At 45.8% G+C, this 144179-nt stretch overlaps 1 protein-coding gene across 2 annotated transcripts; it reads right to left on the bottom strand.

The window, feature by feature from the left end:
- Window positions 1-36351: 36351 nt before the first annotated feature.
- Window positions 36352-116633, bottom strand: C1QTNF8 (C1q and TNF related 8). 2 transcript variants are annotated; one of them, XM_082260622.1, is made up of 4 exons: window positions 116560-116633; window positions 109986-110055; window positions 44416-44655; window positions 36352-37189 (listed from the first exon to the last, which is right to left on the bottom strand). In XM_082260622.1, the coding sequence occupies exons 3-4, from the start codon at window positions 44633-44635 to the stop codon at window positions 36642-36644; spliced, it is 768 nt and encodes a 255-aa protein (XP_082116748.1). In that variant the 5' UTR covers window positions 44636-44655; window positions 109986-110055; window positions 116560-116633; the 3' UTR covers window positions 36352-36641. The 2 variants fall into 2 exon arrangements, with proteins under 2 accessions (XP_082116748.1, XP_082116747.1); XM_082260621.1 differs by lacking the exon at window positions 116560-116633 and adding an exon at window positions 110201-110240.
- Between the last annotated feature and the right edge of the window lie 27546 nt (window positions 116634-144179).

Below are 144179 nucleotides of genomic sequence, written 5' to 3'. Positions count from 1 at the left end.
CTGCTCCGATATCACGATCCACAGATGTTGAAAACAGCCCTCATGCAATACAGAACAATAGAGGCTCCATAGTGTAAAACCATCAACAGTGTTTGTTCAATAAACAACATGCAGTTACATTTCATGCAGAGTTTACGCGCTAAAAGGTTTAAAAGCCGCCGGCCGACAATTCCGCCCGTCCTTCTTGGATACGTGGGTGACGTCAGCACGCCGTGACCCGACGCGGTTTAGCGCGTGCTGACGTCACCCAGGTATTCAGGAAAGACGGGCAGAATTGCTGGGTGTATTGCATGACGCCTGTTTTAAACACGTTCGGATATTGGAGCAGTGCAATCATTTTGGTGACACCCACGGCTGATATATCTGGAATCTTGGTCATCTTCCCATTTTTATCCTGGCTGTGAGAATTTATTGGTCTCCTGCTGTGATTTACAGGCTTGTCACTACCTGTTTCTGGTAAGCAGGATTGATGTCGGTGGAGGATTGAGCACCTTTGGTGGATTGTACAGTATTTTGATTCTTCACATTGTGTCACATCTATTGATGGGCTTGTGGACTTTCATTAGAGACTATATGCCCAATCACTTTATTTATTTATAATCCTCACTTTTTTTCATCACCTCCTTTATTTTATTTCTTTTACACCATTTGGATTATTGTGATATTTATTTGCAGATATTTGAAATCACACAATTTATCTTTATTGTGATTTATGATTAGTCACTTATTTGATCACACACTAGAAGCTGCAGCTCTTTTTTACTTATTCACTAGCGCGGTTATAATTTTTGGTATTTCTCTAGACTGTATATAAGGAATAGAATATGAGGAATAGAATGTATAGTCTTTTACCCTGGATGTTGTACTCTCCACAACACGTCTACTATCTGGGATTAATATATTTTTTTCTTCACCAGCCTAAGTTTGCTATTTTCTTTTTCCAGTGCATGTGTCGCACTATCCACCCTTGGATCCATGCAGAAATTAAAATTACCCGCCAAAATCAGTTTTACTTTTTTTAAATCAACTAGCTTTCCTATTACTTCCTTCAGATACCCTGTAGGGTTTTTATTCGGGCAATATATATTTGCCAGGGTACATTCCACCTCTTGCAATCTACCCCTCAAAAACATATATCACCCTTCTGGGTCTACCATCCTTTCTTCCAAAGAAAACTTTACATCCTTTGCCAAACCTATTGCTACTCCTTTTGCTCTTTATGTTGTGGAATCTCCATAATACCATATTGAGAAATATTTTGAGTACAATCTTACATTTACATCATGGGAGATATGTGTCTCATGTAAGAAAGCTACATATTGCAGAGCATTGTTTAATTTCTTTTAACACCTAATGTCTCTTTGCTGGAGTGTTTAATCCTCGTACATTATAGGTTACAAAATGTAATGTTTTCATCTTGTCTTTCTCAGTTCCCTCTCGCCCTCTTCTCCTTGCTTCTCATTGTTTTTTCTCTCCTCCTGGCCAATTCAGGGGCTAAGGGACTCTGTTGAATTGAGGAGAGGATGGCCAGAGCGTGGGGACAAAGACAAAAAGGGGGTTGGAGAAATAGGGATTTCATTACCTTTGGCAAAATAAACTCTTTTCTCTTGCCCTCCCTCCCCCACTCATCCCTCCCCCCATTCTACCCTCCCATCATCCCCCTCCCCCACCCCTCTCCAATACTGATATTTAAGGTACTGGATTTTCTGACCTATCTCTGGTCTTTGAGTAGACAGTTCCTTCCTTCGTTTTGATTCTTCCCTACCTGTCTACTCTTCCAAACTGGGGTGGTGCTCTGTCTAGTGAGCCTGCTGGGTCTAGCCCCCCCCCCCCACTTCCTTTTGGGAAGGTAGTACCCAGAGCCCACCAGGTATTCAAAAGACCCACCCCCCTTACTACATAGTATTACTTTTCTATCCCTACTCTCCCTTTTTACTCTTTCTAGGCCAATCGTGGTGTCTATCTACTTCATTCTACTTTCTTAAAAACCCCTTCTATAGTCTCTTTAATTTCAAACACTTCTTAGGTACTAGTTGCCATTGCTCTTCATCCAGCTGTGACTCTTCTCTCCTGTTGCACGACCATCCAGGGATATCTGGCAAAGGGAACTCAAGCTTTTTACAAAAGTCCTGCAATTCTTCCAAAAATCTCAGTTTAGCTGAGCGTCTATTCTTTCGGCCTACCAGGCAAGCTGGGAACCCCCAATTATATTGCTCATCATATTTGCGCATCTGTTCCAAGAGAGGTTTTAAGTTCCTTCTTCTTTCCAATGTTTTAGGTGATAGATCAGAGAATATTTGTAAGATTGGGTCTTCATGTTTTATTGGAGATGCACCCCTTAGACTTTTTCATATTTGTGCTTTTTCCACATAATAGTGGAACCTCACTATAACATGTCTGGCGTCATCCTTTGCTACACTTTGTGGCTTTCTAATCCTATGATCTCTTTCTATCTTCAAGACCTCTGATACTGGTCTGCCTAACAGTGGGTTGAATATCTTTTTCATAACTTCTATCAGATCTTCTCCTTCTGGTGCTTCTGGTAGGCCTCTAATTCTCAGATTTTTCCTTCTGTTTCGGTTTTCCTGGTCTTCTATTTTGTAAGCCATGTCCCTGTGTTCAACTTTTAATGCTTTCACTTCCTCTCTTAATTCCCTTACCTCTTGAGTATGAGAGTCCAGCCTCTTTTCTGTATCTTCCACTCGTTTCAAAATCTGGCCAGGGTCTTTATGGAGTGTCGCCATATCGGTTTTCAGTGATAGCTCTAATTTTAAGAACATATGTATTCATTTGGTTTCAATTCATAATAACGCCAATGGTTAGCCGCAACATAAATGGGGAGGGGTGCTTCTGTAGTCCAGTAGGGGATACCCCAAACCAACAATACTGCTTGGGATTTCAGAGCAGCAGAGGCAAGACTGTCAGCTCATTGGTGATAAGCTTGGGTTTCGTCCAAAATTGAACCCAGATGGCAGCTGTTATTTCTGGGCCAATCAACTGACATTCCCCACCTCACAGCTGAATGTACACACAGTATCATTGACCCAATAGAGATACACGGCTATATTAGATCAACAGCATTTGAGAGCAGGGTGCAGTATGGTGTATCTGGCAGTCAACACATAGAGTCTGGGATAGACAATAGCAGTGTATTGTAGAAAGTTCCAACAAAATACAAACAACAAATATTCCAACAAATCTGTAGTCTTGGATGATGCCGACAGAATCTGCAATGAGGAACGAACCATACCCAAAGGTAGAGGTATATGTAATCCCTGCACTCTCCTTACTCCTCCAGAACTTTTTCCTACCTCTGCACACTTTCCCTGATAGACAGGGAACCTATCCCTACTCTGTCCACTCACAAAATGTGCACCAAACCCTGGGGGGCAGTACCTTAAATAGACACTGCCCTGACCCAAGATGGCCACTGAGGTCACGGGGCACCAGATTCCAACTGGACAGCTGTTCAACTGTTGACCACAGAAAATCATAGGGGAACCGAGTTCCCCACAGCTTCCTTCCCCTCCTGTCTTGCCGGTTTGATTGAGCATCATCTACAGCGGGTTTCTAGACTGCACTCACCTACATATTAACCTGATATGGCCAAAGGTGTAAAAAGCGTCCCCATCTCTTAATTTACATGCAGCTGCAGGGTGGGGAAGCCCCCCACCCATAGCTCATTGGCCTGGCCCTGGCAGCTGACTTCCAGGTTCAGTTGACCGTGAATTCAGACCAAATCCAGAGCCAGACCCAAGCTCATCGCTACACCTCACTATAAGAACTTAGCTGCTTGCTGGATTCTGGCAGATCAAGTATTTTTCAATCAGCAGACAAAATGATTGCATTGATTTACTGATTGTTTGTTTTATTTTAGCTAGATGATTACTTTAAAAAGCTCCAGCTGGCACAACCCTACCCTATGTAATGTAGAACGGTGACTCACTATAGCCTTGTCATAAAGCGCATCGAGGGAACAAATCCCGAGCAGCCGTCTGTATTGTACGCTTGTCATAATCTAACAAAGAGCCTTCAATACAGGGTTAATGGAGGAGGAAAGCCAACTGCTTGTAATGCTTCCAAGTTTCCATACTCCCAAGCCAAATCATTATATCTCTTTTTTTTTTTTTTTCTTCCACCCTGAGAATGACCCTAGACGGATATAATGAGGAACACCGAAGCAATAGGTCTCGGAGGAAATATGCTTTAAGAGGAGATTCTTATGAACAATCAGAATTTTTGGGCTGTTTAAAATAACCTGTCATACAAAGGTGAAAAATCTTCCATGACAGGAAATGTAAAATGGTTTTGTATGTATAGTCTTTATTTATGTTGATCAGGAACTAAATATAACTTTAAAAAAATACAAAAAAAATACAAAATATTGCATTACATATTTTACATCTTTTTTTATTTTTATAAGCAAACAGCAGGGGGAGCTCTCCAATTCTTTTCACATCTTCCAGTTTCTCCTTATCTGCTCTGTTGATAATGTCCTCCTGTATATATAACACAGTCCTTCAGGTTACATACATAACATAACATGGAATTAAAGCTGAACTTCACCTGAAAAGGGAAGTTCTGCTTATTCTCCTTCTCACCCATCCTCTCTCCTCATTGTAAACTGGGAGCAGGTATCTAGTTTTGACAGGTACCTACTCCCAATCCTGCTGCAGGTTCCTGGAGGTTGCGGGACAATTCAGAAAGTGCAGCGCAGCTCACTCATGTACAGTGGGGAGCTAGCTGTAAAGCTGCAGGGAGTCAGTCAACATAGTGGCACCGGAAACCTAAACAGCAAACAACTGGTCAGGGTGAGGACAGCACTGGATTCCCCCCTCCTGGATCATACAAGATCAGAGGGAGAAGACCTAAGTGAGAAGATTGGAAGAAGATTTTTAATAAAGGACCTCTCAAAATCCTTTCTTGTCATTATTTACACTACACTGCCTTTTTTGAGGTGAATGGGTAGGGGACAATGTACCCCATCCTCATTCACGTAGGGGGGGCTGGAATCTGGGGGCCCCCCTGTTGAAAGGGGCTGCCAGATTCCGATAAGCCCCCTGCCCACAGACCCCCAAAACCACCACCCAGGGATTTCGGGAAGAGGCCATTGTCCCCATCAACATGGGAAGAAGGTGCTTTGGGGTGGGAGCAGAGCCTTCCTGCCCCAAAGTACCCACCCCCCCCATGTTTACAGTAAGTGGCCTGGTATAGTTCAGGAGGAGGGGGGGGTGCTCGCTCATCCCCTCCTCTTTCCTAACCTGCCAAGCTGCATGTTCAGATAAGGGTCTGGTATAGATATTGAGGGGACCCCATGCCGTTTTTTTTATTTTTTTGTGTGGGGGTTTTTCCTCAGAATCCATACCAGACTAAAGGGCCTGGTATGGTCTTTGGGGGGGGACCACACACAGTTTTTTGTTTTTTTCTTCATTTTGGCATGGGGTTCCCGTTCAAGAACCCTACCAAAATCAAAGGGCCTGGTATGGAACTTGGGGGGACCCCACACCAGGTTTTTCTCCATATTGGCCTGGAGTTCCCCTTCAAGATCTTCAGAGCACAAGTCGCACCACAACTCAGATCATCATGACCTGATTTTGATGCGACTTCTATTCAAACCAATGGGGTGAAAGTAAGATTAAAGACAACTCTCATAGGCAACCATTGATTTTGAAAAGAGGCAGAGAAACGCTGTTAAAAGCTAACACGGCTTAACGCGCATTAACACCAATGGAAAAAGCTACTAAAAGTGCGTTTTTACAGCTGCTTTTTCCTGACGTTGTTTTTTTGAACGCCCTGTATGCATAAGGCCCTAAAAAGTTGTTTATGATACAACACTGCTTTAGCAAACTAAATTTCAATCAGTTTGGGTTGACATCTACTTAACGCTAAAAAATATTTTTTTTATTGGCAAATGGTAAACTATTTTATAAGCATATTTTCTTCTAGTGGGCCCTGTTCTTACTGCCCCATGGCACCGTGGCTCGTAATTGGCATTTTCCATTGATCACCAGAATTGGCAGGCCCGCCACTGGCACCCTGTGCTTTTCACAGATAAGAGCAGGTTCACCCTGAGCGCATGTGATAAACATGAAAGGGTCTGGAGAAGAATGTTACACTGCCTGTAACATCGTTCAGCATGACCGTTTTAGTGGTGGGTCAGTGAAGGTCTGGGGAGGCATATCCATGGAGGGATGCGCAGACCTCTACAGGCTAGACAATGGCACCCTGACTGTCATTACTTATCAGGATGAAATCCTTGGACCCTTTATCAGGCCCTATGCTGGTGCAGTGGGTCCTGGGTTCCTCCTGGTGCCTGACAATGCCCGACCTCATTTGGCGAGAGTATGCAGCCAGTTCCTGGAGAATAAAGGAATTGATGCAATTAAATGGCCCCCATGCTCTCATGACCAAAATTCAATAGAACACCTCTGGGACATTAAAATTCGGTCCATCCGACCATGCCAGATTGCACCTCTGTTTGTTCAGGAGCTCAGTGATGCCTTGGTCCAGATCTTGGAGGAAATACCCCAATACGTTGTCAGGCATGCATACAAGCAGATGGGGGCCATACAGACTACTGAGCACCATTTTGAGTTGCTGCAATGAACTTTCAGCAAAATGGACTAACCAGCTGCATCATTTTTTCACTTTGATTTTCGGGATGTCTTTAAATTTAACCCTTTGATAATTTTAATTTACATCAAACAATGTGGCATCTAGTGATGGGCTGAACACCCCCCTGTTCGCTTCGCACCAGAACATTTCAAACAGGGAAAAATTTCTAGCGAACATGCGAACTCTATTAAAGTCTATGGGACACGAACATGAAAAATCAAAAGTCCTCATTTTAAAGGCTTATATGCAAGTTATTGCCATAAAAAGTGTATGGAGACCCGGATACTGCACTGGGGCGCATGTATCAATGCAAAATGCAAAAGTAGAGCAGTGGACGGTGTCAGTAGGGCAGTGCACGGTGTCAGTAGGGCAGTGGATGGTGTCAGTAGAGCAGTGGACGTTGTCAGTAGAGCAGTGGACGGTGCCAGTAGGGCAGTGGACGGTGTCAGTAGAGCAGTGGATAATGTCAGTTGAGCAATGGCTGGTGTCAGTAGAGCAGTGGATGATGTCAGTAGAGCAGTGGACGGTGTCAGTAGAGCAGTGGGCAGTGTCAGTAGAGCAGTGGATGGTGTCAGTAGAGCAGTGGATGATGTCAGTAGGGCAGTGGACGGTGTCAGTAGGGCAGTGGACGGTGTCAGTAGAGCTGGGAACGGTGTCAGTAGAGCAGTGGACGGTGTCAGTAGGGCAGTGGACAGTGTCAGTAGGGCAGTGGAAGGTGTCAGTAGGGCAGTGGATGGGGTCAGTAGTCTTTTATTTTTGTTATTTTTTTTATAATTTTTTACCAATTTATTTTATTTTGTTTTATAATTTTATTTTTTATTACTTTTTACAACTTTTTTTTTAGGAACCCAGTTGGGAGGCTTTGGTGATATACCAGGGTTCTAAACAGACCTCTGATCTTTCACCTTGAAGCCAAAGAAAGGAGACTGAGAACACAACCCTCCTTAAAGTTTAGCTGCTGCTAGAAGGTGGCACACTGCTTTTCTTATATTGCTGTCTTAAAGCACTTGTGAGCAGTGCAATATGTGAGTGGGGCTTTGTGTGGGTGTGGCTTGACACAGGGGGCCCCATGATCTCCTATTGCCTGGGGGCCCCATGAGTTGTCAGTCCGCCCCTGCCACAGACTACTAACCTCTGGAATCAGGATGGGTCGGTGGTTGACACACACTTGACAAGCAGCTTCTTCCCTCTCACTCTCACTTACTACTTTCTCGCTGCTACTGAGCATCATCACGCGGAAACGTAGCATTCATCAAAGTCAGGAGGACCAGGATTCATCTGTCCTCCCTTAAAGTTACAGCCGGCCTGCTCCCTACTGCAAAACAGGACCCTGTACTACAAGCAAGGCACGGATCTCTGTGACAGTGGGCACCGCTGTGGTTTAGACTGAAAAGGGAGGTATGGTGGGAAGGGGTGGAAAAATTCTAAAACAATCCGGGGACAAAAGCAGCGATAGACTTAGTCTAGGGACAGTGCATACTTGCCAACTGTCCCTTTTTTCCAGGGACAGTCCCTGCAAATAGGAGCCTGTCCCAGGTAATTTATATTTCCCTGGAAGCACCTGTTAATTGGGCTGCCCATAAATGTTACGCAGAAGTAGTGCAGCTGAATGGGAGAATTATTCCAACTCTGCTACTATGGCCTTAAATTTGAAATGATCTTTTTTAATTTCCTGTAATTCTCTCTATACTGAGTAGACTCTATAATCTGATAAATAGGCGAGATTATTAAGCAGAGTGGGCGGAGCTTCAGGGAAGAGGGTGTGGTAATTGATAGCTGTGCTGCAAAGTGTCCCTGGAAAAAATTTTTAAATGTTGGCAACTATGACAGTGTCCTCAGTCAAACTGGAAACCGGGGACGTCTGGTCACCCTACTTTAGGCGATGAACCTTTGTACCTTTGCAAAGCCAAGACTGTCATCTAACACACCGATCGTACTGTTCCTTCTTTCTCCGCATTATACATCTCACCAAATACAAAGACTAAAGTGCAGCATTGCTTTAGAAGCACTATAGACCTCCTTGATTGTTTTTTCTCCTTGGGATGTGTACGTCGTGACATAACTGCAATGTACAAGATGGGCTGCCACTCGTGCTGTTATTGTACAAACAATTTATTTTTATTCCTCTCTTTTGCATTCACTGCAAAGTAATTGACCTTGGGCCAAATTGTCTTTTTAGAATGTATTCTTTCCAAGGACTGAACCTCCACACAGCCATCCAGCATTGTGTAATCATAGCTGTTAACATTGACAGAAGGGTCGAGACATGTGGCAGCCATACATGCTGGAAGAAATGAACCATTTTCTTAGACTAAAAATGTGACACGTCTTAGAGATGAACAGCAAGCAGATAATGCACTGCCAAACATAAGAATCAGGTTTGCAATGATAATGACTTTTTAGGAAAAAAAGAAACGACTGCTGTCGCCTAAAAGAAGCTTACTATGCTCCCTTGCCATCCTCTATGTGAGCACCGAGGGCTAAGCAAGCTCCTCTGCCTCCTCTGTGACAGTGGCTGGGCCTTATGATTGACCACTCATGCATTGAGCACTGCATTGTGGGAAGCAAAGGTATTGTAGCCAAAGGGTCACTTACCCAGATTTAGATTTTTTTTTTTTAATGGCCCTAGGCAGTGAATCCCAAGACAATCCCAAGGCAAGGTGAAGGTAAGACTAGGCAATTTTTTATTTCAAGAACAGCTTTATACATTACCATACCACCTATAGATCTTGGCCGTCAAGCCAGTATGGCCACCTGCGTGCTGAATAAGCACCCTCTGCAGAAGATTAGAGAAGATGTCCAGGTATGGGGTACATTGGTTTAGCTTGGACCAATGTAACTGTGCATTAGACCTGCACGATTAGTCATTAAAAATCATGTTCACGATCTTAATCTGGCATTTCCACAATTAATGTAACAACTCTTGTAAGTTTCTTCGGCTTGTTTTGTCTGTTTTGGGTTTTTTTTGCTGAAGGAACAGAGGAATTTTTTTTTGGGGGGTTTTTTTTTCTTTCCTTCCTCCTCCCTCGCCCCTTATTGGGACAGTATTAGTCTGCATGCTATGGATGTCGGACTGCCATTTTTTCTTTGTGAGGAGTCCCCCTGTGGTCTCTGAACCTTTTTTTTTCCAAACTGAACCATGGCAATTGATGTCAAAATAGTTTCTTGAAATGTTAGGGGTCTGAACTCAAGGGTTAAAAGGTCACAGATTTTTCAATTTTTGAAATCACAGAAACCTCATATTGTTTTGCTACAAGAGACTCATTTACTTGGAAACAAAATTCTGACAATAAGGAGAAATTGGATCCAAATGACATTTAACCTCCCTGGCGGTATGATTCTTTTGGATTTTAGGTGCTGAAAGCGGTACCATTATTTTGCATGTAATTCTTGTGAATGAGCAGCCCAAACCAACTGTATACATTTATTATATATATATATATATATATATATATATATATATATATATATACATATATTATGTATATATATATATATTATGTATACATATATATATATATATATATACAGTTGGTTTGGGCTGCTCATTCACAAGAATTATGTATATATATATATATATATATATATATATAGAGATATTTACATAAAAAGTACAGTAAAACTGCAGGAAAGGGCACTGGGGGGCAATGTAATGTGATTTTTTTTTATTTTGAACGGTATCAGTGTGTTTGGTGTGTTTTACATTCGAATTTGCCGCCGGTTCCACCCCCCGGCGGACGTCACGTCGCCGGGGACGGAAGCCGGGGCTCGCAGACGATCGGGAGAGAGCTCCGCCGCCGCATACCACTCGCAGTCTTCGCTGGATCTCGGAGAAAAGGTAAGTAAAACCTCTTCCAGCATCCAGCGATCTTCCTAGCGCTACCCCGAGTGTGACTCGGGGTTACCGCTTTTGGCTCTAAAATCTTACCCCGAGTCACACTCGGGAATACCGCTAGGAAGGTTAATGCCACTTTTTCTACCTATGCCAGAGGAGTTACTATTTTGTTACATAAGTCTTTGCATTGTGTGGTGCAGGAAGTGTTTTCGGATTCTGAGGGGAGATACGTGGCTGTTATCCTTAAAATTGAGACCCATATGATAGCGGTGGTTAATGTATATGTACCCCCTCCATTTGCAGGGATGTCCTTTATAAAATCTTGGATAAGCTAACCCCTTTTCATCCTATTAAATTTTTACGGGTGATTTCAATAATATTTTAGATGGGTCATTGGATACATCTAACCCCAATAGGGCTCCAAATCCAGATCTCCGGCTTTGGGCTGAGTCAGCTGCGCTTACTGAGACCTGAAGATGGAGACATCCTGCATGAAGATCATATTCATATCTGTCAGGTACCTTTCACTCCTCATCAAGAATCGATATGGCTTTTGCTAGTTCATCTTTGTTACCTTGGGTAAAAGATGCCACGTATCTTGCCGCGGGTATATCAGATCACACTCCTCTTCAGGTTACTCTGTCTTTACCTTGTCCCTGGGCTGCCCGTCCTTGGTGCCTTCAACCTGGTTGAGTGAAGGAGCCCGAAGTTGAACCGGCAGTGACGGCACAGGTTGCTATGTACTGGCTAGTGGCTAGTCAATGATGGCTCCTCCACTCCTCAGATTGTTTGGGATGCATTTAAAGCAGTTATTAGGGGGGAATATACGTATTTCGGTCATCAAGGCTGTTAGAGTCAATCAGCAGGCTGCTATAAAAATATTACAGGAGAAAGAGGTGGCATGTGCTGAAGCTCATGCTGATGGCCCCTCAATGGAGTCCTTGGCATCTCTGTGGCAAGTTAGGAGAGAGGTTTCTCTACAGTTCTCTAACTTATCACAGTGTAATGCCCAAAAACGTATGGAATATCATTTTGAGAAAGGGTGATCAAAATGGTAAGCTGTTGGCTCTGTTAACAGTGGACGATAAGGCCCCTACTGTTATCCCTGCAGTATATTTCCCTAGGGGGACTCTTCAATGTTCGGCTGAGGGAGTCCTCGGGGCGTTTGTAGAATTCTACAGCACTTTATACGCTCCCCTGCCTGAGGTGGACCACTCTGACCTGGCAAATTTTTTGGAGGGTATAACCTTCCAGGTTCTCTCTGATCATGCCCGGGCTATGATGGATGCTCCATTTTCTGCTGAGGAGGTGCTTGCGACATTAGGCTCATTTCCAAATAATAAAGCCCCAGGCCCTGATGGGCTTCCGGTGGAGTGGTACCAACATTATGCAGAGGAGCTGACTCCTAAATCTTTGCATCTTTATCAGGAATGCTTTAGGGCCAAAAGCCTTCCACAAACTTTTTATGAAGCTCACATAGTTCTTTTGGCAAAAAAGGAAAAGGACCCATTGTACTGTGCCTCATATAGACCCATTTCCCTTCTTAATATGGACCTAAAAATTTCGACCAAATTTTTAGTCATAAGATTGTCTAAAATTCTTCATCTTTTGGTGTCCTCAGGTCAAACTGGCTTCATGCCTGCAAAGGTGACGGATATTATTCTGAGAAGGGTCTTTACCCACACTCAGCTGTGGGTGGATCCTCCAGACACCCGTGTTATTGAAAAGGCGTTTGATTCTGTGGACTGGGTCTATATGAGGACAGTTCTCCTTAAAATGGGATTTGGTGAACATTTTTTGACCTGGATTCAAATACTTTATGATCAACCAGTGGCTGCCATTACAATTGGGGGAAAGTTGTCTGAACTTTTTTCAGTTGGCCGTGATACTAGGCAGGGGTGTCCCGTGTCACCTGGAATTTTTGCTCTTTTGATGGAGCCTATTGGCCAGGCACTGTGGTCATCTTTGGCGGTAAGTGGGGTAAGAGTGGGCAGTTTAGTCGAAAAGGTGGCATTAAATGCTGATGATTTGGTGGTGTTCTTAAATTATGCAGATACCTCTCTGTAGGCGATCTTGCATATCTTGAATTGGATTGCGCCACTTTCAAATTTGAAAGTCAATTGGCAAAAATCGCAGGTTCTCCCCTTGGTGAGGGGGCTTGGCCTTCCTCAGCCGTTGCATCCCAGTTACAGTGGGTGACTCAAGTTAAATATTTGGGACTCATTCTGTTATGGATTTTATTAGATTAAATATTTCCCCACTTTTATTGTATTTCAAAGCAGCGCCTTGGTGCCTGGAAAAATCTTCCCCTCTCATTAATTGGGAGGGTTAATTTGGTTAACATGAAATTCTTGCCCCTCTTTCTTTATTTAATCCGGAATTCTCCAGTGTGGATCCCCAAGGCCATTTTTCAATCCTTTCATACTGTAATATCGGATTTTTTATGGCTAGGGGGTACTCATAGGATTAAACTGCAGATACTGCAACAGCCATGGAAGAAGGGGGGGGGTTTGGGGGTTTCTGATCTTTATAAATATTTTTTAGCAGGACAGTTGGTCGTTGTACATAGATGGGTCCTTTGGATAATGCGGCTGTTGCATTGGAGGCTGCGGTGGCTGGTTCATATGAGGCATTGGCACATATGGTTTATAGGGGGAGTAGATCTCCCCATACCCAGACAGTATCTATGGGGTCGGTGCTTCGTGCTTGGCAAATATCCCATAGTGCTGAATTTGGTGGGCCTTTTTTTATCTCTCCATATACCCCCCTATGGAAGAATCCATATCTTTTCCATTTTTATTCTTACCCTGACCCGGTGGTTTGGACGAGATTTGGGATAAAAATTTTAGCGGATATTACCGATCACGGGGAACTTAGACGTTTTGATGATCTGAAGGCAGTCTTCCATTTGCTAAATAATCATCTCTTTAGATTTTTACAACTGAGACATGCTTATCCGGCACAGTTTGGTGAGTCATTTATTGAAATGGCTCCCTCGGGATTGGAACAGTTATTGAGAGATGAGGATCTAATCAAACCATTATCAGCTCTTTATAAATTTCTATTTCCCTAGACACCTGAACTGTTAGTGAGATGTAGAAATAAATGGCTATTTGACGTCCCGGATCTAGAACAGGAGGATTGGGAAGATGTGTGGGAGGTTCCCTTCACTAGACTCATATCAGCAAGGGACCATTTGATTCACTATAAATTTTTGCATAGTATATATATTTGACTCCTGCTAAACTGGGTAAAATTTTTAGTACAGTCCCAACTCTGTGTTGGCGTTGTTCTGCAACCGGAGCGGATTTTATTCACATTTTTTGGGAGTCTCCCGCAATCCGTACCTATTGGGGTCAGGTTACATAGTTAGTGAGGTTGAAAAAAGACATCAGTCCATCCAGTTCAACCTATGATGTGTGTGTATGTTTGCTGTTAACCGTACATTGTATACCCCTGTATGTTGTGGCCTTTAAGGTGCCCATCTAATAGTTTTTTGAAACTATCAATGCTCCTTGCTGATATGACTGCTTGCGGAAGAGAATTCGACATCCTTACTGCTCTTACACTGAAGAACCCCCTGCGTATTTTAAGGTTAGTTTTATGGATTGTATCCAGTCGGTCACTAGTATCGAACTTAGCCCGTCCATAAGGGTCTGTTTATTGAGTTTAGTTGACAGGGTAGATCCCACTAGGGCAATTTGCACTCTTCCAACCCATTTGTTATTTTTTGCCAGAAAGTTGATTATACTATCCTGGAAAAAAACAGTTGCGCCCAAGGTAGATGCGTGGAAGGCGCTGGTAAATAGGGTTCTTCCGTTTGTATAAAGCAACTTATTTGAACAGAGGAATGCCCATGAAATTTGATAAGGTATGGGGTGGATGGGTTTGTTCTATGTATAGTGTTTCAGAATCATTGATGAAATTATATTAGGTGAATCAAAAACAGTTAATATATTTGGTATACTCTGGATATGGAGGCTGTCGGGTGGAAGTCAGCAGAGCTTCTGCTCATTTACTAAGCTCTGGAGCATCTGCACTTTGAAAAGTGAACAGTCTTTTTGACATTAGTAAATCCATCCCAATGCATAATATAAAGGGGTTGATTTACCAAAGGCAAATAGACGGTACACCCTGCAAAGTGCAGTTGCACACTGTAAGAGCTTAGTAAATGAGCAGAAGCTCTGCTGACTTCCATCATCCAATTACCTGCGAGCAATAATGCTGTTTTTTTGTTTTATTTTCCTTGCATGTGATTGGGCATTCTTTGCAAAGTGAAGCTTTATCTTGTTGACTTCCATCATCCAATTACCTGCAAGCTATACTGTAATGCTGTTTTTTTTTTTTTTTTTTTTTTTCTTTCTTTTCTTTGCATTTGATTGGACATTTTCCTTGCAAAGTGAAGCTCTATCTCATTTACTAAACTCTGGAGCAACTGCACTTGCATGGTGGAACTGCACTTTGCAAAGTGCACAGTCTATTTCCCTATTTCCCTTTAGTAAATCAACACCAATATATCCTTCTCTCCATTTAAAGACAGGCCTGAAGCAAAAAAATATAGGCGCAGGGCCTCATGCTAGGGGGACAGGGAAAACCGGGTAGGATAGGGTTAAAATTATGAAGACAAAGTTATTGGTGGTCACACAGTCATTGATGGGTGGCAGGGGAGGAGGAGCTGCTGGGGAGCAAGCAGAAGTGGGGATCCTAAAATGCGGCAAATCCTGCTGAGCAACAGACGAGAAAGAATCCAAGAATAAGCCATCCTCTGTTCTGTAGGGCCAGCCAGCCTTTCTTTCCTTATGGCTGATCTGGACCTCATATTGGGTTAGCTGCCACCTCCTGCGGCACGGCCTGGCTGCACCAGCAAGTCTTGGCAGTGGTTGGTGGAGAGCAGTCTGCAATGGGGGAACTGCCTCGCTAGCACGTACGGAGGTCTCGGCCTCCAGAGTGCTTTAGGCCTCCCGTTTCCCCCGGAGCTCAGCACAACAATGGGAGCCCCTTCGGGGACCCTCCATGTCTGCAACATGGCAGTCTCCCACTGTCAGCAGTGCGTGCCCTGGAAGGAATCCCGAGTGCAGGCAGAGCTCTCCCATGTGAGGCCAACCCACCACTAAGTCTCCGGTCCCGTCTGCACAGCCCGGGAGCCCAGATTGTGTGGCCACCCGGCAGGGCAACCCGTCGCAGGAGAGTGTCTGCTGCAGGTGCCAGCCAGTCGATGTGAGCAGCTGGCAGCCCTACCCTGCGTATGCTCAGCCAGGCAGTGTCCTCTGCAGTCAGTGTCCCCAACAGTGATCCCAGGTTCCGGACCCTGAATACCAGCAAAAAGAGGCCCAGAACATCAGGCGACAGGTTGAAGCCTTCCCAGCTCAGTGCAGGGGCAGACGGCCTGGACCCTTGGTGCCACTCAGCATTCACCAGGACGACCAGACCATGGAAGCCACAGCCAGGTCCGAGGGGGAGCTGTCTAACTTCAAAGATGGGAAAGCACCTGTAACCTTGCCATTGGTGGATTCTGGAACAGTGGCTGAGGGGCTTTGCCTTGGTCCCTTTTATCTTCTTGGAATTCTTTGCAGGCTGCCTTAAATGCTGCTTTATATTTGGGGCTAGGTCCAAGAGAGGAGGCTGGTTTAGGGGGTTCTCCCCTGATGGTGGCAGCGCCCCTTGTTCCTCATGTAGCGGAATCTGGGTCTGCTGCGTCTGGCACGGATTCTGGCCTGCAAACTATGATGCAGTGGTTTGACGAGGGATTGAGTGCAGTAGCAACCACTGTGGTCGCCTGGGTGCCAGGAGCTGCCGCTAGGTTGTCTGGTGGAGACATGGCGTGGTCAGGTCCCAGCGAAACATCATCTTTGGTTGCGCCGGTGTTGTCACCAAAGGCTCAGGTAACTGTGACACTGATGGGGTATATGGCGGGGGACCCCAAGGGAGGAGGTAAGTCCGCTGATGCCATCTGCTTGTCGGATTCGGCAAAATGCAAAGTATTTGTGTGTTTTGCGGGTCTTTGGGGGCGCACGGAGAGATGACTACATGGAGATATTCACGATGCTCCCTTTGGAAAAAACCAACTTGGACAAACTGAAGACTGGGGAATCCAAAAAGGAAGAAGAGGAGGAGCGACAGTTTTGGTTGAAGCACGCACATTTAGCAATTGATTGCAGGCGTTCGCTATCTTGGCCAGTGTGATAGGGGAAAAGTATCCGGGGAAATGTTCAGCTCTCTTTTGTTAGTTGGATGCCCTTAGGGTTTACGGATGTGTGGCAAGGCCATCCGCCGGGGTGGCAACAACCTGTGCTTTCGGTCCATGAGTCACCTCATCTGGGAAATTAAATTTGATTTTCTCAGGCTGTGCACAAACTTCCCAGCCATGTAATTTGGTCAAAGATTGTTGGCCGCACTTTGTGGCATTTTGCACAGTCAGTCGAGAAGATGAACAAGATGCCCATCAAGGCGAACAAGGAAGTCAGCCAGTTTGTGTTGCACCATGGAGATTTTGATGTCAGGCATCAGGATCTGGAAGTGGATACCTGGCGGTATCTTGGGAGCGATGGGGTCCACTTGAATGCTATAGGGACAGACTTGGCATTCAAGATAGTGTTCAGAGGGCGTTGTGTCTGGGGAGCAGAGTTGTATAAAGTACTCGAAACCCATACTTGAGTAAAAGTACAAGTGCTCGATCAAAAAGTGACTTGAGTAGAAGTGGAAGTGCTCGATCAAAAAGTGACTTAAGTAGAAGTACTAAAGTATTGAACATTTTTTGTACTTAAGTATTGCAAGTAGTTTTTTAAAAAAATTTGCTACTCAAGTACTGAAAGTAAAAGTACCAGTAGTTTTGAAAAAAAAATTGCTACTCAAGTACTGAAAGTAAAAGTACAAGTACTGTGTTATGTAGTTATTAAAGAAAGAAGTCAAAAGTTTGAACATCATATTGTTTTTTATTATTTCAAATCCAGCTTTTATTTATACATACAGTAGCTTTTATTTTCGTATGCGCTGATAATACACATGTTTTGAGCTTCATGAAACCTGCCATCTACTGTTCTGGCAGTGATAATTTTTATAATTGTAACGAGTAACTATGCAGCACAAAAAAAAAAAATATTGGAGTAGAAGTATTGAAATCATCGAAAAAATGTAGTGAAGTAAAAGTGGAGAAAAAAATTCTACTCTAGGAAAGTACAGATACCGCCTTTCGGTACTTAAGTACAGTAGTGAAGTAGTTCTACTTAGTTACTATACATATCTGCTGGGGAGGGGCCCACAGGTGTAAGGTTTTACTCCCATGAGAGCAGGTGGTTGGCATCTTTGGAAGCGATAAAATTTTTTAACAGTTCATAGTGTGACCTATCTAAGGTATGGAGTCCTCTGTTGGATCCCAGTTAATGGTGGATTAACTTGGAAGTGGTAACAAGGAGGTATCTGTGGTGATGTGTGTTTGTCCCCGAGCCGGTGTTGTGCGGCTGGGGATCGTTAAGGAGTAACACAGATACTCAACCTTTATTTGGTGCCTTCCAAGACCGGCAATTGTTATGTTACGGGTACTGGAATATATTTATTGTTTCTGTTTTAAGGAATGTTAATTTGTTCAATTGTTAATAAATGGCCAAACAGACCAACAATTTTCTCCAGTTCAGTGTCATTCTTCATTTGTCTTTAGACATCATTTGGGAGGTTACGTGGGCACAAGGAAAACCCAGGGGCAGGTTGCACAGTGACTGATTACTGTAATAGCCAATCCGAGGCTATCACAGCAATCAGGTGATTGTGCACCGGGACTCCTGGTTGCCGATCATTGGTAGGAGACCTGGAGATCTCGGTTGGAGCCGGATCTCTGTGCTGGGGATAAGTGCGATTGAGCGTGTTCCCAGCACAAGCACAAGAACACATACTGTATATGCAGCTCCCATGTTTGAAGCCCGCCTCCTGGACATTGTATATATGTGTTACCGTGTTGCAAAGGGGTTATTAATAGTTAATGTTTGTTTTGTGTAAAAAAATTGGTTTATTAAAATTGTTGGTTGGTAAAACATATTAGGAGATCATTTGCCAGGAGGATCACAAGGTTTTGACTGCCTAGGCCTCCACAGAGTTTCATCCGACACTGCTAGCACAGTGTAAGGAAATGATATGCAAACTCTGCAGGACTACTCCCATCATCACTAGTATCAGAGGAGGAACAGTGGGGAAGTTAGATACCCCAATTGCAGCCATATGCTAGTGTAAAAGGAATTTAATTTATTATATTTCAGTGGCGGCAGGTGCGTTGGGGGCGCAGGGGCGCTGCCCCCCTATCCATGCGTCCGGCCCCCTAATCTGCATGAAGGGGCGCCGGACGCATGGAGCTCAATGGGTTTTTTTTTTTGCCATCACCTGATTAGAGCCAGAGGCTCTAGTAGGGCGATGCAAAGGGTGGGCCTGGGGCGCAGAGCAGTGCATCCCGAGCCCACCCATTGTGTGACAATAGCGAATGAAAATTCGCTATTGTCACACGGATCCTCCTCCTGGCCAATCAGGGAGCGCGTCCGATATGCGCTTCCTGATTGTCTGCAAGGCAAACTTCATGCCATTGGCTGAGGAGGAGGCGGGATCGGGAGGACTCGTGGAGACGCCGGGGGATTGAAGCCGCCGCCGGGACACTGAAGAGAAGACGCCGCTGCAGCTGCTCCAGGGCTCCAGGTAAGTGCACTGGTCTCGGGGGGGGGGGGGGGGGGTCATTGAAAGGGGCATGGACGCTGGTCACTGCATTGAAAGGGGGCATGTACGCTGGTCACTACATTGAAGGGGGCATGTACGCTGGTCACTGCATTGAAAGGGGGCATGTATGCTGGTCACTACATTGAAGAGGGCATGTACGCTGGTCACTGCATTGAAAGAGGGTATGTACGCTGGTCACTGCATTGAAAGGGGGCATGTACGCTGGTCACTGCATTGAAAGGGGGCATGTATGCTGGTCACTGCATTGAAAGGGGCATGTACGCTGGTCACTGCATTGAAAGGGGGCATGTATGCTGGTCACTGCATTGAAAGGGGCATGTACGCTGGTATAATTCATACATGGTATTTTTCAATAGTGCTGTGCTTCTTGAAACTTTAAAAGATTTTAAAACTTTCAATAACTTAAATATAAATACAATGGTCCATGAATGAATGAATAAATGATAAAACAATACTCCAATGATAAATAAATAAATAAATGATAAAATAATGCTTCAATAGTGCTAAAATGGTGAACTGTGATCCAAAAAGTTCATGCAAAAAATGGTGCAGGGGTTAATTTTCTATGGATCAGGTGCTCCAGTGAGAAAAGATGGTAATCAATGCCTCTTACCAGAAATCACTAGGTCACACAGACCTCAAACGCCTTTAATCCTATTATACAGGTGGATCAGACCATTAGGACTCCTTCATTCCTCATTAATTATATGTTTGGTATCAAAGGATAACATAAAGATACATTTCACCTTCTCCTCACTCCTCCAATTGTTTTTTCATGTAGATGAGTATATAGCCCATATGCAGGGAGACAAATATAAAGCCAAAAGATAATGTAATACTGTTTTATTATGATATAAAATAAATCATAAAAATTGGCTGCTTACATATTGTTGTGCCTGCCTGGCACAGTGCAATGGACATTGGTTGCTACAGGATCTTATTAGGGTTGGGAGCACAGGATCTGCAGCTTCCTGTTGCTCGCTTTAGCTTCCCTTGTAGCGTGGCAGCGGTCTGGCATGCGTTCCAATGTTAGTGTGGAGGTGACGTCAGTCTTTCTCTGGACTTCTGGGTTTAGACGTGGTCCCTGCTAAAGGGTTTGGCTGGTCACTGAACATAAAGAAGAGTCACCTGGAGCCTACCCAGTCGTTAATATTTCTGTGAGCTCAGTTCGACACAAGTCAAGGCACAATTTCTTTGCCCCTCGAAGATCCCGGTAGTTAGGGACAGGGTACGCCTAACCATGACGGCCACTCACCTTCGAGCATCCCAGTGTCTAAGAGTGGTTGGGACCATGGTAGCCACGACTCCAATGGTGAAGTGGGCACAGTGGAAAATGCGGCCTTTCCAAGTGGGGTTTCTCCATCAGTGGCGTCCAGGCGATCAAAATCACCTCATTCGCATAACATTGTCAATGCGGGAGAGCCTTCCATGGTGGCTGCAGGGCAGGAATCTCCTCAATTGCCACTCCATCATGCCCATCTCTTGGATCACAGTTACCACGGATGCCAGCAACACCAGATTGGGTGCCCTCTGTCAGATGGAGATAGCCCAGGGCAGCTGGCGTTTCCAAGCTCACAGGGTAGTGTCAAATATTCTAGAATTGCGAGCCGCGTTCTGCGCTCTGAAAGCATTCCGTCACCTAATAGAAGGGACTTCTGTGATCCTGAGGATGGACAATACGTGCAGCGTATTGTCCATCCTCAGGATCACAGAAGTCCCTTCTATTATTCTATTATTATTATTAATAGAAGTCCCTTCTATTATTATTCTTCAATATGTGAAGCGACAAGGAGGCATTAGCAGTCGCTCCCTGTTGAAGGAGGTAGATCCAATCTTATATTGGGCCCAGAAACACCTGGTCAACCTTACTGCAGTGTTTCTTCTGGGGGTGCAGAATGTTCAAGCGGACTTCCTCTCAAGAGTGCGCTTGGACAACAACGAATGGAGCCTTCACAACGATGTCTTCCAGTGGCTAACTTCTCTGGAATTTCGCCCGGAAGTGGATCTATTTGCATCCCCATGCAATCACAAGCTTCCGAAGTATTATGTGAGGTTCCGTTTTCCCCAAGCCTTTGGGACGGATGCTCTGACAGACCAGTGGAGATTCCATAGGGCATATGCCTTTTCCCCCAGTTCCTGTCATTCTCCGGTTCCTGGCGAGACTCAGGATGGAAGATGTGGAAGTGCTAACAATAGCCCCATACTGGCCAAACAGGCCATGGTTTCCCCTGCTGATGCTCCTCAGTTTTCGGGATCCAGTTGCTCTACCCATCATCCCGGTCCCAGGGAGCAACTCTACACCCATGCCCGGCTCATCTGCACCTGAAGGCATGGTTTTTGAGAGGGGAATGGCTGGAGGCGTTAGGTTGCCCGAGTGGGGCAATTTCTACTCTCTTAAGTGCCAGAAGAGCGGCCACTAACATGGTCTACGGAAGAATCTGCTCCAATTTCATGGATTTTGTTACCAAGGAAGGGGGGTCATGCAATGACCTGAATATTCAGCATATCCTTGGTTTCCTGCAGTCGGGGCTGGACCTACCATTATCCGTTAGCTCACTACATGTGCAAGTTTCTGCTATTTCAGCCTTCACAGGAACTTCTTGGGTGTCTCATCCCCTTGTTCGTCAATTCTTTCGGGGAGCGTCCAGACTCAGGCCACAGAGGAAGCCAAGGTTCCCTAAATGGGATCTTCCACTCATCTTGAACTTCCTTTCTGACGTCAGAAGTCACACGGAGCAACTCTCCATTAAAGATCTGTCTCTGATATCGGCTTTCTTGGTAGCCGTCACCTCGGCTAAAGAGTCTCGGAGATTAGTTCTCTGGGTTGCAAAGAACCATTCCTGACCTTCTTTCCAGATCGTGTGGTTCTTATCCCCATGTTAGGATCACACCCCAAGGTGGTCTCTGTTTCCCACGAGAATCAGGAGATTGTCCTTCCAACATTTAAATTGTCAGATGATACGGAGACACATCCTTTAGATGTGGGTGCAATTCTGAGACTGTACCTTGATGCAACAGCTTCCTTCAGGCGTTCAGATTATCTATTTGTTCTCCTCCATGGGAAGAACAAGGGCTTGCGGGCCTCTTCAAGATCCATAACGGCATGGATTGTTCAGACCATCCAATGGGCATATAAGGCTAAGGGCTTGACTCCTCCAGAAGCGGTGACCACGCATTCGACAAGAGGGGTGTCCACGTCCTGGGCGGCTTCTTGTCATGTGGCCCCTGAAGCAATATGCAAGGCGGCTTCATGGTCTTCCATTAACACTTTCATGACTCATTTTTGTATTGAGCCAGCTTCATTGTCTTCTGTTAACTTTGGTTTGCAAGTACTGTCTGTTGATGGTGCAAATTAAATTTCTTTTGGCCAGCAGTTTCCCACCCTTGTGGGTTTGGCTAGTTATTTCCCAGACGTAAGCTGCCATGGAGTCTGTCAGGAAAACGGAAAATCGTTATCAAATACTTACCATAATTTTCCTTTCCTGATGGACTCCATGGCAGCTGGAGTCCCCTCCCATCTGCTGGAGTAGGCTATTTATGGAACACGGCCTCTGGCATGGAGCAAAGATTTATGGGAGTAGGGTCCTATGAGGTAGGAGGAGGCGGGACTAACCCACACGTAAGCTGCCATGGAGTCCATCAGGATAGGAAAATTACGGTAAGTATTTGATAACAATTTTCCGTTTTATGTTATCCTTTGATACCAAACATATAATTAATGAGGAATGAAGGGAGTCCTAATGGTCTGATCCACCTGTATAATAGGATTAAAGGCGTTTGAGGTCTGTGTGACCTAGTGATTTCTGGTAAGAGGCATTGATTACCATCTTTTCTCACTGGAGCACCTGATCCATAGAAAATTAACCCCTGCACCATTTTTTGCATGAACTTTCTGGATCACAGTTCACCATTTTAGCACTATTGAAGAATTATTTTATCATGTATTTATTTATTTATCATTGGAGTGTTGTTTTATCATTTATTCATTCATTCATGGACCAGTGTATTTATATTTAAGTTATTGAAAGTTTTAAAATCTTTTAAAGTTTCAAGAAGCACAGCACTATTGAAAAATACCATGTATAAATTATATTTATTTTTTATATAGAATTTTTTTGCACTATCTAGCACTTTAAGCAATTATATTTAAAGAATTATTATTTATTGACTGCACTGCTGTAATACTGAGAAAAGTATATATGTTTAATTAGTACCTATTTCATAGGTAACATTCTCAGCAATTTTACACAGAAAAGCTAGCACTTTATTTTGAATATTCACAGCCTCATTTGTATACTAGCACTCTAACCCATAATCCAGTGCAAATAATATATCTATACCAGCGCTTTTTTTACTTTTCTACTCATCATATGAAAAAAAAAAAAATGTTTTCATTTCCAATAAACTGTAACAAAAAGAATACAACTGCAAAAAACTCGTCATGCCTCTTACTAAATACCAAAAAGGGATCATTTGGGGGGTACTTGTACTATCCTGACATTTTAGGGCTTCAAAAATTCAGATAGGCCATCAGCACATCAGAATTGATAGATTTTCAATTATATATGTCATAGTGTTGTAGACTCTATACCTTTCCTACACACTAAATATTATACACGGATTTGGGTTATTTTTACCAAAGAAATATAGCAGAATAGATTTTAGCCTAAATTTATGAAGAGAGATGATATATTTGCAAAATTTTATAACAGAAGAAAAGAAAAAGTCATTTTTTTCAAAATGTTCGGTTATTTGGCAAGAAAATAAAAAACCCAGTGGTGATTAAATACCACTAAAAGAAAGCTCCATCTGTCTAAAAAAAAAAGATAAAAATTAAATTTGGGTACAGTGTTTCATGATCCAGTATATGTCATTCAAAGTGTGACAGTGCTGAAAGCTGAAATATTGCCTGGGCAGGAAGGGGGTGAAATGTCTGCTATTGCCCTTTAACCACTTCAGCCCCGGAAGATTTTACCCCCTTCCTGACCAGGCCCTATTTTGCGATTCGGCACTGCGTGATTTTAACGGACAATTGCGCGGTTGTGCGACGCTGTACCCAAATGAAATTGACATCCTTTTTTTCCCACAAACAGAGCTTTCTTTTGGTGGTATTTGATCACCTGTGCAATTTTTACTTTTTGCGCTATAAACAAAAAAGAGAGCGAAAATTTAGAAAAAATAACAATATTTTTCAAATTTTTTTATATGAAATTCCCCCAAAAAATGTAAAAATCTAAATTTTTAAACATTTTAGGCCAATTTGTTTTCTGCTACATATTTTTGGTAAAAAAAAAATCACAAAAGGCGTATTTTGATTGGTTTGCGCAAAAGTTATTGCGTTTACTAACTAAGGGAAAGATTTATGTCATTTGTTTTTTTTTTTTAACGAGTAATGGCGGCGATCTGCTTTTTTTTTGCGGGACTGCGACATTGCGGCGGACAGATCGGACCCTTGACTGACATTTATGACACTTTTGGGGGTACCAGTGACATTACAACAGTAATCAGTGCTATAAATATGCACTGTTACTGTAATAATGACACTGGCAGGAAAGGGGTTAACTTTATTAGAGATGCAGGGGTTAAATGTGTCCCTAGGGGCGTGCTTCTAACTGTAAAGGGGCGTGGCTTTTGATGTAACCACAGAGACATACGATCCTACATAGCAGGATCGTATGATCTCTGCTGTTACACCAGGGAGAATGACAGGCGGCTTTGTTTACATCAGCCGCCTCCCTTTCTCCCTCTCCACCGGGAGATCGCGAGTGACCCGATGTCCGCCGGTGATGTGCAGGAACGAGCGGGGGCGGGAGCGCGGCTCCTGCGGCGCACGCTCGCCCCCTGCAGGCTTCTGGGCGATCATCATCACAAGAGCGAGCTCTCGAACCCCCGAACATGTTTGGTCCACTATCTCCTTTGACGCCGTATCTCTGAGTTCAGAACTACTGCGGCAGGAGAGAGAGAGCATATGCCAGGGGGTCTGAATTGGCTGGGAGAGTTTTAGCAACATCCTAGCAATAAGGTAGGAAAAAATGATGTTTTTTTTAGGCAGGCTTCGGGAGGTACACAAAGTGCCTATACTTATAGTAAGGGCATTATTTTAATTAAGTCAAAGTTTGTTTTTAACTGCAGATGCCCCTTAACTGCCTAGGCAGTTTTTTGGCAAAGGTGAACTAACCTTTTAGGCTGTTCCCCACCATATTTTTTAGAAAAAAAAATTGCATTCGTTCATCTTCCCCCTAGCATTGCCCAGCTCCCCTTTGTTTGACAACCCCTTCCCTATTAGCCTTAAAAATGGGCAAAGTTAATTTGCAGGATTTATCCCCCATAGACTTCAATGAGAACGTCCGTAATTTCTAAACTTTTTTTTAACTGGTAAGCGAACATCTCTTGACCCCAACCCACACACATTCAGCTTAACCAGTTAATGATCACCTGCTGCAGTTATACTGCGGCAGGCAGGCGCTCCCTCTCGGGAGGCTAGGGGGCGAGCGTGCGCCGCCGCCGGCGCGCACCCGCCCCCACTGGTCAGCAAGGAAGCCGATGCAGCGGGCAGGTGGCTCCGATTGCCGCCTGACACCCGCGATCGTTCCACGCTGAGAGAGAAGTACGGTCAGCTGTTGTAAACACAGCTGACCGTTCTTCTTCTCTAATGATCATAGAGCCCATGTGATCCTTCTATATAGGATCACATGTCTCTATGGTCATTTCACAAGCCACGCCCTTCCACAGTTAGAATCACTCCCATAGGCTCACATTTAACCCCTTGATCACCCATAATGTTAACCCCTTCCCTGACAGTGTCATTATTACAGTAACAGTGCATATTTTTAGCACTGATTTCTGTAGTAATGTCACTGGTACCCCCAAAAAGTGTCAAAAATGTCAGTTAGGGGTCCGATCTGTCCGCTGCAATGTCGCAGTCCCGCAAAAAATCACAGATCGCCACCATTACTAGTAAAAATTTTAAAAAACAATAAAAATGACATAAATCTTTCCCGTAGTTAGTAGACGCGATAACTTTTGCGCAAACCAATCAAATTACGCTTATTGCAATTTTTTTTTACCAAAAATATGTAACAGAAAACAAATTGGCCTAAAATGTTAAAAAATTTAGATTTTTACTTTTTTTTTTTTTGAGAATCTCATATAGCAGAATGTGAAAAATATTGTTTTTTTTTTTTTTTTTCAAAATTGTCGCTCTTTTTTTGTTTAAAGTGCAAAAAATAAAAATCGCACAGGTGATCAAATACCACCAAAGCTCTATTTGTGGGAAAAAAATGACATCAATTTTATTTGGGTACAGCGTCGCACGACCGCGCAATTGTCCGTTAACCAGGTCAGGAAGGGGGCAAATCCTTCCGGTCTTAAAGTGGTTAAGGGATGTTGGTGACAACCTTCCCGTCTTCCTCCCACATTTCTTTTACAAGTATCATACGGACAGGAAGTGCGGGAGACTGTTTCAAATGGGGTCACTGTTCCCTGTGCTATTCAAAACTAAACAAATAAAATAAAAATGTCTTTTATTTGCACTCATTTTTTCTAGGAGTTTATCTGTTTCACATCATTCAGATAGTTGAAAAGTAAGTTGAAGTACAGCTAAAAGGTATATTACATTTAAGTTACTAAAGGTAAATACGTGAGGAATAAGAGAAGCTAATGCGTAAAGAGAAAACCACTTGGCCATAGGTTGCATTAGAAACAGCTGGAACTGGTCTGTCCGGCTACCCCCTTCCAGCATCTCTCCTGCTGTAAATCCATTAAGAGGATATAATAAATTGTCAGGAACTCTCCAGCAAGGAAAAATACATTAAGCTGAAAGTTCTTCTCACAAGGAGGATAGATGCTCTATTTTCTCTCTATGCACTGAGTACCTCCAGTGGGTAAAAAAAGCATTTTGCTAGGAAACAAGTTGTTGTAAATGTAGCCCGATGTTCATATCTGCTCCACAGTAATTCCATTTTTTAAAAGAACTTGCAGAGAAACTCAAGTCAAGTAGAAAAATACCATTTAGTTCAGCTGAACTAAAAACATAATTTTTTATTCCATTTATACTGTAAATATATATATTTATATGTAGCACTGCCCCCTAGAGGGCTGCTGAGAATTGCACTTTCTAGGTTCCCCTGGGTTACTTGTAGCAACAGTCTGTAGAAACGTATCACTTTAGACACTTGGCTCAGACAATGAACAGTCCAGGGGATTTGGTTTTTGTGTCTTATTTTAGAACTGGGATGGGAGAAGGGATGAGTGGGATACTTCAACTATGAACTATGCACAAATCTTGAGGAAAACTGACTATAGTGTGTGTGGCAAGGCCACTGCTTGACCTTGCCGCTGAAATGAAGTAAAAGAATATGATCCTGATTTAGTTCCTCTTCAGGGACCTAACTTGGCACCCCCTTTCTCACTTCCCGTGCATGCTAGCCCCTGTCCACTGACTCTCCACTGGAGTGGTCCCCTTCCTGGGCAGACCCCTGGCAAGCTTCCCAGTACTCACGGACACTGTTTCTCCCAAGGTTGCTCTGCCTTCAGCTCCACTTGTCAGTATCCACCGGACCTCCTGGCTCAGCAACACACTCCTGGCTCACTAGGTTGACCACCTGTGACCAGAGGCGTACCTAGGATCTCCAGCACCCTTGGCGAGAAGTTGTATCGGTGCCTCCCCCCCCCTTCATAAAAAAGTAAAAAAAAATTTTTTTTTTCTTCTTCAGATCAATTTTAATCATTTTCTACATTTTTCAAAGGTGATGTTCACTACCATATAGAGAGAGAGAGAAGGGGGGGGGGGGTTGTTTGACAAAGAGAGAGGGTGACAGAGAGAAAGAGAGAGGGGGTGACAGAAAGAGAGAGGGGGTGACAGAGAGAGAGGGGTTTGACAGAGAGAGGGGGGTTTGACAGAGAGAGAGAAGAGAGAGAGGGTTTGACAGAGAGAGAGAGGAGAGAAGAGAGGGGGTTTGACAGAGAGAGAGGGGGGGGGTTTGACAGAGAGAGAGAGAGGGTTTGACAGAGAGAGAGGGTGGTGACAGCGAGAGAGAGGGGGGTGACACAGAGAGAGAGGAGAGAGGGGGTTTGACAGAGAGAGAGAGAGAGAGAGGGGGGGTTTGACAGAGAGAAAGAGGGGGGAGGTGACAGCAAGAGAGAGGGGGGGGTAACACCGAGAGAGAGGAGAGAGGGGGTTTGACAGAGAGAGAGAGAGAGAGGGGGGGACGGTTTGACAGAGAGAGAGAGAGGGGGGGTTTGACAGAGAGAAGGGGAAGGTGACAGACAGAGAGGGGGTTTGACAGAGAGAGAGCAGAGAGGGGGTTTGACAGAGAGAGTGGGGGGGGGGAGTTGACAGAGAGAGAGGGGGGGGTTTGACAAAGAGAGAGGGGGGTTTGACAGAGAGAGAAGGGGGGGGTGACAGAGAGGGGGTAATAGAGAGAGGGGGGTGGCAGAGATACAGAGAGAGAGTGAGGTGACAGAGAGAGAAGAGGGCGTGACAGAGAGAGGGGGATGACAGAGAAAGGGGGGGTGACAGAGAGAGAGGGGGGTGACAGAGAGGGAGGATGACAGAGAGAGGGTGAGGTGACAGAGAGACGGGGGGGTGACAGAGAGAGGTGGGGTGACAGATAGAGTGAGGGTGACAGAGAGAGGGGAGATGACAGAGAGAGGGGGGATGACAGAGAGGAGGGGGGTGACAGAGAGAGAAGGGGTGAAAGAGAGGGGGGGTGACAGAGAGAGAGGGGGGTGACAGAGAGAAGGGGGATCCCCATATTAGCTTGTCCTTTAGGCCTGGGAGTGGAGAGGAGATCATGCTGAAAAAAATAAAAAAATAAAAGACCTGCTGAGCGGCGACACAGGCTCCTCTGACAGCCCCAGTGCACTCACCATCCCCACTCAGTCTGCCGCCGAATGATGATGTCACGGTCATGTGACCGCTGACTGGCTGCATCTGTGGGCAGAGAGCCCAGCCTGGGGGCACCGGGGGTGCAGGCTGACCCAAGGGCGCGAAAAAATCACTAACACTGCCAATGTTTTTGCGCCCTCTCCAGTCTCGCCAACCCCTTGGTACGCCCCTGCCTGTGACCACCTTTCATACAGACAAGAGGGGAGACAGCTGTCACCCTCCTCCTGGGACCTGGCTTCCTGCCCAAAGACACCCTGTCACATGTGCCCTTGGCTTTTATAACATATCCCAGGATGCACCACTGTTGTGCCAAATCACTGGGATAGTCATACAAGCCTGTGTGTGATTGGCTGGATTTCCTCCACTGTCCAACAGGCTCCCCTATTGGATACAGTGGGGACATTCCCTCAGACCAGATGAATCACCCACTGGGCACATGCAACAGGCAAAACTACTGATCAGGCTCCCCTGATAAACAGATGGAGCATACTATTTACACTAACTAGCACCTATCTAGGAGGGTGCTACATATATACATATACATACATATATATATATTTATATATATATATGTACACTATATTGTCAAACGTTTTGGGGTGCTTGCCTTAACACGCACATAAACTTTAACAACCACTTCAATACCGGGCACTTTTCCCCCTTCCCACCCAGGCCAATTTATAGCATTTAGCGCTGTTGCATTTTGAATGACAATGGCGCGGTCATGCAACACTGTACCTAAACCAAATTTATGTCATTTTTTCCCCACAAATAGAGCTTTCTTTTGGTGGTATTTGATCACCGCAAGGTTTTTTCTTTTTTGCTAAACAAATAAAAAAAGACCGAAAAGTTTGAAAAAAAAAAAGGTTGTTTTGTTTATGTTATACAATTTTGTAAATAGATACGTTTTTTCCTGCACTTATGAGCACTGATGAGGCCGCACTGACAGGCACTGATGAGGAGGTACTGATGGGGTGGCACTAATATGCGGCACTGATGGGCACTGATATGTGGCACTGATAGGTAGTACTGATATGCAGCATTGGTGGGCAATGATAGGCAGCACTGCTGGGCACTGATAGGAAGCATTGATGGGCACTGATAGGCAGCACCGGTGGGCACTGATAGGCTGCACTGATAGGTGGCACTGATGGGAAGTGATAGGCAGCACTGATTAGCACTGATGGGTGGCATTGATGGGCACTGATAGGTGGCACTGGTGGGCAATAATGGGCACTGGTGGGCGGCACTGATAGATGGCAATGATGGGCACTGGCGGGCAGCACTGATGGGGAGGGCACTGGTGGGCAGCACTGATGGAGAGGGCACTGGTGGGCTCCCTGAGCCCTGATTGCCATCCCTGGTGGCCATGGCAGGCATCCCTGGGGTCATGGGTGGGCATCCCTGGTGGTTCTAGTGTCACCCCCCCCCCAAGGGTCTGCACTGGTAATCAATGCTCTGATTACCAGTGCAGACCCCCCCCCCCCTGTCAGGAGAGCCACAGATCGGCTCTCCTCTACTCGTGCCTGTCAGGCACGAACTGAGGAAAGCCGATCAACGGCACTTCCTATTTACTATGTGACCAGCTGTGATTGGGCACAGCTGGTCACATGGTAAAGAGCCTATGTCAGTAGGCTCTTTACCGAGACTGGAGATGCGGTGTGTCAGAGTGACACGCCGCATCACCGATCGCCACTCTGCGCGCCCCCCGGGGGGGCGCTCAGAGCGCATTATCCTGACACTGCCATATGACGTCCGGTCAGGATAATGCAACCACCTTCCCGCTGTCATTTGCCTATAGGGCGGGCGGGAAGTGATTAATGGCATCCCAGTGTTAGTCCGTAAGGTTCAATATTGAGTTGGGCCACCCTTTGCAGCTATAACAGCTTCAACTCTTCTGGGAAGGCTGTCCATAAGGTTTAGGAGTGTCTATGGGAATGTTTGACCATTCTTCCAGAAGCGCATTTATGAGGTCAGGCATCGATGTGGACAAAAACTAAAAATATCCAGCTGCGCTAACTCAAATAAACTGAAAAGCTGCTAGCACATCAACTGACATGTGTTGTGTAAACCAAAAATATATAAAGAAAAAAAAGATGGCGTTGGCGTGCTGATCAAGCCTCACTTTCAAACCGGAAATTGATCATAAGGCGGCGTCATTTCCGGGAGTCCACAACCAAAGCGGAACAGCCGGAAATCCCTACCTTGGAGATCATCTGGATGAAGAAGGTCAATCCTCGGTCACCAGGGCAACACCAAACACTCCTTCCAGATTATGGGTGGTCGGGGTAATACACGTCGATGCCATCTTGGATGACGCGGCGGCGTGGATTCACAGGTGGTTCGATTCTGGACTAATTTGGACTGTTTTACATGATATAGAGTAAATTGTGCTGGGGATGGCAAAAACATTTGGCAGCTTCCTATGGATATGTCTGTTAAAATGAAACACGTCAGAAATTGCCATCTAAATCTGCATTCCCTGAATGTTTCTATTGGATACTTGTAAGTGTATCTCTTTCTTTTAAATACAATTTTAAGCAGTTTTAAACTATGTCGGTTTTGTCTGGCTTGTCCCTCTATGTACAACCGTGAGAGACTCCTTGGAATCTGTATATGAGACACTCCTTTTGGAGATCCAGCTATCTCTGGGAATTTCCAGTGTAACCAGCCTGTATGACCCATTTACTAGAGGGTAATTTGGGTCTATACCCTCCGGTGAGTGCATTCATTGTCTTCTCTGGTGTGGGGATTCTTTTCACGGTCTACCGTCACCTATGAGCTTGGATGTTTTGTGTTTTTTCACTTGGGACTCACCTTTATGAACTTTTGTTCTCATATATATATACTGATGTGGACAAGAAGGCCTGGCTCGCAGTCTCTGCTCTAATTCATCCCAAATGTGTTCTATTGGTTAAGGTCAATGATCTGTGCAGGCCAGTCACGTTTTTCCACCCCAAACTCGCTCATTTATGTCTTTACGGACCTTGCTTTGTGCACTGGTACAAATCATTTGGTGGAGGGGGGATTATGGTGTTGGGCTGTTTTTCAAGGGTTGGGCTTAGCCCCTTAGTTCCAGTGAAGGGAACTCTTAAGGTCTCAGCATACCAAGACATTTTGGACAATTTCATACTCCCAACTTTGTGGGAACAGTTTGGGAATGTCCCCTTCCTGGTCCAACATGACTGTGCACCATTGCACAAAGCAAGGTCCATAAAGACACGGATGACCGAGTTTGGGGTGGAGAAACTTGACCGGCCTGCACAGAGTCCTGACCTCATCCATATAGAACACCTTTGGGATGAATTAAGAGCGCAGACTGTGACCGGGCCTTTTTCTGACACTTGTTGTTTAACTTAACGTAACTTAAGTTAAAATCAGTTTATTTTTTTTGGCTAGAAAATTACTTAGAACCCCTAAACATTATATAAATTTTTTAGCAGAGATCCTAGAGAATAAAATGGCGATTGTTGCAATATTTGTTATCACACCGTATTCGCGCAGTGGTCTTACAAACGCAATTTTTTGGGAAAAAATTCTCTTTTTTTAATTAAAAAATAAGAAAACAGTAAAGTTAGCCCAATTTATTTCTATATTGTGAAAGATAATGTTACGCCGAGTAAATAGATACCCAACATCTTATACTTCAAAAGTGCACAAGCTCATGGAATGGCGACAAACATTGGTACATAAAAATTCCCATAGGCGACACTTTAAACATCTCTTGACTTACGTATGCGTTCCCTTCTGCACGCAAGCTAACGGGGACGGGGCTCTTTCATTTTTTTTTCCCCCATTTATTTTATCTTTTATTTTTACACTTTTTTTTAGAGGTGCTGGTGTGCACCATGGTGTCCAGGTCAGGACAAAGGAAGAGGGAAGAGCGCCTCTGAGTGCAAGGTAATAATTTATTGCAGCAATAAAAACATAATCACTTACTGTACATAGCAGTAAGGGTTAATGCGTTTGTCCTGGCGCGGCAAAATCAAGGTGGAAGCCTTCGGTGCAGACAGCCAAGTCGGCTGACTGTAGGTGTCCGGGCGGGCGGAGGACTGCGAGGCGGAGAATGGAAGGCATCTGATGTCAGGGCTGAAATTTGCAAGATGGCGGAAATGGCTTCACAACGCCCTACAGAGTCTGCGCTAAACCCGGGCAGGGCATGCGCACTCCTTTTTCAAGTGAGAGTCACTTGAAAAAGGAGTGCGCATGCCCCGCCCGGGTTTAGCGCAGACTCTGAAACGCGTTGTGAAGCCATTTCCGCCATCTTGCAAATTCAAGCCCTGACATCAGACGCCTTCCAGTCTCCGCCTCGCGGTCCTCCGCCCGCCCGGACACCTACAGTCAGCTGACTTGGCTGTCTGCACCAAAGGCTTCTCAGGACCCTGCGGACCCCCACCATTCCACCTTGGAAGAAAGAGGGAAGAGCGCCTCTGAGTGCAAGGTAATAATGTATTGCAGCAATAAAAACATAATCACTTACATAGCAGTAAGGGTTAATGCGTTTGTCCTGGCGCGGCAATTCCAAGGTGGAATGGTGGGGGTCCGCAGGGTCCTGAGAAGCCTTTGGTGCAGACAGCCAAGTCAGCTGACTGTAGGTGTCCGGGCAGGCGGAGGACCGCGAGGCGGAGACTGGAAGGCGTCTGATGTCAGGGCTTGAATTTGCAAGATGGCGGAAATGGCTTCACAACGCGTTTCAGAGTCTGCGCTAAACCCGGGCGGGGCATGCGCACTCCTTTTTCAAGTGACTCTCACTTGAAAAAGGAGTGTGCATGCCCTGCCCGGGTTTAGCGCAGACTCTGTAGGGCGTTGTGAAGCCATTTCCGCCATCTTGCAAATTTCAGCCCTGACATCAGATGCCTTCCATTCTCCGCCTCGCAGTCCTCCGCCCGCCCGGACACCTACAGTCAGCCGACTTGGCTGTCTGCACCGAAGGCTTCCACCTTGATTTTGCCGCGCCAGGACAAACGCATTAACCCTTACTGCTATGTAAGTTATGAGTTTTTATTGCTGCAATAAATTATTACCTTGCACTCAGAGGCGCTCTTCCCTCTTCCTTTGTCCTGACCTGGACACCATGGTGCACACCAGCACCTCTAAAAAAAAGTGTAAAAATAAAAAATAAAAAAACACTCAGATTATTCCCTAAATGTAAGTAGAGATCAAGAGATAGTGGACACAAACACAAGACCAATACAGTGCCTTCTCTGGGAATCACTGCATTTTGTGGTCATGTGGCAGTACCAAAGTTTAACAGCAGGGGCAAAGAAACACTGCAACTGCAGCTTTCTGTCCATAGAAACTTGGGAGTTTAAGAAAGTAGGAGCTCCATTACTACACACAATGGTCCAGAACAAAGGTGAAATTTACAGAGTTGCTAAAAAGCCCTTTAAGAAAATTTCAGCTGCACCTAAAGGTTTGCCTTTAGCAGTAAACTTTATCTTTAGCCATAGAAGTAAAATGTTTTGGACAAAGTAGAGAATTGTTATCACTCCTATCAGGTTTGTTTTTCGCTGTGCTCAGTCAGGTGATCTCTTATTACTTTATGTCCAGGAAACAAAACAGGAGATGAGTGCAGAAAGTATGCCCAGTTGAAAGTATGCCCAGTGGAAGATTACCCTTCAATGCCTGTTCCATAAAATGTTGGATTTCCATCACATTTTATCCAATTGACAATGATCACCAGGATAAATAGAGAGGGTGAATCTCTCCAGCAGGGATATAGAAAGCAATAACTTGATAAGAAAAAAAAAGTTTTTGTTAGAGATGTGTCTTAAAAGAACCATTGCTTCAGAGTGTTGAAGGATACCTTCATCAAAATTATAGACCTGCTAGGTAAATGACGGGTTATTTTATATGATATGTAGGCAGGTGCAGTCTACTTTTTCCACTGTAGGTGGCGCTTGTTTACAGTGGCATTGCAGTTGGAGGGGAAGTCAAGAAGAACATGGTTCCCATTTGGTTTCCTGGGTCACTGGGAAAGCTATACAAATGAATGCTGCCACCCCATGTGACATTGACAGCCACCTTGGGTGTGTGTAGTGTAGGGACAAGTCATTGTCTGGTAGTGACAGTGATCAGCAGTGGGGAGAGGTTCCAGACGAGTAGGGAAAGGATGGGGACATGCCATCATTCCTGGAGACCTCCCCTTTTGGGTAAGGACTGGCCAGGCCACATTCTGTCCATCCAGATAGACGCTGTTGGCACATCTGAGACCTGCTCTGCTACATACTGATGTTACACTGTGTAAGTGCTCCAAGTTGGACGCCCTCCTGCTGAGCTTGCTGTGAATAATTGAACTTTGACATTAATACAAGTTCTGTTCTGCTTAACCATTTAAGCCCCGGAAGATTTTACCCCCTTCCTGACCAGGCCCTATTTTGCGATTCGGCACTGCGTGACTTTAACGGACAATTGTGCGGTCGTGCAATGCTGTATCTAAACTAATTTGACGTCCTTTTTTTCCCACAAACAGGGCTTTCTTTTGGTGGTATTTGATCACCTCTGCGATTTTTTGATCATGCGCTATAAACAAAAAAAGAGCGACAATTTTGCAAAAAATAACAATATTTTTCACATTTTTTTTTATATGAAATTCCCCCAAAAAAATTTAAAAATCAAAATTTTTTAACATTGTTGGCCAATTTGTTTTCTGCTACATATGTTTGGTAAATTTTGATTGGTTTGCACAAAAGTTATTGCGTTTACTAACTAAAGGAAAGATTTTTGTCATTTTTGTTGTTTTTTTTTTTTTTAACGAGTAATGGCGGAGATCTGCGATTTTTTTTTGCGGGACTGTGACATTGCGGCGGACAGATCGGACCCTTGACTGACATTTTTGACACTTTTGGGGGTACCAGTGACATTACTACAGTAATCAGTGTTATACATATGCACTGTTACTGTAAAAATGACACTGGCAGGGAAGGGGTTAACTTTATTGGGGAAGGAGGGGTTAAGTGTGTCCCTAGGGGCGTGATTCTTACTGTGCAGGGATGTGGCTTTTTATGTAACAGCAGAGATCTATGGTCCTACATAGCAGGACCGTATGATCTCTGCTGTTACACAGGGAAGAATGACAGGCGGCTTTGTTTACATTAGCCGCCTGCCTTTCTCCCTCTGTGACGGACGATCGTGAGTGGCCGGCGGACATCGGGCCCGCCGGTCACTCGTGCTGAGGTGTCCGTCCCCTATTGGCTCACAGGCTGGTGACGTACCGGTATGTCCCTTTGTCTGCACGGGGCTGACCGCCGCAGTATACGCACTTGCGGCGGTCGGCAAGCGGTTAACTGGACTGAGTGTTTACTGCTGCTACACCACACTACACGTCTCCATACCCACCTTATCACCCACTACATCCTACACAGATATATACTTTTTAGTTGTGCAGCATAATAATGGAGATCTGCTAACTTTGCAGAGTCTTAATGAGAATATTTATTTATATGCAAAATATCCTATATCAAATAGGATCACTTTAGCCTTGAATCTATTCAGGAGATAATACAATTTCAGTTATAAACGTTTGTGAAACTGTCTTTTTGTTTTGTTCTGTTTTCAAGTCCAAAATGTCAGAGTTACACCACGGAGTGTTCACTCGTCTGCTGGTCTGATCAGATAACCATTAAAGATAATGTAGACATCACTTTCATCATTGTACAATGCGTTTTCCCGCTCCCGTTTGAACATCCTCACCCAAACCTCATCCTTCTCCTTCAGCTCAAGCATGAGGCTTTGACTTTGCATGATACTCCGGTCACTTGGCTGTGCATATAAAATGGCCATCTCCTGGTCATTCTTCATGATATGTAGATAGGTTTCTTTCAGATTCCAGGTGTGGACATTTAGGTCGAAGTAGTAGATACCAGAAATGTAGCAGACGAACATCCCTGAGAACATGTTGAAGTGCTTGTAAAGGTTTACAAACTCTGTATCGAAGATGACAGCTTGGAAGTATTCAGTGCTGTGCAGCGATTTACGACGGGCAACAGAGAAAGCAGAATACTGGACCTTGCAGGAGTTTCCTGGTGGACCTACTTGACCTTTCTGACCCTTCATCCCCAGAATCCCTTGTGGTCCTCGTTCACCTTCTTTTCCGGAGACTCCTGGAGGACCTTTGTCTCCTATGTCACCCTTATCACCTGTCAAAGTGATGGTACAGTACAACACAGTGAGGAACAATTCATTTGGGCAAACACTTATAACGTAGGTTTGTTTGACATTTTTTAAATGCTGCGTAAAGCCCAATTCCAGACACAATGATTTCACCTTCTTTGTAAGTGTTGGTAAGCTGTTACTCTGAGATAATGGCATACCAAGACCCAGCGGGAACGTGAAAAACACAGTTCCAGCACTGAATGTATTTTATTGCAAGGTGTGCTTAAGGGTCTATTGATGCTGGCTGCTGGGGGATCTATTGTTGCTGGTGAGGATCTATTTTTGTGTGGGAGTCTAATGTTTCTGGTTAGGTCTATTTTTCTTGGCCAGGGGGGTCTTATGTTGCTGGGGGGGGTCAATAGTTTCTGGAAAGGACCTTCTGTTGCGGTAGAGGTCTATTGTTGCTGGCTGCTGTGAGATCTGTTGTTGTTGCTGGAGGGCTGGAGGTCTATTGTTGCTAGGGTGGTATTTTGTTGCGGAAGGGGGTCTGGTGTTGTGTGCAGGGTCTATTATTGCTTTGGTGGGGTTTGTTGTTGCTAGGGTGGGGTCTGTATTCTCTCGAAGGGGTGGTACTGGGAGTTAGGTGGGGGTGGCAGGGGGAGGCCAATAGACTATGCTCGGAGGTGGATAGGGGGGCTGGGACAAGAGGTAACTTAGAAGGGGGGGAGTTCCTGCACCTATTCTCTGAGAAAAAAAAAAACCCTGCCAAGACCATTAATGATGATGAAATCATTGTTCCACGGTTGGGTAAAGGCACAAAAACAATTCATATAGACAAAATGGAAAAACCAAAAAACACAAACACGCGTCTTAAAGGGTTAGTTCTTGCTGCTCCAAAACCAGTATTTTTTGGGGTGTAGCATTTCTCTCTGCATCCCCTGGATTATAAAGTCAAGGAAGCCTATAACCTAACCCTTTCCCTAAAATACTGTTAAAACATATTCTAAACTCTTCATGCTTTATAATTTGAATTCCCACTCACTCTAGTCTTAGCTCCTAAAGTGAATCTTCTCCCGTTTGTGTAGGGGGGAGTTCCACTCATTTCACTGATTAACACTTTTCAAATAGACAAAGTATGTAGAATTTCCCTCACTTCTGGTTTTTGGTTGGAGCTGTGCTTTAACATTACATGTATCCCTTCCCCTACACTTAACCCAAAAATTAAGCAACTGAATCCTTTTTCATAGAAAAAATTTTATTTTATTTTTTATTTTTGGGGCAGAGGATCCTGACACGGAAGAAGTGAGTATGCAAATTAGGGCTTAGGTTTACTTAAAGCAGAGGTTTTTTTTTTTTTTTAGATTACTAGAAGGGCTAGTGTTAGACTTACATTAAGAGTTAATGTTGGGGTAACAGGGAGGGATAGTGTTGGAATTACAGGGAGGGTTGGTGTTAGGGTTACAGAGGGGATAGTGTTGAGGTTACAGAGAGGCATAGTGTTGAGGTTACAGAGAGGCATAGTGTTGAGGTTACAGGGAGGGATAGTGTTGAGGTTACAGGGAGGGATAGTGTTGAGGTTACAGGGAGGGATAGTGTTGAGGTTACAGGGAGGGATAGTGTTCGGGTTACAGGGAGGGATAGTGTTTGAGTCACTTTGAGGATTAATGTGAGGGTTACAGAAATAGTTAGTTTAAGGCACATATGTCAAACATAAGGTCCGCGGGCGGAATCTTGCCCTCCAGACAATTTCACCTTTCCTGCAGCTGCAGCACCCCCTCATTTCGGCCCCCACCTTGTCTCAACAGTTGGCAGCAGATAAGAGGACAGAACTCCTCCACCAGATCCACCACTTCTCTATGCAGAAGTGGAGAGGCTCGTCTCTGTCTACCCCCCATCAGCAGTCTGCAGCAAAGAGGAAGACAGATCCTCCTACAGATCCTGCGCTCCCTGTGCAGCCAAAGCACCCCCTTGTCTCTGCTTTCCTTGGTCAGCATTCAGCTGACTCCAGCCCTCCTCTGGTCCTCCACTAGACCCTGCCTCCCAGCTCTGCCCTCGCTTCTTCCCGTCAGCAGCACAAGGACCGTGGGCGGAATCTTGCCCTCCAGACTATTTCATGTGGCCCGCGCCCCTTTCCTGCAGCACCCCCTCATTTTGGCCCCCATCTTGTCTCAACAGTTGGCAGCAGATAAGAGGACAGAACTCCTCCACCAGATCCCGCACTTCTCTATGCACCAGTGGAGAGGCTCGTCTCTGTCTGCCCCCCATCAGCAGTCTGCAGCAAAGAGGAAGACAGATCCTCCTACAGATCCTGCGCTCCCTGTGCAGCCAAAGCACCCCCTTGTCTCTGCTTTCCCTGGTCAGCATTCAGCTGACTCCAGCCCTCCTCTGGTCTTCCTCCAGACCCTGCCTCCCAGCTCTGCCCTCGCTTCTTCCCGGCAGCAGCACAAGGAGTATATTTAAACAGTCTTGCAGATACAACTGGCCCTTTTAAGCCAACCATATTGCTGATGCGGCCCTCGATGATATTGGGTTTGACACCCCTGGTCTAAGGGTTATAAGAAAGATTAAAGTGGTTGTAAAGTTAAAGTAGGATTACTGCCAGCCTGTCTGTTATATCAAGGTATACTACATAGTGTAAATGTTTGCTTACATTGATGCCGATAAATACCTTATTTCCGATCATTCTTGTTCGGTTATGTGACCTCCTGCCACTCTCCTCCCTCGATCAAAGGGCTACAGTGGGAGGGGCTTAGCTTCCCCTCTGACATCAGCCGAGAGGTCACGTGAACGATGTGCTGTCTGCTCATCCCCTCCTGCTTTAGCCCTTAGATTGGGGGAGGCAGGGCCGATCCTAGGGTCACAGGCGCCTGGGTGCAGAAATTTTTCTGGCGCCCCCACATGGGCGTGGTCATCTTACTAACCCCTCCCCTTTACAAATGTTTCTATGGCAATGGCTCAAACACAGAGATACTCCCCTAAGAAGTCTTCCTTACCCCGGGACCCTCCCATGATCTCCTAACAATAAACAAATTACAGAAACAGAAGCAGAGTACTCTAATGGGAACTGGAGGGGGTCTCTCTAATGGACACAGAGAGGGCATCTGTCAGAGAGTCTGTTAGACAGAGCCCCCAGACAAGAGATGGTCAGAGACTGTGGATATGATACAAGAGATCAATGCATTGATGCAGCCTCAGCAGTGCCCACCAAATGCAGCCTCATCAGTGCCCATCAAATGCAGTCTACCAGTGCCCACCAAATGCAGATTACCAGTGCCCACCAAATGCAGATTACCAGTGCCCACCAAATGCAGATTACCAGTGCCCACCAAATGCAGATTACTAGTGCCCACCAAATGCAGATTACCAGTGCCCACCAAATGCAGCCTACCAGTGCCCACCAAATGCAGCCTACCAGTCCCCACCAAATGCAGCCTACCAGTCCCCACCAAATGCAGCCTACCAGTCCCCACCAAATGCAGCCTACCAGTCCCCACCAAATGCAGCCTACCAGAGCCCACCAAATGCAGATTACCAGTGCCCACCAAATGCAGCCTACCAGTGCCCACCAAATGCAGCCTACCAGTCCCCACCAAATGCAGCCTACCAGTCCCCACCAAATGCAGCCTACCAGTGCCCACCAAATGCAGCCTATCAGTCCCCACCAAATGCAGCCTACCAGAGCCCACCAAATGCAGCCTACCAGTGCCCACCAAATGCAGCCTACCAGTGCCCACCAAATGCAGCCTACCAGTGCCCACCAAATGCAGCCTACCAGTCCCCACCAAATGCAGCCTACCAGTCCCCACCAAATGCAGCCTACCAGTCCCCACCAAATGCAGCCTACCAGAGCCCACCAAATGCAGCCTACCAGAGCCCACCAAATGCAGATTACCAGTGCCCACCAAATGCAGATTACCAGTGCCCACCAAATGCAGCCTACCAGTCCCCACCAAATGCAGATTACTAAATAAAATCAATTCTTATTTGAAAACATTGTACACTAATCAACACTATTTTAATGTTGTACTACTCTGCCTCTGGTTGGTTGGCAAACAATGGAAATTATGTGTCTTGTCCCACCCCACCCACCACCAAAGCAACAGTGCAAAATGAGAGTTGTTTCCCGGTGTGACGCTTCATGTGTGTAGTTATGGCAAGTCTATGGCACTGGCACACCGATCCATGTCCTCCCTAGGATGGAAGAAAGATATTCAAGTTTCCAACAGTCCCTCTGGTGCTGGCATAAGCTCCTCTGTGGCAGTTTTCAGGCCTCTTTAGTGGTCAGTTTGGAGTCACATCACTACTGTGCATGCGTGGGAGCTAGTCATCCCGACACACAAGATCAGGCCAGTCGCTGTAGGCTTGCGCAGCTCAGCTTACATTTCAGGGATTGCTGTGATCAGATAGGTAGGTGTCATTTATTGCAGAAGACACTTTGCTTTTTGTTTTGGGGTTTAGTACCACGTTAGGGAAACCACTGCACATCTTATACACAAGAAACAGACACAGGGAGACTCATTTAATACTAATCAGAATAATATAGGCAGCTCTAAAATAAAGAAATGCTCTGATGAAGAATCCCAGTAAAAACTTCTGGTGGGACCCCACCACTTCAATAAGCATAAGGCCCCTTTCACACGAACGATCCGATCAGATCCGCCTGTCAGTTTTTTAGGTGAACCTGATCGGATGCTCCATGCATCCCTATGGGGCAGCGGATGTCAGTGGTGACATGTCCGCTGCCATCCGCATCCGATCCTGTCCGTAGAATCCAGACAAATGGAAACCCTATTTTCCATCCGTCCAGCGGTTCGGATCGGATGAGAACGGACAGGCGGTCCATTCTCTTCCGATTCCCCCATAGAGGACAGCTGGGAATCTGACCCCTCCCTCTCTGCACACAGCGCAGAGACGGAGCTCTTATCTGTCTGCTCAGCGGGGATCGGCGGATCCATCCCCCGCTGAGCAGAGAACGGTCCGCACCGGACAGCGGACTGTGTGAAAGGAGCCTAAAGAAAAAAAAAAAAGAAGACCCCACAGTGCTTATTCCTGAGTGATAGAGGGGGATGCACTACCTACTGGAAACACACATGGCTGACCCTGGTAGTGGTGCAGTATACACATATCAGTGATGCCCAGGGATGGAAAGTCAGGCTCAGGTCACCATCCTATCTGACTCACCTGTCTATAGGAAAGAATATTCAGACCCCCCCTGAAATTACACAGCATTCAGGCACTCTTACTTCCATCTGCCAGGTAACAAGTGCCAGCAAAACCAGCATTTCCTGCATGTGATGTGGATTGGTGCACTCTCCAAAACGGTCCCCAGTGTACTTTGTCACTGAACATAAAGTTCCTGCTTTTCCCTTCACATGATAGTATGGTGCTGACATTTTCTAGAAGACATGCTTGCTGGGGAGGAAGGTGGCAGGGGGCGGGACCAATTGTAACTATTGTATATGCACCCACAGCAGTGTATAATTCAGGTTTATTATACACCACTATGTCTGCAGATAGAGAAGTTACAATTGTCCCGCCCCCTGCCATCTTTCTCCCCAGCAGCTGCTGTTAGTCTGTGTATGGAATAAGGGGGCGGAGCCCCGTATACGGGCCCCGCCCACCCCGACATCAATGCTTGATTTTGACAGTTCCACTCACTGTCATTGTGGCCGCCCCCTGCTTGCCCACCAACCATCACTGAGTGCGGATGGATGTTACACTGCTGGCCACTATATTAACAGCATTTTATGGTCAGTGACAATGGGGGAAACAGTAATTAGTTTGATTACTAGTGCTGGAGGAGGGGAGGACTCTGCCACTGCTGGAGCTTCGGCGCCCCTCCTCCGCCTCAGCTTGCAGCGCCTGGGTGCACTGCACCCTGTGAACCCGCCCAGGATCGGCCCTGGGGGGAGGAGAGCGACAGGAAGTCACATGACCACACAGAGGCGATCTGAAATAAAGTATTTATCTGCATAATTTTAAACAAACATTTACAGTATGTAGTAAACCTTGGTATAACAGAGGGGCTGGCAGCAATCCTACACTGACTTTCCTGCCAGCTACTAATAGTGGCAGGAAGGGAGGGGCGGGGAGGAGATCACTCAAACACAGGAGCTGACAGGCAGGGAGGGAGGGGGAGAGGGGAGAGAGAGGAGAGACTGTGAGATGACGGAGGCATGCAAACTGATCACAGTATCATGGATCAGCAGCCAGTTTACATAGGGGAACACAGGAACAGGCAGGATCAACCAGGTTTTTTTTTTACAGCATAGAAAGGGACATATTAGATTAGACAGTACAAGCACTATGCTGCTTAACCTGCTTTAAAGGAACAGGATCTCTTTTTTTTTTCTTTTGGGTTACAACCTCTTTAATGTGAGCGGTTATTGTTAGAGTTATGGTTAGGATTAGTAAAAGTTTACTGTTACAGGGATTGATGTTAGGGTTCCAGAAAGTGTGCTTCTTAATCCTTTGAATTCTGCTTTTACCTGTTGCCTTCTCTAAGCCATGGCATGTTCCTTGGCCATGCTTGCCCCTCTTTGACCTCCATATGACTATTGGCGCTTTTCCACTGCATGGAACCGAATGGTTCGGCTCGCTTTTGTGCTTTTCCACTGCATGGTACGGTGTAGTAACGGTTCGGTACGGTACGGTACGGTACGGTACGGCGGCGCTTTTCCACTACATGGAACCGAACGGTACGGCTCGCTTAAACAGTACCACCTCAGTTGTGGTTCCAAGAGGGCCGTACCGGTACCATATCCCACAATCCTTTGCATTCAGCTTTGACTGTTTGTCACTACTAGCCACTGATTGGTCAGAGAATCATTGTTATCCCACCCACTTACTTTAGTACTACTTTAGTGGAAAAGCAAACCATACCAAACCGTACCGAACTGTTCCAACACCGTACCATGCGGTACCATGCAGTGGAAAACCAAACAGGGCCAAGTGGAGCCGAGCCGGTACTTGCAGTGGAAAAGTGCCATATGTTCCTTGTTTGTGACTTTGTACTGTACTTGGTTCTACCTGTTCCACCTGACAACTCCAGAGGTGAAGAAAATATGTTTAAAATCAATGCAAGCCCAGTTTACTAAAACTGCATTTGAATGCACCAGGGTCAATGGGGACTGCAGGCCCATAATGTCAATATTTGTCTACTGTACTTGCCCTTTGGTTAAACATTACTAGAGAAACAAAGTTCACCTTGGGCTCAGAGGATATGGTAACTAAACACTATGTTCAAGGAGACCCTATCTTGAAGACTAACCCTTTAGGATGCTCATCTCAATACGTGGCTGGACCCTCGGCATAGGGTACATCACATACTCCTTAATCCTGGTTTTCTTAGGAGCATCCGCTGGCTCTTCTGAGCCTCCACAACAGCGAATACAAGACGGGTTCCCGACTTCTTGCCATAGGAAAGTTCTCGGTGCAGCTGCATCAACTGACATGACGGAGATAAAGACGATGAATGCTGGGAAATGCATTACAGTTCCTCTCAGCTTTCCTATTAAAAATAAAAGAAAACAGAAAAATGTTGACTAATAATGCAACAACAAGGTAACGAGCAACAAGTAGCAGCAAATTACTGTTCAGGACTGTATCAGATGGGGGGATCGATAGGCCAACGTAACCTTTTTATGTGCATAGGAAGTTTTCTGTAAGCAAAGGACAACATTGTACTCAGGAATAATGTGCTGTCCCAGCTCCCTATGGAAATTCTCCATGTTCCTTCTTTCTAATAAAGGATCAAATAACTTTGGCTGTATAATACCAGAATCTCTCATATTTCTCTAGAGATCTATGACCTCATTAGCAGATGCACTGTATTTCACTTCAATAAGCCAGCTGTTGACAATTACATTACCTATTTTATTCTCTGGAAGCCCATCCTATTGACACTGTGCTGAATTATTCCCCTTACATCTGCTACGCTATACAATGGCTTGAAACATTGTGTGGAACCACAGCAAATTTGTGGTTTTTATTTCTGTTTTTGTATTTTTAGGGATCTAGTTATCAATGTTTTAAGCCAAGATCTACAAATTGTTTACCTGAAATTCACACATTCTCACATGACTAAGGCACCCCAGATGTAATTATGACACTTACCATAACCGTTACCCCAAAATCCCAACCCCTTAACTAAACTGCAATAAATACGCAGACACCGTTATTGGAGTAAAATTGGCCAACGTGGCCATTTATTAACCAGTAACAAAAATATATATAACACGTTCCTTAGAACAGGAATCAAGATAGTATAATAAAAGATAACATAAGGTTGCCGATCTTTGGAGGCCCCAAATATCAAGTACCATTTTTGTATCTGTGTAACTCTTAACTGTCCCCAGCCGCACCACCGGCTCGGGGACGACCTCAACACACAGCGGATACCTCCCAATTTAAACTACCAGTTAACCCATCTATTAACTGGCATTCCCAAGGTGACTCCATACCTTAGATGGGTCCCTCAGCTGCTAAGCACAGCAGGTTTTACCAGAAACACCTCCAAAGACCCCCAACCATAAAAATCAGCAAACAAGCATATTAAACAGACATTCCAATGTAGGGGCGGGCGGGCGGGATTGCTCCTCCACCCACGCTGAACTGATGCCCGGGAAAAATGCAGTACAGCTAACTCCCCCCTCTGCGGCCCCTCCCCCAACTCACATTAGCCAATAGAAGAGAAACCCCACAAAATGCCTAACTTTGTTAACCCCTACTAGGCCAATTACACTGCTGGCCCAGTCATGCTAGCCCTGCGACTATTTTTTTGATATTTTGCTCCGGTCTGTACTTTATATTAAAAAGTGTGTACAACTTAAGTTGTGTGAATTATGTGTTGATTGAGTGAGGAAGGGTTTATAACCTTTGTCTAACAGGCTTCTTTAGCTGTTTTTATCCTTATAGCTTTTTCAGATGACTTACCCTCACTTCCTGTTCCTGTATTTCAACCGATGCTACTGGGGACAGGAGAGGGCCTGACCACAGACAAGAACAAAATCATCTTTTTCATTATGGCAGTGTTAGAACCTCTATCAGGTTTCTATTACTATATGTCCCTGTAAAGGATATTTTCCCACACTTCCTAGCTCAAAGACCAGTAGCAAAGGCCAGCAGGGAATGTAACATACTAATATTGAGACCCTAAACTTCAACTTATACCCTAATCTTCAACCCAACAATTTAAAGTAAACCTTAAGCTGTATGTAAAGCCAAAACCTTTTTTTTTTTAGTTTTGGATAGAGTAAAACCTCATCTGGTTTTTATTGTTATGTCTGTACTCAATTGGGAGATCGGCCGTCTCCATTTTTTCCTGGTGTCCACTGTACCCAGAGCAGAATGTAATGGGATATTCACAAATATTAAACAGAAGCCAAGGGTACATTTTTAAATAGGTTAACATGTTCTGATGACAGCTGCCTAGTTGGGGGTATCTTTTTGCTTACCACCTGCTGAGCCTTTGGCATAAGAAATGAAGGGCAATCCCACTGACAGCACATCTGACAGCGATCTTACTATTCTCTATTCTATCCTAAACCTTACTTATGCTTTAGGGACTGTCAACCCAAACCCTAACTCTTCCAATTCTTACTCCTCAACCTAAACTCTAAACTTTAACTCAAATCCAAACCCTATTCCTAAACCTCATACCTTAAACTGACAGTCACTTAGCCAAAATGACAATTGGTTAGTCAAATCTGTCTCATTTTAAATCCTGCTTGCCAACAACAAGCCTCAGGACCTCGCAAAATATACCCTTTGTAGGGCACCATTCCTTCCACAGATACCCATGATCGGGCAACATTCCTTTCACAGATCCCAATGATTAAGCACCAGTCTTCCCACAGATACCAATGATGGGGCACCAGTCCTCCCACAGATACCAATGAGGGGGCACCAGGACACCCACAGATACAAATGATGTGCACTATTCCTCCCACAGACATCAATGATAAGACACCATTCTTCTCAGACACCAAAAATGCTGCACCAATCCTAAATTGAACATTGGGGCACCATTCATTCCACTGATACCAACAATGGTGAACTATTCCTTCCACTAAAACCAATAATGAGGCACTGTTGGCTCTTACTGACACCACAACATTTTCTAATCCCACTGGTCATAGTCTGACCCCTCTAAAGCCTCAAGAACAATAAACTGGCCCCTGTGTGCTCCCCTGATTCCCCCCCCCCCCTTACTGTGCCCCCCCCCCCCCCACTGTGCTCCCTTCCCTCTCCTGACGGCTGTTGCAGGGGATGTGTCACAATAGAGAGCCAGGAAGGGGTCGGTAAATATGTAATTTACCAGCTCCTTCCTTTTCTGAATGGACAGAGTCATAGTCAGTGACATTGTAAAATAAAATAAAATAAAATGATAAAAAATAATACGATTAAAATACCAAAAAAATAAAAAGTACTGACACCAGTGGGTGAACTTCCAGGATCACAAAGGTCACACTTGAGACAGGGTCCTGGCATTCCACCACCGTGGGGAGGCCCCAAGATAGCAGGAAGGGGGCCCACTGCAGAACTTGTAAAAGGGTCCCGCTGCAGGACCGTAATAAAGGGCTGCGCAACAAGAGTAAAGGGCCCCAAGATCAGTGGGAAGAGGCCCAGGCTTGAACGGAAGGCCCCCGGCCAGGGGTCCAGGGGGCCCTTCATGGTTTCTTGCACCGGCGCCCTGAAGTTTCTAGTTACGCCTCTGGCTTCATCCATTCTGTAGATTCCAAGATTCTTCCTCTTTTACTGCTTTATCATCATTTCTCCATAAGGGGCCAACTTTGTCTACGACCAGTGGCGGCCCGTCTATACAGGGCGCAGGGGCGGCGCCACCGTAATCCATGCGCCCGGCCCCTAATCTACATGCAGTGTGCCCGAAGCATGGAATCCAATGGGTGTTTTTTTTTTTTATTTGAAGCACATGATTAGAGCCGGAGGCTACATCAGCCCCCCCCCCCCCCCCAAGTAAATGAAGCACCAGCCGCCACTGCCTACAACATGAGGAATCAAAACCCTGCCTCTACGAAGTTCAGCTGCAAAGAGAACACAGGCAATACTGGTGACTAGTCTGTTATCTGCTTGCCTTTTGTGGTTACAACCTCCATATTTCCATTCCTCTTAAAAAGAACTTGTCCTAGCAGCTATCATTCTCCCCCAAGATGAAGGATCATTGAAGAAAAAGTCTTTATTGCTCTCCTCCACTCCTGTACCTTGCAACATTGGCAGAAACACCAAATCACAACTATGCTATGTGCCTAGAACACGATCGATTATTAACAACAGACTAAATATATAAATCCGGTGAGCTACAATTTATTATATCAAGAGGACTAAGCTACTGGCATTGTTCACAATCTCACTCATGTGAGGAGGGTCCAGTATGGTGACAACACCAAGGAACCAGCGTGGAGCTTTGGGGCTAGGAAGTGTCTGTAAGGCTGCTGCTTATTCGTCTCACACTGGCTGGTCCTTCCTAGTAATGATCAAAAGTTAGCTTGTGTTGGTCTGGTGTGCTGGAAGCACCGTCAAAAAGTGAGTACCCTGTGATTGCTTTTAATAAATACTTTTTAAAAAAGGATATAAGCACTATTGGCTTTCTTCTACCTTTTTTTCATGATGTCTGGATACCATAATTCGCAATAAGAAAAGCCTAAAGGAGGTTGGAGAAGCTGGATGTAGCCAATTGTGAGCTAAAAAGCTGTTTTAGATCATGCTTAATTGCAATGATCTCACTACCGGAGGTGCGATTACTCCTGGTGGGGGGAGCACGCCGAGGTGGCACATTAATGCTTTTGTGCACTGAGAAGGAATTGCATGGCGAATCAAGCACTGTGTTTTTTTAAGTTTTTGTCTTTTTTTATCACTTCGGAAGAATCTATATACACTTGCATGGATATTTCTGTTAACGCATGGTGATTGTATTGCACACAGTATAATATATTAGTAACTGTTATATTGCACAATATTTTGCTAAATTTATGCACTTTTTGTATAACATTTTTAATTAGCACCTGTTAGCATAGCATTTTTTATATATCGATTTAATAACAGACTGTTGGTAATAACAGGGCATTTTTCTGCTGCTACCACTGTCACAGAGGACAGTGAGAAGACCTCTCCCCTGACATCTGACAGAACAATGCCCCTCTCTAATTGCAGTTGTTTCACCAAGATACATTTTTCAAAGTCCCACTGTTACCGTTAAAAATGCCGTTTCATTTCAGAACACAGCAAATAAAAATTTTCTTCCTTTAAAATTGGTATTTGCCTGCAGCATTTGTGGATCCAGCTAATAAGAGCAGCCTAAGTATGTTCAAACACCATCCAAACTCTGTAGCTGGAGGACATGGTCCTCTTCGATCCCATCTGCTATCAGTGAAGTCTTTGAAAAACAGTATTATCCATTCTTGATGTATTATGCTCGGAGGCAGTAGACACATCACAGATTGTGAGGACTGATTCTTAGGCTTCAGCAGGTGGGCACCTCCTGTTCAAAAGTTAACTTCACAAGAGAAGTTCTTGTTGAGGTGTTCTGAGAAGGAGTTTGGAAAAAAGACTTTGGTTCCTTCGCTGTGTGGTGCACACATGCTGGATGTACATGAGTGAAATAGATGAAGAGGAAATATACTTTAAAGCCCATCAGGAGCTGAGGAGCAGTATATTTGTAGAAGGGGTTCTGCTCTAAGCCCTTGTTGACAGCTGAATGATTTTTCATCTGTCATGCTTCATACAACATCGCAGGACAAGAGGAATCTTATCTTTTCCTAGGGTGTCTGTTTACATCTATGTGATTTTTTCAGGTTTTCGTCATCTCTGAGCCAGCATATCAGTCCAGGTAGTATATAGTGATCCTGGATGATGCCTAAGCAACTTTCTGGAGAGAGCAGCAGATAAGGCCATTTTTTTTTTTGGGGGGTGGGGGGACTACAGGGGTAGGCAACCTTGGAGAGGTGGGCATCTACCTGAACTACATGAAAGAGATCAAAGATAAAGAATGCCTAGCAAGGCCTAACTAAATAGTAAGTAAAAAATGTAAACATAGTTTAGTGGACAGTATCAGTTAGGGTAGCTGATGGTGTCAGCAGGGCAGGTGGCGGTGTCAGTAGAGCAGTGGATGTCAGTAGGGCTTTGGATGGTGTCAGTAGAGTGGATGTCAGTAGGGCTTTGGATGGTGTCAGTAGAGAAGTGGATAGTGTCAGCAGGGTAGTGGATGGTGTAAGTAAGTCAGTGGATGGTGTCAGTAGAGCAATGGACAGTGTCAGTAGAGCAGTGGATGGTGTCAACAGGGCAGAGGACGGGGTCAGTAGAGCAGTGGATGGTGTCAGTAGGGCAGTAGATGGTGTAAGTAGGGCAGAGGACTGTGTCAGCAGAGCAATGGGTGGTGTAAGTAGGGCAGAGGATGGTGTCAGTAGAGCAATGGACAGTGTCAGTAGGGCAGTGGACTCTGTTGGTAGGGCACAGGACAGTACCAGTAGAGCAGTGGATGGTATCAATGTCACGGAACCATGAACCAGACGTACAACAACAGATAAGTGAAAATAGAAAGCTTTATTTAAAAACAAGCTGTAAAGCAAAAGTCCAAACGGATGGCGAAACTGATGCAGAGTCTTTTGCGAAGCCAGGGGTCAGGAACCAGCAGGGTAGTCAGACGAAGCCAGGAACAGGAACCAGCAGGGTAGTCAGACGAAGCCAGGATCAGGAACCAGCAGGGTAGTCAGACGAAGCCAGGAACAGGAACCAGAAGCAGCAGCAGTCTTAGAAGCATGTGAACACAGGAGGACCAAGCAGGGAACTGAAGCCACAGACCTCCTATATATATGAGCTAGGCATCCAGCTCCTCCCAGTGGGAAGGAGGAGCCGCAGGGTGGGAGGCTACAAGAAACCCAGAAACCAAGATGGCCGCCAGCACATGTCAAACGAAGGAGAGCAGCAAGAAGGTAAGACCATGACAGTACCTCCCCCTCAAGGGCCCCTCCTCCGCGGAGTAAAGAACGGTTTCTGAGGGAAGCGTGCGTGGAAGGCTCGGAGCAAGGCAGGAGCATGGACATCTGCGGAGGGAACCCAGGAACGCTCCTCTGGACCATAACCACGCCAATGAACCAAAAACTGCACCCGACCGCGGACCAGGCGTGAGTCCAGGATATTGCTCACCTCATACTCCTCACGATTGCCCACTCGGACCAGACGAGGCCGAGGAACCGAGGAAGTGAAACGATTACACACCAGTGGCTTCAACAGGGAGACATGAAACACGTTGGAGATCCGCATGCCAGGAGGAAGCGCAAGGGCATAGGCTACCGGGTTTACCCTGCGAAGCACTCGGAAGGGACCAACAAAGCGAGGCGCCAGCTTGGGAGTGGGCACTCGAAGGTTGAGGTTGCGGGTGGACAACCATACACGGTCTCCGGCCTGGTAGGAAGGAGCAGGCACTCGTCTGCGATCAGCCTGGAGTCTCTGGCGCTGCGCAGAGACCTCAAGGGACCTCTGGATCTGTACCCAAGAAGCACGTAGGACGGAAAGGTGATCCTCCACAGCCGGAATATCCTGGGGAGAGAATACCTCCGGTAACACGGCAGGTTGGAACCCATAGTTGGCCATGAAGGGAGACGTCCCAGAGGAAGAGTTCACCGCCGTGTTCCTGGCAAACTCAGCCCAAGGCAGGAGGTCAACCCAATTGTCTTGGTGATCGGAGACATAGCAACGAAGGAATTGCTCCAAGGCCTGATTGGATCGTTCTGCGGCCCCATTGGACTGAGGGTGGTAGGCCGAGGAGAAGGAGAGATGAATCCCCAACTGGGAGCAAAAGGCGCGCCAGAACCTGGACACAAACTGACTCCCCCGATCCGACACAATCTCCTTGGGCAAACCGTGCAACCGGAAGACCTCCCTGGCAAAAATCGTGGCCAACTCCTGTGCAGAGGGTAACTTCTTGAGAGGAACACAGTGGCACATTTTGGAAAACCGATCCACAATCATGAGAATGACCGTATGGCCTCGGGATGCAGGGAGGTCCACAATGAAATCCATCCCCAGGTGTGACCATGGGCGCTCCCCGGTGGCTAAGGGTTGCAGAAGGCCCAACGGAAGGTGCCGAGGAGACTTACTCTGGGCACAAACGGAGCATGCCGCTACATATGCGGCGATGTCGGAACGTAGGGAAGGCCACCAGAACAGACGTGAAACAGCCCAGGACAGCTGATTCTTTCCAGGATGCCCCGCGGTCTTGGAGTTATGGTAGGTTCGCAACAACCGAGTGCGCAACTCCTCAGGCACAAAACATCTGCCGTTGGGTCTCCCAGAGGGAGCACCAGATTGAGCCGCCAAAATCTGCTCACCCAGGGGAGAGGTCAGGCTGGTGCGAATGGCGGCCAGGATCTGATTCGGAGGTATGACCGAAGTCGGAATCGACTCCTCCCTGGACAGGTCGGAGTACTGCCGTGATAAGGCATCCGCCCTGATGTTCTTGGAACCGGGTAAGTAGGAGACCACGTAATTAAAACGTGACAAGAACAGAGCCCATCTGGCCTGACGTGGTGTCAATCTCTTGGCCTCAGAGAGGTAGGTCAGATTCTTGTGGTCCGTCAGGATGAGGACCGGAACCACCGAACCCTCGAGCAAGTGCCTCCATTCTTTAAGAGCCTGCACGATGGCCAATAACTCCCTGTCACCAATCTGGTAGTTGCACTCCGCGGAAGACAGTTTCCGGGAGTAAAACCCACAAGGAAGCAGAGGACCCTCTGGTGTTCTACGCTGAGACAGAAGGGCGCCTACTCCCGTCTCAGACGCGTCCACCTCGAGGACAAAGGGCAACCCAGGGTTGGGATGCGACAGAATCGGAGCTGACACAAAGGCGGACTTTAGAGCCTCAAAAGCTCGGATGGCCTCGGGCGGCCAGACCTGGGAATTACTGCCCTTCCTGGTCAGATCCGTGAGAGGCTTGGCTAGCATGGAAAAGTCCCTGATGAACTTCCGATAATAATTGGCGAAGCCCAAAAAGCGCTGCAGGGAGCGAAGACCACTGGGCTGGGGCCACTGTAAGACAGCCGAAACCTTCTCAGGATCCATGGAGAACCCCTCAGCGGAAATGATGTAACCTAAGAAGGTTACCTGGGATCGGTGAAATTCGCATTTCTCAAGCTTACCCAACTCTCGTTTGTTCTCTCGTAACCGTTGCAACACTCGTTTGACATCCAGAATGTGGGTCTCCATGGACTCAGAATATACCAAGATGTCATCCAAATAGACCACCACACACTGCTGCAACAGGTCACGGAAAACATCGTTGATGAATTCCTGAAAGACTGCGGGCGCATTGCACAGCCCAAAGGGCATAACCAAGGATTCATAATGACCGGTCCTGGTGTTAAACGCGGTCTTCCACTCATCGCCCGCCTTGATCCTTACGAGGTTATATGCCGCCCTCAGGTCGAGTTTGGTAAAGACCGTGGCCCCTTTAAGGCGATCGAACAGCTCGGAAATCAAGGGTATCGGGTAAGCGTTCTTGATCGTGATGCGATTGAGACCCCTGTAATCGATGCAAGGCCTCAACTCACCGCCCTTCTTTTTCACAAAGAAAAATCCAGCCCCTGCCGGGGACGAGGATTTGCGAATGTGTCCGCGTGAAAGCGCCTCCCTCACGTACTCCTCCATGGCCTCATTCTCCGCTACCGACAGTGGATAGACTTTGCCACGAGGAGGAACGGCACCAGATTGTAACTCGATGGCACAATCGTATGGGCGGTGCGGAGGTAGGGCAACCGCGCGCACCTTATCGAATACATCCCGGTACTCCTCGTATTCAGGGGGCAACAGAGAGTCCGAGGAAGTACACAGCAACTTGACAGGCCCATGGATGCAACTAGCCCCACACTGCGGTGACCACGAGAGGATCTCGGCCGATCTCCAATCGAAAATCGGATTATGCTTCTGGAGCCAGGGGTACCCCAAGACCACCGAGTAGTGTGGAGACGAAATAACCTGGAAGCAGACCGACTCTCTGTGGACGGCACCAATGGCTAACCCCACTGGAAGAGTCTCATGAGTCACGTGTGGCGGCAGAAGGGGTCTGCCGTCTATCGCCTCAAGAGCCAGAGGAGAACCTCGAGCCTGCAGAGGAATGGAATTGGCGGCAGCGAACACACTATCAATGAACAAACCACCAGCACCAGAGTCCACCAACGCCTGGGTCGTCACCGAGCCCCCGACCCAGGAGAGGACAACAGTGATCAGTGGGTTGTCAACACGGGAAACCAGGGACGAGGAGACTCCACCCAAGATCTGCCCCCGACAGGATCTCAGGTGCGAGCGTTTCCCGGACGGTTCGGACATGCCAACCGAAAATGCCCACCGAGACCACAGTACATGCATCGGCCCTCGCGTCTCCGGAGTACCCTCTCCCCCTCGGACAGGCGAGCAAACCCCAGCTGCATGGGTTCACCCCCAGACAAGTCATCCCCAGGAGGCGTGGGAGGAGAGGGAGGCACGGGTGGGACAACAAAGGTAGGCGCCAATCTGTTAGGAGGCCTCCGCAGACTCTCCTTAAAGGAAGGTCTCTCCCTGAGTCTGGTGTCAATCAAAATCAGGAAAGAAATAAGAGACTCGAGCTCCACTGGTAGGTCCTTAGCTGCAACCTCATCCTTCAAGGCATCCGAGAGACCATGAGAGAAAGCAGCGACCAGAGCCTCATTATTCCAGCCCACCTCTGCTGCCAGGGTACGAAACTCAATGGCGTATTCAGCTACGGATCGTGAACCCTGTCTGATGGACATAAGGAGCTTCGCAGCAGAGGCAGCACGAGCCGGCACATCGAATACCTTCCGAAGAGAAGCAACAAAACCGGAAAACTCGGCAACCACCGGATTGTTGCTCTCCCATAAAGGGCTGGCCCAGGCCAAGGCCTTGTCCGAGAGCAGCGAGATTAAGAAGCCCACCTTTGATCTCTCAGTAGGAAAGGCATGTGGCAGCAACTCGAAATAAATGCCCACCTGGTTAAGGAAACCTCGGCACTGAGTTGGCTCTCCCCCAAAGCGCTGTGGAAGGGGGGCAGAACCGGACATACCCCGAAACACCGCAGGCGCAACAACAGGTGTCGGGGTAGACTCTGGCGCAACAACCGGAGCGGCAGTAGGAGCGGGCCCAGGAGCGACAACCGACCCATCGGCAACGGGAGCGAAATGAGCCGTGCGTTCAAGCAGGGTTTGCAACGCCACGGCGAACTGACCCAACAGGTGATCCTGCTGATCAAGTCTGGCAACCAGCGAGGGTAGTGAGGATGGCCCTGTACCGTCAGAATTCATGGCCTGTGGTACCGTGCGTTCAAGCAGGGTTTGCAACGCCACGGGGAACCGACCCAACAGGTGATCCTGCTGATCAAGTCTGGCAACCAGCGTGGGTAGCGAGGATGGCCCTGTACCGTCAGAATTCATGGCTTGGTCCTAATGTCACGGAACCATGAACCAGACGTACAACAACAGATAAGTGAAAATAGAAAGCTTTATTTAAAAACAAGCTGTAAAGCAAAAGTCCAAACGGATGGCGAAACTGATGCAGAGTCTTTTGCGAAGCCAGGGGTCAGGAACCAGCAGGGTAGTCAGACGAAGCCAGGAACAGGAACCAGCAGGGTAGTCAGACGAAGCCAGGATCAGGAACCAGCAGGGTAGTCAGACGAAGCCAGGAACAGGAACCAGAAGCAGCAGCATTCTTAGAAGCATGTGAACACAGGAGGACCAAGCAGGGAACTGAAGCCACAGACCTCCTATATATATGAGCTAGGCATCCAGCTCCTCCCAGTGGGAAGGAGGAGCCGCAGGGTGGGAGGCTACAAGAAACCCAGAAACCAAGATGGCCGCCAGCACATGTCAAACGAAGGAGAGCAGCAAGAAGGTAAGACCATGACAATCAGTAGGTCAGTGGACGGTGTCAATAGGGCAGAGGATGGGGTTAATAGAGTAGTGGATGGTGTCAGTAGGGCAGAGGATGGGGTTAGTAGAGTAGTGGATGGTGTCAGTAGTTTTTTATATTTTTTTACTATTTTTTACAATTTTATTTTTTTACATTACTTTTTCCAATTTATTTTACGTTATTTTTTACAATTTGTCAGGGATCAGCAGCAGAGATGGCCAAATCTTTGTTGCTACACTCAGGAAACTGGGACCAGACTGTGTATGCTTTACGTGAGATTTATTTACAGTGAAACAAAATCCATCCAAAGATCAGCAAACACAATACATATAAACATAAAGATACAAGTGAACCAACAACCCAGTGACATATATCTAACTAACAACCTGACTGAGTGACAAAAGTCTTACTAACAAACTAATTAAATACAATACATACAAAATGGAGAACACAGATCAACAAGGTAAACTGGAGATGCAGGGAGCAGATGGGAAGAGGGAACCAGGACTGGGCCCAGTACAAAGGGGAGCAGATAAGAGGCAGCAGGGTCCAGGATGCAGTGCAAGAGCAAGATCAGGGTCAGGATCAAAATTAATGGCTCACAGCATCTGGCAGCAGAGCAAACACTGGAGCAAGAAGCAATTGTAGGGGAGGACCTAAATACCCTGCCAGTAGCCAACATCAGGTAGAAAAAGATTACTGGGATCTGCTGGCTAGTGGGAAACACCCGCTGGAGGACACTGGACCAACAACTTTTTTCTCTGGGAAACACAGTGCCACCAGCAGTTGGTCCAGATCCTGACATGTCTAAATCAATCAGAAAGAAATCTGGCTATTTGCAGAGTTGACATTTTGTTTAACCACTTAAGGACCAAGCACATATTGTTTACAAGTTAAAATCAGTATTTTTGAGAGAAAATTACTTAGAACCCCCAAACATTATATATATTTTAGCAAAGACTCTGGAGAATAAAATGTTGGTAGTTGCAATATTTTTTGTCATGCGGTATTTGTGCAGTGGTCTTTCAAACACAATTACACAACACAATTATTTTTTGGAAAAAATATACTTCACTGAATTTAAAAAAGACTAAAGAGTAAAGTTAGCCCAATTTTTTTTGTATATTGTGAAAGAAGGTGGCATGCCGAGTAAATGGATACCTAACATGTTACGGTTTAAAATTGCGCACACTAGTGGTATGGCGACAAACTACGGTACTTAAAAATCCCCATAGGAAATGCTGTAAAAAAATGTTAAAAAAATGTTAAGGGTTACCATTTTAGAGTTACAGAGGAGGTGTTTTGCTAGAATTATTGCTCTTGCTCTGAGGATTGCAGCAATACCTCACATGTTGGCAGCCAAGTAAACCAGAGATGATGTTGTGACATCGCTTCCGGGTTACATGATCGGAGACCCGATTGAAGCCAAATCCCGCTCCGTTCAGCACTCTAACCAGCTGGCGGATGTGCCGGATGGTTGCTCGGGTCTCCCGGCGGGACGAGAGACCCGGGCAGAGCGGCAGAAGGTGGTGGGAGGCGGAGGGGGACATACCCTTCCGCTCCCTGGGATAACGGCTGAGCCACATCGGTTGTTATCTCCTGAAAGCCGACTGCCGGCTCTAAATAAATGGTACTGGGGTGATGCCTGCAGCTGCATATCATCCCGGTACTACCACGTCAGTTTGCGGGAAGTGGTTAAATCACATCATCGAATTAAGAAAAAAATGTAAGCGTGTATGGCCACCACTAGGGCATCAGTTGCCCCTAAAGCGGTTGTAAACCCTGCTTGGCAATTTTTACCTTCCGTTTTTACCTACCGTTTAGGAGATATGCGGCCTGAATGCAGCCAGTGACATCATCGACGCATGCGCTCTGAGGGTCCGGCATACCTTGCCAGAACTTCAGAGCTTCGTGCCGGACCTGAGGGCTCCCATGAGCATGTGTGGGAGTGATGTCATCGCGGCTCCGGCCAATCACATAGCTGGAGCTCGCGAACCCGAAAGAAAGAGATGGGGAACACATCAGCCCTCTCAGCAGTGACATTACAGCTCTGGAGGGCCTAGTTCGAAGGTGAGTATTTCATATTGTGCTTGTTTGTGATGCATACTAGCCAATGTTGTATAAAGTACTCGAAACCCATACTTGAGTAAAAGTACAAGTGCTCGATCAAAAAGTGACTTGAGTAGAAGTGGAAGTGTTCAATCAAAAAGTGACTTGAGTAGAAGTACTAAAGTATTCAACATTTTTTGTACTTAAGTATTGCAAGTAGTTTTTTTTTTTAAATTTTGCTACTCAAGTACTGAAAGTAAAAGTACCAGTAGGTTTGAAAAAAAAAAATTGCTACTCAAGTACTGAAAGTAAAAGTACAGGTACTGTGTTATGTAGTTATTAAAGAAAGAAGTCAAAAGTTTGAACATCATATTGTTTTTAATTATTTCAAATGCAGCTTTTATTTATACATGCAGTAACATTTATTTTCGTATGCGCTGATAATACACATGTTTTGAGCTTCATGAAACCTACCATCTACTGTTCTGGCAGTGGTAATTTTTATAATTGTAACGAGTAACTATGCAGCACAAAAAAAAAATATCGGAGTAGAAATATTGAAATCATCGAAAAAATGTAGTGAAGTAAAAGTGGAAGCAGGAGAAAAAAATTCTACTCTAGGAAAGTACAGATACCGCCTTTCGGTACTTAAGTACAGTAGTGAAGTAGTTCTACTTAGTTACTATACATCTCTGACTAGCACATTATGCCATTGCCTTACAGGGTTTTTTGCAACATTCACAGTTTACACTTGCTTTAATTCAGTCCTGGCCTGAGAAGCAAGCCAGGTAGACCAATAAGAATAATGTATTCTGTTCAGGATGCATTATTGATGTGTCTAATAGGAGTGTGAAGGGTTTGCAATGTGTCTGCGATGATCTCGGTATGGTTAATACGTTTTTGACACCTTTATAATATATTTGTGATGGGTTTGATTAACACTTGTTATAAAAATAAAAAAATAAAGAAGAAAAAAAATGTTTCTTTGATTCTTGCAGGGTCGTTGTGTTGTACACATCCCGAGCTCATGTCAGACAAATTGTTAATGCATTTCCATTTACAACAATAAAACCAGATGGAGCACGATCAAGGGTTTGTGCGCACGGAATTGGGAAATGCCTTCGAGATATTTTTGCCTTGTGCTTACATATGTTTGCCATCCATCCACTTTGCCTGATAGAGTATAGGGGATAAAAGCTCAAATCTAGCATTGGATTTAGTTCTCTAACACTTTTGGGTATTTATTACCTCTCACAGAAATCACAGTACTCCCCCTGACAAGTCCATCATCTGCTTTTCTCTCCCGAAGGACAGAGCTATCTTTGCTCAGGCATCATCCACGGTCACCATTTTCTTTGTGAACTGAAATGCTGGCTCAGAGATGACACAATCGTGTAAATCCTGGTGACCCTGGATTGGTTGGTTTGCCGCTCAGGCTCATTTGTCTATGTGGGAGGTCATATAGATAGTTTAGTGTCCGCTGCTACGGGAGTGCCGGCGAGGGAACGAAGCTCGTCCCAGCTCCTGTGGTCACTGGGGGAAAGAAGGAGACAATCCCTGGTGCCGCACATCCACAGGGTTGTGTGATGATAGGAGAGACAACCTCAACATGGGCCCCTGCCAGGCCACACTTCCAACGCATTTCGCTCTGCCCCCTGGAGCTGGTGGTGCATGTTCTTTTGGCTCGCTGTGTTAAAAAATGCCTGGCAGTCTTTTTGAATTTAATAAACTTCGAATGTTAAATGCCTGACAGACACCAGCCCCCCGCTAAATTATCTCACTTTGAGGGTTAACTTACTAAAGGCAAATAGGCTGTGCACTTTGCAAAGTGCAGTTGCACTCTGTAAGAACAGTTGCTCCAGAGCTTAGTAAATGAGCAGAAGCTCTGCTGAATTCCATCATCCAATCATGTGCAACCAAAAAAACATTTTTTTTTTTTAATTTGTTCTTGCACATGATTGTAAAATTCTTTGCAAAGTGAAGCTTTACCTCATTTACAAAGCTCTGGAGCAACTGCAATCGCAGAGGGAAACTGCACTTTGCAAAGTGCACAGTCTATTTGCATTTTGTAAATAGACCCCTATGTGAATTAAAGTGGACCTTTAACACCTCCCCCTCGACCATCCCCAAAGCACAAACATCTATGCTGCATGCAACATCATTAAAGTCATTTTTACATTAAGGGCTCATTCATAATTGTAGCTATACTGCTGCCTCACTGAATAATACGCCATACTATCAAAATTATTGGGACACCTGCCTTTACACACACATGAACTTTAATGGCATCCCAGTCTTAGTCCGTAGGGTTCAATATTAAGTTGGCCCACCCTTTGCAGCTATAACAGCTTCAACTCTTCTGGGAAGGCTGTCCACAAGGTTTAGGAGTGTGTCTATGGGAATGTTTGACCATTCTTCAAGAAGTGCAATTTTGAGGTCAGGCACTGATGTTGGAGAAAAGGCCTGGCTCACAGTCTCTGCTCTAATTCATCCCAAAGGTGTTCTATCGGGTTGAGGTCAGGACTCTGTGCAGGCCAGTCAAGTTCCTCCACCCCAAATTCGCTCATCCATGTCTTTATGGACCTTGTTTTGTGCAATGGTGCGCAGTCATGTTGGAACAGAAAGGGACCATCACCAAACTGTTCCCACAAAGTCGGGAGCATGAAATTGTCCAAAATGTCTTGGTATGCTAATTAGGGTTGAGCGAACACGGACTGTATTATTCGTGTTCGTACCGAATAATTGGATTTTTGTTACCCGAACACGGACCCGAAAACTTTACTGTATATTCGGGTAAAAATCCATGTTCGGTCCTTTTATTTCCGGGTTTTGCATGCATTGGCGCGCTTTTCATGGCGGGCTTTCAACAGCCAATCAACAAGCGTTTAACTGGTGTGCCTAAGCCATCCCAGCCATGCCTACAAATGTATTAGTAGCTGTGATTGGCCGTCTGAAGCATGTGACCAAGTCTTTATAAGTTCGAGGCAGCGCCGCTGCGGCGTCATTCTGCTGTTTAGTTCAGAGACAGAGCACACATCAATGTGCTGGCTGCTGATTAGGGACAGACAGGAAAAAAAAAAACCATTTGTGTCCGGATAGAATTGAGGGACAGGTCGGAGTGTGTTAGGCAGGGCGAGTTGTAGGCATTTTAGGGCGAGGCTGCTGCTGATTTTTAGGGTCAGTGTGTTCTACAAACTACAATCGATATTGCTGTGTGGGGTGGGGTTTGCAGTCACCCGATCTACAATCATCATCTTATCAATCCTTTTAGGGAGAGAGTCTGCTGATTTTTAGGGTCAGTGTGTTCTACAAACTACAATCAATATTGCTGTGTGGGGTGGGGTTTGCAGTCACCCGATCTACAATCATCATCTTATCAATCCTTTTAGGAAGAGAGTCTGCTGATTTTTAGGGTCAGACATTGTGTTCTACAAACTACAATCGATATTGCTGTGTGGGGTGGGATAGGAAATAGGCAGGTGTCAGTGGTCCACATCCATTTTGCTGTGTGTGGGCTGCTGTGAACACAATCTTTTTGGGATGCAGTGAACACAATCTTTTTGGGGTGCAGTGAACACAATCTTTTTTGCCCACTGAGGAGGAGGGAGAAAAGTATTTTTCTATCAGTCACTGTGTGCAGCATTTTTCCTTCAGCTGTGCTGTGCTGACTGATCATACACTGCTGTGTTCAGTTCACATGTGCTATTATTGAGTGGTTTCAAAAATCATACACTTTTTTTCTATTCCACTATTCAATATACAGCCTTGGGTTAAAAAAAAATTAAATTGTGGCCTGCAGCAGAGCTGAATGATATTTGGGGTTTTTGGGGTTCATCTCATACTTCTGAAGATTTGAGGGTGCTGCCTGTTCCAAACTCCTCCTACTCCTCATCCAGCCTTTTAGGGGTACAAACAATAGTAATTGGGGCCTAGTGTGCTTCTGTACGTGTGAGATACATACTTTTTTGATCATATGTTCTATTCCGCTATTCAATAAAAACCTTTGGGGATCAATTAAATTGCGGGATAGTCTGTGTTGGTACGTGTGAGATCCACCTTTCCAAGTTTTTGGGGTTCATCTCATACTTCTGAAGATTTGAGGGTGCTGCCTGTTCCATACTCCTCCTACTCCTCATCCTGCCTTTAGGGGTACAAACAATAGTAATTGGGGCCTAGTGTGGTTCTGTAAGTGTGAGATACATACACTTTTTTTGATCATATTTTCTATTCCGCTATTCAATAAAAACCTTTGGGGATCAATTAAATTGCAGGATAGTCTGTGTTGGTATGTGTGAGATCCACCTTTCCAAGTTTTTGGGGTTCATCTCATACTTCTGAAGATTTGAGGGTGCTGCCTGTTCCATACTCCTCCTACTCCTCATCCAGCCTTTTAGGGGTACAAACAATAGTAATTGGGGCCTAGTGTGGTTTTGTACGTGTGAGATACATACACTTTTTTTGATCATATTTTCTATTCCGCTATTCAATAAAAACCTTTGGGGATCAATTAAATTGCGGGATAGTCTGTGTTGGTACGTGTGAGATCCACCTTTCCAAGTTTTTGGGGTTCATCTCATACTTCTGAAGATTTGAGGGTGCTGCCTGTTCCATACTCCTCCTACTCCTCATCCTGCCTTTAGGGGTACAAACAATAGTAATTGGGGCCTAGTGTGGTTCTGTAAGTGTGAGATACATACACTTTTTTTGATCATATTTTCTATTCCGCTATTCAATAAAAACCTTTGGGGATCAATTAAATTGCAGGATAGTCTGTGTTGGTATGTGTGAGATCCACCTTTCCAAGTTTTTGGGGTTCATCTCATACTTCTGAAGATTTGAGGGTGCTGCCTGTTCCATACTCCTCCTACTCCTCATCCAGCCTTTTAGGGGTACAAACAATAGTAATTGGGGCCTAGTGTGGTTTTGTACGTGTGAGATACATACACTTTTTTTGATCATATTTTCTATTCCGCTATTCAATAAAAACCTTTGGGGATCAATTAAATTGCGGGATAGTCTGTGTTGGTACGTGTGAGATCCACCTTTCCAAGTTTTTGGGGTTCATCTCATACTTCTGGAGATTTGAGGGTGCTGCCTGTTCCAAACTCCTCCTACTCCTCATCCTGCCTTTAGGGGTACAAACAATAGTAATTGGGGCCTAGTGTGCTTCTGTACGTGTGAGATACATACACTTTTTTTGATCATATTTCCTATTCCGCTATTCAATAAAAACCTTTGGGGATCAATTAAATTGCGGGATAGTCTGTGTTGGTACGTGTGAGATCCACCTTTCCAAGTTTTTGGGGTTCATCTCATACTTCTGAAGATTTGAGGGTGCTGCTTGTTCCAAACTCCTCCTACTCCTCATCCTGCCTTTAGGGGTACAAACAATAGTAATTGGGGCCTAGTGTGGTTTTGTACGTCTGAGATACATACACTTTTTTTGATCATATTTTCTTTTCCGCTATTCAATAAAAACCTTTGGGGATCAGTTAAATTGCGGGATAGTCTGTGTTGATACGTGTGAGATCCACCTTTCCAAGTTTTTGGGGTTCATCTCATACTTCTGAAGATTTGAGGGTGCTGCCTGTTCCATACTCCTCCTACTCCTCATCCTGCTTTTAGGGGTACAAACAATAGTAATTGGGGCCTAGTGTGGTTCTGTACGTGTGAGATACATACACTTTTTTTGATCATATTTTCTATTCCGCTGTTCAATAAAAACCTTTGGGGATCAATTAAATTGCGGGATAGTCTGTGTTGGTACGTGTGAGATCCACCTTTCCAAGTTTTTGGGGTTCATCTCATACTTCTGAAGATTTGGAGGTGCTGCCTGTTCCATACTCCTCCTACTCCTCATCCAGCCTTTTAGGGGTACAAACAATAGTAATTGGGGCCTAGTGTGGTTTTGTACGTGTGAGATACATACACTTTTTTTGATCATATTTTCTATTCCGCTATTCAATAAAAACCTTTGGGGATCAATTAAATTGCGGGATAGTCTGTGTTGGTACGTGTGAGATACACCTTTCCAAGTTTTTGGGGTTCATCTCATACTTCTGAAGATTTGAGGGTGCTGCCTGTTTCAAACTCCTCCTACTCCTCATCCTGCCTTTAGGGGTACAAACAATAGTAATTAGGGCCTAGTGTGCTTCTGTACGTGTGAGATACATACACTTTTTTTGATCATATTTTCTATTCCGCTATTCAATAAAAACCTTTGGGGATCAATTAAATTGCGGGATAGTCTGTGTTGGTACGTGTGAGATACACCTTTCCAAGTTTTTGGGGTTCATCCCATACTTCTGAAGATTTGAGGGTGCTGCCTGTTCCAAACTCCTCCTACTCCTCATTCTGCCTTTAGGGGTACAAACAATAGTAATTGGGGCCTAGTGTGGTTTTGTACATGTGATATACATACACTTTTTTGATCATATTTTCTATTCCGCTATTCAATAAAAACCTTTGGGGATCAGTTAAATTGCGGGATAGTCTGTGTTGGTACGTGTGAGATCCACCTTTCCAAGTTTTTGGGGTTCATCTCATACTTCTGAAGATTTGAGGGTGCTGCCTGTTCCATACTCCTCCTACTCCTCATCCTGCCTTTAGGGGTACAAACAATAGTAATTGGGGCCTAGTGTGCTTCTGTACGTGTGAGATACATACACTTTTTTTGATCATATTTTCTATTCCGCTATTCAATAAAAACCTTTGGGGATCAATTAAATTGTGGGATAGTCTGTGTTGGTACGTGTGAGATCCACCTTTCCAAGTTTTTGGGGTTCATCTCATACTTCTGAAGATTTGAGGGTGCTGCCTGTTCCATACTCCTCCTACTCCTCATCCAGCCTTTTAGGGGTACAAACAATAGTAATTGGGGCCTAGTGTGGTTCTATACGTGTGAGATACATACACTTTTTTTGATCATATTTTCTATTCCGCTATTCAATAAAAACCTTTGGGGATCAATTAAATTGCGGGATAGTCTGTGTTGGTACGTGTGAGATCCACCTTTCCAAGTTTTTGGTGTTCATCTCATACTTCTGAAGATTTGAGGGTGCTGCCTGTTCCAAACTCCTCCTACTCCTCATCCTGCCTTTAGGGGTACAAACAATAGTAATTGGGGCCTAGTGTGCTTCTGTACGTGTGAGATACATACACTTTTTTTGATCATTTTTCCTATTCCGCTATTCAATAAAAACCTTTGGGGATCAATTAAATTGCGGGATAGTCTTTGTTGGTACGTGTGAGATCCACCTTTCCAAGTTTTTGGGGTTCCCCTCATACTTCTGAAGATTTGAGGGTGCTGCCTGTTCCAAACTCCTCCTACTCCTCATCCTGCCTTTAGGGGTATAAACAATAGTAATTGGGGCCTAGTGTGGTTTTGTACGTGTGAGATACATACACTTTTTTTGATCATATTTTCTATTCCGCTATTTAATCAAAACCTTTGAGTATAAACAATAAAATTGCGGGATAGTCTGTGTCGGTACGTGTGAGATACACCTTTCCAATTTTTGGGGCGCATCTCATACTGCCGAGGATTTGAGTGTGCTTCAGTCTGCCTCCTGCCTGTTCCGAACTCCTCCTACTCCTCATCCTGCCTTTAGGGTACAAAGAATTGTAATCGGGGCCTAGATTGTGTTTGTACATGTGAGATACACCGTTTTGTAAAATTTGTCATATTCCGCTATTCAATATACACCCTGTTTGAGTGTAAAAAATTAAATTGCGGGATAGTCTGTATCGGTGCATGTGAGATACACCTTTTTAAATTTGTTTGGCGCATCTCCTTCTACCGCCGAGGATTGCAGGGCGCTTCAGTTTGCCTCCTGTTCCCAACTCCTCCTACTCCTCTTCCTCATCCTGCCTTTAGGGTACCAAAAATTGTAATCGGGGCCTAGTCTGTGTTTGTACGTGTGAGATAAACTGTTTTTTATCCTATTCCGCTATTCAATATACACCCTTTTGGGGTAAAAAACATTAAATTGCGGCATAGTTTGCATATTTGACTGTGAGATACACCCGTGCGATACTGTTGTTGTTTTGTTCCGCTATTCAATAAACACCTTTCTAGGGCAAGATCTTAAATTACAGAAATATGAGGAGACCGTCAAATAGGGGCCATGGCCTGGGTCGTGGTGCTGCTGGTAGAGCTCCTGTTGCAAGGAGAGGATGTGGTCGATCTGTGCCAGCTACACGCACAAGTGAAACACCTTCCTCAAGTGTTAGTAGGCGACAGAACCTGCATCAGTATTTGGTAGGGCATCATACGCCTCTAGAAGTGATGAGGCCAGAACACAGCGAGGCGATAGTAGATTGGTTTGCTGCTGACAGTGCCTCCAGTTCCTTCACATTGTCTCCCACCCTGTCTACTGCAGAAAGGTCAGAGTTGGCACCTGCAGCCGATGTCCAACCGTCTTTCACCTCACCCCCTTGCAAATCAGGCAAGCAGTCTGAGCCCCAAGCCATACAGCAGTCTCTTGTTCTTTTTGAGGACTCTGTCAGCAGGGTTTCCCAGGGCCATCCACCTAGCCCTGCCCCAGAAGTGGAAGAGATTGAGTGCAGCGATGCCCAACCACTTATTTCTCAAGATGAGTACATGCAAGGACCATCGCAGCACGTCTCTGATGATGACGAAGCGCAGGTGCCAACTGCTGCGGCGTTCAGCATTGTGGAGACCGACAAGGAGGGCAGGGGTGAACACTGGGTGGAAGATGATGTGGAGGACGATGAGGTCCTCGACCCCACATGGAATGAACGTCATGCAGGTGACCTGAGTGGTTTGGAGGAAGAGGCGGTGGTCGCACAGAGCCACCAGCACAGCAGAAGAGGGAGCAGGGTGCAGAAGCGGAGCGGCCGTGCCCTAGACACTACGCCTGCTACTGCCCAACGCAGCAAGGGAACGAGCGCACCAAAGTCAGCTCAAAGGAGTTTTCTAGCGTGGAAGTTCTTTAGAAAATGTGCTGATGACAGGACACGAGTGGTTTGCACCCTGTGCAATCAGAGCCTGAAGCGAGGCATAAACCTTCTCAACCTGAGCACAACCTGCATGATCAGGCATCTAAGTGCAAAGCACGAGCTGCAGTGGAGTAGACACCTTCAAAACCAAGAAACGTCTCTGGCTCATCCTGCTTCCTCTTCTGCTGCAGTCTCGGCCGCTCCAGCCACATCTGTAGTGATACCGGCACCTGCCACCCCGCAAACAGAGGATCTGTCAGCAACACCACCACCTGGGTCACCAACCATCTCCACAATGTCCCGTGGAAGCGTTCAGCTTTCCATCTCCCAAACACTTGAGAGGAAGAGGAAGTACCCCCCTACCCACCCGCGATCCCTGGCCCTGAATGCCAGCATTTCAAAATTCTTGGCCTTTGAAATGCTGTCATTCCGTCTGGTGGAGACACACAGTTTTAAAAACCTTATGTCGGTGGCTGTCCCACAGTACGTCGTGCCCAGCCGCCACTACTTTTCCAGGCAAGCCATCCCTTCCCTGCTCAACCAAGTGGGGGAAAAAATCAGGTGTGCACTGCGCAACGCCATCTGTGGCAAGGTCCACCTAACTACCGATACGTGGACCAGTAAGCGCGGTCAGGGGCGTTATATCTCCCTAACGGCACACTGGGTAAATGCAGTGGCGGATGGGCCTGAGGCGGATAGCAATTTGGCGCATGTCCTTCCACCACCGAGGATTGCAGGGCGCTTCAGTTTGCCTCCTGTTCCTAACTCCTCCTACTCCGCTTCCTCATCCTCTACCGCCTCCTCATCCGGACAGCGTAACACCACCACCAACTTCAGCACGGCCAGGGGTAAACGACAGCAGGCAGTTTTAAAACTTGCCTGTTTGGGGGACAAACCACACACCGCGCAGGAGTTGTGGAGGAGCATGGAACAGCAGACAAATGAGTGGTTGCTGCCAGCGAGCCTCAAGCCCGGCCTGGTGGTGCGCGATAACGGGCGAAATCTCATAGCAGCTCTGGGCCTAGCCGGTTTGACGCACATCCCTTGCCTGGCGCATGTGCTGAATTTGGTGGTGCAGAGGTTCCTTAAAAACTACCCCGATATGTCAGAGCTGCTGCAGAAAGTGCGGGCCGTCTGTGCGCACTTTCGGCGTTCTCACCCTGCTGCTGCTCGCCTGTCAGCGCTGCAGCGTAACTTCGGCCTTCCCGCTCACCGCCTCATATGGGACGTGCCCACAAGGTGGAACTCCACCTTGCACATGCTGAAAAGACTGTGGGAGCAGCAGCAGGCCATAGTGGAGTTTCAGCTGTAGCACGCACGTGTGAGTCGCTCTGCGGAACAGCACCACTTCACCACCAATAACTGGGCCTCCATGCGAGACCTGTGTGCCTTGTTGTGCTGTTTTGAGTACTCCACCAACATGGCCAGTGCCGATGACGCCGTTCTCAGCTTAACTATCCCACTTCTATGCCTCCTTGAAAAAACAATTTGGGCGATGATGGAAGAGGATGTGGCACAGGATGAGGAGGAGGAGGAGGAGGAGGAGGAGGAGGAGGATGAAGAGGTAACATTTCCAAGGCTTTCAGGGCAGTCATTCACAAGGGGCTCCGAGGGTGGGTTCCTGCACACACAAACGCCAGGGACACAATTGTCCAGCAGGGGCACAGTTCTGGAGGATGAGGAGGATGAGGAGGAGGAGCTGGAGGAGGAGATGGAAGCATGTTCACAGCAGGGTGGCACCCAGGCCAGCTCATGGCCATCACTGGTGCGTGGCTGGGGGGATACAGAGGACACGGACGATACACCTCCCACAGAGGACAGCCTTTCGTTGCCTCTGGGCAGCCTGGCACACATGAGCGATTACATGCTGCAGTGTCTCCACAACGACCGCCGAGTTGCCCACATTCTAACTTGTGCTGATTACTGGGTGGCCACGCTGCTGGATCCCCGTTACAAGGACAACGTACCGTCCTTAATTCACTCACTGGAGCGCGATCGCAAGATGCGCGAGTACAAGCGCACGCTGGTAGACACGATGCTGCTGGCATTCCCACCTGACAGCAGGGCCACAGTGGAAGCACAAGGCAGAGGAGGAGGAGGAGGAGGAGGAGGAGGAGGAGGAAGAGGTTGCCAACGCAACCAGGGCACCACCAGCACCTCAGAAGGCAGGGTTAGCATGGCCGAAATGTGGAAAAGCTTTGTCAGCACGCCACAACAAACAGCAGCACCAGCAGCTCATATGGAACGTCTTAGCAGGAGGCAGCATTTCACCAACATGGTGGAGCAGTATGTGTGCACACGCCTAGACGTACTGAATGAGGGGTCTGCCCCCTTCAACTTCTGGGTCTCCAAGTTGGGCACATGGCCTGAGCTTGCCCTTTACGCCTTGGAGGTGCTGGCGTGCCCTGCAGCCAGTGTATTATCTGAACGGGTATTTAGCACGGCTGGGGGCGTTATCACAGACAAGCGCAGCCGCCTGTCCAGAGACAATGTGGACAAGCTCACGTTCATTAAAATGAACCAGGCATGGATCCCACGGGACTTTTCCGTGCCTTGTGCAGAATAGCGATGGATACCGACCTTACCCAGCCATTGTTCCATTTTTGCCCTTTCTCACTCTTTTGGGGTGTACCCTCATTTAAAATTTGTGAAAAGAAGCAGTGTTGGCTACCTCGTCCTCCTCAGGGCCAGATTAACGTAGGGGCTATTGGAGCTGCAGCTCCAGGCCCCTACCATTATATAGGCCCCGGGTTGGCCATATTCACTGTTACCGCTCTTATGTCACTTGTAAACACAGAAGTCTGGCTTCTATGCTCGCTTCCCCAGGCAGCTCCCTCAGAACCTCCCCACACAGCACGAAGGCCGGACAAGGAGGGACAGTTGGCGATGCATGGATGTGTTTATGGGCTTCAGAGACAGCATCCCATGTTGAATTAGGCATGCATGGCTGCACCCTTCCTCCTCTGGGTGCATGCCAAGGCACGGCCCTTAAGGCCCTTCAAAATCCTCAGCACCAAGCCCATGATGCTCTTAATCCGGCCCTGGTCCTCCTCCACCGCTGCTTCCACCTACACCGCCCATAGGTGTGCGCAGCCTATTGCATTAGGGTGTGCACCCCAAAGTTGAAATACACATGCATGTGTTTGCCTACATGTACATGGCCCCGATACATTACTCTCCCTGCTGGCAAAGAGAAATAGAGCAGAGCAGGTCCGAGGGAGATCTTTCCCATCTCCTCACTGGCAAACAGAGCGATAATGCTATGTGCCCTAGGTGATTAGGGTGTGCCCAGGCACATCCGGCACACCCTGTGCGCACGCCTATGAGACCGCCACATCCACCACCACCTCAACCTCCCTCCTACTCCATATGGGCCTCGTCCTTCAGAGATAAAGAACATTGTTTTATTTTTCTGTTTTTTTTTTTTTTTTTTTGTTTTAAGTTATTTCCCTATCCACATTTGTTTGCAGAGCACTTGCCATGCTCTTAACTACGTTTTGCTGCCATTTGCAGCACTCTAGCCCTTTCCATTGGTGTTTTAGAGCCATTTTAGTGCCTGAAAGTTCGGGTCCCCATTGACTTCAATGGGGTTCGGTGCCCAGACTTTTTTTTAAAGTTCGGCCGAACCCGCCGAACACGGACATCCAGGTGTCCGCTCAACTCTAATGCTAATGCCTTAAGACTTCACTTCACTGGAACCAAGGGGACAAGGGCAACCCTTGAAAAACAACCCCACACCATAATCCTCCCTCCACCAAATGATTTGGACCAGTGCACAAAGCAAGGTCCATAAAGACATGGATGAGCAAGTTTGGGGTGGAGGAACTTGACTGGCCTGCACAGAGTCCTGACCTCAACCCGATAGAACACCATTGGGATGAATTAGAGCGCAGACTGCGAGCCAGCATTGTCCAACATCAGTGTCTGACCTCGCAAATGGGCTTCTGGAAGATTTGTCAAACATTCCAATAGACACACTCCTAAACCTTGTGGACAGCTTTCCCATAAGAGTTGAAGCTGTTATAGCTGCAAAAGGGTGGACCAACTCAATATTTAACCTTACAGACTAAGACTGGGATGCCATTAAAGTTCATGTGTGTGTAAAGGCAGGCGTCCCAATACTTTTGACAATATCGTGTAAGTCAATATTGTCAATGAGGCAATATGTCACCTCCTCACTGACTCAAAATGTAAATTCACTGCACCATAAAGTGAATAGAAGAGGATAACGGATCAGTTAGGTGTCCTGACATAGCGGGATATCAGGACAGGCAATTGTGCTTAAATTCAAAGTCAGCAGCTACAGTATTTGTTGCTGCTGACTTTTAATTTTTATAATATAGGCCGGAACTCCTCTTAAAGGCCGGAACTCCTCTTAAATATTTCCTTCTGCCTGCAGCAGACCAATCAAATTATCTCAGCCCAGGCAAAGTGAATAGAATTTTACAATGCTAAAAGTTGAAGCTTTTTTTTTTTTTTTTTAACAAATGATACTGTAGGTGGGGTGCGGTGCAGTATAGTGGCAATAACACACTTGGTCTAAGTACAATAAAATAACTTGTATTGAAATAGTCCATAAACAGTTCACAATAAACCTGGTGGGAAGAAAACCCAACCAGAAACACTCACAGCATGTAGAGCAGGTTTTAGCCTAACTGACAGCGCCTGTTAGAAGGCACAGAATTCAACCTGGCTGTCCTGTGTCAGTTCTGTCCCTAGTCTACCAACTTGCAAAATGCACGCCAACCCTGGGAGCCAAGGCCTAAATAGACTCCGCCTGGCCCAAGATGGCTGCCAGAGCCACATGGCGTGGCAGCATCCAATTGGATAGCTTCCCTAGGAAACCATAGAGGAACCATGGTCCTCTTGACTTGTTCTCCAACTGCAGTGCTGTTGCGGCAGAGTGCCACCTGCAGTGCAGAAATTAGATTGCACCTTCCTGCAATACTGTCACTGTATATTGTATTCATGCAAACATATACAGTTACAGAAAGGTCCACTTTGACTAATATCAATATGAAGAACTTTGGATTTTTGTTCCTGTGTGTGGCCACTCCTCTTTTTAAATAGTTGTTCCCACTTTTCAAGGAAAGTGCAAAAAAATCGAATTGCTTGTTCTGGGCTCTTTAACCACTTCCCGTGAATCGATGTAGCCCTAAGTCGGCTCGGAGAAGTGTCTTGAGAAAGTATTCGGCCCCCTTGAACTTTGCGACCTTTTGCCACATTTCAGGCTTCAAACATAAAGATATAAAACTGTATTGTTTTGTGAAGAATCAACAACAAGTGGGACACAATCATGAAGTGGAACAAAATTTATTGGAAATTTCAAACTTTGTTAACAAATAAAAAACTGAAAAATTGGGCGTGCAAAATTATTCAGCCCCTTTAGTTTCAGTGCAGCAAACTCTCTCCAGAAGTTCAGTGAGGATCTCTGAATGATCAAATGTTGACCTAAATGACTAATGATGATAAATAGAATCCACCTGTGTGTAATCAAGTCTCTGTATAAATGCACCTGCACTGTGATAGTCTCAGAGGTCCGTTTAAAGCACAGAGAGCATCATGAAGAACAAAGAACACACCAGGCAGGATAGCGATACTGTTGTGGAGAAGTTTAAAGCCCGATTTGGATACAAAAAGATTTCCCAAGCTTTAAACATCCCAAGGAGCACTGTGCAAGCGATAATATTGAAATGAAAGGAGTATCAGACCACTGCAAATCTACGAAGACCTGGCCGTCCCTCTAAACTTTCAGCTCATACAAGGAGAACACTGATCAGAGATGCAGCCAAGAGGCCCATGATCACTCTGGATGAACTGCAGAGATCTACAGCTGAGGTGGGAGACTCTGTCCATAGGACAACAATCAGTCGTATACTGCACAAATCTGACCTTTATGGAAGAGTGGCAAGAAGAAAGCCATTTCTTAAAGATATCCATAAAAAGTGTCGTTTAAAGCTTACCACAAGCCACCTGGGAGACACACCAAACATGTGGAAGAAGGTGCTCTGGTCAGGTGAAACCAAAATCGAACTTTTTGGCAACAATGCAAAACATTATGTTTGGCGTAAAAGCAACACAGCTCGTCACCCTGAACACACCATCCCCACTGTCAAACATGGTGGTGGCAGCATCATGGTTTGGGCCTGCTTTTCTTCAGCAGGGACAGGGAAGATGGTTAAAATTGATGGGAAGATGGATGGAGCCAAATACAGGACCATTCTGGAAGAAAACCTGATGGAGTCTGCAAAAGACCTGAGACTGGGACGGAGATTTGTCTTCCAACAAGACAATGATCCAAAACATAAAGCAAAATCTACAATGGAATGGTTCACAAATAAACATATCCAGGTGTTAGAATGGCCAAGTCAAAGTCCAGACCTGAATCCAATCGATAATCTGTGGAAAGAACTGAAAACTGCTGTTCACAAACGCTCTCCATCCAACCTCCAGCTGTTTTGCAAGGAGGAATGGGCAAAAATTTCAGTCTCTCGATGTGCAAAACTGATAGAGACATACCCCAAGCGACTTACAGCTGTAATCGCAGCAAAAGGTGGCGCTACAAAGTATTAACTTAAGGGGGCTGAATAATTTTGCACGCCCAATTTTTCAGTTTTTTATTTGTTAAAAACGTTTGAAATATCCAATAAATTTCGTTCCACTTCATGATTGTGTCCCACTTGTTGTTGATTCTTCACAAAACAATACAGTTTTATATCTTTATGTTTGAAGCCTGAAATGTGGCAAAAAGTCGCAAAGTTCAAGGGAGCCGAATACTTTCTAGCTAAAAATACAGATTTTAACTTGTAAACAACATGTGTCAGAAATGGGCTCAGTCCAGAAGTGGTTAAAAGCTCATGATTTTAAAACAAAAAAGAATGTTTTCTAAAGATGGAAACTGTGGTCAGTCGAGCTTCTCCTAAATACCCGGATAATCCTCTCCAGGAAGGCTGACCGCACTTATTGCTTCATCGCTTCATTAAGAGGTGACAATGGCCAGTAGAATTTGAATTTTCTTGATATTTTCCAGAACTTCCTGTGTCTCTGACCTTGAGAATGACTAGACAAATCATACTAGATTACAGCTGGGAGTGCAGTGGGATGGAATGTGGCTCGGTAGGAATGTTGATATCCTCCACTGTAACAAAAGTTTTGATGAACAAAATATTGTGTATAATCAAATTGCTAGAAATAGTGTAATACAAATACTAATGGTATAGGAAATGGTAAAACTCTGCATGGTTAAACATTTTTTTTTTTTAAGATTTCATCTTTAGTCTAAGTAGGGGTGTGTAATTTTTTAGGCCGGGCTACATATGGGGGGGGGGGGCAAAGGGTGGGGGGGGGTGTTTATGGGTTTGGAAAGGGGGGGTAGGTTATCAGTTTAGGATGGGTAGAGGAAATGTGGGTCATCAATCTGAGGTGGGTGAGGAGGGGATAATGATAACCTATGGCTAATTAGCCGGAGAAGGAAGGGGGGATGTGGGTCATAAACTAGGGATGAGAAGGGGGATATAAGTGATGGATGAGGGTCATTAGGCTGAGGAGGGAGGGGGTAAAGGAGGGTCATTAGTCTAGGGTGGCAGGAGGGATGGTGGTAGTTAGTCTGGCTGGAGGAGGGAATGGAGGTCATCAGGCTGGAGTAGAAGGTAGGGATGCAGGTCATGAATCTCAGTCTGGGGTAGATGGGTGGGATGAAGGTCAAAAGTCTCAGTCTTAGGTAGATGCTGGGTTAACTGTGGATCATCAGTCTAGAGTAGATAGGTTTATCAGGATGGTGTAGATGAGTGGGATGAGGGTCATCAGTATGAGGTAGATGGGTGATATGTGGGTCAATAACTTATGGTGGGAGGGGGGACATGTGTCATAACTTAGGAGTGGGAGGATTGGATATGGTTCAACACTCTGGGGTGGGAGGGGCATAACGGTCTTTGGAATGAGGTGGAAGAAGATAGACATGGGTCTCTAATGTAGGGTGGGTGTGGGACATTAGTCTGCAGTGTGAGGGAGAATTTTGGGAATGCGTTTGTTTGGAGTAGAAAACAGGAATAGACATCTAGAATAGATGGGTAGGATGTAGGTCATCAGTCTGGGGTGGATAAGTGTGAAATGGGTCATCAGTCTGGGGTAGCTGGTTTGGATGTGGGTCATTAGTCTGGGGTAGATGGGTGAGATGTGGGCCATTAGTCTGGGGTAGATGGGTGAGATGAGGGTCATCAGTCTGGGGTAGATGGGTGGTATGTGGGTCATACATCTGTGGTAGAGGGGTAAGATGTGGATCATCAGTCTGGGGTGGATAAGTGCGAAACAGGTGATCAGTGTGGGGAAGATGGGTTGGATGTGGGAAATGAGTCTGGGATGGATAAGTAGAAAATGAATTATTATTCTGGGGAAGATGGGTTGGATGTGGGTCATTAGTTTGGGGTAGATGGGTTGGATGTGGGTCATTAGTTTGGGGTAGATGGGTTGGATGTGGGTCATTAGTTTGTGGTAGATGGGTTGGATGTGGGTCATTAGTTTGGGGTAGATGGGTTGGATGTGGGTCATTAGTTTGGGGTAGATGGGTTGGATGTGGGTCATTAGTTTGGGGTAGATGGGTTGGATGTGGGTCATTAGTTTGGAGTAGATGGGTTGGATGTGGGTCATTAGTTTGGAGTAGATGGGTTGGATGTGGGTCATTAGTTTGGGGTAGATGGGTTGGATGTGGGTCATTAGTTTGGAGTAGATGGGTTGGATGTGGGTCATTAGTTTGGAGTAGATGGGTTGGATGTGGGTCATTAGTTTGGGGTAGATGGGTTGGATGTGGGTCATTCGTTTGGAGTAGATGGGTTGGATGTGGGTCATTAGTTTGGGGTAGATGGGTTGGATGTGGGTCATTAGTTTGGGGTAGATGGGTTGGATGTGGGTCATTCGTTTGGAGTAGATGGGTTGGATGTGGGTCATTAGTTTGGGGTAGATGGGTTGGATGTGGGTCATTAGTTTAGAGTAGATGGGTTGGATGTGGGTCATTAGTTTGGAGTAGATGGGTTGGATGTGGGTCATTAGTTTGGGGTAGATGGGTTGGATGTGGGTCAATAGTTTGGAGTAGATGGGTTGGATGTGGGTCATTAGTTTTGGGGTAGATGGGTTGGATGTGGGTCATTAGTTTGGGGTAGATTGGTTGGATGTGGGTCATTAATTTGGGGTAGATGGGTTGGATGTGAGTCATTAGTTTGGGGTAGATGGGTTGGATGTGAGTCATTAGTTTGGGGTAGATGGGTTGGATGTGAGTCATTAGTTTGGAGTAGATGGGTTGGATGTGGGTCATTAGTTTGGGGTAGATGGGTTGGATGTGGGTCATTAGTTTGGGGTAGATGGGTTGGATGTGGGTAATCAGTCTAAGGATAGATGAGTGGGATATGGGTGATTAGCCTGGAGTAGATGGGTGGGATGTGGGTCATCAATTGGGCTAGATGGAGTCAGCAGTAACAAAAAGTCCTCTTGAACGCAAGTCAACAATGACAACGTGCACCTCTCCCCCCAGAACTGATACAGATAATGCTTGCACATCTACATATACAGTGGTCAAGTCGATAAAAGACGTGGAAATTATATCTGTTGGGTCATCACTTTTGAATCCATCAAAAACTAAATGGGGTGGGAGGAGTTAATGCATTTTAAGGCAAGTTCTGTAAAAATTTCCACCCTCCTAAGCCCCCTAATCTTCTCTAACCCCAGCCTCCCAGGGGCAATCATTGAACATGCTTTATCCATGGTGACCTACTACTACTTCCTGGAATGAGATGCTGGCTCACAGATGACACAATCATATAATTTCTGGTGCCTTTACAGTCCTTGGCTGTGTTCACAAATGTCTGACACAGATCATCCTCTGTTGTAGCCTCTTACTATGTGACATGTGTGACAGGAAGTCAGGTAAATCTGTGAGTGTTGTCACAGACGGGAGATACATTTCTGCCTTGTTTAGACAATTCACCAATTACTATCAGGTGTCGGCTGCAGAAATAGCCAGAAAGGTTTAATGACGTTGGAAAGCTTCAGCTATTCAGAATGAGGCAATTAAGGCCTCTATACGTTTTCCAGAGGATGACTACTGATTGCTGCCTCCTGAGGCTTTGTGTGTTAAGGAGAGCAGTGAGCTGAGAAAGACTTCTGAAGGTGAGGTGATGTTGACTTTTTCTGTGTGAAAAGAAAACAAATAGACTATTGGTCTTCTGCTGTATAACCAGCAGTGTCTGCCCAGCAGTAGGTTGGGACAGACTCCATAGGTAGGTTCCTGTGTTGTGAAGGTAGACGCCCCAAGTGGCCAGGGCAGTGTTGCCAACCCCCGAGAGGGAAATTTACTGGCAGAACGTCCAAAATTTACGGACGGCACCAATTTTTTACTGGCACTGCAAAAATGTACATATACAGGCTGTTTTCAGTGCTAAACCGTGCAAATATCAATACTTAAACTATAAACATGTAGATAGAGCTATTAGCAATGTGTTTAGGTTAAACAAAAGTCAAAAACCATATTTCTCCATTAACATGAAGATCAGATTAATATAACCCAGCCAGCACAGCGTTCCCCCATATATCAGAGTCCACTGCATTCCCCTTTACATCAGAGTTCCCTTTTACATCAGGGTCCGCAGAGTTCCCCCTTCGCACTGTAAGGGGAGAATCCTGCAGACTCTGATGTAAAGGGGAACGTCAGGAACTCTGATGTGGGGGGGGGGCAATCTGGTGACCAGAGACCACCTTACACAGAGTGAATACATTAAGATATGGGGGGGAGGTTACTAATATAGAGGGATCTTTATATCAGTGCCCCCTTACATCAGTGACCCCCCCATCAGACTGGTCTGGCGGCTCTGTCACTGACCTCCTCTCAGGTGCACTGTGCAGGGCTCAGTCAGATGGCCCCTGTCTCCACTCCGCAGGCCCCGCACATCTGACTTCTCCCGTGACCCCCCATCCCGGCAGCGCTCTCACTCTTGACTCCTCTCCAGAGTCCAGACTCCCCTGCAGACATGATAAAAGACAAGAGATGGTCAAAGACTGCGGACATGGTACAGGAGGTGGTCAGAGACTGCAGACATGGTACAGGAGGTGGTCAGAGACTGCGGACATGGTACAGGAGGTGGTCAGAGACTGCGGACATGGTACAGGAGGTGGTCAGAGACTGCGGACATGGTACAGGAGGTGGTCAGAGACTGCGGACATGGTACAGGAGGTGGTCAGAGACTGCGGACATGGTACAGGAGGTGGTCAGAGACTGCGGACATGGTACAGGAGGTGGTCAGAGACTGTGGACATGGTACAGGAGGTGGTCAGAGACTGCGGACATGGTACAGGAGGTGGTCAGGGACTGCGGACATGGTACAGAGGGGTGGTCAGGGACTGCGGACATGGTACAAAGGGGTGGTCAGGGACTGCGGACATGGTACAGAGGGGTGGTCAGGGACTGCGGACATGGTACAGAGGGGTGGTCAGGGACTGCGGACATGGTACAGAGGGGTGGTCAGGGACTGCGGACATGGTACAGAGGGGTGGTCAGGGACTGCGGACATGGTACAGAGGGGTGGTCAGGGACTGCGGACATGGTACAGAGGGGTGGTCAGGGACTGCGGACATGGTACAGAGGGGTGGTCAGGGACTGCGGACATGGTACAGAGGGGTGGTCAGGGACTGCGGACATGGTACAGAGGGGTGGTCAGGGACTGCGGACATGGTACAGTGGGTGGTCAGGGACTGCGGACATGGTACAGTGGGTGGTCAGGGACTGCGGACATGGTACAGAGGGGTGGTCAGGGACTGTGTACATGGTACAGGAGATGGTCAGAGCTCTCCACATGAGTGTCCTCCTCCTAAGTCCCCTTCACCTCTCCACAGCCACAAACATCAGTGACATTACTAGTGCAGAGTGAGTGAAGCTGTGACACTGCCTGTGGAGAGGTGAAGGGGGCACAGGAGCAGGACACTGATGTCCTCTGCCCCCTGACTCATCTCTCTACTCCAGTCTGCTCCTGCTAGCTGTCGGAGGCTCGGAGCCCCAGCACTTACCAGTCCTCTGCCTCGGCTGTCAGTCTGCGACTGCTCTGTCCACTCCACCAGGCATCCATCTAGCGGCAGCATCTCCTAGTCCACTCCAGATAGACAGAGTGAGTGACTCTGCATTGTAGCTGGCGGCCGGCGGCGGGAAAACTTAAATTATGGCGGGGGCGGAGGCAGGGGCGGGCGCAGGCGGGCAGTGCAGTGGCACTCGTCCAACGAATAGTGCGAGTCTGCCATCTGATCGGGGATCTCCGGAACTGCGCGCCGCACATGCGCAGTTCTGACAGTGCCGCCGCCGCAGTAAATTTACGGGCACTTTTCTCCTGCTACGGGCATTTACGGGCAGGAGAAAAGTGCCCTTTTTTTACGGGCTGTCCGTAAATCTACGGGCGGTTGGCAACACTGGGCCAGGGTTTATTTTAGGTTTGTTTGATTTATGCTGTTTGGATGCTTGCACTTGTTTCCAGCAAATTGGAAGAATAAACCATAGACCGTTGTTTTCAACCACCCCTTGGCTGTCTCTCTGTGTAACGAACCCACCCAAGGGGTCACCCACACCCTCTACCGAGCTAACCCCTTACACATGCTACAAATTTACAATATTGCAGTCAGTCTGACCAGTGGGGTAGAAAAGACTAAGGAAACGCTTCTTCCTGCTTGCAGCAGGTTGATGACATCATCTCAGAATAGGCTGAGATCATGCAAGATTATTTGCTACTAAATACTACTTTGAATAGCTTTAAAGATACAGTATGGTACAACATATTCCATCTGCTGAACGCATTACTCATGTACCATAGGTTGCCATTTGTCACATCTGTTTAGCAATTATTTGCTACCAATTTACAAAGTGCGATTAAGCTTCTAAAACTCACCCCTGTTATTATAGGTTTACAGTCTGCTGCTGAATGCAATAAGCAATGCAGCCAAAGGTTTCTTGTTTATGAAATGTTTCATTCCTTTTATATTATTGTTGGCATTATCTGTTATAAACATGCCCTGGAGATACATCCATATTTGCCAAGATTGAACATCTATTATCTGTAACTATGCCAAATTCGAGACACTGAACGCCCTGCTGGGACACTATCCAGAAGAACTCTAAATCAAACAAAGCCGTGTTTTAACTTACTGATATACACTTTCAGGCTTATAAAAAGAGTACAAAGTGCAGTAACAACTAGTCAGGATTTATCTTTCTGCTCATCAGACTACAGCAAACAGCAGATACTTAAAGTTATAAAAAATCTGCATAAAAATGTACCCAGTGAAAGTGCATATACATTCATTCTGTGCAAATTAGACAAAAAAATGAATGTTATTTGATTATTTCCAGTGCTGAATGAATGTTTCTTATTGATTTAAAATGTAAATAGCACATTTGGTCATTAGATGGCGCTAAGTTGCTGAATGTGGTATTTTCCTTTTTTTTACATTTGCACATGCACTTTTGCTGGGCAAATTGCCATGCAAATTGTTTTATAAATAGACCCCAAAGTGTATCCATGACCATTTAAAAAAAAAATAAGAAGAAATAAGTAAGGCAGGGGGTTCCAAAACCTCTGCAAGCTTTTTCCTATCGTCTATTTCCCCAAATTTTGTAACTTCCTTCCTGGTAAATAAAGGTTGGTGCAACCAGGAAATTAGGGTAAAGCCTTCTGAGGGAACTTGGGATATTGGGAAAAACTTGACCGGGGGGGGGGGGGCTAACCCTTCCTTACTCTATTCAAAAATAGATAAAAATGGCTATAGAAGAACTTTTTTCAATACCTTGTTCAAGTGTGGTGAGTGTTCTTTTCCTTTTGCACCTGGTGATCCATCCAAAGGTTGTGGATCCACACAATAAGCACTTCCACTCTGGCGGCGACACTAATCATTGTGGATACATTGTTTATGATACAAATTTTCCTGTGACCATCAATTTTTCTGTTGAACCTTAGTGGTCTCTCTTAGGCTTATTTTACACAGATAGCAAAGGGGAGGTAAAAACAGGTCTACATTTTTACCACCCTCCCCCCAGATCTCCCAAATACAAAATCATAATGCAACCATTCAGGTCCATTCACATTGCAATGTTTTACTTGGCATGTCATGCTAGGCAGGTGGTGCCACTTGCCAAATGTGCCTATTGAAGATAACGGGACCATGCTGTAATGGCATACCAACTGCTTTTATGCTGTTGTGGAGCAGCATTGCAATGCAAAATCTCCCGTGGATGGAAAAAAGAAAACAGGCATTCAGGAGATGGCGGTTATCGACCACAGATCCTTTTTCCTAGGGGAAGTACATGAGGCCTTATTTGTTTTGGATTATCTGTTAGTTTGTGATAATTAGGGGTATATAAAACTTGAGGTTTTTTAGCTTAAATGTACCCCTAGCGAGTACATGCAAAATATTTCCGTTTAGGGCTTGTTGGCCCACTTTTATGAAAGAAAGTTCATAGTTCCAAAAATCAAAATGACAGGTTTCCCTCACAGTGGTTTTTAGCATTGCACTCTTGCAAAGAAATAGACATTCAGGCTTTTGGCTTATACATGCAACACTGCCGCTCTGGCCTTCCACTTCAGGCCTTTGTCGGTTTCTCACAGTCTTTATACACACTCTGTGCACATAATATGCAGCCCCTTACTGCTGGGTTTCCCACGTGGAGTCCTCCTGACTCTTGGCAGCGACCTTTGGCTTGCCTCTTAAGCCCCGTACACACGAGTAGAAATTCGGCCGGGAAATTTCGTCCGACGACCGATCTGCCGATTTTCGGCTTGTTAGTATGGTGCTTCCAACAACCGACTCCGACTTTTTGGCCGAAAAAAATCCTGGTGTGCAGGCTATAAAATTTTTGTCGACCGTCAAAACACGTCCGATTTTCGTCTCATTAGTACAGATTTCGATGGGGAAAGACTAGGCATGCTCAGAGATGAAAGAACACAAAGAAAGCAATCCAACACATGACATCACTTCTGAAGTAGAATTCTGTCGTGCGGGAAAATTTGTGTGTAGTCTAGGCACATTCCAACCAACAGACACCACTCTGGACAAAAGACGGACGTCCGGTCGGCGGAAATTTCCTAGGGGCGCAGCCATGAGTCGGCACTCTCTGTCCATCATGAATGATCCTTGTGAGCTGAGGGAAGGGGGCGGCAGTGGAGGAGGAAGAATGGACAGAAAAAGATGCCAGGTGTCTGGGGCAGTGGCTGAACTACCAGGCCCTGGCTCTCCACCACTGTTGGGGGGGGGGGGGGGGGGAGAGGCAGAAAGGGAGCCCACAGGAGTGCTGCCTGCATGATGATCCTCTTTGGCTGGAGCTGAGTGGTGTAAACCCTGGCAAGAAGTGACTCTCTGCACTGAGCTGGTGGGCAGCCGTTCATTTCCCTGGGTCGGTATTAAGCAGGGAGCGGAGGAGAGCTGTACCTGACCCCAAGCTTGGCACTGGAGGGTGGCACCTTTACTGGAGCAGAAACGACAAGGCACCGGTATGGTCTGAGGAGGTTTGGGATTAGGGACGTGCGGAGTTCTCTGACTGCTGCTTCTCCCTTCACCAGGAGCCGGTTGGAGCTGTGGTGAGCACTGGGGTCCTGGAGAGGAGCATCCTAGGAGAAGAAATCAGCAGGATCACAGTGAAGGTGGGCAGAGTGCGGGCCACTCTCTTCATACCGCCCAGCTAGTGTCCCCAGAACAGGGGATCAGGGTCCCTGGGTGTGACATGGAGGTTCTCTGGTGTGAAAGGGAATCAGGGTCACCATGTGTGCCATGGGGGATAGGGGTCACCGGGTGTAACAGGGTTTCAGGGTCACCAGGTGTGCCATGAGGAATTGGGGTCCCTGGGTGTGCCATGGGGGACTGAGGTCCCCAGGTGTGACATGGAGGAACATCAGGGTCCCCAGGGGTGACATGGAAAAACATCAGGGTCTCTAGGTATGACATGGAGGAACATCAGGTGCCCCTGGTGTGACATGGAGGATCATCAGGGGTCCCTTGGTGTGGCATAGAGGGACATTAGGGTCCCCAGGTGTGACATGGAGGAAATTGGGGGTCACTGTGTATGGCAGCATAACATAGAGGAGCCATCAGATCAGGGTCACTGGGTATGACATAGAGGAGTTTTTAACCCCTTCCCTTTATATTTTATTTTTTTGGGGGCGGGAGAGGGGGGGGGGGGGCGCAAGTAGCTGGTCTTGCCTAGGGCGTAAAATAGTCTAGCACCGGCCCTGTCCGGAGGGTGGAGCCCAGGTCCATGGTCAGGTCACTACTAATAGCCAAGCACACACCTGGCCAATCAATGTGCTAGTGGTTCACAAAATCTGGACCAAGGACTGGAGACTTTATCCCACCCAGATCGTTAAGAAATCTCTGGGGTCCAGGTCAAAGTGGATTTCTCTAAACCAGTGGTTCTTAACCTTGTTGGAGGTACTGAACCCCACCTGTTTCATATGCGCATTCACCGAACCCTTCTTAATTGGAAAAATAAAATATGTTTTTTTTCAAATTCAAAACATAGGTATATATTTAGGTATATATTTATACATAGGTGCACAAAATGAACAAAACCAAAGAACAAAACCATTAAGAACAAAACCATTAAAACATGATTTTCACACAAAAACAAAAACATAATAATGAATATTTACTGCAAATCAGTGTGACTTCTGCTGTTGTCTTTCAGAGACCAGTTCAGAAATGCACGGCTTTACCTTGGAAAGTGACACTCTCATGTAATTTTCGCAACAAAGTCTGTTCCTTTTCTTTGTTTTTATGTCCAGCATCCTCGAAAAGGATTGCTCGCCAAGATATTTGTTGGTGGGTAAAAAGCCGAGAACAGGCAGGACTAGCCTTTTCATTGAATCTGGCTCTCCTCACCTTGAATTCAGCGAGCGTTGTGTTCTTGAATTTTCCATCTCCATGCAGCTTAAGAAAGTGTTCTCTTAGTTTTGCCGGTGCTAGACTAGAATTGCTCAACTTGGCATTGCAAATCATGCAGTTAGGATGCTGACTCCCATCACGTTCCGTTATACATGTGAATCCATATTGTACATATTCGTCCGACCGCTTTCTTTTTTTGCTCGACATAACTAGTATGAAGGGATTAATATTAAGAAAGAAATCACACGACGTACCATCACGACAGTTACAATTCTACTACTGGGCGCGCCAAATTCCCTGCAGCACAGAAAGGCCAAGCGATGTTGCGTGATCACCTGCAGCCAATGAGCGGGGCGTGTCATCACGAATCATATGAGTCGGGTGTGTGTCTTGACCTCCGCTGAACCCCTAAAACTGACTCACCGAACCCCTGGGGTTCGATCGAACCCAGGTTAAGAACCACTGCTCTAAACCATGAGGAAAGTGAAAAGTTGGTTTGCCTCCTAATTAAGCAAAGCCCCTGGAACCCTGAACCTGCCTGGTTGAGAATTCTGGGTTATTATCACCTCAGTGGGGCATCCCCCTGCCACAGGAATCTATTTTTGAGACAACAGCAATCTTTTTTTATTCTCTAAGCTCTGCATCCTCCTTTTCTATCTTGTCACTTATGAAAAGCACAAGGGTTACAGGCCTGCCTGAGAGTTCAAAGCCTGAGCAAAACAAGGGTTTGATGAAACAGAATGGAGACTCAGAAAAGCTGATGAAGTATGAGAAATAAGCTCCAGGGGATGAAAGGTTTAGAATGATATGGGGTCCAAGGTTATGACTCAGACAGGAAAGGTACAGTTGGTTTTTATCCCCGAAGCAGAAGAAGCCCAGGCAATGGTTAAGACCGGAGACCTCGGGATACCTAGATGTGATTGAATACCTCTCTGTACGTCTCTGTTTGATGTTTTTACAACTGCTGCGAACATGCTGACACTTTCCAAATACACTGATACAAACGTAACACGAGCACAGCATGACAACCAGCGCCGCGTAAAACATTAAATTGTCCTTTCATTTTAGAATCTATTTGAAAAAGGCACACAGGTTTAAACTTCAAATTGATAGAACACAGCCAGTCAAGTACATAAAAAACACTCTTTATTCACTTTCCTTCCCTCATAGCTCCCAACTTTCATGGGAAAGAAAGACATCAGCAAAAATGTTTTAAGGCAAAGGAAGCAATCCATGCCCCCATTTACACGGACAAGAAAAATTTAACCATTTAAGCCTCGGAAGATTTTACCCCCTTCCTGACCAGGGCCTATTCTGCGATTTGGCACTGCATGACTTTAACGGACAATTGCGCGGTCGTGCGACGCTGTACCTAAACTAATTTGACGTCCTTTTTTTTCCCACAAACAGAGCTTTCTTTTGGTGGTATTTGATCACCTGTGCGATTTTTTGATCATGCGCTATAAACAAAAAAAGAGCGACAATTTTGCAAAAATAACAATATTTTTCACATTTTTTTTATATGAGATTCCCCCCCAAAAAAATGTAAAAATCTAAATTTTTTAACATTTTTGGCCAATTTGTTTTTTGCTACATATGTTTGGTAAAAAAAAAAATCCCAATAAACGTATTTTGATTGGTTTGCGCAAAAGTTATTGCGTTTACTAACTAAGGGAAAGATTTGTCATTTTTGTTGTTTTTTTTTTTTTAACGAGTAATGGCGGCGATCTGCAATTTTTTTTGCGGGACTGCGACATTGCGGCGGACAGATCGGACCCTTGACTGACATTTTTGACACTTTTGGGGGGTACCAGTGACATTACTACAGTAATCAGTGCTATACATATGCACTGTTACTGTAAAAATGACACTGGCAGGGAAGGGGTTAACTTTATTGGGGAAGGAGGGGTTAAGTGTGTCCCTAGGGGCGTGTTTCTAACTGTGCAGGGATGTGGCTTTACATGTAACAGCAGAGATCCACGGTCCTACATAGCAGGACCGTTAGATCTCTGCTGTTACACAGGAAAGAATGACAGGCGGCTTTGTTTACATTAGCCGCCTGCCTTTCTCCCTTCACAGCGGACGATCGCGAGTGACCGGCGGACATGGGGTCTGCCGGTCACACGTGCTGACTTGTTAGGGAACGAGCCGGGGCGGGAGCGCACCTCCGGCGGCCGCGCGCGTGCCCGCCCACTATTGGCTCACAGGCTAGTGATGTACCCATACGTCACTTTGCCTGGCCGGGGCTGACCGCCGCAGTATATGTACTTGCGGCGGTCGGCAAGTGGCTAACAAAAGCATTGGTGGTGCCCAAAAGTTCTTTTTTCCCCACTACTTTTGTTTAAGGCCTCTTGCACACAATACTCCTGTTTGAGCATCTACTTTTTCCAGACCTTTTTTTTTTGTATGTATTTGTGAGTATTCGCGAGTATTTGTGTGCATTGAGGCTTAAATTACTGACCAAAAATTTGTTCTTACTGAAGAATGCACAGCGCTTGTTTACGCGCCTGTGTGCATAGGCACATTACAATTAATGGGCTGAAAAAGCTGTACTGAGCATTTTCAAGCCGCGAGATGCTCAAACATGAGTATTGTGTGCAAGAGGCCTTTTACAGGCTTTTCAAAGTAATAGGTGGAATCATTTGGAGGTTGGCTAAAGTGTTTTGTGCATTACAGTATAACACTTTTGGTAGTTAATTAGTATATTTTACAGAGTATATTTTATCAGATCAAAAAGAGAGTCAGCTGAGGGGGGAAAAAGGTCCAGGAATCTAAACAGTCCCTGCAAATGAGATCAGTTGGAAGCTTTTTTCCATGTGCTGAATAGGAAGCTTCTAATTTCACCATATAGATAACGTGGCTTGGTTTTAGAACAAAGCCATGTGAATGCAATGTCAGTGATGCCATGAAAATCACATGGCTGGTTGGGGCTCCCCTTTTCCTCCATATCCCTGGTACTAGGGGACTTTCTGGCACAAAAACAGGCTCAAGATAGTTTAAAGAAACTTCCTTAAACGTATGAGCTAGTTACACTCTTAAAACTGTCCCACTGGGGAAATTTACCCTCACTCCCTGTCCTTTAGACACAACAGGAAGCAAGAGGAAATTGCTGAAAAATTAGGTTAACCCCCTCTTGTCACAAAAACATCAGCTGACATCTCAAAATGTAGGATTTTCCCTCACTTTCAATAGTCACAAGGACATATAAAAAATGACTCTCTAATGGGGTCACAGACAGTAATAGAAACTCAACAGTTCTAACCTCCCACCACTCTATACAAACCAAAATAAACATTTTGATACAATTTAATTTTGGTTTTCCCACTAACTCCAATGCATTTCCCTAAAATGGTGAATTTCGTCAAAAAGTCCCCATTGTTTAGAAAAAACAAAAAAACTTTCACTCACTCCTGGAGCTAAAACTGTTTACCATTCTGGCCCAATGAATGCTGAAGTTGGGATGGCAGGGCAAATTTTGGCTCTGTTGGTTGATTGGGGAGGATTGGGAGAGACATTCACGGCACCACTGGTGTGGTCATGTGCATTAGTGATTGGTCCAATGAGCAGCAGGGGAGGATGTGCCACCATGGAGTACAGGAGCTCAAAACCATATACATTAATTTACAAACTGCTGACCATCTAGAAACATCCCTAAGAATATATTTTTGTAACAGTGTGGCTGGAATTTCTTTTTAACCATTTAAGCCCCGGAGGATTTTCCTGCTCAAAAACCAGGGCCTATTTTGCGATTCGGCACTGCGTGACTTTAATGGACAATTGCGCGGTCGTGCGATGCTGTACCCAAATTAAATTGACGTTCTTTTCTCCCCCCACAAACAGAGCTTTCTTTTGGTGGTATTTGATCACCTGTGCGATTTTTATTTTTTGCGCTATAAACAAAAAAAGAGAGTAAATTTTGAAAAAATAACAATATTTTTCAAAATTTTTTATATGAAATTCCCCAAAAAAATGTAAAAATCAAAATTTTTTAACATTTTAGGCCAATTTGTTTTCTGCTACATATTTTTGTTAAAAAAAATTGCAATAAGCATATTTTGATTGGTTTGTGCAAAAGTTATTGCATTTACTACTAAGGGAAAGATTTGTGTCATTTTTATTGTTTTTAACTAGTAATGGCGGCGATCTGCGATTTTTTTTGCGGGACTGCGACATTACGGGGGACAGATCGGACCCCTAACATTTTTGACACTTTTGGGGGTACCAGTGACATTACTACAGTAATCAGTGCTATACATATGCACTGTTACTGTAAAAATGACACTGGCAGGGAAGGGGTTAACTTTATTAGTGATCAAGGGGTTAAGTGTCCCTAGGGGCGTGATTCTAACTGTAAATGGGCGTGGCTTGTGATGTAACCACAGAGACATACGATCCTACATAGCAGAATCGTATGATCTCTGCAGTTACACCAGGGAGAATGACAGACGGCTTTGTTTACATCAGCCACCTGCCTTTCTCCCTCTCCAGCGGGAGATCGCGAGTGACCAGCGGACATCGGAGCTGCCGGTCACTCGCGCGGGGATGCCTGTGAACGAGCGGGGGCGGGAGCGCACCTCCGGAGGCGCGCGCTCGCCCCCTGCAGGCTCCTGGGCGAGTGATGTAGTACTACGTCGCTTTGCCCAGGAGAGGCTGACTGCCGCAGTAAATATACTGTGGGCAGTCAGCAAGCGGTTTTAAAGCCCAACTGCGGGCAAAAAAAAAAAAGTTTTCCTTTACAGTTGGGCTGGTCTAGGGGTCAGGAGAAAGCTTATACTCTCCCGATCCTTCATTCCACTGGAAAACGGAGCTCCCCCAAGATCCAACAGTGGACTGTTCTACGGAGCCTGCTCTGGGCTTGATGACGTCAGGAACAGTCCACAGCTCAAGAACAATGGAGCGTGGGAGTGCTGGACCGGTCTTGTGCTGGGAGGATCTCCCTTCTCCTTTCCCCTAGACAAAGATGAGCAGTAAACCTATGCAGTGGGGACAAAGTTGCACTGCATTGGAAAATGTTGTTTCTGCCCGGAGAGGGGCTTTAAAGGGTAAGTTCAAATTAATCTAGTATTTTTAAATAGGTGGAACATGAGTTAGACCCTGGCTTTTTTTATATCTTGGATTCTCCAGCTCCAACCCTGTCATCATTTCTGACTTAGCTCCTGTCCACTTTTCCACTGCAAGTACCGGCTCGGCTCTACTCGGCCCTGCTTGGCCCTGCTTGGCCCGGTTTGCTTTTCCACTGCTGGTACCGCATGGTACGGTGTTGGAACGGTTCGGTATGGTTTGCTTTTCCACTAAAGTAGTACTAAAGTTAAGTGGGTGGGATAACAACGGGGTGGGTGGGATTCTCTGACCAATCAGTGGCTAGTAGTGGCTGCATGCAAAGGATTGTGGGATATGGTACCGGGTATGGTACCTGTTGGAACCACAATCGAGGTGGTACTATTTTTGAGAGACGTACCGTTCGGTTCCATGCAGTGGAAAAGCGCCGCCGTACCGTACCGTACCGTTCCTACACCATACCATGCGGTACCAGCAGTGGAAAAGCACAAAAGCGAGCCGAACCGTTCGGTTCCATGCAGTGGAAAAGCGCCATAAGTAAGAGGTTTAGGTATTCCCATCCACCTTCGTGTGTTCCAGCTCCTGCTGATATATGGATGATTGGAATCCTTCACAATAGGCAGAGCAAGCGACCAAGGAACTCAGCAAAGAGAAGCTTTAAGGTGCTTTTACTCTCCAGCATCCACCAAATAATTAAATATCAGTTTTGGATGGACTGACACAGGAAAACTCATTCCCATACTCAAATTTTTTGTTATCTTTCAGGAAATGATACATTTACAAGCTGATGATCAGTTGGGGAACATTTATCGGCTATGTCAGACAGTTACAGACAAAATGTTCCCATTGTCTCTAGATACCTTCTGAATGTTCTGGCATTTTGACAAAAACTTGAAAGAGGTCGATAGGTGTCACTAGAGGTGAGTGAACAGACCTGAGAGGATTAAGGCTGTCAAACTTTTATTACGAGAGGCAGCTTCTGTCTCAAATGCCAGTCACATAGATAAAGCAGCTCCATCTTCCAAGTCCCATAATAATTTAAAGTGAATCTGTCACTAGGATACACAAACTAGGGCATGCTGTAAAAGAATATTACTACAACCTCTCTGGCAGGAGGTAACTCCAATCTTTACTCTATAGCAGATGGAGGGCCGCTGCTTTTTTTGCTTTTTTATAAATTTTATAATTTTTTTAATATTTTAAATTTTTTTTCACCTAAAGAGTATCTCTAGGCAACTCTTTTGTTTTAACTTTGGATAGAGCCAGGGAGGGTTATACCCTTTGCTAAGGTTTTATTGATGTGTTCCATTAACCACTTGCCAACCGCCGCAAGTACATATACTGCGGCGGTCAGCCCCTCCTGGGCAAAGCGACGTACCGGTACGTCACTCGCCCACGAGCCTCTAGGGGGCGAGCGCACGCCGCAGGAGGCGCGTTCCCTGACTTCCCCGCACGAGTGACCGGCGGCTCCGATGTCTGCCGGCCACTCGCGATCTCCCACTGGAGAGGGAGAAAGTCAGGCGGCTGATGTAAACAAAGCCACCTGTCATTCTCCCTGGTGTACTGTAACTGCAGAGACTACACGATCCTGCTATGTAGGATCGTATGTCTCTGTGGTTACATCCCAAGCCACGCCCTTTGACAGTTAGAATCACGCCCCTAGGGACACACTTGACCCCTTGATCACTAATAAAGTTAACCCCTTCCCTGCCAGTGTCATTTTTTTACAGTAACAGTGCATATTTACAGCACTGATTACTGTTGTAATGTCACTGGTACCCCCAAAAGTGTCAAAAATGTCAGTCAGTTGTCCGATCTGTCCACCGCAATGTCGCAGTCCCACAAAAAAAAAAAAAATCGCAGATTGCCGCCATTACTAGTTTAAAAAATGACACAAATCTTTCCCGTAGTTAGCGCAAACCAATCAAAATCCACTTATTGCGATTTTTTTTTTACCAAAAATATGTAGCAGAAAACAAATTGGCCTAAAATGTTAAAACATTTTGATTTTTTGATTTTTTTTTTTTTTTTGAGAATTTCATATAAAAAATGTGAAAAATATTGTTAATTTTTTCAAAATTGTCGCTCTTTTTTTGTTTATAGCGCAAATAGAAAAAATAGCACAGGTGATCAAACACCACCAAAGGAAAGCTCTTTTGTGGGAAAACAAGGACGTCAATTTCATTTGGGTACAGCATTGCACGACCGTGCAATTGTCCGTTAAAGTCACGCAGTGCCGAATCACAAAATAGGCGCTGGTCTTTGAGCAGCCAAATCCTCCGGGGCTTAAGTGGTTAAGAAGATTCAGCCCTTTGTGACCATTGTCACCATCAGAGAAAGTTAAGGCAAACTAAAAAATGTTTGCGTTGTCAACAGAACAAGATGTGAGTGGAAATCTTCTAAAGGGGACACCCTTTCTGGGGATAATTGCCAAAGATGGGAATTCCCCTCACTTTGTGTAGGGACCTGTTGGGTCTCTGGGAGAGAAAGTGAAGGACATTTTTTTGTAATTGTACACCAATAGCATAAACAATTCTGACAGGCGTTTTAAGCCTCCCCTACTCTATCAAAAAATAAAAAAAGTTTTGCTTGTGTATACACTTTACCTTTATTACAATCACAAGAGTGCTGACAAGTTCTCAAATGACAGTAAATAGACAGTGGCAGATTTTCTTTATGGAGGCATCAGGGGTCTTTTAGACCCCTAATATATTTCCCTGCACTGAACAAAAACAAAGTGGAGAGATACCGTAGAGTGCCCAGTCGTCTTTTTTCCCAATTGGTCTGGCTGGGATTTGACAGCTTCTAACCTGGAAGAGCTCAGTCTTGATGCAGTCTTTGTAAGTCTTGCGGTCCCAAAGAAAACAGGTGAGACTGGCAAACATCTGGGGGTGTAGAGGGGCAGTACTTTTCCTGCCTCATATAAGTGATTGGATGGCTTTACAGCTGCCTGAATAGTCTTACAGGGGTCTCCAAACTTTCTAAACAAAGGACCAGTTTACTGCCCCTCAGACATTAGGAGGGCCAGACTGTGGCCAGTGAGGGATTAAAATGCCGAGTGGGAGTAAACAATGTCTCAGACTTCGTGGTCAGTGTGAGTAAAAAATGTACATATCCCCTAAAAAATTACATATCCCCTGCGGTCAGTAGGAAGAAGAATAGTGCTCCACCATTGGTATTAGTGGGAGGAATAATGCCCCACCATTGGTGTCAGTGCGAGGAATTCAGCCCCACCGTTGTTGTCAGTGGGAGGAATAGTGCCCCACCGTTGTTGTCAGTGGAAGGAAAAGTGCCCCATCATTGACATTAGTGGGAGGAAGAGTCCCCCATTGTTGGTCTCAGAGGTAAAAATAGCACCCCATCATGGATGTTGGTGGGAGGAATAGTGCCTCATTGTTGGTCTCAGAGGTAGAAATAGCGCCCCATCAATGGTTTTAGTGAGTGGAAAAGTGCCTCACAATTGGGGGTGGAATAGTGCCCCATCGTTAGTGTCAGTGGGAGGAACAGAACCCCATCACTGGTGTCAGTGGAAGGAATTATGCCCCATTGCTGGTGTCAGTGGATAGAAAAGTGCCCCATCATTTGTGTCAGTGGAAAGAAAAATGCCCCACCAGTGTCAATGGGAGGAAAGGTTCCCCACTGCTAGTGTCAGTGGGAGGAATGTTGACTCATCGTTAGGAATGGTATTTCAAATGGTTGGGAGGAACAGTGCCCAAAGGGCCACATATAGATGCATCTGCATTTTGGAGACCACTGCTCTATTACTTACCTCGAAACTGGCTGAAAAAACAAAAATAAATTATCTGTCAATTTGTTTGGCTCCCGCTACTGCCGCACAATAATACTTACAGTGGTATCATAAAAGGGTTTTTAAAACACAAGAATGGCTGGAAGGGTGATGGTGAAGGGACTTTTTGGATCTTTGGCAATGTGTTTAAGATCTTCAATATTTTTCCTGAATATTTCCATTGTTTTTATAACTGTAGAGTAAGGCAATAGTGCAGTGTAACTATTTTTTTAAGTTCCTTTGCCTTTTGTTTTATTTTACAAAAGTACTATATTACTGCCCTTTATGGATAACTGCCTTGCCGTGGCGAAGGGGCTTGTGTAATTCAGTGAAGCTATGAGCTATACCATGTAGGCTCAGCCAAGACAGACAGGTCATAGTAGAGAATTCTGACAAAACGTGATCCACTGGAGAAATGGCAACCCACTCCAGTATCATTGCCAAGAAAACCATATGAACAGAAACAAAAGGCTAACAGATATGACACCGGAAGAGGATTCCCCCACATCGGAAGGTGTCCAATGTGCTATTGGGAAAGAGCGGAGGGAAATTTATAGTAGCTCCAGAACTAATCAAATGGCTGGGCCAAAGCCGCAAGGACTCTTAGCTATTGATATTAGGAGTGAAAGGAAAGTCTGATGCTGTAAAGAAGGATACTGCATAGGAACCTGGAATGTAAGATCAATGAATCAGGGTAAGCTGGCTGTGGTCAAACAGGAGATGGCAAGATTAAACATTGATATCTTGGGAATTAGTGAACTAAAATGTACTGGAATGGACGAATTAAACTCAGATAACTACTATATCTACTACTTTGGACAAGAATCTCTCAGAAGAAAGGGTGTAGCTCTCATAGTCAACAAAAAAAAGAGTGAGGAAAGCAGTACCGGGGTACAAACTCAAAAAAGACAGGATGATCTCAGTCCGTATTCAAGCCAAACCACTCAACATCACAATAATCCAAGTTTATGCACCAACCTCTGATGCTGACGTTGACTGATTTTATGGGATCTACAACAACTTTTAGAAGTAAATCCAAAAAAAGATATCCTTCTGATAATGGTAGATTGGAATGCTAAAGTAGGAAGTCAAAGCATAACCGGAATAACAGGTAAATATGGCCTTGGAGTTCCAAATAAAGCAGGACAAAGTCTAATAGAGTTTTGTCAAGAAAACACACTGGTAATAACAAACACTCTTTTCTAACAACCAAACAGGACACTCTACACATGGACATCACCAGGTGGTCAATACAGAATTCAGATTGATTATATTCTCTGCAGCCAAAGATGGAGAAGCTCTTTACAGTCAGTCAAAACAAGACCTAGAGCAAACTGTTGCTCAGAGCATGAGCTTCTATAGGCAAAATTCATGCTTAACCGCTTGCCGACTGCTCACAGTATATTTACTGCGGCGGTCAGCCCCTCACAGGCAGAGCGACGTAGGTCTACGTCGCTAGCCTGTGAGGGCTCAGGGAGCGAGCGGGCGCCACCGGAGGTGCGCTCCCGCTCCCGCGCGGTCATGGACCCCCCCCTGCGCGTGTGACCGGCGGACCCGATCGTCCGCCGGTCACTCATGATCGTCGGTGGAGAGGGAGAAAGGCAGGCGGCTAATGTAAACAAGCCGCCTGTCATTCTCCCCGGTATAGAAATAGTGATCATACGGTTCTATTATGTAGGACCGTTGATCACTGTTCCAACACCTAAAGCCACAGCCAATCACAGTTAGAATCACGCCCCTAGGGACACACATAGCCCCTCCCTCTCAAAAAACCCCTTCACTGCCAGTGTAATTTTACAGTAACAGTGCATATGTATAGCACTGATTACTGTAGAAATGTCACTGGTAACCCCAAAAGTGTCAGAAATGTCAGTCAAGGGTCCGATCTGTCCACCGCAATGTCGCAAAAAAAAAAAAAAATCGCAGATCGCCGCCATTACGCTTTAAAAAAAAAAACAACAAAAATGACAAAAATCTTTCCCTTTGTTAGTAAACGCAATAACTTTTGCGCAAACCAATCAAAATACGCTTTTTGTGATTTTTTTTTACCAAACATATGTAGCATAAAACAAATTGGCTGAAAATGTTAAAAAAAAAATAGATTTTTACATTTTTTGGGGGGGGGAATTTCATATAAAAAAATGTGAAAAATATTGTTATTTTTGCAAAATTGAGGCTCTTTTTTGTTTATAGCGCATGATCAAAAAAATCGCACAGGTGATCAAATACCACCAAAAGAAAGCTCTGTTTGTGGGGAAAAAAGGACGTCAAATTCGTTTAGGTACAGCGTCGCAAGACCGCGCAATTGTCCGTTAAAGTCACGCAGTGCCGAATTGCAAAATAGGCCCTGGTCAGGAAGGGGGTAAAATCTTCCGGGGCTTAAGTGGTTAAATTGAAGAAAGTGGGAAACACCAATAGAAATTTCAGATATGATCGAAATCAGACCTCTTGTGAATACTCAGATTTAGGGATTTAGATCTGATAGACAGTGTGCCTGGTGAACTATGGAAAGAAGTGTGTTCAAGACGCGGCAATGAAAAGCATCCCAAAGAAGAAGTAATGCAAGAAAGCAAAGTGGCTATCTGATGAGGCCATACAAATAGCTGATCAAAGAAGGAAGGCAAAAGGCAATGTAGAAAGGGGACAATATACCCAACTGAATGCAGACTTCCAGAGGATAGCAAGAAGTCACTGGTCCGACCACATCTGGAGTATTCTTTCCAGTCCTGGTCACCAGTCCTCGGAAGGGATGTGTTGGAGCTGGAGAGAGTACAGAGAAGGGCAACAAAACGTATTAGGGGATTAGAGCAGTGGTCCTCAACTTCGGTCCTCGGGGCCCACTAACAGGCCAGATTTTAAGTATTACCTTGGGGAGATGGAGACTAGAGTACTGCAATCACTGAGCAGCAAATGATATCACCTGTTATGTATTTCGGGTATCTTGCAAACCTGGCCTGTTAGTGGGCCCTGAGGAGTGGACCAGGGTTGAGGACCACTGGATTAGAGGACATTAATTACGAAGAACGTTTAGGAGTGCTGGAGAAGAAAGGCCTGGGAGGAGACATGATAGCAATTTACAAATACCTCAACGGTGATCAGAGCATAGAAAATAAACTATTCAGTCGCAAGGAATGTATGAGGACACGAGGCCATACAATGCGATTAGAAAAGAAGCGCTTTAACCTCATGCTATGCAGGGGGTTCTTTACAGTAAGGGCTACAAGAATGTGCAATTCTCTACCACAAATGGTAGTAACTGCGGGGAGTATGGCTACTTTTAAAAGACTCTTGGACATACATCTCAAGGATAAAAACATTAAGGGGTATGGGAAATGATTACGGCCACACACACCTACACAGGTTTAACTGGATGGACTATTGTCTTTATTCAACCTCAACTACTATGTAACTATATGTAAGAGACAAAAAGACCTTCTTAATCAATGCAAAGAATTAGAGGAAAACAACAGAAAGACTAGAGAGCTTTTCAAGAAAATTGGAGACATCAAGGGAAAGTTTTGTGCAAAGATGGACACAATAATAGACAAAAATGGCAAGGACCTGACAGAAGCAGAAGAAATACAGAAGAGATGTCAAGAATACACAGAAGAACTATACAAAAAAGATCTGATTGTCCCATATAACCACAATGATGTAGTCACTGACCTTGAACTGGATATTCTGGAGAGTGAAGTCAAGTGGGCCTTAGAAAGCATTGCTAATAACAAAGCTAATGGAAGTAATGGTATCCTAGCTGAGTTATTTAAAATCCTAAAAAACGATGCTGTAAAAGTAGAAGAAGAAAGATGCTCACAAAGCCTGCCCAAAGAAGTAGTGAACAACCCAAGCACTTCAGGAAAACACAATGCTAATCCTTAGTGTTGCTACTTAAAGTTAAATGTATAAATCACGGAAGACAAACAATATGTAAAAACATATACTGTATCCAGTAGCTCAAGGATGGTGGTAACCTCTCACCATCAATAGAGTAAAGGAGCATAAATGCAAACAATCCCTCTACTCAGCAATCAGAAAGATAAAATCACATTAATAAAACAATATAAAAGTCCATCAAGGCATCAAAATGTCCATAAATGAATAAAGACATCCAGGGATGTAAACTTGATATGTGGATGTAGTACGGGTCACCTCTTAACACCACCACCGTGCAAGCAAGGGGGAGTAGATCACACTCACCAACACTAATGGCTCAGCCACTCTCATGGTCAAGCAAACACCCCAGATGTCAGAAATGTTCACCATAAACAATCACAGGGATGAAAGGAACCATTGTGCTCCGAATCCTTCCTAGCAGCAAGCATCAGGTGGAGACTTATTACTGGGATCTGGTGGCTGCTGGGAGACACCTGCTGGTGGACACCGGAAACTAAAATCTTCCACTCATGGTGTCCGGCGGTCGGTTTGTCTGGTAAGAATGAGGGGTGAGCTGCCTTGGCTGGTCCGCTGGCTACAGACTCCGGCTGGAAGGAGGACGCTCCAACACTGACCCGCTGCAGCCGGCCGCCCGAAGTCTCTGAATGAGGGGTGAGCTGCCTTGGCTGGTCCGCTGGCTACAGACTCCGGCTGGAAGGAGGACGCTCCAACACTGACCTGCTTCAGCCGCCCGCCCGAAGTCTCTGAATGAGGGGTGATCTGCCTTGGCTTGTCCGCTGGCTACAGACTCCGGCTGGAAGTAGGACGCTCCAACACTGACCTGCTGCAGCCGGCCGCCCAAAGTCTCTGAATGAGGGGTGAGCTGCCTTGGCTGGTCCACTGGCTACAGACTCCGGCTGGAAGGAGGACGCTCCAACACTGACCTGCTGCAGCCGGCCGCCCGAAGTCTCTGAATGAGGGGTGAGCTGCCTTGGCTGGTCCGCTGGCTACAGACTCCGGCTGGAAGTAGGACGCTCCAACACTGACCTGCTGCAGCCGGCCGCCCGAAGTCTCTGAATGAGGGGTGAGCTGCCTTGGCTGGTCCGCTGGCTACAGACTCCGGCTGATAGGAGGACGCTCCAACACTGACCTGCTGCAGCCGGCCACCCGAAGTCTCTGAATGAGGGGTGAACTGCCTTGGCTGGTCCGCTGGCAACAGACTCTGGCTGGAAGGAGGACGCTCCAACACTGACCCGCTGCAGCTGGCCGCCCGAAGTCTCTGAATGAGGGGTGAGCTGCCTTGGCTGGTCTGCTGGCTACAGACTCCAGCTGGAAGGAGGACGCTCCAACACTGACCCGCTGCAGCCGGCCGCCCGAAGTCTCTGAATGAGGGGTGAGCTGCCTTGGCTGGTCCGCTGGCTACAGACTCCGGCTGGAAGGAGGACACTCCAACACTGACCCGCTGCAGCCGGCCGCCCGAAGTCTCTGAATGAGGGGTGAGCTGCCTTGGCTGGTCCGCTGGCTACAGACTCCGGCTGGAAGGAGGACACTCCAACACTGACCCGCTGCACCCGGCCGCCCGAAGTCTCTGAATGAGGGGTGAGCTGCCTTGGCTGGTCCGCTGGCTACAGACTCCGGCTGGAAGGAGGACGCTCCAACACTGACCCGCTGCAGCCGGCCGCCCGAAGTCTCTGAATGAGGGGTGAGCTGCCTTGGCTAGTCCGCTGGCTACAGACTCCGGCTGGAAGGAGGACGCTCCCCTAGTTCAAGCAGTTTCAGTGGGATACAAAATATATGTAATTCCATTGTTTTTTAAGGTTGGAAAATACTGACATTCATAGATTTAACCAGGCTACCACAACTCTGGACACTTTTGGTCTAGAGCAGTAATCTCCAAACTGAGACCCTCGGGCCGAATGTGGCCCTTTGCTTGTCTTTATCCGGCCATTGGGGCACTGTTCTTCCCACTAATACCATTGATGAGGCACCAATCCTTCCACTGATACCAATGATGGGGCCCCATTCCTCCCCCTGATACCTATGATGGGGCACTATTCCTTTCACTGACACTAATGATGTTGCACTATTCCTCCCACTGACACCATTGATGAGGCACCAATCCTTCCACTGATACCAATGATGGGGCATTATACTTCCCACTGATACCAATGATGGGGCACTATTCCTCCCACTGATACCAATGTAAACTGGCCCTTTGTTTAGAAAGTTTGGAGACCCCTGGTCTAAAGGAAGCAACTTCTGGCAACTTTACCACACCAGAGAAAAAAAAAATCCTTCCTCCCAAGGAGCAGATCAGAATATTTCTTTTCCAAGCCTTTAGCAGTTCTAATTTTGGATTTTATCGATTGCAAGAATGTCATCCAGTCCATTTTCAAATTCCAGTATTGTTTTTGCCTTCCTTGGGATTTAAATGTAATTTGCCAAATCCTTATATTGGCCTTGGATACCTTTAAATATGGTAATGAATCACCTCTACAGTATCTTTTCTCCAGACCAAAATTACATGGCTTTTCTAATCTTTTATTATTATTAAGAATTTCTATACTTTTAATAAATTAGTTGCTGCCTCTGAACTCATAAAAACTCCTCTGCCCTTCTAATATATATATTCATTAAAATAACATCTGTCTCGGAATTTGAATCAGCTTCCCCTAATCCTCTGCATAGCAACACTAAGACTGAAAAGAGGGGGGCCAGCAACATAGCCAATCAGGTGTGCTGCATGCACATGTGCTGACCACAAGCATGCAGATGCTTGAAACAAGCAGAAAGATGAGCTTACCTGTGTGCTGCTGTTCTTTTAGGTCTCTTACAGATGGGTGGATGGGGGAGGGGGGGCAGTAAAAACAGAAAAACAGGTGACTGAGCTGTGGTTTTACCACCCCAGCCTCCCATCTGCACTGTAAAATAACAGCCAGATGAGGCTGTTTACATGCCACAGCTGCAGCATTTTTTGCTTGGGGTGCCGAGTTTGACAAGTGGCACCGCTTGTCAAACTCGCCCATTGAGTTTGTTCAATTCCCCGAATTGCAGAGTGGTAGTGCAGTATTATAGGGTTAAATCAGGCAGTGAGGAGGCAATATGACACCTCCTCACCGCCTGCAAATGCCATCTAAAAAAATATATTAAAAAATACAAGGCGCTCTAAAAATGGCGGTGGTACTGAGCAAGCAAACTTTTGTGGCTAGTGTGGAGTGGGGCAGCTACCTACATAGAAGTTGCCCAGGACCTGGATAAGCTAAGCTATCAATGTAGTAGCTCCAAAAACCACAGTAATGTACTGTATACTGAGGTAGCTCCAAAAACTGCAGTCCTCATTGGTCCATCAGGTATGCATACTTAGGTTGTGTAAAGTTGGACTAAAGTAAGTAGTAAATAATGATATCAGGACCTGGATCACCTGCTGGTGGCACTATGCTTCCCAGAGCAGAAGGTTGTAGTTTTGGAGTCCATCAGCGGGTGTCTCCCAGCAGCGAGTAAATCCTTGTAATCAGTCTCCACCTGATGCTGGCTTCTGGGAGGGTATTTAGGTTCTCCACTACTATTGCCTCTTGCTCAAGTGTTTTGCTGCTGCCAGATTCTGTCTGCGGGTCACAGCAGGGGTCCAGTGTGTCCCTGTTCTCTGCTTCAGGTCCAATTTCAGTTCGTATTTTTAGCTGAATTCGGACCTAAAAACGGACCAGAAGACGCACAGAACTCCTGTGCACTTCGCTCCAGAGCCACTCCAGGGATATGTGAACCAGCTCCATAGAGAGCCGGTCACAATCTCTTGACATACAAATTGGATACCGCGAAACCCGCATCCAATTCACAATAGTGTGAATCCAGCCTTAATCCTGATCTTGCACCCTGCTGCTTTGTACCTTCTCCCTCTTGTTCCTGATCCCAGTTTTGGTTTTCCCTTCCCATCTGCTCCCTGATCCTCCAGTTTTCCCCTGCTTTTCTGTGTTCCCCATTTTGAATACATTGTATATAAATTAGTTGCTAGTTAAGCTTTCTGTTTGTTTGGTTGATTGTTTAGTTAGATATTTTGTCATTAGGTTTTTGGTTCACTTCTATCTTTATGTGTAGTCAAGCAGATTTGGCCATCTTGCTGCTGATTCCTGACAAACGATCATACCAGGATTTCAGCTTAATGTTTCTGATCTAGGCACGGGTGCACTTTAAAGTAGCCAAAACGCTAGTTGGACATAGTTACTCCACAGCTTTCAGGGAAACATAGTAATAGAGTTTCAGGGGAAGGAATGAGTCAGCCAACAGTAAGCGGATTCGAACATGCTTGGGAAAAACATAGATCTATTCTACAGTATACTTAAAAAAAAAAAATTTAACATTAAGTCCCGTTCACATTAGTGTGATGACAGATATCGCATGCGATTCGGAGTGCACTGCTCTGAAAATCACATGCGATGTCTGTGCAATGCAAATTCAAACATACAGACTGTATTCCCCCGCAGCAGAATCGGATTGCATGGTGGTTATGCGATCCGATTCATGTCCAAACTGACAGTTCACACTGCGATATGCGAACTGATCTGGGGGTGTCGTTAACTTTGTACTGACACCCCCAGCGATTTGCATATGGCAGTGTGAACTGCCTGCGATTTGAATGTAATGCACGAACATGCAGTGGATTTGCAGGGTTCCTACATCGCATATATGTGAACCGGCACTAAATAGAAACTATAAAGAAATTATAAATACATAAAAAATAAATGAGGGCAGACGTGATAGACCAATTGGTTTTTTTTTCTTTGGTCACTCTTCTGTGTTGCTATGTGACTGGTCATTCAGGAAAGGTCTGATATGCCAGTTGCTGCAGGCTGGAGACTATGCCGGAGGGTCAATGGCTGCAATGGATACAGGATTAGCTTTCCACAGCTGAAAATCTGTAGTTAGCAGCTGAGTTAATACACCAGTGTCTCACCCCCACTTTATACTGTGAGATGAAAGAAGAGGAATCCATACAAACAGTTCTCCGAAGCTTGTACAGCTAATGCCAGAAATGGCTACGTAAGCTAGAATTCTAGAGTTATTATTATGTAATTCATAAAAGGAATGTATTTTCAATTTTCCATTTAAAGTGTCTCTGCTGCCAAAATGTTTCTTTCCAGTTTTGTATAGGTTAACCATTTGCTGATCGCTAACGTATAAAAACATCCTATCAGACAGTGGTGATTCCAAGATCCTGGCTGCAGCTGTCATTTTTTTACAGCCGGAAATCTAGCTGATTAGTAAAAGTGACCCAGGTGGCTCTACAGCCACCCAATCCCTTTTACAGTGATGTAAAGAGCTGTGTCCCCCTCCCGTCACCGCCCGCAGTGGTTCCTGGGCTTTCCCATTGCTTCCGGGAGCCCAGGACCACAGTAAATGGCCATGAACAGGAAGCACAGAAGAGATGGAGGAACATTCATTCCCCCATCTCCTCTCTTTGAACTGGAAGCAACAATGATTTTATCACTTCCGGTTTCAGAGCTGTAATTCCCTTTCTGATACATCAGGGAAAAAGCTAGCTACTTTGGAGGGCAGAGGAGACATTAGTGGTCTAATATACCCTTGATGTCTTTATAAAGAGTACTTATGTACCTAAAGCTTTTACAAGGGACTTATTAGCTTGTTATTGATACCAATGTAGCAAAATTCCTAGCTGTTTTGCTGGATATAGGTCCCCCTGGGTTACCGCTAACAACAACAGCACATTTAAGCATGTTCTCCAAGTGTGAGCACTGAGACAATGACCAGTCCAGTATCTTTGTGTTTTTGATTTGTTTAGGAACTTGGATGGGAGAAGGGATGAGTGGGATACTCCTTTAACTCAACTATGCACAATTTGGCAGAAGTACTGTTTGACGCTGGCTGAATGCCTGCCAATGCTGACGTGACGCTGGTTAACGCTGGCCGGATGCCGGTTAACGCTGAAATATTCTTGTAATTGAGATTCAACTAAAGAAATCCTCTCTTAGCTCTCTTAGGTACACCTTCCTGAGGTAGCTACTCGTACACTTTTGCTGCACTGCTGAACGCTTTAGGGCCCACACTGGTGCCCCCTTTCACTCCCTTATCTTCAGGGCTTAACACTTGGCACCCCCTTTCTATGCCACAACTACCGGTTAACTGGCTTCTGGATCCCTTTGACCTTCTGGAGTGGCCCCCTCTCTTAGTCAGACCCCTGGGCAGATTTCGAGTACTCACAACACTGTTTTTCCTGGAAACTCCTGCCCAGCAGCTCTGCTCGGTCAGCAACACTCTGGATCCCTCTCTGCAGCCCAGCTCAACCTCTGGTCCCTCAGGCCGACTGCCCAGGACTCCTTCACTCGCTCTGACAGGAGGAGACACAGCCGTCAGCCTGGGACTCTGCTTCCCACCAAAGATGCTCTGTCACATGCTCCTGCCAGGTTTATACCCAATCCAGTGGTGTATTTAGGTTTTGTGCTGCCCTAGGCCTGACTGGACTTGTGCACCCCCTAATTTAAATATGAACCACCCCTTCCTGTAAAGGCCACACCCCTTCCTGTTTATGACCCGCCTTGTCATCTGTAAACCACATACCACAACCAGTCTATCAGTGCCCATCAGTCCAGCCTCATCAGTTCCAATAAGTTCAGCCTCATCACTGCCCATCAGTGCAGCCTATCAGTGCAGCCTATCAGTGCATCATATCAATGCCCATCAGTACCAGCAGGTAGCAGTGTGACCGCTTTATGGGGGTGCTAGACTGATTTGCCCCATAGGAGTGGCACTATACTAACAGTGTAGAACAAGCCGGTGGGGACCCTTTTCGTGCGGGAGCCAGGAGAAGGCTGTTTTTTTTTCCGTGCGGGGTGCAGCTTTTTTGCTGCCCCCCAGGAAAGTGCTGCCCTAGGCCTGGGCCTTGTTGGCCTAGGCCAAGATACAGCACTGGGGGGCACTTTAACTCTCTTCTTGCCCAGGCCAATTCTCAGCTTTCAGCGCTGTCACCCTTTGAATGACAATTGTGTGGTCGTGCAACATTGTACCCATATGACATTTTTATCATTTTTTTCACACAAAGAAATAGAAATGTCCCCGGTAGGCAAGTAGTTAGGTAATTATAAAGTTAGCACCAAAAAAAAGGGCCTTTAGGAGAGCACTAAGAATTGCTCTGGCCCATAGGGGGCGTACAGGCTGAGAGTTGAACCGGTTATCAGTGACTAGGTGGACGCAGTCACTTGATCTGGAATAAATTCTTTTTTTCTGTTTAGGTCTGTGAAAAAAGAAGGACGGAAATTATTTCTGATCCTGGACAGCCGGTTCCGTGCCATTGATTTTATGAAGAGGAACCCCGACCATTTGAAACTTCACGTAGAGAATAAGAAGGCGGACTCAGAATTCCACATGGGATTGATCGGTACGGACTGAACCTTCCGCAGGATCTCTATCTGAACCATCAGACGCAGTGGTGTATTTTGGTTTTGTGCTGCCCTAGGCAAGACTAGAATTGGGCGCTCCCCCACCTATGTAACTTTGCCCCACTCCTTTTTTAATGGATGTGGCTCCCTCCAAAATTGAAGGACTACAAGTCCCAGCATGAACCCCTGAGATTTCATGAGAGGGGGGGGGGGTGGGTGAGGGAGAGAGAGAGGGGGGGTGTTTCGGGATGAGAGAGGGGGGGTTAAGAGAGAGAGGGGGGGATGAGAGAGAAAGGGGGGATGAGATAGAGACAGAGAGAGAGAGACAGAGAGAGGGGGTGAGAGAGAGAGCGAGAGGGGGATGAGAGAGAGAGAGAGAGAGAGAGGGGGTGAAAAGAGAAGAGGGGTGAGAGAGAGGAGGGGTGAAAGAGGAGAGGTGAGAGAGAGAGAGAGAGGGGGGTGAGAGAGAGAGGGGCGGTGAGAGAGAGGGGGAATGAGAGTGAGAGAGAGGGGGGAGAGAGAGAGGGGGGAATGAGAGAGAGGGGGAAGAGAGAGAGGGGGGAATGAGAGTGAGAGAGAGGGGGAAGAGAGAGAGGGGGAATGAGAGAGAGGGGGAAGAGAGAGAGGGGGGAATGAGAGTGAGAGAGAGGGGGAAGAGAGAGAGGGGGGAATGAGAGAGGCGGCTCTAGCAACCAGTGGCCAATAGAGTCTCAGGTGGAGGGGGGGTGGCTTCTTTTTTTTGCTGCCCCCCTGCAAAGTGCCGCCCTAGGCCTGGGCCTTGTTGGCCTAGGCCAAAATACAGCACTGACCCAATCCCAGGGTGCATTGCTGCGAACTCCGCCGACTGGGACAGCCATAAACCCTAGTGTGCTATTGGCCAGGTTTCCTCCACTGTCCAACAAGAGCCCTCATTGGATACAGTTGGGAGAGTCCCCAGACTCAACAGACTACACCTGGAAACACATGACAGCCTAACTAACTGATCGGGCCTCCCTGATAAGCAGATAGGGCCACACACATACTTTTCCTAGCACCTACCTAGAAGGGTGCTACACCAATAAAGTTACATTAAAAAATTGAAGAAAAAATGTAAAAAATAAATTTAAATAAAATAAATAAATATAATTGTAGAAGTAAACACACCCCACTGTGTATATTAGCAAATATTCTAGACCATAATTCATGAAAAATTGATAACCTGTTAAGTATTTTAAAACAACGCCTATGAAAATTGTAGGTACCTTAGTTTCTTGCCATTTCTCCAGTGCATGCAGTTTTAAGACTTGACATGTTTGGTATCTATTTACTTGACGCAACATCATCTTTTATATTTTACCATAAATTAGGTAATATATTGTATTAGTGTACACCAAAATTAATTTTAGTGCAAATAATGTGTGACATACAAAAATTGCCACCATTTTATTCTCCAGTGCATCTGCTTTTAGAAAATATGGAATGCTTGCGGTTTCTTAATAATTTTCTAGCAAATGACACATTGACATGTGTGTGAAAAAAAGCAAAAATTGCCCTGGACAGCAAGTGGCGAGAACCCCTGTCAGTTTTTTGATTGATCACTTTCTTCTCCTGTTCTGGTGACACCTGTACCCTCTCATTTATTGTCCTTGTGTCATTGGGACAGGAAGTAAAGAGGAAAACAAATCCTAAAATGTAAAAAATACTCTAAAAAGATCAAATCAAAAGGTTTTGGGTAGAGTTAGGATTTAATGTTAATTATGTTACCAACATTGTGTTGATTTCTGTCTTTTACCTTTCCCGGCACACTAGAGTAACAGTGAAAAGAAACAACTCTTACAGAAAACAATTCTATTAACCACTTGCCGACCGCCGCAAGTACATATACTGCGGCGGTCAGCCCCTCACAGGCAAAGTGACGTATGGGTACGTCACTAGCCTATGAGGCTCTGGGAAGTGAGCGCGCGCTGCCAGAGGCGCGCTCCCGCTCGGTCACGGACCCCCCCCCCCGATGTCCGCCGGGCACTCACGATCGTCCGTGACAGCGGGAGAAAGGCAGGCGACTGATGTAAACAAGCCGCCTGTCATTCTCCCCTGTGTAGAAACAATGATCATACGGTTCTACTATGTAGGACCCTTGATCACTGTTCCTACAGCTCAAGCCACAGCCAATCACAGTTATAATCACGCCCCTAGGGGGACACACAGCCCCTCCCTCTCAAAAAAAGTTAACCCTTTCACTACCAGTGTCATTTTACAGTAACAGTGCATATGTATAGCACTGATTACTGTAGAAATGTCACTGGTAACCCCAAAAGTGTCAAAAATGTCAGTCAAGGGTCCAATCTGTCCGCCCCAATGTCGCAGTTCCGCAAAAAAAAAAAAAAAAATCGCAGATCGCCGCCATTACTCGTTAAAAAAAAAACCAACAAAAATGACAAAAATCTTTCCCTTTGTTAGTAAACGCGATAACTTTTGCACAAACCAATTTAAAATACGCTTTTTACGATTTTTTTGTACCAAACATATGTAGCATAAAACAAATTGGCCGAAAATGTTAAAAAATTTTGATTTTTACATTTTTTTGGGGGAATTTCATATAAAAATATGTGAAAAATATTGTTATTTTTGCAAAATTGACGCTCTTTTTTTGCTTATAGCGCATGATCAAAAAAAATCGCACAGGTGATCAAATACCACCAAAAGAAAGCTCTGTTTGTGGGAAAAAAAGGAAGTCAAATTTGTTTAGGTACAGCGTCGCATGACCGCGCAATTGTCCGTTAAATTCATGCAGTGCCGAATCGCAAAATACCCCCTGGTCAGGAAGGAGGTTAAATCTTCCGGGGCTTAAGTGGTTAAGAGTTTTTTTATTTCCACTGAATTTAGGCAAACATCAAAGATGCCACGTGACAGTGACACAGACCCATACCATAAGAGCCCGTTCACACTGGGGCGACCTGTCAGGCGACCTGGTCGCCTGACAGGTCGCCGTAGGTCGCCTTCCATAGAGAAGCTGTGGACCCGTTCTAATAGGAGCGACACAAGTCGCTCCGACTTAGAAAAAGGGTCCGGAGCTTCTTTGGGGTGGCGACCCGGAGCGACCTGCATTGACTTCAATGATATGAAGTCCGTGCCGGCCGCTCCGAGGTTGCGGTGCGAGCAGCGCGCCGCGACTTCACAGGTCGCTCCGGGAAGTAGCATTGCCCCAGTGTGAATGGGGTCTACGGGACCTGCTGTGCTGTGATTATTAAAATAAATTAATGTCAATTTTAGTACACAGTGGGGAGTCTGCGGACTTTACCTTCCTTTCAGGCATGCATGTTGAGTTGTCTGTCACTGACTACCGCTTGCCTGTGCACCGCCACCTGCCACTGGGATTGCTGATCTGCGCCCTCTCAGCCACGAGCCACCTCACAGAAACTTCTCCCTCACTCCGGCACCTGCGGAGGGAGCGGAGAATCACTCCGCCGACCAAGAAGGGCAGAGCATAGGCAGTGGGCGGCCAGCGCCCGGCCGGAACTATAATGTGAAGCGGTGCATGCGACCGCACTTCATATACCTACGTGTGCCCGAAAATGGAAAAAAAGTTTCTGCTCTGCTACAGCCTCCTGGCCTGTATCTATATTTGAGCAGAGTTGTATAAAGTACTCAAAACCCATACTTGAGTAAAAGTACAAGTGCTCGATCAAAAAGTGACTTGAGTAGAAGTGGAAGTGCTCGATCAAAAAGTGACTTGAGTAGAAGTACTAAAGTATTCAACATTTTTTGTACTTAAGCATTGCAAGTAGTTTTTTTTTAAACATTTTGCTACTCAAGTACTGAAAGTAAAAGTACCAGTAGTTTTTAAAAATAATTTGCTACTCAAGTACTGAAAGTAAAAGTACAAGTACTGTGTTATGTAGTTATTAAAGAAAGAAGTCAAACATTTATTAAAGTTAAAGTTATTAAAGTTAAAGTTATTAAAGAAAGAAGTCAAAAGTCAAAAGTACACATGACATTATACACATTTTTTTTGAGCTTCATGAAACCTGCCATCTACTGTTCTGGCAGTGGTAATTTTTATAATTGTAACGAGTAACTATGCAGCAGCAAAAAAAAAAATATCGGAGTAGAAGTATTGAAATCATTGAAAAAATGTAGTGAAGTAAAAGTGGAAGTAGGAGAAAAAAATTCTACTCTAGGAAAGTACAGATACCGCCTTTCGGTACTTAAGTACAGTAGTGAAGTAGTTCTACTTAGTTACTATACATCTCTGGGTTTGAGTAACGCAGGAAAGCGCATTCCTCAAGCCAAGTAAAGTAATTTAGTTACCGATGTTAGGAATGTAACGCTTTACTTTACTACGTTACCAAAAAAAGTAATGTAGTTACTGTAATCCGTTACATTGTAACTCGTTACCCCCAACACTGGTGAGTACCGACCTGGTGTGGAGTGGATCCTAGGGACTGTTGCTGCTTATGTATCAGTATTGGTGTTTGCCTGGCCTGGAATATTTCTGATGGTGTCTCAGTGCTGTCCACTTTCTGGGCCATTGCTAGAAGTAGTGACAAAGTGAACACTGTCCTCACATTACTGCTCAGCGTTCATAGAGTTTCCAACAGCTCCCTATGCCCTATCCAAGTTATAAGGGTATGCATATGCTCGTTGCTGTACACATGCCACTGCAAAAATTATTTGACCAACTCAAGTAAATGGGGCTGCTCAGCAGCCGCCCTGGCTCAGCGGTGGAGCATTTTGAGGGTTAAGGCTCCTTTCACATGTCAGCGTATGGATTGCGGCGCGATTCCGCCCGCGATCTGGAGATTATTGCAAATCGCGGGACGCCTGTGCGTTGCCCGTGATTTGCAATAGCCCCCCAAACGCTGAGCGATGGTGCCGCGATTTCCGCCTGCCGAATCGCGGTAACATCGCGCAAAAAAAAATTGCGGGACGCATTTTGCCCAAAAAAGTACAAGAGCTTCTTTGGAGCGTATTGCGTCCCGCGATTTTTTTTGCGCAATGTTACCGCGATTCGGCAGGCGGAAATCGCGGCAACATCGCTCAGCGTTTGGGGGGCTATTGCAAATCACAGGCAACGCACAGGCATCCCGCGATTTGCAATAATCTCCGGATCGCGGGCGGAACTGCGGCGATTCTGCCTGCGATCCATACGCTGACATGTGAATGCAGCCTAAAACAGGCTGCCTAATACCATTAGAAAAGCGAACCACCACTTAGTGTTTGTTACCCCCAACACTTCATATTCCTGATATGTGCCTGCTCTACCACGTATTGTATGAAAAAGTATCCAGTTCTCTCTGCATTGCTTCCTTTATGTGAAATCCCTGGTGTTCCTGACAGCCCCCTATTAAAAACTGACCACACTAAGCAGGAGAGCACATGTGGCCAGTTCTCTAGCTATGCTGGGAACTTGGTGTGCTCTCCTCCAATGATCAGATTGTCCTGACACAGCCATTCACTGGGAAGTTCAGTGTGCTGCTGCTTCTCCTCCCCCCCAGCTCCTATGCAGCTGAGAACAGAGGGAATGTGATCACTTATAAAAAAGGAAAAAAAGGTATTTAGAATGTATTTTTATAGTTATATACAATTTTTTTGCCTTTTTTTATTTCTATTTTAAATTGAATAGGTTGTTTTACAAGGTGATCATTTACAATCACTTTAAGGTCTAGGTTCATGTTAAAAAAGACTATAGATGTAAACAAATACATTTAACGGTTCAGTCTGCAGGAAGAAGCATGCTCAGAATGACATAATTCTGCTCGACAATAAAAATCTGAACATGTAATCGAGCACAGCTGGCTGTGATTTACTGCAAACAGTAACATCAAAAAGGAGAAAGAAAAAAAAAAGAGAAAAGCAACAACTGTGCAAAAGCACAAATGCCGGTTATAAGGAAACTCGCGTGCACGTTCCTGTTTATTAAACAAAAAATGTACTCACCGCTCTGAAAACGTCAACTTTTCGCATTCCCAGAACACCGGTCTGCTCTTGTTTGCTGAAGGTCCTTTTCCTACAAAAGATATTGTCATAATTAGAGACTCCACCCTGACTGGTGGTTAGGAGAAGTAAAAAAAAAAAAGTTTGAGAGCCGACAGTCCAATTCCCCGAGCTAGCCAGGCAGGATAGTCAGCCTTTTCCAGACATTGCGGACTCACCTCTGCAGGCTGTTTTTTCTTACAGAAAGTCCCCCCCCCCCCCACCTCTTTGGCTCGTCACCAGGGCCCACCGCTGTCCTCTCCTGCGGCTTCTCCACCTAATCAGAGGCTGTCGAGTCTTCCTGGAAGGTTAGAGTGTTACATTTGGCTCCTGCTTGTGACTTTTCAGGCTGGCCGGGTGTCCTATTCTTTGCTCTGCGGTGATCACAGGCCTGCAGGCAAACACTGGGACAAATATTCACTCCAAGGAATGGCGGAAAGGAAAACACCAGTCTACTGCCACGGACGCACTTGCTACTACATGTACAATCGTGTTCATCGCCCGCTGGCAAAACGAAAGCAATTTACAACAACCTCTTTTTCTGTGGGCCATGTGTGTGTATTTATTAATTACAGGTACTTACAGTGCCTTGCGAAAGTATTCGGCCCCCTTGAACTTTTCGACCTTTTGCCACATTTCAGGCTTTAAACATAAAAATATAAAACTGTAATTTTTGTGAAGAATCAACAACAAGTGGGACACAATCATGAAGTGGAACGAAATTTATTGGATATTTCAAACTTTTTTAACAAATAAAAAACTGAAAAATTGGGCGTGCAAAATTATTCAGCCCCCTTAAGTTAATACTTTGTAGCGCCACCTTTTGCTGCGATTACAGCTGTAAGTCGCTTGGGGTGTGTCTCTATCAGTTTTGCACATCGAGAGACTGAAATTTTTGCCCATTCCTCCTTGCAAAACAGCTCGAGCTCAGTGAGTTTGCTCGGTTTTATATCTTTATGTTTGAAGCCTGAAATGTGGCAAAAGGTCGAAAAGTTCAAGGGGGCCAAATACTTTCGCAAGGCACTGTATATAGTACTGTCAGTTTACAGAGCACTCTAAGTACACTATATTACCAAAAGTATTGGGACACCTGCCTTTACACCCACATGAGCGTTAATGGCATCCCAGTCTAATGCTGGCCATACACTGTACGAAAAAATCGTTCAAACTCATTTTCGAAAAACAAAGAAGAGCAAACGATCGTGCCATCATGTTAGGACTGATAAATCATTTAATGGACATAAATGAATACGTTTTTTTTTTTTTTTTTCACATATGCCTAGTGTAGCACTGCCCCCTAGGGAGCTGCTGAGAATTACACTTCTTGGGTTCCCCTGGGTTACCATTTGCAACAAGTTCTCAGCTCAGACAATGAACAGTCCAGGGGATTTTTTTTTTTTTTGTGTTTTTATTGGAACTTGGATGGGAGAAGGGATGAGTGGGATACTCCAACTTGAACTATGAACAATTCCTGAGGACTACTGACTGTAGAATGCGCCAAGGTCCCTTCATGGTCTAACTTGGCACCCCCTTTCTCACTGACTGTGTGCGCTGACCTCCTGTCCACTGACACCCTACTGGAGTGGTCCCCTTCCTAGGCAGACCCCTGGCAAGCTTCCCGGTACTCATGGGAAGCTTGTGGGATACTCCAACTTGAACTATGCACAATTCCTGAGGACAACTGACTGTAGAATGCGCCAAGGCTGCTGCTTCACCTTGCCACTGAAGTGAAGATAAAGAATATGTACTCTTGTTTAGGTTTCTCTTCAGGGTTTAACTTGGCACCACCTTTCCAACTGACTGTGTGCGCTGACCTCCTGTCCACTGACACCCTACTGGAGTGGTCCCCTTCCTGGGCAGACCCCTGGCAAGCTTCCCGGTACTCACGGACACTGTTTTTTCCCTGGGTTGCTCTGCCTCCAACTCCCTTGTCAGCATCCACTGGACCTCCTGGCTCAGCACCACACTTCTGGTCTGCACGGCCGACCGCCTGTGACCACCTTCCTTAGCAACAGGAGGAGAGACAGTCGTCACCCTCCTCCTGGGACCTGGCTTCCGGCCCAAAGACACCCTGTCACATGTGCCCATGGCTTATATAACGTATCCCAAGATGCACTACTGTTGTGCCAACCCACTGGGATAGTCATAAAAGCCTGTGTTTCACTGGCTGGGTTTCCTCCACTGTCCAACAGACTCCCCTATTGGATACAGTGGGGACACTCCCTCAGACCAGATTAATCACACATGGACACATGCAACAGGCAAAACTACTGATCAGGCTCCCCTGTGAAGCAGGCAGAGCAAACTATTGTTTTTCCTAGCACCTACCTAGGAGGGTGCTACACTAGTGCAAACAGTTTGGACAAGAAACACATCGACCTTTCAATTTATCGTTCGGCAGAAAATTTCCAAACTTGTCCTTTGATTTTTCAGCTCAAAAACATCACAACCATTTACCGATTTGTGCCCATTAACTGGCCGAAAAACTAAAGAACTGTCCAAATGACCAAATTCCGGCCGATTTTTTGTAGAATGTATGGCCATCATTAGTCCTTAGGGTTCCATATTGAGTTGACCCACCCTTTGCACAAGGCAAAGATATAATGGGCTAGTATCATCGCATACTAGCACAGTATGTAAAACTTACTTGAAAACGAAGCGTTCCAGCAATGCAATCGCTGGAGATGGCATCCATCTATACCCGGTCTTCCTTCCGGGTTAGTAGCTCCGGCTCTGCGGGAGTCGCCAGTCAAGGCACACTGCTCTGAAGAAATGGCACGGGCAGCTGTTCCTTTAGAGTTCCTTTAGAGTTATTTCCTGAACGGTGCGAGTTTAAGAGATATTTACACTACCTATAGGTAAGCCTTAACCACTCCCATACCAGACCTCTTCTGGCACTCCTCTCCGATATGTAAAAATCATTATTTTTTTGCTAGAAAATTACTCAGAACCCCCAAACATTATATGTTTTTTTTAGCAGAGACCCTAGGGAATAAAATAGCAATCAGTGCAACTTTTTATGTCACACGGTATTTGCGCAGAAATTTTTCAAACGCGGTTATTTTGGGGAAAAAAACAGTTTTATGAATTAAAAAGAAAAAAAAAAAACACTTAAGTTAGCCCAATTTTTTTGTATAATGTGAAAGATGATGTAACGCCGAGTAAATAGATACCTAATATGTCACGCTTTAAAATTGTGCACACTCGTGGAATGAGGCAAAACTTTGGTACTTAAAAATCTCCCTAGGCAACGCTTTAAAAATGTTTACAGGTTACCTGTTTAGAATAACAGAGGAGGTCTTGGGCTAGAATTGTTGCTCTCGCTCTAACGTTCACGGCGATACCTCACATAGTTACATAGTAGTTGAGGTTGAATAAAGACAATATTCCATCCAGTTACACCCGTGCATGTGCGCGTGGCCGTAATCACATATATGGATTGAATGCCATTTACATATGTGGCTGCGACGTATGCACCCATTCGCTTCTGCGTGTGGGCACCCAGGGTGGGGGAGGGGGGCACTTTAACATTTTTATTTTTTTTTATTGTTTATTTTATATTTAATTTTTTTATTTTTACACTTTCCCTTTAATTTTTTTTTTTTTTTATCACTTTTACTTCTATTACAAGGAATGTAAACATCCCTTGTAATAGGATTAGTGAATGACAGGTCCTCTTTATGGGGAGATCCGGGATCAGTAAGACCTCAGATCTCTCCTACAGGCTAGAAAGCCTGAAATAAAAATAATAATAAAAAAAAAAAAAAACATCTCAGCTATAGAGCCGAGATTTTGGCAGTATGACAACTGTCAGGCCGGCATTAAGTCATACTGTCACGCTCGGGGCTTCGAGAGCATAGAGACTGCTGGGGACCACCTGGTCCTCGGCAAAGTCTATGGTGTACTTCCGCCGCCGGCATATTCCTTTTCCGGCTCGCTGATGGCACTATGATTGTTCTTATGGTAAAGGGAATCGCCAGCGGAAAAAATGATATCTGAATGATGCCTGCAGCTGCACCCATCATTCAGATATCCCCACTTAAACCCCAGGACGTCATATGATGTACTGCAGTAAGGGAGTGGTTAATATGGGCTTACCTATAGATAAAACCTAAAGATGGAAGTTTTCTTCCTCTTTAATAATAATAGGAAAAAATAAAAATTTTTTTTTGGATAATGTTTTTAGTTAAATAAAGAAACACAATGCAACACATGCAATAAATGTATTGCAGTGTAGCGCACATTAGGCATGCGTTATTATGTGAATAATCCTTCAGGCTCGGTTCACACTAACCTAAATCCAAAGTCGTGCGACTTTCAGTGCAACTTTGTAATCCGACTTTGATGTGACTTTTTACACTCTGTGGCATTGAAGTCGTATCAAAATCGATCCAAAGTAGTGCAGGAATCTTTTATAAAAGTCAGACAGACTTGTATAGTATCACTTAACACCCCTTCGCTCCAACGGAACGCAAAAAATGCGGCCTCAGCTTGAAGGGGTTGTAACATGCCTCTAGCTCCAGACATCACCCCGGTACAACCCCTTCAAGCCGAGGCCGAAAATTTGCAATACCGGTACTGTTGTTTAGAGCCGATGGTCCACTTTCTTGTAATGATGTCATGTCAATGATTTCATGTAACCGATGTGACGCTTGGCTGTCATTACAAGGAGCGGAAGGGGACGCCCCCCTCTTGCTGCCTTCTGCGACTCCCCTAAAGCCCCGTACATACGTACCGATTGTCAGCCGGACGATCGGTCGTCTTTTGTCCAGGGCTGTCGTGTTGGTTGAAAAGTGCTAAAGACTGCACACAAATTTTGTCGGCCAACAACAACCAACTGCAGAAGTGATGTCATGTTCTGGTCTACTTTTCGTGTGTTTTTTCTTCTCTGAGCATGCCCAGTCTTGCTCATCTGGCTTTTGTCAGCCGAAATCTGTACTGACTGATGAACAATCGGCCGTTCTGGTGTTGGCCAACAAAAATTTTATAGCATGCAGACCAGATTTTGTTCGGCCGAAAAGTCGCAGTCGGTTGTTGGAAGCATCATACTAACAAGCCGACAATCGGCCGATCGGACGTTGGCCGAATATTTACGGCCGACAATCGCTACGTGTGTACGGGCCTTAAGTCTCCTGTCCCATGGGGAGACCCAAGTGACCAGCCAGCCAGTCCGCCGGCTGGCCGAAGACAAAAACCAAAGCCGCATTCGGCTTCGATCGGGTCTCCGATGTAAAAACCTGGAAGCAATTTCAGGACATCACTTCAGGTTACTGGAGCTTTAAATGCGCCAGATTTAATAAATAAAAAAAAAAAAAAGACAGCATTTAAAACAGCCAAACTTGGCGTTTTGAATGCTTTTAAGTGCAGTGGAGGGATTTGGGGTCTTTTAGACCCCAGATCCCTCTATAAAGAGTACCTGTCACTGCCCATTACTGTCACACAGGATGTTTACACTCCTTGTGACAGCAATAAAAGTGATCAAGAAAAAAGAAAATTAAATGGATAGTGTAAAAATAAAAAAATAAAATTATTATTTATTTAATAATTTAATTAAAAAAACTAAATTTTTAAAGTGCCCCGTCCCTCCGAGCTCGAGTGCAGAAGCGAACGCATACGCAAGTTGCACCCACATATGCAAACGGTGTTCAAACCACACATGTGAGGTATCCCCACAATCATTAGAGCAAGAGCAATAATTCTAGTACAAGACCTTCTCTGTAACTCTAAACACGTAACTGTTAACATTTTTTAAAGCATCGCCTATGGAGATTTTTAAGTACCAAAGTTTTCCGTCATTCCACGAGTGTGCGCAATTTTAAAGCGTGACATGTTAGGTATTTATTTACTCGGCATAACATCATCTTTCATATTATGCAAAAAAATAATTAAGTTAATTTTACAGTTTTTTTTTTTTTTTCATGAAAGTGTATTTCTTCAACCAAAAATTGCATTTGAAAGACCGCTGCGCAAATACTGTGTGACATAAAATATTGTAACAGCTGCGCAGTGATGGCAAAACTTGGCATCCCAGATGTTTTGGAACTACTTTTCCCATGATGCTCAACTACACTGCAGAGTGCATAAGCATCGTGGGAAATGTAGTTCCAAAACATCTGGGGTGCCAAGGTTCGCCATCACTGCTAGGGTCTCTGCTAGATATATATATATATATAATTTATATTGTTTGGGGGTTCTAAGTAATTTTCTAGCAAAAATACAGATTTTATCTTGTAAGCAACAAATGTCAGAAAAAGGCTTAGGCTCCAAGGGGTTAAGAAAACGTGGAATTCCACATGTCATCGGGTCTCACAAGTCGGATCCGATGTCACATTAGTGTGAACAAAGCCTTAGGGAAGAGAGTAGGGATGAGATAGGGAAGGATTCTACACCTATTGTCCCCCTCCCAGTACTAATACTTGCTGATCAGTGGTATCCCTTTAGAATCCTTGTGCCTCCTCAGTCCATAGGAATATGAGTGTCCTGTTCTCTGGTGTTGGCGTAGTGCGTTTCCTGCGTCAGTGCATGATGTCACACTCACCTGAGCGGAGAAATCCGTTCCCAGCCTCGTCCAACATACAGCCGTTCTGCACTTCCCATATCCTACAACGGATGAAGGCAGAGGAGGCGTCTTCTTAAGGTTATTTGGGACACCCCGGATGGCCTCTTGTTGTTCCCTATGATATAAATAGCACAGCGCTATCACATTCCCAGCCTGATGTCATTTTCTTAGGAAAAGGAAGTTTCAGCGATAGAACGCCTTGTGTTAAATCTGAACTCCGGCATTTATATAATCACCATTTAAAGTGCACCTAGCTAGCATTAGATATATTTATCATAATGGGTGCATGCTAAGTACTGCAGGTATTTATTACCTCTCACAGAGGTAACAGTACCCTCTCCCTGACAATGCCTTCATCTGCTTTTCTCTCCAGAAGGACAGAGCCATCTTTGTTCAGGCATCACCCGGGGATCACCATATACTCGCTGGATTTAGATGCTGGCTCAGAAATGACACAATCTTGTAAATCCCACTGCCTGTGCCCTGTGCAGTCTGACACAGATCAGCCCCTGCTGCTGCTACAAAGTTACAAATGCTTGGTCTGAATGATTTATCGAGAAGAAATAGGGTTATTTACTAAAACTGGTGAGTACAAAATCTGGTGCAGCTGTGCATGGTAGCCAATCAGCTTGTTCAGTAAGGCCCCTTTCACACATTGGAGTCCGTGGGCGGACTCCGTTTTTCTCAGCGGGGGATCGATCCGCCGATACCCCGCTGAGCAGGCGGAGCGGATGGCAGCTGTGTCTCCACGTTGTGTACAGAGACAGAGCTGTCAGGTCCCACTGTTCTCTATGGGGGAATCGGATGGGAACAGACCACCTGTCCGTTCTCATCTGATCCGCTGGATGGATGGAAAATAGAGTTTCCATCTGTCCAGATTTGATGGATCGGATGTCAACGGACATGTCTCCACTGACATCACATGCCCCATAGAGAGGCTCTGAAGAAGAGGCGATGCCTCGAAACACTTAAGCCTATACAGCTTCGGGGGACGATCCAATCTTGATCTCAATGCTGAGGACACTATATTTTGTCTGATATGCCTTTATCAAGAACTCGTTTGTGAGTATTTTTACAAACCCGATTCCAAAAAAGTTGGGACACTGTACAAATTGTGAATAAAAACAGAATGCAATGATGTGGAAGTTTCAAATTTCAATATTTTATTCAGAATACAACATAGATGACATATCAAATGTTTAAACTGAGAAAATGTGTAATTTTAAGGGAAAAATAATTTGATTTTAAATTTCATGGCATCAACGCATCTCAAAAAAGTTGGGACAAGGCCATGTTTACCACTGTGTGGCATCCCCTCTTCTTTTTATAACAGTCTGCAAACGTCTGGGGACTGAGGAGACAAGTTGCTGAAGTTTAGGAATAGGAATGTTGTCCTATTCTTGTCTAATACAGGCTTCTAGTTGCCAACTGTCTTAGATCTTCTTTGTCGCATCTTCCTCTTTATGATGCGCCAAATGTTTTCTATGGGTGAAAGATCTGGACTGCAGGCTGGCCATTTCAGTACCCGGATCCTTCTTCTATGCAGCCATGATGTTGTAATTGATGCAGTATGTGGTCTGGCATTGTCATGTTGGAAAATGCCAGGTCTTCCCTGAAAGAGACGACGTCTGGATGGGAGCATATGTTGTTCTAGAACTTGGATATACCTTTCAGCATTGATGGTGAGCTGCCCATCCCACACGCACTCATGAAACCCCATACCATCAGAGATGCAGGCTTCTGAACTGAGAGCTGATAACAACTTGGGTTGTCATTGTCCTCTTTAGTCCGGATGACATGGCATCCCAGTTTTCCAAAAAAGAACTTCAAATTTGGATTCCTCTGACCACAGAACAGTTTCCCATTTTGCCACAGTCCATTTTAAATGAGCCTTGGCCCAGAGAAAACGCCTGCGCTTCTGGATCATGTTTAGATATGGCTTCTTTTTTGGCCTATAGAGTTTTAGCCGGCAACGGCGAATGGCACGGTGGATTGTGTTCACCGGCAATGTTTTCTGGAAGTATTCCTGAGTCCATGTTGTGATTTCCATTACAGTAGCATTCCTGTATGTGATGCAGTGCCGTCTAGGGTTGCCACCTCATCCCTTTAAAACAGAACACATATTAATTACACCGGTTCTGTGGCTGATTAAGGTGGTAATTAAACTCACTTGGAGCCTTCTCTGCATTAACCACTTGCCGACTGCCTAACGCCGATCTACGTCGGCAGTCAGCCCCTCACAGGCAAAGTGACGTAGGGCTACGTCACTAGCTTGTGAGGGTCTAGAAAGCGAGCGCGCGCCCCCGGAGGCGCGCTCCCGCTCCCGCGTGGTCATGGACCCCCCCGCGCGTGTGACCGGCGGACCCGATGTCCGCCGGTCACTCGGCGATCGGCGGGGGAGAGGGAGAATGTCAGGCAGCTTGTGTAAACAAGCCACCTGTCATTCTCCTTGCTGTTAGGATACTGATCACTCGGATCTAGTATGTAGATCCGTTGATCAGTGTCCATACAGCTCAAGCCTCAGCCAATCACAGTAGAAAGCACGCCCCTAGGGATACACACAGCCCCTCCCTCCCAAATAAAGTTAACCCCTTCACTACCAGTGTATTTTTACAGTAACAGTGCATATATATAGCACTGATTACTGTAGAAATGTCACTGGTAACCCCAAAAGTGTCAAAAATGTCAGTCAAGGGTCCGATCTGTCCGCCCCAATGTCGCAGTCCCGCAAAAAAAATCGCAGATCGCCGCCATTACACGTTAAAAAAAAAAACAACAAAAATGACAGAAATATTTCCCTTTGTTAGTAAACGCGATAACTTTTGCGCAAACCAATCAAAATACGCTTTTTGCGATTTTTTTTTACCAAACATAGGTAGCATAAAACAAATTGGCCAAAAAAGTAAAAAAATTTTGATTTTTAAATTTTTTTGGGGGGGAATTTCATATAAAAAAATGTGAAAAATATTGTTATTTTTGCAAAATTGACGCTCTTTTTTTGTTTATAGCGCGTGATCAAAAAATCGCACAGGTGATCAAATACCACCAAAAGAAAGCTCTGTTTGTGGGAAAAAAAGGACGCCAAATTCGTTTAGGTACAGCGTCGCACGACCGCGCAATTGTCCGTTAAAGTCACGCAGTGCCGAATCGCAAAATACCCCCTGGTCGGAATGGGGGTAAAATCTTCCGGGGCTTAAGTGGTTAAATTAGCCTCATAACCTGTGTAATTAATTTGTGTTCTGTTTAAAGGGATGAGGTGGCAACTCTAGTGCCGTCTAAGGGCCCGAAGATCACCGACATCCAGTATGGTTTTCCGGCCTTGACCCGCACAGAGATTGTTCCAGATTCTCAGAATCTTTGGATGATATTATGCACTGTAGATGATGATAACTTCAAACTCTTTGCAATTTTTCTCTGAGAAACTTCTTTCTGATATTGCTCCACTATTTTTCCGCCGCAGCATTGGGAGAATTGGTGATCCTCTGCCCATCTTGACTTCTGAGAGACACTGCCACTCTGAGAGGCTCTTTTTTATACCCAATCCTATTGCCAATTGACCTAATTGTTGCAGATTGGTCCTCCAGCTGTTCCTTATATGTACATTTAACTTTTCCGGCCTCTTATTGCTACCTGTCCCATCTTTTTTGGAATGTGTAGCTCTCATGAAATCCAAAATGAGCCAATATTTGGCATGACATTTCAAAATGTCTCACTTTCAACATTGTATATGTTATCTATATTATTTTGTGAATAAAATATAAGTTTATGAGATTTGTAAATTAGTCCATTCCTTTTTTACTCACAATTTGTACAGTGTCCCAACTTTTTTGGAATCGTTTGTACTCCATTATTTAAAATAAACTTTTTAAGGATAATGCACTAAGCTGGTGCGCCCTTGTGTTTGTTTGTCCCGTAGAGATACATGAGGCAACAATTCAGATCCGCCAAAAAAACAGATAGGCGGATCTGAACGGACCACCTGTGTGAAAGGGGCCTTCGGCTTAAAGCCTTGAAGCTGATTGGTTTCTATGCAAAACTGCACCAGATTTTGTACTCTCCAGTTTTAGTAAATCATCCCCTATGACTGAGGAAATGCTTTCCTCATCCTGCAGCAGATGGATCCAATCATCCCAGCCTAGGCAAAGTCACTGACTGAAGCTCACAGCATGTTGTTAAGAGGTGGGGCTTTCTTAGAAAAAAAATAATAATTTTAGATTTATATATACAGGTCCCTCTCAAAAAATTTGCATATTGTGATAAAGTTCATTATTTTCTGTAAAGATAGGCCCGGAGCAAAAAAAAAAAAAATAGGCGCAGGGCCTCATGATGGGGTTGATAGGGGACACAGGACAGTGAGCAAAAAAAGGGTTAACTGGTGGGCTGTGGCTGGTGGTGCAAGGTTGGGATTGGATTATGCAAGAAGGGGGGTGGGGCTCAGTTGTGGCAACACTGGGTTGGGCTGGTATGTGGCAAGCAGAACCGTGAGGATCGTCAGGGAAGAAGGAGGAATCTGCCACTGCTGTGCTGCCTCTGCCACTGCTGTGCTGTTTTTATGGAGGACTTGGACTTGATGTTTAGGAGGCTGAGGAAGGCTGCCGCCTCGCGGGGCTCATCCTGGCTGCAGGCACAGGTCTCCTCATTGCTGGACGGGGAGCCTGCTGCAGCGGGGGATGGGCGTTCCCGCGCTCGGAGGTCACGGCCTCCAGAGCGTTACAGCTCGCCGGTATCCCCACGAGCTGAGCGCCATTCAGGGAGCCCCCCTGTGGACCCTCCAGGCTTGCCGGCCCGGCGCTCTCCTGCCAGGGCCGGCGGAGCTTCTGGGAGGAATCCCCTTCAACGGCGGAGCTCGTCCGGGCGGGGTCCCGCCCGTTCCTCTTCTCCGGCCCCGCCCGCTCATCGGATTGATGCAGGATCGGCGACCGCCCCGACTGGTGATGACCGATCGGTGGGGGCGGCTCGGCGTGGGAGACGGCAGTCGGCGGCCACCAGCCAGTCGGTTGGAACGGCTGGTGGCTTGTGTCTGAGCGCGCCCCGGACGGGGGCGGATGCGGGAGAGGCGGACCCGGATGGCGGTGGATCGGGGCCTACCAGGAAGCGGCCCAGGCGCGCCGAGGCTGAACGGTCGACATGTCGGCGGCAGGAGGGGGGTGGCGGTCGGCCAGGCCCCTCAGTGCTTTCTGTTCCTGCTCTGGATGAGGATCGGGACGGCCTGGAGGAGCGATCGGAGGGGGAGCTGTCGGGCTCGGATGGCGGTGACGTGCCTGTGCCTGTGCCAGCGGGGGATGCCGGATCTGCGGCGGTGGGGCCTAGCCCTGCCCGGCCTGGTGAGTCCATCAATGTACAGTCTTCTTTGTTGTCTGTTTTGCAGGCTTTGTCTGGGGGGTTGGGGGCAGGGCCTAGCCGGGGGGGGTCCGGGGGGGCCAGGGGGATGCCTCTGGGGCCGGGGGTCCGCCCCGCAGGTGGCCACGGGGCCCGCTGCAGCGGGCGCCGGGGTCGGACTGGAGGGCTTGCTGGCGGGGCTGCGCTGTTTGGTGCAGCGTTTTGAGGGAGGTTCGGGCGGCGGGTCTCCGACCGCGGCTTGGGGGCAGGGGACGGCCCCCCGCACGGCGGCGGCGGGCGCGGTCTCCGGTGGGCTGGGGGCGGTGGCAGCCGCCACAGAGGTGCCTGTTTCGGCGCCGGTTGTGGCGCCGCCCGCGCAGGCAGTGGGGGACAAGGCTGTGGATCCCAAGTCCACAGGTAAGGATGCGGACGCGGCTCGGCTCGCGGATGCGGCTAAATGTGAGGTATATGTTTGCTTTGAGGGCCCCTTGGGGGCGCACCTCAAGCCCGAGGTCAGGGAGAAGATTTGGAAGGACGAATACGTGGAGATCTTCACGCTGCTTCCCTTGGAGAAGTTCAACTTGGATCGGGTGAAGCCGGAGGAATCCAAGAAGGAGGATGAGGAGCGGCGGCGTTACAGGTTGATTCCGCGCACATTTAGCAACTGGCTGCAGGCCTTCGCCATTTTTGCGAGTGTGGTGGGTGAGAAGCGGCCGGAGCATTGCTCCGCCTTATTTTGTTATTTGGACGCGATTGGTGAGGCGTACCGGGTTTATGGCGGGGTTGCTTGACTTAGGTATGACGAGCAATTCCGCCAGCGCAAGGCGGTTCGCCCTGCTCTGCTTTGGGATCATAAGGACATCAGTCTGTGGATGCGCCTCATGACGTCGGCGCGGGCGTCGTCTTCCTTTTTTCCAGGGGCGGCCGGAAGTCAGAGCGCCCCTGGACAGTCGGCCGCAAAACGTCGGGGGTTTTGTTGGCAATTTAACGAGGGGACATGCAAGTTCGGGTCCTCATGCCGCTTCAAGCACGAGTGCTCCGGCTGTGGGGGTGCGCACCCCCTCTCCCGTTGTTTTAAGCAAGGAAAGTCACGCTCCGGAGATGCTCAGCAGAAGAGGGAGGACGCCGGTGATGGTGGAAAGGATGCGTCCTTTTCTAAGTAGGTATCCGGATCGGGCGGCTGCTCGTTTGCTGGAAGCCGGGTTCTCGGGGGGTTTTGTTATTCCCTGCGCCATGTCCGCTGTTCCCCCTGTGGCGGACAACTTGCGGTCGATGCGGCTGAACCCCGGGGTGGTGTCGGACAAGTTGGCAAAGGAGGTTGCGTTGGGCCACATGGCGGACCTTTTTCTCAGCCCCCTTTGGCCGACTTGGTGGTCTCCCCTTTGGGATTGGTGCCCAAGAAGGAACCTGGCAAGTTCCGCTTGATTCATCACTTGTCCTTTCCCAAAGATGATTTTCTGTGTGTGGGCCCTCCTTCGTCCACTTTGTGTGGTGTTCTGCTGGCCACGGTGCAACACGTGGCGGTCCGCTTTGGCATTCCATTGGCGGCTGATAAGACGGAAGGCCCTAAGACGGTGATTAGTTTTTTGGGGATCATTATTGATTCCGAGGCCATGGAATGTCGCTTGCCCGAGGACAAACTGCTGGATCTTAAGTCGGAAATTTGCCTGCTGGTGGGGAAGCGGAAAGTACAGCTTAGGCGGCTGCAGTCTCTCCTTGGGAAGCTGGCTTTCACGTGTCGGATTATGCCGATGGGCCGGGTTTTCAGCCAGCGCCTGTCGGCTGCCACGGCGGGAGTGCGGACGCCGCATCATTTTGTTACATTGTCCGCGGAACATGTGGATGATCTGCGGGTTTGGCATGTCTTCTTGACATCATTTAACGGTCGGTCGCTTTGGCAACGAGGCCCGGTCAGCAGCTGCGATCTTGAGTTGTATACGGATGCGGCTGGCTCTACGGGCTTTGGCTCTTTTCTCGGTGGCCGTTGGTGTGCGGAGCGGTGGCCGGCGGCGTGGAGCGCGGCTGGGTTGTTGCGGAATTTGGTTCTGTTGGAACTCTTTCCGGTAGTGGTGGCGGTTGAGCTGTGGGGGGGCGGAGTTCAGGGACAAGAAGGTCCGTCTGCATTGTGATAACATGGGCGTGGTGCAGGTTATCAATCGGCTTTCCGGTTCGTCTGCGCCGGTGATCAGGTTGTTGCGCCACTTGGTCTTACGTTGTCTGCAGTTGAATGTTTTCTTGTATGCTGTTCACTTGTCCGGGGTGGAGAATTCAGTAGCTGACGCTTTGTCTCGGTTTCAGCAGGTCCACTTTCGGGAGTTGGCGCCAGAGGCAGAACGCCAGGGGGAGCCTTGTCCGCCGGATCTGTGGCACATTGTGTTGGGATCGCCGCTGGTTTGCTCCGGAGGTCGTTGAGTGATGTCACGTGGGCTGCGTATTCCAAGGTATGGAGGGAGTGGTCGGTCCTTCTGGAATGGGTTGGAGCGGATGCGGTGAGTATGCTTTCTCCGTCTCTTGTACTGTATTTTCTGTGCTTGAATTTTGAACAGGGGGTGTCGACATCGGCCATCGGCCGCAAGCTGGCGGGTTTGGCCTTCCTGTTCAAAATCTGTGGCCTTCCGGACTTTACGAAGGATTTTGTGGTCCGCCAGGCCTTGAAGGGTTATAGGCGGGGTTCGCGTCGGCCGGATGGCCGTCGTCTGATATCGTTCGATATGCTGGGGGAGTTGGCGAGGCAGGTGGGCAGCTCGTGCTCCTCTCCGTACGAGGCGTTGTTGTTCAGGACGGCCTTTGTTTTGGCCTTTTTTGGGGTGTTCCGCATTAGAGAACTGGTGAGTGCTAATTGGAAGGTTCCTGGGGGCCTTTTGGAGGGAGAGGTGAGTTGCTCCGCTTCTGCGGTGGTGATTTTTCTTCGGAGGTCCAAAACCTACCAGGCCGGTAAAGGTACGTATGTTCGTTTGTACAGGGTGGGGGGTTCCTCCCTCTGCCCGGTGTCTGTGGTCCAGGAGTTTCTGGGGGCGCGCCCCCCGGTTGGGGGGTCTTTCCTGGTACACCTGGACGGCTCGTCCGTGTCCAGGTTTCAGTTCAGGGCGGTGTTGAATAGGTGTTTGGCTGGGTTGGGCTACAGGCCCGGGCATTATTCTTCGCACTCCTTCCGCATCGGGGCAGCTACGGAGGCCGCCAGGTGGGGTGTGGATGACTTGGTGTTGAGGCGGATTGGTAGATGGGAGTCTAACCGTTTCAAGTTGTACGTTCGTCCTCATTTGTTGTGATTGGTGGTACGTCGGGGGGCTCTGTTGTGTGTCTTGTTCTGTCATGTTTTCTTGCTGTTTCATTACAGAGGGAGCTGCATGCCTGATATGGATCGTGGGGCATTCATATGTGTTCTGGGGGGCCAGGAGGGCTGAGGTGCGGCCTAACGGGCGCCAATTGGGTTTTTCTCGGGAGGAGGCTGTTGTCAGATGGATTGGCATGCCGGGTTTGCTCTGGTGCAAGGTCCTGCCGGAAGTGCATCGTTTTGCTCGGTTGGACCGGGCTCCGGGCGTCTTGGTACTGCACGCGGGGGGTAACGATCTGGGGGTCCGTTCCATGCGCCTGCTCATACGAGATATCAAGTTTGATTTTCTCCGGCTGCGCACCTCCTTTCCCGACATGATTATTGTTTGGTCGGACATTGTGGGTCGGACCTCGTGGCGTTTTGCCAGGTCCGCTGCGAGTCTGAACAAGGCGCATATTAAGGTAAACAAGGCTGTTGGCCGTTTTGTTTGCCGTAATGGGGGTGTGGTGGTCAGGCATGGGGAGTTGGAGGTAGACACGTGGCGTTACTTGCGGGGAGACGGTGTGCATCTGAATGCTGTGGGTACCGACTTGTGGACTCTTGGGATTCAGGATGGAGTTCAGCGGGCTCTGCGAGTGTGGCGGGGCTCACAGGTGTAAGGTGTCACACCTGTGTGCTGTGGCGGTTGGGGGTCTTTGGAGGCGGTAACAGGTTTTTTGATCAGTGCATAGGGTGACCCATCTACGGTATGGAGCCCTATAGTGTATCCCGGTTAATAGGGGATTAACCGGGAAGTGTTAAGAAAGGGTATCAGTGGAAAAGTGTGTTTGTTCCCGAGCTGGTGTTGCGTGGCTGGGGACCGTTGGGTTTTTGGATACTGATACCATTTTGAATTGGATTTTTGGTGCCTCCCAAGACCAACAACCCCTTATTCTCTTATGTGTACTGGAGTATTTATGGTTTACTGTTTAAAATGTTTAAATTGGTTGTTAATAAAATGGCCTAACAGGCCACAATTTTCTCCAAAGTCGTTGTCAGTATCATTTGTTTAGAAGGATTAGAATGTGGGTGGTTTAATGCTAAGATCAGGAGTGGGCATCGGTCATACCTTAATCATGTACTGATAAACATTAGACTTTCATATATTTTAGATTCATTACACACAACTGAAGTAGTGCAAGCCTTTTATTGTTTTATTATTGATGATTTTGGCATACAGCTCATGAAAACCCAAAATTCCTATCTCAAAGAATTAGCATATTTCATCCGACCAATAAAAAAAAAGTGTTTTTAATCCCAAAAAAAGTCAACCTTCAAATAATTATGTTCAGTTATGCACTCAATACTTGGTCGGGAATCCTTTTGCAGAAATGACTGCTTCAATGCGGCGTGGCATGGAGGCAATCAGCCTGTGGCACTGCTGAGGTGTTATGGAGGCCCAGGATGCATCGATAGCGGCCTTGAGCTCATCCAGAGTGTTGGGTCTTGCGTCTCTCAACTTTCTCTTCACAACATCCCACAGATTCTCTATGGGGTTCAGGTCAGGAGAGTTGGCAGGCCAATTGAGCACAGTAATACCATGGTCAGTAAACCATTTACCAGTGGTTTTGGCACTGTAAGCAGGTGCCAGGTCGTGCTGAAAAATGAAATCTTCATCTCCATAAAGCTTTTCAGCAGATGGAAGCATGAAGTGCTCCAAAATCTCCTGATAGCAAGCTGCATTGACCCTGCCCTTGATAAAACACAGTGGACCAACACCAGCAGCTGACATGGCACCCCAGACCATCACTGACTGTGGGTACTTGACACTGGACTTCAGGCATTTTGGCATTTCCCTCTCCCCAGTCTTCCTCCAGACTCTGGCACCTTGATTTCTGAATGACATGCAAAATTTGCTTTCACCCGAAAAAAGTACTTTGGACCACTGAGCAACAGTCCAGTGCTGCTTCTCTGTAGCCCAGGTCAGGCGCTTCTGCCGCTGTTTCTGGTTCAAAAGTGGCTTGACCTGGGGAATGCGGCACCTGTAGCCCATTTCCTGCACACGCCTGTACACGGTGGCTCTAGATGTTTCTACTCCAGACTCAGTCCACTGCTTCCGCAGGTCCCCCAAGGTCTGGAATCGGTCCTTCTCCACAATCTTCCTCAGGGTCCGGTCACCTCTTCTCGTTGTGCAGCGTTTTCTGCCACACTTTTTCCTTCCCACAGACTTCCCACTGAGGTGCCTTGATACAGCACTCTGGGAACAACCTATTCGTTCAGAAATTTCTTTCTGTGTCTTACCCTCTTGCTTGAGGGTGTCAATGATGGCCTTCTGGACAGCAGTCAGGTCGGCAGTCTTACCCATGATTGCGGTTTTGAGTAATGAACCAGGCTGGGAGTTTTTAAAAGCCTCAGGAATCTTTTGCAGGTGTTTAGAGTTAATTAGTTGATTCAGATGATTAGGTTAATAGCTCGTTTAGAGAACCTTTTCATGATATGCTAATTTTTTGAGATAGGAATTTTGGGTTTTCATGAGCTGTACGCCAAAATCATCAATATTAAAACAATAAAAGGCTTGCACTACTTCAGTTGTGTGTAATGAATCTAAAATATATGAAAGTCTAATGTTTATCAGTACATTACAGAAAATAATGAACTTTATCACAATATGCTAATTTTTTGAGAGGGACCTGTATATATATATATATATATATATATATATATATATATATAGTTGTGGTATATTGTGACATGTCAATAAAGATATTCATGAAGACTTTTAAAGTTTTTGAGAGGTCCACTTTGTTAGGCTGGCCATACATGATACAATTTTCTGTCCAATTTTCTTGAAATTTACCTTCAAGTATGTAGTACAAAGGCCTGCCTAATTAGATACAAGTGAATGTGTTGTTTAGCTTTGACCTCACATTATGTGGTTTGTGGTAGATCTAACAGAAAATTGTACAACAAAAGTTGAACATGTATGGCCAGCCTAAGAGTCAATAAAAATAGTAAAGTCTAATTTTGCATACAGCTGCCAAAAGTACAGGAATCTGTTAAGATGTCAGCCTCCTGCTTTAACATGTTGTAAAGTAACAGGTTCACTTTAAAGTGCAGATGGATAGGTTAAAGGAGATGCATTTTCATTTAGTTATGCTAAAGCACTGTGTATCATGATCAACTTTTTTTTTTTCTTTTAATACTCAGGTTTATCTTTTTTCAACCTTTGTTGCAATTCAGTGCTGCAGATCTGCCATAGCCTCTTTGCAGCCACTTCATGTCTACAAGCACTCCGTTGATGGCTGCATGGCATTTCCTAAGGTGGGTTCCCTGATGGGGACAACTGTGGACCAATTATTATTACAGAATTTCTACAGCTCCAAATATTTATATAGCACTTTACAAACTGTATATGCACATCAGTCCCTGTCCTCAAGGAGCTTGCAATATAAGGTCCCCATCTCATATGCATCAACACATACTAAGACCAATTTATACAGGAGCCAATTAACCTACCAGCATGTGTTTAAAGTGAGAGATGTGAGGTACTCTGAGGAAACCCATGGAAACACAGGGAAAACATGCAAATCCCATGCAGGTAGTGTCCTGGTTGTATGCCTGCATAATGTACATTGTTCTGAATGTGCAGGGGGGCTGTGTAATGTGCAGGGGGGCTGTGTAATGTAAAGGGGATTGTGTAATATAAAGGGGCCCAGAAGTGAGGAGCTGTGTATTGTAAAGTGGTGCCAGAGGTGTGGGGCCATGTAATGTAAAGGGGCCAGAGGTGCAGGGCCCATGTAATGTAAAGTGGTTCAAGAGGTGCGGGGCCATGTAATGTAAAGGGGTGCCAGAGGTGCGGGGCCATGTAATGTAAAGGGGTGCCAGAGGTGTGGGGCCGTGTAATGTAAAGGGGGCCAGAGGTGCAGGGGACATTTAATGTAAAGAGGTGCCAGAGGTGTGGGGCTGTGTAATATAAAGGTGACCAAACATGCAGGAGCTGTGTAATCTAAAGGGGAGCCAGAGGTGTGGGGCTGTGTAATGTAAAGAGATGCCAGAGGTGTGGGGCCGTGTAATGTAAAGGGGGCAGAGGTGCAGGGGCTGTGTAATGTAAAGGAGTGCCAGAGGTGTGGGGTCATGTAATGTAAAGGAGGCCAGAGTTGCAGGGGCAGAGTAATGTAAAGAAGGCCAGATTGCAGGGGCTGAGTAATGTAAAGGGGGCCAGATTGCAGGGGCCGAGTAATGTAAAGGAGACTAGATTGCAGGGGCCGAGTAATGTAAAGGGGGCTAGATTGCAGGGGCCGAGTAATGTAAAGGGGGCTAGATTGCAGGGGCTGAGTAATGTAAAGGGGGCTAGATTGCAGGGGCCGAGTAATGTAAAGGGGGCTAGATTGCAGGGGCTGAGTAATGTAAAGGGGGCTAGATTGCAGGGGCTGAGTAATAATGTAAAGGGGGCCAGATTGCAGGGGCCAAGAAATGTAAAGGGGCCAGATTGCAGGGGCTGAGTAATGTAAAGGGGGCTAGATTGCAGGGGCTGAGTAATGTAAAGGGGGCTAGATTGCAGGGGCCGAGTAATGTAAAGGGGGCTAGATTGCAGGGGCTGAGTAATGTAAAGGGGGCTAGATTGCAGGGGCTGAGTAATGTAAAGGGGGCTAGATTGCAGAGGCCAAGTAATGTAAAGGGGGTTTTCCTACAATTTAACCACTTAAGCCCCGGAAGATTTTACCCCCTTCCTGACCAGGGGGGTTTTTTGCGATTTTTTACTGTGTGACTTTAACGGACAATTGCGTGGTCGTGCGACGCTGTACCTAAACGAATTTAACGTCCTTTTTTCCCCACAAACAGAGCTTTCTTTTGGTGGTATTTGATTACCTGTGCAATTTTTTGATCATGCGCTATAAACAAAAAAAGAGCGTCAATTTTGCAAAAATAACAATATTTTTCACATTTTTTTATATGAAATTCCCAAAAAAAAAATTAAAAATCAAAATTTTTTAACGTTTTCGGCCAATTTGTTTTATGCTACATATGTTTGGTAAAAAAAAAATCGCAAAAAGCGTATTTTGATTGGTTTGCGCAAAAGTTATCGCGTTTACTAACAAAGGGAAAGATTTTTGTCATTTTTGGTGTTTTTTTTTTAACGAGTAATGGCGGCGATCTGCGATTTTTTTTGCGGGACTGCGACATTGCGGCGGACAGATCGGACCCTTGCCTGACATTTTTGACACTTTTGGGGTTACCAGTGACATTACTGCAGTAATCAGTGCTATAAATATGCATTGTTACTGCAAAAATGACACTGGCAGGGAAGGGGTTAACTGTATTGGAGAGGGAGGGGTTAAGTGTGTCCTAGGGGCGTGTTTCTAACTGTGATGGGACATGGCTACTACTGTAAAAACAGAGATCAACGGTTCTACGTAGTAGAACCGTCTGATCTCCATTTTTACAAAGGGGAGAATGACAGGCGGCTTGTTTACATTAGCCGCCTGCCTTTCTTCCTTCCCGCCGAACGAACGCGAGTGACATCGGGTCCGCCGGTCACACGCACTGACTTGTTAGTGAACGAGCCGGGGTGGGCGCGCGCCTCAGCGGGGGCACGCTCGCCCGCTATTGGCTCACAAGTCAGTGACAGGCTAGTGAAGTACCGGTACGTCACTTTGCCTGGCCGGGGCTGACCGCCGCAGTATATGTACTTGTGGCGGTCGGCAACCGGTTAACCTACAGCTATAGCTGCAGTCCTATAGATTTCTATTAGGTTGCATGTATTTTTCAGCATTTTCTGTAAGCACTCCGGCATGCTGCATATCAGGCTCACTTTCAGAAAACAGGAAAATAATTTTTTGGGGGTCGGGGTGTGGGTGACGCCATGTTTTACCGCAGCAGCTGACACCAACCCCAATGACACCACTGTATTGAGAGCTGCTGATTTAAAAATTGAAAACAACTTTTGAAGTTACGTTAATGTGTAAAAGCTTTTATGAGATTTTGGGGATTGAGTTTAACATCTACATTATATATATTTTACATATTTTTTTCCCAGAAAAGCACTCAGTGCTATTCATCAGTAACAATAGTCTCACCACACGACAGGCAAGAACACACAGCGATGCATAAACAGAGGAAGAAGAGCGCGCGGTTCACAAAGACCGCACTGATGAAAGTTGAAGCCACAATGCAATTCACATCTGTAGAAGAAGACAAGACATAGAGAGGGATTCAGCTATGAAAAAAACCAAATACAAAGAGAGAATAAAAACAACATTGCATTATGTACATCAAACAGGTAAATCTCCGACTCCCAGCTCCCAGGGCTTGGGTCTTGTCTGCCGCAAGTTCTAAGGAGGTTCAAACGTGACAACCAGAGAGAGAGAAACAATGAGCGTAAAGTCTTTTCTTGGAAACGTTTGCTTAAACACACTCGGTATGGACCGCAAAGGAGACTGAAGACATCCAAAGAATTGACATCAAACATATATTATAGTGAATGTGTTGGCACTATGTATTTATACATGAATCACTTCAATATTAGGCACTTTCACCCCCTTCCTGCCCAAGACAATTTTCAGCTTTTAGTGCTGTCGCACTTTGAATGACAATTGTGCAGTCATGCTACACTGTACCCAAACTAAATTTTTTATCATTTTTTTAAACAGAAATGGCTTTCTTTTTGTGATATTGAATTACCACTGGGGTTTTTATTTTTTGCTAAATAAAGAAAAAAAAATAAATAAAAAGATTTTGAAAAAAAAAAAAGTCATAGTTAAAGTGGAGTTCCACCCTAAAATTATACTTACCTCCATCTTCTCGCTCCGGGTCACCTGAAAAACAAATGGATAATAGCAATTTTTTTTACTTACCTCGTTTAGAAGAAAATATACTTACCTTACTTCCTCTTCCTCCCCTCGGCGGTCACAGCGATTCGTCACTTCCTGGAATGCAATGATTCCTGGGAGCTGAACATCATCGCTCCCATGAATCAATGCGCCTGCACCGGCCCCAACGTCAGTTCCGGTGCAGGCGCCATCATACCTTGCAAAACAGCTTCTGGGCATGCCCAGAAGCTGTGCAGGGATGACGCTGAGGAACCGGAAGTGACGGCGGGGCCGGCGCAGTGCATCGTGGGACCGAAGAAGACGGAAGAGGACACAGAAGAGGATCGTGCTGGCTTCAAGCTGCCCACACCTGAGATGGCAGCGCTGGAGAATACATTTTCAAGGTAAGTATTTCTTCTTGCAGGTAAGTGCAACCCGGGACAGATCAGAGGCTAGCCATTGTGGAATGCACTAGCCCTGACTGTCCCGGGGGTATTTTTATAAAAAAAAACATTCACTGGGTGGAACTCCGCTTTAAGGCTGCACTAATGTGCACTGATGTGGCTGCACTGATAGGCACTGATGAGGCTGCACTGATGGGCACTGATGAGACAGCACTGATGGGCAGTGAAAAACCTACCAGCATGTCTTTGAAGTGTGGGAGGAAAGAGGAATACCCAGAGGAAACCCACACAGGCACAGGGGGAACATGGAACCTTCAGGCAGGTGGTGCCATGGTTGGCATTCAAATGGTAAGACATTCCCATGGACACACTCCTAAACCTTGTGGACAACCTTCCCAGAAGAGTTAAAGCTGTTATAGCTGCAAAGGGTGTGGCTGCACTACTGTTTCTCTCCTGAGCTCCAGTGAGGCCTACTGATTCAAGGGAGCTTGATTGTTTTCTATACCCAGAGTGGATGCCGGAGCCTGGGTTGGACATACTCAGGCCATAGTACCAGTCCTCCCATACCAGTGTTTTAGGACCTGGGAAATGGCCCAGCTAAAGGCGACAGCTTGGCGACCTAAAGGAAGAAAGTTTGTGCGAGGATTGTGAGAGTTGCCAAGGAGGAGGAGGTACTGGCAAAGTTAAGGCTTCACAGTTCTAAGAGAAAGCAGATGCTGCTTGAGTTAATGGCTTTGGAGGCTAAAGTGGAAAGGCAGAGTCTGCTGGTGGCCACACTGAAGGAGGCCAGTGGGGCTTTCAAAGAAAAATATAGCAACGAGGATCGGTTCCGTGCAATGCGCAGAGGCCAGTGGAGTACAGGCATCATCAGAGCATAAGAAACCACAGTCAGTATCCTGTAAAAATATTTCGGTGGTAATGGATCGCTGTAGAATCTTTGCATCTTGCACCAAATTCTGACATGCTTGTGGAAAGTGGTGAAAATTCTGCCATTCAGACTGGGGGTGATCAGCAGCCGAATGATTTGATTGGCAGTGTGCCATCGGGTCCAGAAAAATCAGTGTCCTTATCCCCGCAACAGCCTATGGAGCAGGGTGACCCATCTGAGCTTGTGGAGGGATCAGGTATGCTAAAATGTATTAAGGAGATGGAATCGCCTTTACATTGTCGCAAGTTTGCCCTGTCGGGTGTCTCTGAGGATGAAGAAGAGGATAATGATGCCCCCCCAAAGCTTAAGATGAAGAAAAAAGCTGTTTTTGTTTACGATTTACCTGTGCAACAAAATGGAGGTGTATTTCTTATGGATGGTGCAGCAGAGGGCATTTTAGAGCATTGCCTGGCTGAGGCTGTTAATCCCACCTGTGTACAGCCAGCCAGTGTAGGGTGTATGGACTCTGCTGTGAAGAGTGGTAAAGAGGACATTTCTATTGTTGGTAACCCCTTAGTTGCTGGTAATGAAGCAAGAATAGACAATAGTAATGGAAATGCTATTTCTACCTCTAATAATAAGGCTGTTTCAACACTACATCTAAATAGGGGTCGGTAACTAAAAGTGGTGTGCAGGATTGAGCAAGGAATGCTGTAATTTCTTGTGCTGCAGCGGTGAATGCATCTGTCCCTAGGGTAAGTAGGGACAGCTATTCTGCAATCACAAGGTCAGTGGAGGCCAAGCCAATGCGGCACCGTCCGGTAGCTCCTTTAAGCGACGCAATGGAGTTCAATTGAGGTGGATTGGTAAAGGCTCCCCCCCCCCCAAACATTAGGGATGTGGTGGACTGAATTCTAGGGATGGGGTTTAAAGCAGAGTAGATTTTTGCCCTAGTCAGCCCAGTTGGGTCATTCGAGTATGACCTCTTATTTGTTACGCGAAAGGATTGGACATCTTTTGGAAGAGTTATGAGCAAAGGTGGATAGAGTCCCCAAGATGAAAACAAAAGTGAAATTGCATTGCAATGTAGTTCAGCACATCCCTTCATCAGGTTTCATAGGTCGGTACAGGATCATCACTTTCTATGCTGGACAACCAAAGCTTTGCCATCGCTGTGGTGATAAAGGATCTTTTTCAAGCTCATGTTCTGTGCAGATATTTTCCCTTTGTCAGGGCCAGGGCATGTGGCAAAAGATTGCAACCGTATTTGTTGTAATCTGTCTGCCAAGCTGGGCCATCCCTTTAACCCTTGCCCTGAAGCCCTCCATAATCAGCCAGAAGTAGTGGACGAGTTGTTGAGGATGGAAGAGGAGAAATGTAGGCGGCATCAAGGGTTTGGTGGGGATGCTTTAGCCAGTCTTGAGAGGAGCTCCCAGGTGTCAGTTTCATGTTGTGAAGATGTGGTCCCTCTTGTGTCTGCTCCCCAGTCAGTGCTCCCTTCTGTGTCAGTGTCTACTTCAGTTGTGTTTCTTCCTCAGTAGTGTCTCAAGCGCCCAGTGTTTCAAATGTATCTAAGCCATCTAGATTAGCTGAGGATGCCAAAGGGGCAGATTCATGCAGGCCTGAGGTGGCAGCTTCAGCAGGGCCTTGCCTGAGACAGCGTAAGACCTTTAGTGAGGGCTCTACGTTGAGGGAGGAGGAAGTTGCCACTGCTGATGATAAAGCTAGGGCTTTTCAGGGTGATGCTTCTTAAGGGGAGGAGGGAGAGTGGACTAAGGTGGGGAGAAGGAGGAAAAAGGTAGTCCTGTCCTCTGCCTCCTCGAGTTCATCTTTGAAGGTAGATTATTTACCTTTGGAAAACAAGTTTGGGACCTAATCTGAGGCGGAGTCTTCTAAATCCATGTCTGAGATGGAGGACACTCTGAAAAGGTCAGGGTCTCCAGTAAGGGGGGAGGGGACTCAGGCTAAGAAACGCCTACCTTAATCACCTTGATGGCAGTTCCCACTCTGATAAAGGTGGCAACAACTAATGTTGCCAGCATAAAATCTGTAAGGGCTCGTAATATGGCCTTATTTTTGCTCAGTGAGATGGATGCTGATATTTTTTTTGCAAGAGACTCGGCTAAATAGCCTTGCCGATGTCCACCTGGCAAAGAGGAGTGGAGGCATGGGCCCTCATTCTAGTCTCTTGCGGCTGAGCCTTACAGAAGAGTTGCAGTACTTTTTACAGGCATTGTAACGTGTCGGCGGGTTATTGAGGTAAAGATTGGAAGGTGTATGGTCCTGGACGTTTCTGTGAGAGAGAGACTGCCTGGATGGGTAGGTATTTTCCAGATCTGGTTTAGGCCTTTTTTAGGCCTTTTTTGGGCTGTTGGGAGAGTGGTGGGCCAGTAAAAAGCCTAAGGGTCAAGCATGGTAAGCACCCGACTTATGTTGCCCCATTCCTGAAAATTCTTAGATGGTGGCATGTGACAGATATCAGGTCCCTCTCTAGGAGACTCCTGGGTGAGAAGATTGTGGGTACTTTCTTTCATATATCACTGGCCTTAAGGAATTGCCCAGGTCATATTATGAGGGAGGGTTTACGTTTGATAAATTCTGAGCAGATTCCCTTAAAATTTAGAGACCAGGCCTGGCTCGATTTCCACGGTAGGTTCTATTCGAGGGGGGATGTGAAATGCCGCTCTTTAGACAACCGTGGCTGTCCAAGACCGGAGTGTGAGGGTTAAGTGGAAACCATGGGCCAGGACCACTTCTTGCTTTAGTGCCCTTTCAATGTAGAAGTCTATAAAAAGGTAGGGAGGGCTCTGAATATTCCTTTCTTGCCTAGCATGTCTTATGCTGAGTGGGTATATGGAGCATTGCAGAATCGCAAGGGATTTGAGTCATTCTTTTTTTAGTCAGCTTAGTAGTCTGATATTACACCTGGAATGCATGTGTCAGGTATCCCATCTTCAGAAAGTCCTTCCTGTAGCGGTGGTGGTGTGTGAGATTCTTGGTGAGGTAGTGAAAATTCGGGGTCTCGAGAAAGATTGATGGTGGCAAAGCTTCTGGATAAAGGCGTGGAGGAATATCCGGCCTGTAGCTGCTGTGTGTTGATCTCTAGGTGTTGGGTTGGGTTGGGTTGGGTTCCTTCCCTGTTTTCTCTCTGGACACTCACTTAGATTTTGAAGCATAAACATAATTTTGAAGAAAGGCTACAGTACAAACACATGACAATCTATGTTTCTTGGTCTGAATGTTAATAAAGATTGATTAATGGTGTGTAGAATGTTAAAGATGTCTGTGCTATTTCCCCAAAAAAAAAAAAAAAAAAAAAAACTTTTGTTCATATATTATAGGTTGAAGTAAACCTTAATTATTATGTTTAGTCATGTATACAATATGTTATATATACAAAAAAAATTTTAAATATTTATTTTTTGTATTTTTGTAAAGAGTTGAGATGTGTTTCTTGTTTGCGAGATTTTCAACATTTCAAAATAAAAAAAATTTGCCAACTCAATATTGAACCCTACGGACTAAGGCTCCGTTCACATGTAGGCGTTTTGGGGGCGTTTTTCTGCTCTAGGATCAGCTCTCAAAACGCCCAACAAGACAAATCCTATTCATTTCAATGGCCCCTGTTCACATCTGAGTGTTTTGACGCCGTGAGCAAAACGCCCAACGCTCAAAAAAGTACATGAGCTTCTTTTTGGGCAGATTACAGGCGTTTTCCATTGGTCTCTAGTCAATCTAAAAACGCCTGCACAAAAAACGCCTGTAAAAACGCCTGTAAAACGCCTGCAAAAACGCCCATAAAAACGGCTGTAATAGCAACGCCAAGATGTGAACGTAGCCTTATGCCTCGTACACACGGTCAGATAATCGTACGAAAAAACTCGCTTTCGACCTGGTTGCACGATAATCTGATCGTTAGTACACAGCTTTCGACAGCCGATCACAACAGTTCGTCCAACAAAATCCGAAGGGACAAACAGGAAAACTTCTGTCGTACGATAGCCCCGCAAAAGGACAATCGTGTAATTAGTACACTATGCGTCCGCTAAAAATCGTTAGACAAACACCGCGCATGATCGGAAATAGCGAAATAACTATAAGCCAGGTTATTATATGTGACATCACTTTCCAAGACGTGGCTACGCATTCTGGTTGCTTTCACACAATCGTACGACAGAAATCATATGGTTAGTACACATGGTTGCATTCGACATTTTGTAGCATGCTACTTTACTCGAACGATATGTCGTACGATTATCTGACCGTGTGTACGAGGCATTAGTCTGGGATGCCATTAATGTGCATGTGCGTGTAAAGGCAGGTGTCCCAATACTTTTGGTAATATAGTGTATCTTGTCATATGGTGAGGATAAATGTAAGCTCCATCTCATCAGCTGTATAGTATGGATCACAATGATAAAAAAAAAAAAGCAAACACTGGCGGCATGGTGAACAGAGTAAGAGGGGGTGTTTGGAGGCACAATAATTATATGTGGGGTCATGGTAAGCATGCCAGGGATTGTTCTATAACAGAGATCTAGTACTGTGTAGCTAAAGTATAGTTTTGTGGTGAACCATATGAAGGCGAAACCTCCTATATCCAAGTCCTCTTAGATTAACAGCATGGTGACTGAGAACAGAATGAACCTAATGAACTTGCATTCCAGGTTTTGTTTGTGTTGTAATTGGCTAAATACACAATTTTAACATGTGCAAGACTCTCCTCTTAGACAGTTGTCACCACAAGAAGTGTCCTAATTTGAAGATTTATCTTCACCTCCGGTTCTAGTAAAACTTTAACCCTGGCATTCCATAGGGGGACACACAGTAAGGCAATGTTTCTCAATCAGGGTTCTGTGAAACCCTTGAAGGCAGCGGTGTGCTTAGGTCTTCTATCCATTCCCATTCTTCTATCCATTCCTAGGAGATCTCTGGAGAGTCAGCCAGATGGGCTGAGGAAGAGTCAGTCGGGTAGACTGGTGTAAAGAGGCAGCCAGGAGGGCTGGTGAAAGGGGCAGATGCAGCCAGGGGGGCTGGAATTGCCTGAAGAAGTGGTGCTGGGATCAGTGGCCACAAGGGAAACTGTTTTAGTCTCCATTCACACTAGCACGACTTGTCAGGCGACTTGGTCAGCCTGACAAGTCGTGCACCGTCGCGGTCCATTGGCTACTACAGGAGCCGTTCTAATAGGAGCGACACAAGTCGCCCCGACTTAGAAAAAGGGTCCTGTACTACTTTGGGGATACCTGGAGCAACTTGCATAGACATTCATTTTATGAAGTCCTTGCAAGTCGTGCCGAAGTCACGCTGCACGTGACTTCACAGGTCGCCCGGAAGTTGGATCCGACATAGTGTGAACAGAGTCTCACTCCAATTAAAGTGATTGTAAAGTCTTGTTTAAAAAAAAAAATAACAAAAAATATTATACTTCCCTTCTCTGTGCAGTTGGTTTGGCACAGGGCAGCCTGGATCCTCCTCTTCTCAAGTCCCTTTTTTGCTGTTCCTGGCCCCCCCTCCTGTCGATTGCCCCCACAGCAAGAAGCTTGCTAAGGGGGCACCTGAACCGAGCTCCATTCAGACACGGAGCTGCAGTCTGGCCCTGCCGCAACTCCCTCCTGATTGGCTAATTTACTTTGATTGACAGCTGTGGAAGCCAATGGAGAGTCCCAGATGGCTGAGGGACTCGTGGACATAGTTGGATAGAGATGGGACCCAGGTGAGTATTAGGGGGTGCTGGGGAGGCTGCTTCACACAGAAGGTTTATATCTTAATGCATAGAATGAATTAAGATAGTTACATAACTACATAGTAGTTGAGGTTGAATAAAGACGATAGTTCATCCAGTTCAACCTGTGTAGGTGCGTGTGGACGTAATCATTTCACATACCCCTGAATGTTTTGATCCTTGAGATGTATGTCCAGAAGTCGAGAAATGAAGTCGAGATGGAAAACCTTCTGACTTTATAACTCCTTAAAGCTACTTTTAACCACTTGCCGACCAGTCACTGGGACTGTACTGCGGCAAAGTGGCTCGATTCCGTCCAGCGACGTAGACCTACGTCGCTGGACTCCTCCTCCTGTAGGCGGCGCTTGCGCGCCGCCGGAGGCGCGCTCCCGCTGTTTTCAGTCACAGCGGGAGTCGGGCCAGGGGAGGAGCGGCGGCGATCACCGCTACTCTTCCCCGATCGTTGGGGAATCGAGTTTGGAGATCTACCCGCTTGTGTAAACAGAGCGGGCGGATCTCCTAAGTGACAAACAGTGACAGATTGCAGGGTTCAGCATAGCTAAACATACGATCTGTCCCTCAGTCACCTCCCCCCACACACGTTAGTAAGCACCAGGCATACATTAACCCCTCCCTCTCCAATAAAATTAACCCCTTCCCTGCCAGTGTAATTTTTACAGTAACAGTGCATATTTATAGCACTGATTACTGTAGAAATGTCACTGGTAGGGAAAGGGGAACAAATGTCAGTCAAGGGTCCGATCTGTCCGCCGCAATGTCGCAGTCCCACAAAAAAAATCGCAGGTCGCCGCCATTACTCGTTAAAAAAAAACACCAAAAATGACAAAAATCTTTCCCTTAGTTAGTAAACGCAATAACTTTTGCGCAAACCAATAAAAATACACTTATTGTGATTTTTTTTTACCAAACATAGGTAGCAGAAAACAAATTGGCCAAAAATTTAAAAAAAATTTAGATTTTTACATTTTTTTGGGGGGGAATTTCATAAAAAAATTTCCCAGCAAGGAGTGTTGTCTCCAAGGGTTAGAGAGGCTGGATTCACCCCCTTTTTTTATGGATAGTGTAGGACCCACTGATAATGGGGTACTTTGACGCAGTGGTGGGCTTGAGCACGATATGGCCATATGGTGGGACTAAATCCCCATTTTTATTTATGGATTGTCTCCATATTTGATAGTCATTTCTTTTGCATGTGTGCGCTATTCTTTTTTAATATAAAAAAATGTTAAAAATATTGTTATTTTTTCAAAATTTACGCTCTTTTTTTTGTTTATAGCGCAAAAAGTAAAATTCGCACAGGTGATCAAATACCACCAAAAGAAAGCTCTGTTTGTGGGAAAAAAAGGACGTATATTTTGTTTGGGTACAGCATCGCACGACCGCGCCGAATCGCAAAAAGTGGCCTGGACGTAAGACAGCAAAATCCTCCGGTGGTAAAGTGGTTAAAGAGACTTTGAGTTCCTGCCTGTAATGGGCTGCTGCTGAACTGACAAGGGGCCTGTCAGTTCCACCAAGAGTGAACCAGGAGGAGCTGTACAGATAAAGACCGGAACAAAGTGTTTGCAGGCGGAAGGCTAAAGAAGTTGGAGCTGTATATAAGAGACTGTAAATAGAAAGTTGTCCCTGAAGATCTTGTTCAGGTCAAGTGGGCATCCCTACCAGCAAAGCTATGGATTGTTCTCTGACTCTGTGCTGTGACGATTTGGTGTGCCTGGCTGTGCAGCAGTAGGGGATCTCTTTCATTGGCGGCTTCTACGTAGGGTGTGCTACATTCCAATATGAATTAGATTAAGGGATGGAGCCAAGTCATTGTGAGGTCCTCAGAAATGCCCTCTCTATCTGGGTTTAAAAAAGAAAAGCGGAGTGCAGAATTATTAGGCAAATTAGTATTTTTGAGGATTAATTTTATTATTGAACAACAACCATGTTCTCAATGAACCCAAAACTCATTAATATCAAAGCTGACTATTTTTGGAAGTAGTTTTTAGTTTGTTTTTAGTTTTAGCTATTTTAGGGGGATATCTGTGTGTGCAGGTGACTATTACTGTGCATAATTATTAGGCAACTTAACAAAAATCAAATATACAGTATACCCATTTCAATTATTTTTTTTACCAGTGAAACCAATATAACATCTCAACATTCACAAATATACATTTCTGACATTCAAAAACAAAACAAAAACAAATCAGTGACCAATATAGCCACCTTTCTTTGCAAGGACACTCAAAACCCTGCCATCCATGGATTCTGTCAGTGTTTTGATCTGTTCACCATCAACATTGCGTGCAGCAGCAACCACAGCCTCCCAGACACTGTTCAGAGAGGTGTACTGTTTTCCCTCCTTGTAAATCTCACATTTGATGATGGACCACAGGTTCTCAATGGGGTTCAGATCAGGTGAACAAGGAGGCCATGTCATTAGCTTTTCTTCTTTTATACCCTTTCTTGCCAGCCACACTGTGGAGTACTTGGACGCGTGTGATGGAGCATTGTCCTGCATGAAAATCATGTTTTTCTTGAAGGATGCAGACTTCTTCCTGTACCACTGCTTGAAGAAGGTGTCTTCCAGAAACTGGCAGTAGGACTGGGAGTTGAGCTTGACTCCATCCTCAACCCGAAAAGGCCCCACAAGCTCATCTTTGATGATACCAGCCCAAACCAGTACTCCACCTCCACCTTGCTGGCGTCTGAGTCGGACTGGAGCTCTCTGCCCTTTACCAATCCAGCCACGGGCCCATCCATCTGGCCCATCAAGACTCACTCTCATTTCATCAGTCCATAAAACCTTTGAAAAATCAGTCTTGAGATATTTCTTGGCCCAGTCTTGACGTTTCAGCTTGTGTGTCTTGTTCAGTGGTGGTCGTCTTTCAGCCTTTCTTACCTTGGCCATGTCTCTGAGTATTGCACACCTTGTGCTTTTGGGCACTCCAGTGATGTTGCAGCTCTGAAATATGGCCAAACTGGTGGCAAGTGGCATCTTGGCAGCTGCACGCTTGACTTTTCTCAGTTCATGGGCTGTTATTTTGCGCCTTGGTTTTTCCACACGCTTCTTGCGACCCTGTTGACTATTTTGAATAAAATGCTTGATTGTTCGATGATCACGCTTCAGAAGCTTTGCAATTTTAAGAGTGCTGCATCCCTCTGCAAGATATCTCACTATTTTTGACTTTTCTGAGCCTGTCAAGTCCTTCTTTTGACCCATTTTGCCCAAGGAAAGGAAGTTGCCTAATAATTATGCACACCTGATATAGGGTGTTGATGTCATTAGACCACACCCCTTCTCATTACAGAGATGCACATCACCTAATATGCTTAATTGGTAGTAGGCTTTCGAGTCTATACAGCTTGGAGTAAGACAACATGCATAAAGAGGATGATGTGGTCAAAATACTCATTTGCCTAATAATTCTGCACTCCCTGTACTGGACAAAAGACCAGATGTCAATTAAACAGTATTTAGACAGGACGAGTCTGTCTGCAGTTTAGAAGTGTAGTGACTCTTTAATACCAGGAACATTTCCTTTCATATTATTTGCACTCTTTGTGCAGTGTACAACATTTTTCCACCCAGTCCAGTTTATATTCCTAGAATTTTGACTTCAGCGTCTCATTCGTCTCTGTTTTTTAGTCCCTTTGTTATAGTTGGCTCTCTGACAAACCAGCCACTCCAGCGAGCTGCCAGTAATTCCATCATAAAAGATTTCCGCTGAAAGAATCACATTAGGACAAGGGAGTGTGACACCCGGGCTGGTTTTATATAAGGGGCCGTACAAGTGTGTTATGGAAAAGTGAGCGCTGTCAGACAGATGTTGTGCGGCAACAACCTTCAACTGCTAGACTGCCCAACAACTCAGAATGAGCCAGAGGACTAAAGTATCTTTAAAGCCTCAACTTTTTCTTTAAATGATTGTTTCTAGAGGGCTGTTTTGAGCAGTTATACAATCAAATTAACATCATATGAACCTTGATGTAAGCTACAGTATTATATAGGAAGGCCAAACACTGTGCTCTGAAGAGAATTTCTAAGAAAAGCTTGCAATGTACCAATCCTTTCGTCAGAGTACAAATAGTACAAATAGTGGTGGAAAATCACATAGCGGATAACTAAAATACATCATCTGTATTAAATAATTGGATTCATTCCCTAGGCCTCTTGCACATGGATGCCTAAAAATCAGAGTTGTATAAAGTACTCGAAACCCATACTTGAGTAAAAGTACAAGTGCTCGATCAAAAAGTGACTTGAGTAGAAGTGGAAGTGCTCTATCAAAAAGTGACTTGAGTAGAAGTACTAAAGTATTCAACATTTTTTGTACTTAAGTATTGCAAGTAGTTTTTTTAAAAAAATTTCCTACTCAAGTACTGAAAGTAAAAGTACCAGTAGTTTTGAAAAAAAATTGCTACTCAAGTACTGAAAGTAAAAGTACAAGTACTGTGTTATGTAGTTATTAAAGAAAGAAGTCAAAAGTTTGAACATCATATTGTTTTTTATTATTTCAAATGCAGCTTTTATTTATACATACAGTAGCATTTTTTTTCGTATGCGCTGATAATACACATGTTTTGAGCTTCATGAAACCTGCCATCTACTGTTCTGGCAGTGGTAATTTTTATAATAGTAACGAGTAACTATGCAGCACAAAAAAAAAATATCAGAGTAGAAGTATTGAAATCATCGAAAAAATGTAGTGAAGTAAAAGTGGAAGTAGGAGAAAAAAATTCTACTCCAGGAAAGTACAGATACAGATTTCGGTACTTAAGTACAGTAGGGAAGTAGTTCTACTTATACATCTCTGCTAAAAATGGCATGTTTTTAGGCATTATGGGTGTTTTTTTTTTTTTTATTGATCTAAATGCAGCCGATGCGTATGCGTTGTAACAGTGCAAGGCCCTGTCACTGTAAAAATGTAGGAGAATATTACAAAGGACAAACAAGTGGTTACTGCCCCCACCTATAACTGGTCTGTGCAGCAAGGAGAATTGGAAAGGCAACGCATATAAAAAACAAAAAATATATATTATATTGGACAGGCAACGAACTGACACTTTGCTGCCATAGTGCTTTGGGCTGGGTGTTCAGTGTGCCCCGGTGCCTTCATGGAGGGATGGGCTCCCTCCAGGTTTATCTGCCCATTTAAATGCATGTGCTTCCATTGTTAGAGACTCACAGAAATTAGATTTTCGGTCCACAGAAAAT

Source organism: Pelophylax lessonae (assembly GCF_965119305.1).
Source record: "Pelophylax lessonae genome assembly, chromosome: 6".
Taxonomy (NCBI): Eukaryota; Metazoa; Chordata; class Amphibia; order Anura; family Ranidae; genus Pelophylax; species Pelophylax lessonae.
Note: the sequence above shows the minus strand (reverse complement) of the source record. Positions and strands in the feature narration are given on the sequence as shown.

Excerpts from the sequence above, each read along its gene's own strand:
- C1QTNF8 (XM_082260622.1), bottom strand. The coding sequence starts at position 44,635 with ATGCATTTCCCAGCATTCATCGTCTTTATCTCCGTCATGTCAGTTGAT. Across the intron at positions 37,190-44,415 it reads TGAGATGAGCATCCTAAAGG|GTGATAAGGGTGACATAGGA; the intron begins GTTAGTCTTCAA and ends TCACTTTGACAG.